The 107993-nt window shown below is 44.6% G+C and overlaps 3 protein-coding genes across 4 annotated transcripts; 2 read left to right on the forward strand and 1 right to left on the reverse strand.

Annotated features, from left to right (window-relative positions):
* Positions 1 to 3693: 3693 nt before the first annotated feature.
* On the forward strand, positions 3694 to 11179 carry RSPH1 (radial spoke head component 1). The gene is made up of 9 exons (XM_075034702.1): positions 3694 to 3744; positions 4329 to 4442; positions 4564 to 4669; positions 5853 to 5943; positions 6185 to 6320; positions 6615 to 6686; positions 8467 to 8686; positions 9114 to 9257; positions 11096 to 11179. The coding sequence occupies exons 1-9, from the start codon at positions 3694 to 3696 to the stop codon at positions 11143 to 11145; spliced, it is 984 nt and encodes a 327-aa protein (XP_074890803.1). The 3' UTR covers positions 11146 to 11179.
* A 17731-nt stretch (positions 11180 to 28910) lies between these two features.
* On the reverse strand, positions 28911 to 50677 carry UBASH3A (ubiquitin associated and SH3 domain containing A). 2 transcript variants are annotated; one of them, XM_075034704.1, is made up of 14 exons: positions 50543 to 50677; positions 47066 to 47119; positions 45410 to 45596; positions 43278 to 43476; positions 42381 to 42550; positions 41278 to 41486; positions 40298 to 40424; positions 38190 to 38289; positions 36674 to 36796; positions 35779 to 35871; positions 34593 to 34737; positions 31458 to 31570; positions 30835 to 30941; positions 28911 to 29955 (listed from the first exon to the last, which is right to left on the reverse strand). In XM_075034704.1, exons 1-14 carry the CDS (start codon positions 50653 to 50655, stop codon positions 29818 to 29820), a joined length of 1878 nt encoding a protein of 625 aa, XP_074890805.1. In that variant the 5' UTR covers positions 50656 to 50677; the 3' UTR covers positions 28911 to 29817. The 2 variants fall into 2 exon arrangements, with proteins under 2 accessions (XP_074890805.1, XP_074890804.1); XM_075034703.1 differs by having other exon boundaries at positions 38190 to 38298.
* A 2067-nt stretch (positions 50678 to 52744) lies between these two features.
* Positions 52745 to 70507, forward strand: TMPRSS3 (transmembrane serine protease 3). Its single transcript, XM_075034705.1, has 13 exons — positions 52745 to 52762; positions 54185 to 54329; positions 56319 to 56429; positions 57447 to 57563; positions 59375 to 59498; positions 60550 to 60675; positions 61401 to 61444; positions 62208 to 62373; positions 62623 to 62792; positions 64426 to 64521; positions 65691 to 65833; positions 67327 to 67479; positions 70487 to 70507. The coding sequence occupies exons 1-13, from the start codon at positions 52745 to 52747 to the stop codon at positions 70505 to 70507; spliced, it is 1434 nt and encodes a 477-aa protein (XP_074890806.1).
* The last annotated feature ends 37486 nt before the right edge of the window (positions 70508 to 107993 follow it).

Below are 107993 nucleotides of genomic sequence, written 5' to 3' on the forward strand. Positions count from 1 at the left end.
GCCAGCAAGAAGGCTGGAGGGGCACAAGAGTTTGGGAGGGGACACAACCAGGACACCTGACCCAAACTGGCCAAAGGGGTATTCCATACCGCATGATGTCATGCCCAGTATCTAAACTGGGCAGAGCTGGCTGGGGTGGGAGTGGATCACTGCTCAGGAACTGACTGGGCATCGGTTGGCAGGTGGTGAGCAATTGCATTGTGCATCACATATTTTGTATATTTCAAGTATTTTATTATTATTATTGTAATTTTATTATTATTGTTAGCTTTATTGTTTTCTTCCTTTCTGTCCTGTTAAACGTCTTTATCTCAACCCACAAGTCTTACTTTTTCTCAGATTCTCTCCCCTGTCCCACTGTGTAGGGGAGGAGTGAGTGAGCAGCTGCATGGTCCTTAGTTGCTGGCTGGGGTTAAACCACGACATCCTCACAGGACAGTTTCTAGGTACAGAAAAGTTTAAATGATGCCTCCCTCATTTAGGTCAAACTATGTGATCCCGACATACAGATGTTTGTGCTATCTGCCACTTCTAGATTCAGACCAGTTTAAATTTTATAAAGAAATAGTTCTTGGCTGTTTCCCAAGAAAAGTGAACTGATCCTCCTTCAGACCCTTTCCTCCTTCTGGACTCTGAAACAATACATAAAGCAAGAGCAGTCAGTGATGATTAGGGGGAGTGTCTCCGACAGCTTGTCACTGCTTCCTGTTTGTGTCACAGGTGTTCCCTGGGATGTGTCAACTTTGAAGCCAAAAGACATATCCGGTTATTTCTGTCATCGAGTTTAACAAGGAGCACCTCTATATGCATCCCAAACATATTTTCCCTTACAACTCCGAGTCACAGTGTCTGCTTAGAATTAACATGCCACTCACAGACTAAGTAACCAGTTTTATAATTAGAGACATTACCTTATGACAGGTAAAAGAATTGAGCCATCGTTAGGTGAAAGAAGAAACTTAGGCATCATCAAGAGTGAGAAAGGAGGAAATGAGCAGGCTATGCTTCAGATAATGTGCACTCACATCCAGTTCTGCAGAAGGTAAGCAATCGGAGCAGTAGTTTGCATACCCTGCAGTTACTTATTAATAGTATGGCCATTATGCAAATTAGGCTTCCCTCGTCAAATGCTGGGGATGTGCAGGAAAGAGAAAAGAGAAATAACTATACAATTTTGAGTTAATAAATGTATAGCTTCTTAAAGCTCTGCGAGCCAACAAAATTTAGTCTCAGTGTCCTTAAATGTTTCAGACTGGGTTGGGTTGGGTGTTAACTCAGAAGCCCAAATGCTTCCTAAGAGCTAAGAACATGATGGTATTTAGCAATAGTTCTCTTCCTTTTTCATCTTTGCCCAACTGAAAACAAAAAGACACATATGCCACATAAGTGACACATCTTAATAACTAAATACTATTTACTTATTATCTAAATACTGGTTACTTAGATTCCTACCTATGGAAACTAAGAAAATTACCTGAATATATGGCATACCTTTATATAGAGGTGACCCTGTTTTTCTTCTCATTTGGGTTGGTAAAGCTTTGACCTAGGGTATAAGGTGACCTCCACCATGTTTTCCAACCATGTGCTGCTCCTTTTGCTGTCTGCCTCAGAGGCGTCACCTCCTCCACCCAGTGCTTATTTAGCTAACTGCTTTTCACCACATATATCCTTGCATGGCTCCTCTTGTGAAACCTCAGCCCTTAAATTACTGTGCAAAATGACAGTGAGGTGATTTGCCTGAGTCCTGTATCACTGGCAGGCCCTGAGTCCTGCCAAGCTCCTGCAAGCACTGTGAAGATGCTGCTTTGCAGAAGAATGAGGTACCACTTGCATTCAGCAAGACAACTCGTCCTCAGCATCTGTGGGAGGCAGATGTAGGCATGAGCTGTAGTGCAGTCATCATCAACTCCCTTAGCCAAGGTAGATTTTCAGGGCAGTTTCCTCTGTAAAGAATAAGAAAGCACCACCTTGCATTGAGGCAAGTAAGATCTTTTTAAAGAGTGGTTGTTTTTGAATACCACAGCTCACATATGAAACGTAAAAAAAAAAACAAAAAACCAACATAAAATACAAAGCAGGTCTTTTCCATTTGGGGTATTATTACTGATTAATACGGACTGAGGGTGACTATGATGTACTACACTCTCTCCTTCTCCTTATGAGCTGCTCCTTTCCACTCTTCTTGGCCTTCTGAGAAAAGAGAGCCCTTCTCTTGCCTCCCTGCATTATTTTAGCTGCAATCATATTATTATGGGAGGCTCTTGACTGGCTGAGGTGGCTGAAATTGTCATCAGAGTTACGTAGATCACTGCTGAGGCTGATTGAGTAGAGGGGCTTGGAGAAAAGTCAGAATACAGAGAATTTCCTACATATTAAGATCATTGAGAATTATAGCTGCTGAAAGGAGAAGAAAAAAACTTCAGCAGAAGTAAAAGTAGTTGTATGTGTGAAAGCAGAAGATATGTAAGTGATGTAAAAACCTGACTCATGGTTCTGCTGTCTCACTGTTAGAACTGCACAGTACCTTTGTCACCACAGCAGTTCAGTGCAATTTAGAAAAAATAACAGGAGAGGTTAAGTTGCACTCCATTCATTTATGCAGAAACACAGGATTTTCCAGGCCATATCACATGGTGGTTTGATGACTTCCAGTGCCTAAGCTCCAGAAGTGATTAGTGTCAGGGCATTTCCCTGCCTCTGTCCTGACCCCCAAGTTAGTTACCCATATGGACTGTTCTGCTGCGCTTTGCATAAAGAGAGAGGAATCTCTTCAGAGTGCCCCGCAATGCAGAGCCTGACTGCTAACAGTATGGCAGTGTGCCAGTGACAGCCCAAGCACGTTTCTGTGACACCTCTTGAGGAGTACACGTGGGTCCTCTGTCTCCAGCCGTGCCATCGGACGTGCACCGTCAAGCCAGCTATGGAGATCCTGTGGGATTTCAGAGACTGGAGCTGAATGCCGTTGGCCTTCTGGCTCCAGTTTAAGGAGTGTTCAGAATTTCCAGTGGGATTCGCCAGGCCGCACGGGGGGGAACGTGTCTGGTCTGTCAAGCAGGGGAATGAGAGTTATCATCAGGCTGAAACTGTATGATATAAACCAAAAGATATGATCCATGGACTGGAATTAAACCTGACAGGAAAAAAAAAGAATCCTAGAGGCAGGAATGGTTTTAATAAATGTAAAACGTTGTTTACAGGCCAAACCAGCCAAACTACTGGGAGCTCTCAAAAGACGGCGGGAACTCAGGTCTCATCTCAAATGCCACCAGCCTGTTTCACGACACTTAGGTACAGGCCGGGGCGCGCTAGGCGCGAGAAGCAGGAGGGAGGGCAGTGCCGGGGAAAGGCGGCGCCCCGCACCCCCCCGGCGTTCAGTAACGCGGCCAGTCCTCTCACGGTTGCCGCAGCCCTCTCAGGACTTCGGCGCCGAGAGCCACCGGGCACCCCGGGAGGCCTCCTGGTCAGGCGCGGCTCTGCGCTCTCGGCGAACGGCCCTTCTCCTCACAGCCGAGGCGGCGGCGAGGCGGCGGCGCGCGGCGGACCCGCCCCCCCCCCTCCCCGGCCCGCCGCGGCGGTGAGGGGCGGGGCCGGCCGTTGCTCTCAGCACCCGGGACAGCAGCGCGAGCCCCCGCGCGGCCCCGCCCTCCCCCCGCGCGCCTTGGTTGCCACGGTGACGGCGACGCCGCGGCCATGTCGGACCTGAGCTCTGAGGAGATCGAGGAGGCCGAGGCCGATCTGGGGGTCCGCCGGGGAGGTCGGGGTGCAGCTGGCGGCTCTGCCCCGTCGGCCGGCCCCTGTCGCGGCGAGGAGCCCGGCCGCGCTGGGAGCATCCGCCGCCGAGGGCGCTGGGGAGGAGCGGGGCGGGAAGCGGCTCATGGCCGCGGGCGCCTCGGCAAAGGGGTTTGGGGGGGGGCGCCGGCGGGGAAGGGAAGAGTCAACGTTACCGGTCAGGGGGTCTTGAATACTGTGTGCCGGCCGTGCCGAGCCCTGGAGAGCTCCCGAGGCGCTTCTTCCGTGGGCACGGGAGTTTCGGAAGTGAGTCTGTACCGTTTCAGCTGGGACCTGCCTAACTTTCTCCGCTGGATGAAAACAAGTCATCCATACTTTCCAGTAATGTGTCAGGAAGAAAGGAAAGCCTCTGGGTGCCAGGATCTGATTAAAGTGTCTGCATAAGCAGTACATCTGTTGGCCAGGTGCTCCTGCAGTCTCTGATTCAAGCCAAACTGGAGCAGCTTTGAGCAAACACTTGTTTTCCTCTGTCTAATGAGGTTAAATTCAGTCAGGTCTAGCGCTCATAAACATTTTTTTTCCCCACATTTGATCAGGAGTATGATGGTGAACGCAATTCAGAAGGTGAGCGACATGGACGTGGAAAAGCACGTCTACCCAATGGTGATATGTACGATGGAGAATATGAACACGGTTTCAGAAGTGGACAGGTAAGACAGTGACAGAAGACACTGGTTGTGGTTAGGTTTCAGCAGTTCTTTTAGTTTGGGCACTATATTGAAACAAGAGTGAGAACTGACAAGAATTTTATCTATACCAAATATGTTTCAGGGGACCTACAGATTTAGAAATGGTGCTTGCTACACTGGAGAATATCTTCAAAACAAAAAGCATGGCCAGGGTATTTTTTTTTATCCAGATGGATCAAAATATGAAGGTAAAACAATGAACACAGTTGCAAGGATTTCTATAACTGAAAGGACATATTCTTTCCCTCTCCTCCCTCCCCCACCCCATCCTGAATGAAAGGAGATAATGAATTGGAGAATGCATTACTTTAAGAAGATAAATTTGCTATGAAATGTTTTCCTTTTATTTCTTTTTTACTACAAGCTCTGAGAAATGTGGGTTTTATTTATGGGGAATTGTCAATTATTGTAAGAAAGCTGGTATTCAGCAGAGTTTTATTCTTGTCATGTCCTCCTTTCAAGTGGGGTGTTCCAAGTCCTGAGAAATATTAAGTATCTTTTACAAATCAGTGCAATCCTGGTAGAAGAGAGTATAGTTACTTATTTCTGAATGATGATTATAACTATAGGTGTGTTCAGTATAAAGTATTTCAGGACTTTATTATGTCTATCCTTAAAAAATAGTCTACTGATTAGAGCACTTACTCAGGGACTGGGATGCCTCTTAAGTTTGAAAAAGCTGAAACTTGCATTGTTTCCCTTCTTCCAGGAGAATACCCGAAAAACTCTGAATATCAGTTAGGCTTCAAGGGACAATATTTCCACCCTCCTTTCTAAGCTAGACAAGAAAGAACATTCATGTTGTGAGGGCTAGAAGCAGAGAGCAAAAAGAGCAGCCCAGTCTTGCCTTACATGAGCATATGCACGTGTGATTTTTTTTTTAATTTATTTTAAGTTTGAATAGAAGAGTAATTAAGACACACAGTCTAGCATCCTTTTGAGTATATATGCCCCGTGACTGACAGGGCAATTTTAGCAAATGAGTCAAACTAAAGTAGTCCCTCTTTTTATTTGAGTCACATTATCTAATGCAACCATAATACATTACCAAATTTAAAGAAAGGAGCTGCATGTGACATGACTTCTTGTGTTCATAATGATAATGGAGAGTGATAATGGAGACAGAGTGATGGACAAAATGAAAGGGAGGTCAGGCAGCTGCATAAATATGTGCGGAGAGGAACAGACAGAAGGAAAAAGAGCAAGGGCTTAGAGTAAGGAATGGTGTAAGGAATGGTAAAGAAGGACAATGGTGTCATAGCTTTCTTTTCCTTCTCTAATAATTCATGTATGATAGCTTTACAAACTGACCACTAAATCACACAATGAAATAAAGCATGTCTCACTGTTTTTATGGTATTCTCATTAAAGGAGACTGGGTGAATGACCAGAGACACGGCTATGGAGAGTATACATATGCAAATGGAGACACCTATACTGGAGAATGGTTTAACAACAATAGGTTTGTTTCATTCTTACAGTGATGTTTCAGGTCACCCAATGGCATTAAAATGCAAAGGTCATTTTCAAAGCATAGCTGACTGGAGCAAATCAAGTGCTACTGGATGACCCTGGCAATTTAGTCCATCTTGAGTCATTTCAGCTCTTTAAATAATACAGTTTTAATACCTTAAGTATATATAACAACATCCTAAATTCTTAATATTCAGTAATATAAAGCAAAATTATTATTTTCTTCTTAGGCACGGACAAGGTACATATGTCTATAAAGACATGGGATCTAAGTATGTTGGTGGTTGGGTAAATGGAAACCAGGAAGGAGAAGCTGAACTTATCCACCTAAACCATAGATTTAAGGGCAAGTTTTTGAATGGAAATGTAAGTGTGCTGGAAAACTCTCTATTGATCTGAACAGTTAGCATGGAATTGCCTTAATATGACCTGTTTCCACTTAAAATAAGAAGCTAGGCTCCTGACCTTTGTAGTATTTCTTGTACCATAAATGTGACATGAAACTGAATTAATCTGTAGGACAGAATGCCAAGTTTCTCTGCAACTTGGCTTTCAAACTATATTGTTATTATGAATTTTGTAGTAAAGCATATTTTAAACTTATATGCTTATAATGTACTAACTTTATAGTTCTGATGACTTTTTTGTATCTTTGTGCAGCCTATAGGTCGTGGCAAATATATCTTTGATATTGGATGTGAACAGCATGGTGAATACATACAATCAGAGCAGGTAAAAGAAATAGTGCAAATTATACTGAATATCAGAGAAATCAGTAAATCAAATCTATTGTTGAGTAATCTATAAAATACCTCATAGACACTGATGTTAAAGTAGATCTTACCAGTCAAAAAAGGGTAGAAACTCATGCATTTTTAAGAACTAAATGAGGTTTCATTGTGCTTTTTTCTTTAGCTTCTCTACTGTGTAAGCTTTGACAAGTACAAGGTGTGATTTTTGCATTACTTGCAGACAGGAGTCTTTTCTGCTTAAAGTTTAGAAGATTCAGGACATTCCCAAAACATTTAAAGTTTCAAAGCACAGAAGAATGTAGATGTATTTGTCTGTGCATTTAGCCTGTATTCTACTTCATTCTGAACACCAGAAAACAATGAAAAATATTTCTTCTTATATTTCTGAATTGCTTGTTGCTCTTTGTACAAATGGTAATTTCCAGCAGACTCGTGTTTTGGAAATATGTCCCATTGTTGTCCTGGTCCTGGGAGGAGCTTAATATCCACAGCTCCTAATAAATGTAGGGAGCAGCTGGGATCAGGGCTTGTTTTTCTTTCTCCTTCATGTGTGAATGTTTTGAAATGTTTCTGATTGATATGGGGCAAAATAGCTACAGAAATAAGAAAAATGTCAATATTACTGGTTTGATTTCAAGAAAATATGTCACATTTTAGCTTAGAGTTTGCTACCTCTGTTGTCTGACACATTAGTTCCCATTACACACTCTTTGAAAATTCTCCTATGCAGCAATTGTTTCTTAAGACAAGGACAAAATAATAACAAAAAAATCCTATCATTAGTGATAGAGATTTGCAAGACATGGAGACTGTTTTGCTTTTTTGGCTAAAAGCAAGAGATCCTCAAATTAAGTATCAGATTCATATGAGCATCCAAAGTGATGTGTGTCTAGTATCCTCAGTTCAGTTGGGAATTGTTGGATATGCTGATTTGGAATATTAGGCCATTCATGTGGGAGTTTAAACATGAATTTAAAAACCCAAGGTTAAACACTAGGCTCCTGAAAATCGTTACTCTCAGGAATAATAATTTCTTCTCAAGTGAATGCTGTAGTGACTGTGTAAAGCAAGGGAGAGTGCTGTCACTAAAATAAGATTAAATTTTGCCTCTTTGCTTTAGTTGAAGTAATTGCAGAACAAGGCCCATTTAAAAAAAAATTAAAAGAAATTAGCTTGCCATACAGATAATGATTCCATTACTAAGACTCCTTCATATTTGGATAAAATAAAGCATGATTTTTTTAAATAAAAAAATTATCTTCAAATTTCAAAAACATCAGCTTTGTGAAGTACTTTACTGCTTCCTAGATCCATTCCAAGGTCTTTCCTAAGCAAAGATTGAGGCAGAAAGAGCTGTTTTGCCACTCTGTTCCTGTGTGAGATAGTGTAGCATCTACCAGACAGAGCATCAGGTCTTATTTGCTGCTGTTATACTGTAGACAGGCACAGAAGAGGAGACATAGTTGATAGACCCCTCACAACTGATCTGTTTAAGGGAGAGACAAAATTTTACCTTAAAGAAAGCAAGCTGGCAAGCACTGATCATTAGTAATAGTCAGCTGATTTTATCAAGGTTCAAAGTATAGTTCTGTTCCAAGATTTGCGGCTGCTGAAGTTCCTCCACCTGTAAATACCTTAAAAGGCCATGTCATTGCTATTTTGAGCCCAGATAAAGAGGTTTTAGTACACAAAACCACCATCTTAGTTACTCCCTTAATACCTGTAAGATGAGATGCTGGATTTCCAGAGTTGTCTTCTAGGATAAAGGAGAGGGAGAAGAAGAGGAAGAACCCTTATTGCTTGTTGCACCAAAATGGAAAGCATCAGAAATTACCAAACTAACACTCTGGACTCCCCATGGGGAAAACCCACCTTCTCCCAGAGAAGCCTCCCTAGTGGGAGCAGCAGCAGCAGCAGCAGAAGCAGTGGAAGAAAGAGCAGCAGCAGTAACTGAAGAGGAGAAAATTCCATCAATTACAGGTCTGTTCTGCTGGACAGCTGGAAACTCCATGCTTTCATTAACCCCTGAAGCCGTGTTTTTCAGGTTTAATATCAAGTAGTGTGGGAGGGTTGTTCCCCCCCCCCCCCCGCCCCTAATTTACCACATACTGAACGTTAGGAACTTCCAAGTCTGTTCATAAACTGCACAATATATATACGTCTGGTTTATCTCACATAGCATAATGAGATATAACTGTCTTGGGAAGCCTGTGAATCATTTTAGTCTATATCATGGCCTGTTATACAAACTTGATTATAAACAGTTACAGAAGATTTTGTGGGATTTCTCATGTGAGTAAAGACTGCAGACTTCAGTAGGAGTTATTAGCTACTGCATGAAAACAATGGCTGAGTGCAAATTTGTAAAATTAATTTTCTTTGGTATTTCTAATTTCTCATATTTCAGTCACTAATGAGCCTGCTGAGGGTAGGGATGATGAGCCTTCTCTTCATGAAGTATCCAGTGAAGTTTTTAGCCCAGCAAGGGATGCAGGAGAGGAAGATGAGGGAAGCAGAGGGGAAGAAGAAAACAAAGATCAGGAGGATCAAGGTGAGGAACGGGGCATGCATGCTCATTTTTCAATTACCAATCAGGGTTTGAAATTATGTATGTCAATCAGCTGGCGTCATACTGCTGTTGAGATGTCCATTATCAAGCTGAAGAAACCGTGGGAATCTCTACCTTTAATAAGGGGGGCCGTCCTCTATAGATGCAAACTGGTTTTGAGTAGTCGAGTTCATATAGTGTAACAGTACAAATTAGAAGTGACACTTCTGTGCAGCATTATCTATGCACATACAGTTGACACCACTTGCAGAGCTGAGTTTGTAAGTGATTGCATTTGCAAACTGTTTTTTTTTGGTACAAAAATGAGAGAGAAGATTTCAGACCCTGTGAAATTCAAGGGGTTTTGAGCACACCACTTTTCTCTCATGGGTGGAACTCTGTATTCTTATTCTCTCAACTGAAGTTAAAAAGGAGGCCAAACAAATCTGAAGAAACAAATTTTAGGTATTTTTATGCATTGTGGTTTGAACAGTCTCTGGTTGATTTGTTTCTCCTACAAACCAAAGAGATTTGGAATTCAGATACTCAGGTTCTCTTCCAGGCAGTTCAGAAGACTGTTTTAAATACAAAATTACTAAGAAGCAACAAAAGGATGCATCTATGTTTACTCATATTCAGCCGATAGACCTCCACCCAACTGTGTTGTTTGTATTTATTGTTAATGTTTACAAGCTTACATATCTGATGTATGAAAACGTAAAATAAATGTATCCATTTGTAATCAGTCCATTTTACAATAAATCAAAGCAAAGCACTATCCATCGGGATCAGAAAGACTATTAAACCATGTAAAAATGCCTGGAGGTATACATTAAACATTTAGGTTAGGTCTTGGAATTTTTGTAGTTTATTTGCTCTCATTTTTTACCCATCACCTCTGAAGGTGCTCTCCTGCTTCAGGGCAGACTAGCCAGCTAGCTGATCTGGTGTGTAGGAATGATATCTTACAGGATCCCTGGGCTTGGATCAGATCCAGCAGAAATCTCAGCAGGTTACCTGCATAGCTCTGCTTTGGATTTGGCAGAAGTTCACTGAGCCTGTCTCAAAGTTTGTTTCAAAGTCTCTTGGACTCAAAAAAACATTTTGACTAAACTTGATTCTAATAAATTTTCTGGCCTACCACAACGTTCTGGTATCCCCATTGTTTTTTGTGGTGTTTTGCCTTTTTTTTTTTTTTTTAAAAACAAATGGACCCAAGTATCTGTCAGAGACAGCATAGATGCACATACCAATGCAAGAAAACATAGGAATGTGGTAGATGTTCTCAAAGTTCCTTCCAGCTCTTTATTTCTAGACTCAGAGAGTTGGATGATTTTATACATTTTTCAGCATAGGTCTGCATCCATAATTAATTAGACAACATATTGTTCCCCTTGTCTTTATGTTTAGCAAGATTAAGTTATAGTAAGAGGAAATGATTTGAAGAAAACATGCATACAGTGAAGAGCAGATGTAACAAAATCTGTTTTCTTGCAGCCTTATATTCTCTGTCCCATTATCGTAATTTTTTTCCACACAGGAATTCCATCCTTCTTGCTCCATGTTTCTTATGGTATCATCTAAATAGGAGACATTCTTTGGCTATTCCAGAGATACATATGGGCTGGCTGGCAGTCAATATGTGTGTACTGAGTCTTGTCTGGCAGCTGACAAACAATGTATAACAGTTAAATTCAAGTATTGGCACTGAAAGGCAGTGGGGAAGGAGGACTGAGGTAGACAGCATAGTCCTAGAATTATGTTTTAGGTTACTAGGATTACGTTCCAGTATTTTGTAATAAAACACATCTCCATGTCCTGTCTTTCCTTTGCCTCCACAGGAACTGCTAGTTTAGAGGATAAGGAGGACGAATCAAAGGAAGCAGAGTAATTGGATGCAGCTAAAGACAAAGAGCCAAAAAAAGGAAATGTCAGAGTAAATAATTTATTATGGTAAACCTGCAATATTTTTATTCATAAAAGGCTGAGTTAAGATACTTTGAATAAACATTTTTGTCACTGTTCTGTCTGGAATATATATCTCTGAAACTTTTATGATCTCAGAGTATGCTCTGAGATGTTGTGTGTTGTCTCACAACAACTAACTTTATTCCATGTAGCAGGTAGTCAGTTGTTGAATTCAGTGCAGGATTATTCTGGATTTATGAAGTTGTGTCCTCACAAGTTTGCAGAAGCAAACTCAATCTTCTCCTACTACTGGTAGTTCTTCTCTTCCTTGAACCCTGCCTCTGGGCACAGAGACTTGCGGGTTTTGCTTGTGAAGACAAAGACAAAAGCAGCATTGGCCTTGACAGCTCTATCTGTATCCCCTGTTACTAGACCACCAATTACAGGCCTAGATTTTCCTTGTTTATTTTATTGTTCATGTAGCTGTAGAAGCTCTTCTTGTTGCCCTAAATGTCCCCTTGCCAGTTTGAACTCAAACTGAATTTTGCTTTCCTAATACAGTGGTGCATATAAATTCTTCCTTTGTAGTCTGTTTTTGCTTCCACTTCCTGTATACTACTACTTTTTGTGTGTGTGTGTGTTGCAGCTCGGTCCCAAGTTTCTTGTTTACCATGTAGCCTTCCTTAAGCTGTTTAAAGGAGACTGTCAATTGATCAGGGTGAGGAAGTGGATCTGTAACAAATTCCCAACACTACCCTGCATTTAATAGCCTTGCTGATGCACAAGCTCTCAACCAGCATGTTGTCCATGGTCTTGTTCACATAGAGGAAAACTCTCCTCCTCATTTTCCCTTTCTGTCTCTACTAATGAGCCCTTCATTCACTGGAGAGCTCCACTTGTGTGAGCTGTCCCACCATGTTTCAGTTTTTCCAGGGATGTCACAGTTCTGCATCTGCACACAGAGCAGTTCCTAGTTCCTCCTTTTTGTTTCCTGGGCTGAATGCAGTTGTATACATGTACTTAAGGTAGGGTCCCTTTAGACTTCTTTCATCTTTCCCAAGGGGTATCTTGCTCCCATCACCCTGCCCCATTTACTTACCACCCCTGCAGTGAATGAATCAAGCGCTCAAGCTCTCTGTGCAAGATTCCCTTTATTTCACAAAAGAATCCAACTTATATATGTTTCAACAAAGATCTAGAAAGTACTAGCAGCATACAGCCAATACTACTAACACAGGAGCACATATCTGGCTCAGCTGGGATGTTTGCCAGTCCTCAGAACAGTAAAAGATAAAAACATTCCATACACATACTCATGACAGTCTTCAGCCCCATCTTCCCAGGCCTACACAAGGCCATCCTCCAACCTGACCTTGTAAAACTAGTTCTTCAAAGGCTTGGCAAACATGCAGCACAACAAATTCTAACGGTCACTCTGGAAAACAAATGCGCAATCCTTGTACTGCTCCTCAGATGATTCTGATTGCTGCAAACACACAAATGATTAATAACCCTCCAACAGCAATACAAATTCAGATACACAGATTTAAACCTTCAAACCATGTTTTTGGATTTAACCATTTAACACTACTGGACAATTCTTTGAAAAACACCTTATTCTGCTAATTTTGTATATTTCCCATTTGATCTTGTAATATCTGTGCAAGATCTTAGATGTCTCCTGCAATATTAATAGCAAATGCACCTTGCAAATGCACCTTCACCTAATTCCAATCTCATACACTTTCATTCCTTTGTAAAGGAGTTACACAGAGCCCTTGTTTTTGAAGTTCCCAATTGCAATGTAATTTCATTCTATTTTGTAATGCACTTTGTCTATCTCTATGTGATGGGTTGATCCTGGCTGGACACCAGGAGCCCACCATAGCTATTCTATCACTCTCTCCTCCTCAGCTGGACAGGGGAATGGGAAATGAGGTTTGCGGTCAGTTCATCACACGTTATCTCTGTCACTTCACCCTCCTCAGTGGCAGCACTCATCACACTCTTTTCCTGTTCCAGCGTGGGATCTCTCCCACAGGAGACAGTCCTCCATGAAGATCTTCAGCATGGGTCCTTTCTGCGGTGTGCAGTCCTTCAGGAGCATACCACTCCAGCGTGGTTTTCCCCATGGGGTCATAGGTCCTGCCAGAAAACCCACTCCGTGGGCTTCTCTCACCATAGATCTGCAAGTCCTGCCAGGATCCTGCTCCAGCACGGGCTTCCCACAGGGTCACAGCCTCCTTCAGGCTCCCACCTGCTCTGGTGTGGGGTCCTCCATGGGCTGCAGGTGGAGATCTGCTCCACCGTGGACCTCCACGGACTGCAGGGGAACAACCCGTCTCACCATGGTCTTCACCACGGGCTGCACGGGAATCTCTGTGCTGGCACCTGGACCATCTCCTCCCCCTTCTTCTTCACTGACCTTGATGTCTGCAGGTTTATTTCTCTTACATGTTCTCACTCTTCTCTTCAGCTGCCATTTCTGTGTGTTCCACAACCGCTTTTCTCTTCCCCCTCTCCAGCTGTTTTGTTTTTATTATTTTGTTTTTGTCTCTCCCTCTCTCTCTCCATTTTTCTTTCTTTCTTTTTTTTTTTTTTTTCTGTGCACAGAGGTGCTACCGCTATCACTGATGGGCTCGGCTTTGGCCAGCGGCAGGTCTGTCTTAGAGCCAGCCAGCATTGGCTCTGTCAGGCACAGGGGAAAACCCCCAGCAGCCCCCACAGAAGCCACCCCTGTAACCCCCCACTACCAAAACCTTGCCACACAAACCCAACACACTCCAAGCCAAATTACCACTGCTTCTAAAGCGTCCAATCATGCTAGTATTGTTGATCAATTTGTACCTGGGTATTCATTTCAGCTGTAACATTTTTTAATACATTAGCTACTGTGTAAGCAGTCTGAATGGATTTTGCAAGCACCGTGGTAGCAACGGCGGCAGTAGCTGCAATAACGATAGCTGATATTATAAAGGCAATTAGCCATCCTATAAATCATTTGGGGCGACTAATTGTCCGCTTTAAAAGCCTTGATAATTGACTTAATACTGATTCCCTTTCCCACGATTTGGTCATATTTACAGGGATCCACAATTCAGCACGATATCACATTGGCATGATTACTCTAAGACTTAGTTCAGATATATTCTTATGAGTAAAACAACTAAAATACCAAGGTTAATTCAGATTAGTTTCAAAAGCATGGTTACGTAAAGCAGTATCTTCAAATTGAGCTGCTACAAAAACATGAGGATGTGAAATACATATCATCACTGAATCTTTGTGATTCTGTGTGAGGTTCAAACTTATACAAGGAATGGTTTCTTTTACAGTCACCGTGGCTTAGGTGCAACTCCTCCATGGGCCCAATAAAAATGCTGCACCTGAGCAACAGTCACCCCACAAAGAAAAAAGATCAGAATTCTTACAATACTGTTGCTGGCCACTATTGCCAGGTATGCTAAAAAAGGTATTCTTTGGAGTAGGATACACGTTGCATCATCACACTAGCTTGTTGTTGCATTCTCTTCAAATGTCCCTATGTGGTAGCTTTTTCATTCTTGATGCGCTGCTTCCTCCTCATTCGTTTCTCCTCTTTCAAATTTGGAGTCTTCATCTGCGGGATTGGGTTGTCCGAGTGGTTTCGCCAGCTCATGATACGGCTTCGTGTGTTTAGCTGGAATCCGCTTGGTTCCTGTGGGAAGAAGAGCACAAGCATACCCTCGCCCCCAAGTGATTAGTTCCACAGGTCCATTCCAACCAGGTCCACTAAAAGGATCTTTATACAGTACTTTAGGTCTGTGTGAAATAGAATCAGGAGTTTTAAAATGCCGATCTCTCGCTGTACTGGCCATTAAGTCTGGTGAGCGATTTAAAAAATTCAAAGTAAACATAGCATTATCCAGCTGTTCTTGTGGTGGCATATTCCCCCTTTTTTGTTTATGTAGCATGGACTTTAAAGCATGATGCACACGGTCAATTACTGCTTGTCCAGTAGGTGAATGTGGAATTCCTGTCACATGGGATACCTGCCACTGTTGCAAAAATAATTGAGTAGATCTAGCTACATACCCTGGACCATTGTCAGTTTTAATGGTTTGAGGACCCCCCATAATTGCAAAGCATCATGACCAATGTTGCTGAATATCACGTGCCCTTTCTCCAGAATAAGCAGTAGCACAAATATAAGAGGAAAAGGTATCAATAGAAACTTGCACAGATTTCAAGGAGTCAAAGGCAGATACATGTGTAACATCACTTTGCCAAATGGCATTAGAATGTAAACCATGTGGGTTAACTCCGATGTTCACTGCATCAGAAGCAACTCTTTGACAATCTGGACAAGAATGAATTATATCTTTAGCCTGTGCTTTTGTCAAATTAAACATCTTTTGCAATGCTGCAGCATTTTGGTGAAAAAAGGAAAGAGAGGCCACAGCACGGTGGAATTGCACTGTGCCAACAGTAAAAGAGTCAGCCGCAGCACTGCCTTTAGTCAAAGGTCCTGGCAGCACAGTGTGCGACCTAATGTGACAAATAAACAAAGGATAAGCTCTTTTATTCAAAAGAGCTTGCAATTCCAAAAATTTGTTGAATAAGTCTTCATCATTTATGCCCTTTAAGTAAGATCCTGGTAATTGCTGTACAACACATATGACATATTCTGAATCAGAAACAATATTGAGTGGTTCCAGTGGAAATAAAGCTAAAGCGTGTAAAACAGCCTGTAATTCCACACGGTGTGTGGAACTGTGTAACAAAACAACAGATGCGTGCCATAGTCCATTATCCAGCCAGGCAACTACACCTTGTCCAGTTTTTCCAGAGCCATCTATAAAAGCTGTATGAGCATTAACAACAGGAGTATCTGATACTATCGTCTGTGGTTTGATGTTTAATGTATGACGGTTTTGCAGTAACTTACATTTAGGCAGTGAGAAAGAAATTTTGTTCGTGAAGTCAGCCAATGCGATTTGCAGTGATTGTGATTGAACACAAAAGTAATCAAAATCTTGTTTTGAAAAAGGAAGATACAAGGTATTGGGATCAAAACCAATGAGACAGTACGTGACTGTGCTTTTTGTACCACAGTCACAATCATTTCTAAAGGCTGTGTAATAGTTTTCTTTAAAGTGTGAGAAACACCCATTCCAAATAGAAAATTTTCTGAGTGACTTTATCATGTTGCCCTATAATAGCAAAAGGTTGTTTTAGACCTTGTATTACATACACATCAACAGGTAAAGTTAAGTCCCTTCTATAGGCCTGTAACGTAGATATCTTTTGTGAAACTAGATTTAACTCTTCCTTGGCAGCTGGAGTTAAGATCCGTGGTGATGTTAAATCAGGATCACCTCTCATAATGTTAAAGAGATTACTTAATTCCTCTGTGGTTATACCTAACATGGGTTTTACCCAGTTTATTGTTCCTAATAATTTTTGAGCATTGTTCAGAGTTTGTAGCAGTGTTGTAGCACTAGATCATCCAATTATTAATCCTAACATGCCATCAGGCAAAGGTCCGAATATTGCAGTCCCCACAATATAAATCCTCTGTTCTTTTATTGAGAGGTTGGCTGCTGTTGCCAAATCCAGCCCAGCACTCCCTGTAGCTGCGGGCTGGAGGTCATAGATGGTTCTTGCAGGCTGCCTGTTTGTGTAGCAGTCCGATCGGTTAGCGGTGCCTGCACTGAATTCCAGACCCTGTTGGTTTGCGGGGCACCGGGTCTCGTGCCCCTCCTGTAGTTTGCCTGGAAGAGATTACTTTCTTTGTCAAATTTCGATTTGTGTTGACTCGCCCAATGATATCCTTTATTACAATGAGGGCAGAAGTGATTTACAAGTTTTTCACGTTTGGATTTCTGTCGCTTAGGACATTGCTTAGCCATATGTCCCAATTTTCCACAGTCAAAGCATTTCACAGTAACTTGATTAACATTTAGTTGCTGTGACAGCGCAGCAGCTAACATGTTAATCCTATGAGTGTCTGTCCCTACATTTTGACATCTCTTAATATATTGCCCAACGTCAGTAGCTCTTCCTCTAACTGATTTCAGTGCAGCCTGACAGTCTGTATTTGCATTCGCATAAGCCAATTGAAATAATAACACTTTTGCAGCTTCTGGATTTCCTACCTGCTGTGTTATCGCAGCTTGAAGGCGATCAATAAAAGATACGTACTGTTCCTGAGAGCCCTGTCGTATAGAGGCAAATGAAGTGATACCTTGCCCAGTTTTGGGTACGCATTGTAAAGCCATGATCGCAATATGAGTAGCTTGATCGAAAACTTGCTTTGGCAAAGCTGCTTGTGCCTGAGGTGTAATGTAAGGGCCTGTTCCTTGTAACATATTTTGATCTGTAAGTATCCCTGATGACAAGTTCTCCATAATTTGTTCCACTGACAAATCATTGTATTCTAATTGCCATACAGAATACTGAGCAGAAGTCAACACCATTTTCATAAGCAATTTCCAGTCCCAAGAAGTCATAGTATAAGTGCCTCCAATTGTTTTCACTAGTCCCATTGTAAATGAATTGCATAACCCATTTTCACAAGTTGATTTCTGTAATTCTTTTATCATTTCATGAGGTAAACCATCACGCTGTGGTGGATTATGAGGTTTGTATATAGCAGGAAAAGTGAACATGATATCTCCTTGCTGTAGAGCTTCTTCTCGACAGCGTTGCATCAAGCTATGTGTATTTTTTCCCAAATCATTAAGTGAATGGTCACGTTTAGCATCAAAGTCTGTTAGAGGCAGAGCTGAAGGCACTCTAGTTTTTTCTCCGCACCGCTATAAAGCAGGAGTCACAGGATTACACAGAGGCATAGAGTTAGAAGGATTAGTAGGAGAAGGAGATACAGGCAGTGCAGCAAAGCCAGGTCCCATTGTAACTTCTGCAAACCCTGGAGAGGGAGTACCAGGCGATTGGGGTGGGGCGGTGGGTGACCGCGGGGGGTGGCGGCGGCGAAGCGGGTGCGAAAGCGGTGGGAGGCAGCGGTGGGGTGGTGGGGACCCGTATGTGGTGGTGAGGGTTGGAGACCCCGCGGAGCCCGTGCTGCCCACCCGCTGCCTGCCTGCCGGCGGGGTGTGTGCGTTAATGGTGTTAGTGCGGGCGGCGGTGGGGGTAGTGAGGGATGTAAATCCGGCTCTTTTTCAGAGTCCACCCTGCCTGATGCAAAAGAATTATTATCGGAATCAGAATCCTGCTCATTGGCGGCCGGCTTACAAGCTGTCTCCTCAAAAGCAGTATCAGGTTGCATTGATATGATTTTCTCTGCCGGCTGTAAATGCAGCAGCGCAGTATAAATAAATTTCCATGTCACAATTAAATTTTCTGATACACCAAATGCCAAAGTTTTTCGTGTTTGTAAATGTTCCCCGACTCTTTCCCAAACCTTGCTATCAAAAGTTCCCTCTGTGGGAAACCAGTTACAATTATCCTTTACCCATATTAAAAGCGAAACAATTTGTCCCTCTGTTATTTTACACCCAGAGGCCCGTAAAATCTGCTGCAAAACGTTTAAGTAGAGCTTATGCTCCTGGGAAGCTGATTGCCCCATGCTACCGCGATCTCGCAACTCACCCGTTCCACAGGGCTTGCTGTTACCTATTTTCTCGGAGTCACGGCCACTTCTTCAAAACTCTCCCCATTAGATTGTGTGGTCTCCACAGTGAAGGGGAATCACCTCTTTTCTTCTTCTCTTGATCACCTCTTTTTCTTCTCTTAATCACTCTGGCTTCTTCTCTTGATCACGTCGTCTTCTTCTCTCCATCACGTTGTCCTCTTCTCTTGATCACGTCGGGCTCACCATCTGCGGCGACTGAATCAAGCGCTCAAGCTCTCTGTGCAAGATTCCCTTTATTTCACAAAAGAATCCAACTTATATATGTTTCAACAAAGATCTAGAAAGTACTAGCAGCATACAGCCAATACTACTAACACAGGAGCACATATCTGGCTCAGCTGGGATGTTTGCCAGTCCTCAGAACAGCTAAAGATAAAAACATTCCATACACATACTCATGACTGTCTTCAGCCACATCTTCCCAAGCCTACACAAGGCCATCCTCCAACCTGACCTTGTAAAACTAGTTCTTCAAAGGCTTGGCAAACATGCAGCACAACAAATTCTAACGGTCACTCTGGAAAACAAATGCCAGGTGTTCCGAGCTGCTCCCACAACCCCTGAACTCCATTTCTTAGTGTAAGCAGTTATCAGCATCCTCTAAGATACCAAGTTTAAGTCTCTCCTCACCAGATTTGCAAACCTATTGGCAAAGATACTCTCACCCCACTTTGTTAGCCCTCCTTGGTCCTCCGAGAGAGACCCACGGTAAGGAAAGCCAAAGCACTAACTATGGCAACAGCCACGTGGCCAGTTTTTACCTTGCAGGATTGTCCCCTCTCCTACCTGACCTCTTCCCATAGAGGATCAAGGGGACATCCTGTGGGTGTCCATGTCCTTTGCCACCCAGAATCCTGCAGTTACTCTTGTTTTGCTCCAGATGTCCCTCAGCAGTATCACTGATGGTTGCACTGATGAGCAATGAGAGATCACAGTCACGGGACCAGATGAGCCTTGACCATCTCTCTACAACACCCAGTATCTGGGCATTTACCAAACAGGAGACATCCCAAGACAGCATGTCTGGTCAGCAGACAGGTTCCTTTATTCCCTACAGAAGGGGATCTGCAACTGCTACCACTTGCTGCAGGTGCTCAAGCTGGGCACAGCTGGCTCTGAAGCTTTCCTTAGCAGCATCTGTTCCTTCCCCGTGGCTCAATATTATTTGAGCTCAATACCAACTCTCTGCATTCAGGTCTGAGTAAGGAGGAGGAACATTTCTGCTGCTGCCAGAAGTCATGAACTTCAGCAACTTCCCTCAAGGGAGTTCCCATCCACCACTCCTTGCAGCACGGCCCCTAGACATCCCTCCACCTCAGGCTCAGGCTCTCACCTCTGTGGAGACTCTGCCGATATCCCATTTACTCTCCTCAATAGTGAACAGTCTGCACGTCACCTTCTGCAAGTCCTTGGACACACAGCACCTGGACCACCACACACCTCCCACAGGGGAGGAACCCATCACCCGCAGCCCCGTGAGACACTCAGACACAACATCCCTCTGCCCAAGCCCTGTCTAGGTTGTCACCACTGATGTGCCAAGGGTACTTTCTTCGCTGGTGCTGGAGATCAGGCCCGGTAGCTCATCGACAATGGTGTTGCACAGTCCCACACTTTGGAGGAGAGTTTCTGCCTTTCCCCAGCACCCCCACAAATTACCAAAAGCTCTGCTTGCTGTATTCCCATCTCCCAGGTGAATAAGCATCCCTACACAGCAGACAAAAACCAGTCCAGCACCCCCTAATCAGCAGGCAGTTAACTACTGAACATGCAGCTCCTTTTAACTCAAGGACTTGTCAATCAAGAAGCAGCCAGCAGGAGAGAGCAGCTGCAGAAGCCCCCTAGAAGCTACCGGAATCAAATGGCAATATATAAATAGTAAGTTAAAAGTACAGAGCAAGGCAGAGCTGCACAAAGTATTGTACAAGCACTAAATGCCACAGACAGATCTTTTCTCCTCTTCTGCAAGGGAATAAAGCTGCTCTGAAACATTTTTTCCTGATAATATGTAAGCAATACCTTAATTATTAACATATGTATCTATCTGACTGTAGTTGACACTGTCATACTGTGGGAATATTGGTATGAATATCGATGGGCCTGGAGCCTGAGGTAGAGAGTTGCCAGCCAGTAGCACTTGCTTTTGAAGTAAAATAACTGGTTTTGGCCCAGTTGGGATAAGAGATGTTTTACTGATAGTGCTGAAACAGGACTTAGATTTTCTTATTCTTCACCGCAGAGCAGGAAATCTATACTAAAATTTTAGTTTAGGGGAAAGAGGAAAAACATTTTAACAAGTTCCTTTTCTCCACAACTCACAATTTCAGCAAAGATATGTCCAGAATTTTGAAAGTTAGTGATAAAAATGGATTAACAGAAACTGGAGATAAGGAAACGAGTCATATGAAATAAATAGAGTTTACTCCTTCTCCCTTACAATTTTTTCCTATCAGATATCTCATAGAAAATTCCCGTGCAATCTTTCCCCTCCTATCTTACATGTCATTTTGTTTGCAATTTCTTGTCACACTGATGTGATTCCAGTGAGCATTTTTAGAGGTGATTATCTTTTCCTGCCTTTGCTTTCTTTGGCAAAGAGAAATGCTGCATTTCCATCATTAGTGTAGCGAGATCAAAGCAAACTTGGCTTACTAATGTTGGGGGTTTTTTGTCTTTTTATAAAAAACTAAAAATCATTAGTTTACTTAGTAAATTTGAGAAATATCTGTACAACATATTTCCTAACTCACTTCCATTCTAAGGTAATCTTCAGGTCAAGCCGAGTTCATTCTTGGATAATTTGTATTACCTTTTCCCCTGCAGCCCTGTACTGTTTATAGTACATGAGTGACCTCCAGTGGTATACCTGCAAAAAAAAAAAATGCATCTTGTCTGGAATACAATCAAGGAAAATTAAGAACATCTGGAATTCTCTAATGTGTTACAAAGTGCTCCTGAGAAGATGGCTTGCTCCTTTTGGAGACCATCAATGCTTTTTTTGGAGGAGACATTTCATTTCACTGTACTTTCCAGAAACACCTTAAGGACAATTTGGAAACTACTTAATAGTAGTTCCTTCATTCCTATCTTGCAGAGGCAGGAAGCCCTGCTGAAACTTGTTGCACGAAGGTGTGCTAAGCCTCTGTCACCCTTCTGCCTCCTAACTTTTCAGTAATGAAGAAAGACCATTTTAGAGAGTACTAGAGCAGCCATTTTTCAGACATCTTCCTAAACAGATTTTAAAAAAAAGATGTGCTGAATGCAAGGATATGATGTTGAACTTAAGGCTTTGGAGCTGTCCCTCCAGCTTTTCATTCTTAGATTATCACTCTGGTGTTCAAATTACTTACTCCAAAGGTAGTAAAGTGTTCTTTAAAAATATTAGACCATTTTAACCTATGCATCTAATATTGGTTTAGGTGCCCAGCTTTTTGCCTTTAAATCATAGAATGATTTGCGTTGGAAGGGAGCTTTAAAGATCATCTCGTCCAACCCGCCTGCCATAGGCAGGGACGTCTTTCACTAGATCAGGTTGCTCAAAGTCCTGTCCAACATGACCTTGGTATATCAATGACATGTAAGACATTATGAGTTTGAGGTTAAAAGTCAGTAATTTTCTCCCACATATAAAGCTGTGTATAAAAAATGGTGCTGAGAGTATCTGTGCTCCACACGTCTTAGAAAAACATCAGGAAACCGTATCATGTGTGACCTGCATCTTCCCCAGGGATGGCACTTTTTCCACAGTTGACATGGAAGCTGGTCACAACAGTTCATTGCAGCTAAGTGAGGCACTTGGGGTTCTCAAGTTCTTCTCACACCAAGAAGGTCTTGGAGTGCATCTGAACATGTAAATGTTTTAAACCCCTTCGGAGAAAGGTCCATTTTACATTCACAGATGATAAGGGAACAAAGATCTGTTTGAGCTGTTGCATAAAGCACGCTTTCCCCTCTTTCATCAACTTCATGCTAAGGAGATTTAAGCCATTTTCTAAGCACTTATGCATGCAAGATGTAGGAAACATCCCTTCTGTCAAATTTTATGTGTCCTTACTTCCTGCAAGTTTCAGGGGCTGCAGGAGGGAAACCTTGCAGTATTGGGGCTTTTTCTCTCCTAAAAAGACTTCACATAGAGTGAAACATGAGTGAACATCATTCCTCTTCTCTAGGAGGATCGTGCTGGAAGGGTTCCAGCAGGCTGTCTTTTTTTTCCCCCCTTTCAAAGGCCAATAAATTTGTTACATAGTGTAAGGTAAGTTTTTTTAAACTGGCCATGTACTCTTCAAACATGTTCAGCTTGGGGACTTTTACCGAGTTAGAAATAATGTCAGAAATCAAATGTTAGGGAAAGAAAACAGGCTAAGGAGACATGAAATTGTTTTTATAATTGATTCAACAACTTTCCTACATGTGTACCTGTTGCGGTTTAACCCCAGTAGGTGGCTAAGCCCCACACAATGGGATGGGGAATAGAATTGGAGAGATCCTCTTTCTTCCTTCAGCTTTTATTGCTGAGCACAACATCGTATAGTCTGGGATATCCCTTTGGTCAGTTGGGGTCAGCTGTCCCAGCTGTGTCCCCTCCCAACTTCTCCCCCCCGTCCCTGACTACTCACTGGCAGGTCAGTGTGAAAAGCAGAAAAGGCCTTGACACTGTGTGATCACTGTTCAGCAACAGCTAAAGCATCCCTGTGTTAAGAACACTGTTTTGGTCACCAATCCAAAACATAGCAGCACACAAGACACTATGAAGAAAGTTAACTCCAGCCAAAACCAGTACAGTATCCCAGAAGGTGACATCCCTTGAAGGGGTCTTTGGTAACCTGCCTTGTTCAGCCTGTAGGCCCAGCAAAGAGGTTATCTATAATCTGCTCCTCTAAGAGACATAAGAAGACATGACTAGACTCTCTAAAGATATGCAGCGCTCACATCCTTGTGCTAACTCTTACATCCACCCAGCACAGCGCAGTGCTTTACAGGCCTAGGGTCCCAAAGTTGTAGCCACACTGGCACAATGCTGTGCCTGAGCTAATAGACACCGTTAATAATTAAGGTAAAAACCATCAGCGTTGCTCTGGGCTGAGAGCATCTCTCCAGGTGTGGCACTGACACAAAAATCTCTGCACGAAGCGCTGCTGAGCCGTGTGGGCAAACGAAGCGAGAAACTACAGGTGTCTGTGCATTTCAGTCCTGCAGAATTGCTCAGAGGACTGCAGAGTCTGAAGTTTTATTTTGTACGTAAAGTGGGAAAAAAAGCTGTAAAAGAGATTTACATGTGCGTTCCTTATTCTTCTGCTGGGAATACACAGCTTGGCTCCATTCTTGAAGGCGAGAGATTGTTTGTGATTCATTTGCCAACCCACACAATCACAGAGGTTTTCACTGGCAGAGGTATCTCCACAAATGACTCTTGAGAGTTTTTTTAAACAGCACAGTTACTCTCATGTGCTAGAGAAGTTTCTGAACTGTCCTCTAGTACAGTGATGTACCAAATGATTTTAAACTGAACACTACAGCGTGGAGTAAATTAACAATTTCCTGATGCAAGTTCTGTGGGACCCAAACCCCCATTTCTTAAATACATCTAGCTTGCTGGTTTTTGTAAAGACTGATGCTTGGGCAAGATTCCTTTGAATAAGTTGGAACTAGATAACAGGTTATATTGCACGTAGGGTTTTTCCATTCTGTGTATTATTTATTCAGCTTTGTAGCCCATAGGTGGCAAGAGAAACCTGGCAGAACACCTGAGAAATAATATCTTAGTATCAGACAAATTTGGGGACAACTGAGCTTTAAAAGACTGAAATAAGGTCATTGTGTTTTAAATATATTCTGTCAAAATTGGATTAATGAATTTCCATAGACAGATTTGCAACAGAAATTCCTGCTGTGAATTAGAAAGCATATGTGTATTAGTAGCATCTCTCTCTATTTTCTCCCCACTCCTGCCCCCAGCAGTATCTCAACACCAAAATGCTACAAATTTAGACCCTGGTTTTCAAAGCACTTAATTACACAAGTAGTTCCACTTTCAGGTGGACCAGGTTAAATGATTTTAACAATATGGTTTTGTTTTTATTCTTGCATCTGTAGAGGTAGGAGGTGCTGCCTCCTGGGTATCCTCACCAAGAGCCCAGGAAGCTTGGGGAGATCCCATCTGGAGGTTTTGCACAGATTTTCTCCAAGTTTTTCTTCTAACTAAGTGTTAGAATCAAGAGCCCCAAAGTGCTCTCCAGACTCTTTGTGATCTCCACAAAAAACTGGACTATAAAATTCAGTGATTCACTAACTCCTTCTTATTCCCCATACATTCTTCTGAACTCACAAGAAATAGCTGCATACAGTCTTTTAAAAAATTTTTCTTCTGTTTCAGAGCATTTCTATAACAAAGCTCTCAGGAGACAGTCAAAAATCTACTCAGCTGCTTTACTCCCTGCCTGATGATTTAAAATTGTGCAAAGTGAATAGAAATAACTACTGTTTTGAGTCAGCAGAACTGCACATTAGCCTTGCACAAGTATCAATGCTGGCACAAGAAAAAAGCTTTGTAAAACTCAGGAACAAAACATTCGTAACATTTTTTTATCTTGCTTTTCAGAAGAACAGGACTCAAGTGTCTCTCCAAACAGTTCTGCCTAAAAGTAGTCCCAAACATTATTATAAATGTCTGTGTTACTATCCTTTCAAAGTGTATGGAAGGAGCATTCTTGTCTGAAAAATTGCTGCTCCTCCTTCCCATCCCTCAATAGCACTAGATCTTATTTGGTCATGTAAATCTGACATGGTGTTTTCCCACAAGGTGTCACCATAGATTAACTTCACTGTAGGTCTTTATCAAAAGAATTTATATTTTCCGTTTTTAAGATACAAGCAAAGCATTTGGATTCTCTAGGTAGTACTAAAAGCACCTATTAAAGTACATAACTTTGTAATGAAATAGATCCAATTAAAGAAAATTGCAACGGAGTAGAGCAACACCTATTTTTTGAAGTTGCATAAAAAAATCAAGAAACTAGAAAAGAATTTCCTGTTTCTTTTGCTTACTACAAAAACAACTTCAAAGCTTCCAAGGACATTTTCTTCATTTCACCTGTGTTCAGCAATTAGTTTCATATTAACACACCACATTAGGAATTCTTTTTCTCTCCTAAGCACGAGATTTTACAGGTAAGAACCCTCATACATTAAAGATATAATTTCAGCTCTGATCCTAAAAAGTGTTCTTTAGCCGTGAACCTGTGCTCACATGGGGTCCCAGGAAAGGCAAAAGTGGGGTCATTGTAAGTAGAAGAGCTTGTCCTTGCCCTTTTGTTATTAAGACTGAGACACAGTTTCAATGGCTTGCTATTTCTGCTGCCTGTTCTTTCTGTTCAAGTGATTTGGATGGTGGAAATAGAGACGTCTTTATAAGTTAAAGACAGTATTTTGCACCTAAGAATTTGTCCTCACTTGCTTAGCACTGCAGTGTCTGGATTAGAAACCACCACAAGAGAAACATTTAAGTCCCCAAACCCTCTTTCCCACATGCTCTGAAGTTTATTTCATTGCATTCACTGAAGTAAAATTCATTGGAGTGCATCTGTATTGAAAAAAAAAGCATAGTGGGATTTTTGGTTCAAGTGCCTTCGCAATCTGCCTGTTAAGTATACTTAGTTTGCAAATGCTGTTCTTCATGCTTTGAGGGCATTTGATTAGATGCCAAGATTGGGTGAACCGGTTGAATCCCCCATGCCCCCACCTGTAAGAAAGGTCCTACCAGACAGAGGGGCACTTCCCCCAGCCATGTCCTTCTCCCCTCTCGACGCCTGCATGCACTCGTTTCAGGCAGGAACTTGATGGACAATAACTGGATTGGAGTGCTGTAAACTGGCTTTTAGTAACATTATTTCTGGAGTGAAAAGCAAAGAGAAGTATCTCATTGCTAAGTTGTACACAGCGGCAGCAGCGTAGGAAAGCTGTTCAAAGAAAGGAGATGATTCTGTTCTTACAGGTTGCTTTTCACAACCGACTCACACTGACAATGCTTCTTATGCCATTTGGTGAAGGGAAAGATATCATTTAGTATCTTATTTTGGTGTTTGGAAAGAAGACCCAGATTCTTAACCCAAATTGGTATTTGCAGCACATTCTAGGATTAATATGTAAGATCATTACTGAAAAAAGCCCCACATTATTTCTAAAAAGAGAGGAAAGCGTCTCATGAAAGCGCTTGCAATTTTATGTCACTAATTCTTCAAAAATGGCCAGTCTTTTAAGTGGCTTTGAAGACTCCTGTTCCTGAAGGAAGTTTCCTTTTTCACTTTCCCGTCAGTTAGCGCCGACTCCATCTCCCACAGGCAGATGAGTGGTGTAAGGAGGAGAGCACAGGTCTTACCTGCCCCTGGCTCCATCCCCAGGTGGGCAGTGTGCCATCATGTCCCGCTATCACGGAGTGTCGTTTGAGCAGCAGGCGTTTTCCTTTCCCGCATGAACCTGGAGCACCAGTGTCACTCCCACCCATCCTTAGCCTCACCTGAGCCTTTTTTTTCCATTCCAGGCAGCCTCCATAGAGAAGAGGGATCAGTCCCAAGGCCGGAGCAACTCAAAAGACTGAAAGAAGATAGGCTGAAACCTGGGACACAGACTCCAAAATCTGTCTCAAAAGGCAGCTTTTCAGAGGCTAGGGACAACAGTAGCATGGACCATAACAAGCACAGCCGCCACTACCATGTGTTAAAACAGAGCCAGGTCCCTATCCAGAGGCTGTATCCCTAGCAAAAGCTCGACCCAGAAACACACACCAATGCCCACACATCCTGGTACCATGCACCCCCAAGTCCTGGTTAGAGCTGGGGCCATCTCTCACATGGGGGGTTCAGTGTGGGGTGACAGCTTCTCAGCTGACACCTGTCCTATGGCTTGAAATCACTTGATGAAATCAGAGCAAATCATGCCAAAAGCAACAGTTTTCATAGAGAGGAAAGCCCCACGGGAGCTGACTCGTCTGCAGGCAATGAGCTCGAACCTCCCAGGAGTGACCGGAGATGTGCCATGGCCCAGCGCCAGTTCCTTGCCCCACGCCACCCCCATTGCCCCGCTGTCCCCATTTCCCCCTCCCTTCCCACTCAGACAGGTTCCTTGGTGAGGAAGCAGGGCAACCTAAGGGGTTGCTCTTCACCAACGGGTGGTTGGGCTCGCACCCGTGGCCGGGGCTGAGCCCACCCCGAGGGAGCAGGTGCTGTGGCGGGTGGGAGACCCTGGCTGGTTGCTGTTGGCATGGCTGAGCGCAAGGCGGAGGGTGTTGCTCCCTCCCTCATCACCCTGCTCTTCCCCTACGTGCTGGTTTTCTTGGCCCTTTCTCAGCAAGACCTCTGACTCACAGCCCTCCCTGAAGACGGCAGAGGAGCCTCGCCGCTGCCTTCGGGGCTCGGTGCAAAATCATCCCTCACCACGCCTGCCCCTCTCAGCTGACAGCGAGCGCGTGGCGGGGCGAGATGTGGAGAAGTAACCAAGCCATGGTCTTCTCGGCGCTGCGGTGGCATCCTGCTCCCCCGGAGCAAGAAGAGGCCATGATGGCACTTGAGGTTTTTACCTTTTTCGGGGGCTGCATCCGTAGCCACCCATCTCAAGCATTCGAGCTGCAATCAGTGATGCAGTCCTGTGCCCTTCTTTGCATCACTTGCTAGCTAAAGAGCTCCTGTCTTGGCCCTGGGGCTTTTGGTTTTCACTTTAAAATTACAGCGCTGTCAGAAAAGCAAGAGCTCAAGCAATTCCACCAGAGCTGGAAAGTCAAAATGACTCATTTCAGGTGCAAGACCGAGATACGAAATCTCCACGCCCACAGATAAGGGTGCTCGTCAGACACCTCTCAGCCCCAAAGCCTGAATGTTGGATGGGCTCTACCGCATGCCCTGACAGCTAACGGCATGCATACAGAGATATGTCAAGAAGAAGCAGGGAGATGAAGAGTGAAAATGAAAACATTTTTAGTCATGCTAAGAGAGAGAAAAACCTCCATTTTTTCCTTTCGTTGAAAGAAACACTTGTGCTTTCCCAGAGGTAGTTATCTGAGAGGATAACTGGAAAGGAAAGTTAGAAAGGAAAACAGACTGTGGAAAGGCATGTTCCTCTTTGTGCGTAAAATTTCAGGGCTACATTCCCTTAATTAAACAAATCACCAAGAGAAGAGCTACAGACGCATTTTGGGTAACCCATCTGGTAGGTGTGTCACCATTTATACAATTTGGCACGGAACAGGACAGAGCAAAGCTGTTGTCCTGCGAGTGCCATCTCAGGCAGTGTTCAGCAGTTAAGAGTTGCTCACACCACGGTTTTGTCACCAGTAGAGTAGCACAGGGCATCTTTCTTTGTCCCAGCAGCAGTAAAGCAATCAGTTCAGTTTTCTGCAAAAATGAATCATTTAGTCCCTTTTGCAATATGGATCACTTGGGAATCGCTGAATAGGGAGCTGTTATGATAGAAAATGGAGCCTCTTTGTAGAAGAGGTAAATAAATAGTCAGCATGGTATTTGCTGTCACAAAACTGATGGAGTGAACAGGAAACCCAGTGGCTTTAGGTAGAGCTGGTCTCCTCTTTGGGTAGGAGATGACTTTTCTGCAGTCCCAGTTTCTCTGCTTGTCTGAAAAGATCCAAGTGCATGAAAAAAAGCAATTCTTACTGTATGTATTTTGGTCTTGGAAAATGCAACATTTTCTATATTAGTGCCTTTAGCAGTGGAATTTACAATCAGGTAGTTCTCTATTTATTAAATGTTGGTACTCAGAAAAGGTTAAAAGGTACTTTCTTCACCACCAGAAGAGTTCTTTCTCCCTTGTATGCCAGTTCCTATGTTCCTTCCTCTCAGCCACTGAAATAAAAACAATATTCAGGCACCAAACTCGGAAGTGTTTTTCTGTGCTTTGACAACTTAGAGATGGTATTTCCCATCCACTGTAAGTCTTCTGGATGAAACACTGGACTGTGCTGAACCATAAACTGTCTTTGGCTTATTTTTGACAACTGCAAAAGGCAGAGCCAGCTTTCTAATCTTCCACAATACCATTTCTCCAGTTAAAGGCTGCATTTGCTCCATGAGTTAACGTCTTCACTGGCGGGTTGACCATCTGCCATTTGTTCTCCTCTTTCAGCTCTTCACAGAAACACATGCCCAGCGATGGGATCTAGGAAGGAAGTTACCAGCAGAGTTACTAGCAGGGTCATTGCTTTGACATGAAAGAGGGGGCTTTGCTACAGAAGAGAGCAGACCCTGAGACTGTTCTGGGAGGAGAGACCAGGACATTTTGCCTCTTCTGAAATGAACTAAAAACAGACTGGAGGCCTGTGGGGTGAAAGCTGAACTTGTGTCATCACCCCATGTTCATACTTGGATTTGATGATTAAAATATATTCACTCCTCCTTATGCATTGACAGTGGTAGTAAAAATATATCTAAAGACTGAATTCTCTGGTTGGTTATACCAAGGCAGATGGTGAGGAAAACTGGGGTGAAGAATTCTGCCACTGGTGATAATACACAAATAAAGTAAACAAAAACCCTTGGCGACCAATCTCAAGCACAGGTCCCACTTGTGAAGCTGGCAAGAAAACCCTTCTCCACTTCATTCTGTAGCTGAGCACTGAAGCTGTGAACTTAGTGACTTGAAAAACACACAGCTTCTTAAAGAGTGACTCACTGAATGTAGCTGCATGTTACACTCACAACACCACGGGGAGGAGAGGGAAGGCTAGGTCCAGATGGAGAGGTTTCCAAACGTGCCCCTTGTCTGTTAAATGTTACCTGGCATTGACTTCCCATGGGAGTTGGACAAAAAATTTCTCCAAAGACTTAGCTGCTAGTCACATACTGTTCACCAGGAGAAAATCATCCTCTTGACCTCCTGTGCTTTGCTAAAACTACATGAGATTCCCTTTGTAATGAGAAAGCTAATGTTGTTGGTATTGGCACGCAGTTACATGCATGTCTCACCGCATAAGCAGGCTCCTTATTAACAGTATAATAACACAAAACCAAAGCTTCCTGCTGAAAAAAATCTTCTTACCTTTCGTACCCCCTGAGCAAAGTTGCTGCTGTCTCTGGCAGGGAGCCCTAACAGAGGTCGGGTGAAAGATGCCAAGGAAGAGCCATGGCCCACAATGAGGATGACACCTGATACACCAGAAAAAGCAAAGAAAAGTAGTAAGGGAGCTGCAGCACTGTCAGGTTACCCATCAGCAGATGGATATGAGGCTCTTTAGGGGCTGTTCATCTTTGCAGACCTTTTTGATAATGTGGCAGGGTATACTGTGCTGGTCAGAAAAAGTCTGGTGTGTTGTATGCATGCCAGCTATTTAGAAAAAGCATTTGCTAGGAAAAGAGAGAAAAAAAAAAAAACTTTCCAGAAAAGTATAGTATCTTATGCTGAGCTACATCCCGATGTAGAAAGATGAAGCAAAGTATACTCTTGCAATTTAGTAGTCTACTGTTTCCTGTTTAATTTTGCTTTTTAATTTCTATCCCATAAATCACATTTATTTTAATTTAGTGTAGCCCAGGACAAGGACTAAGAGTTTACCTTAAGCTTTATGGAATACAAACAACTTACGTTAAATGTGTTTCTGTTGGCAAATCTTTGCCAGTTCCTGTTACTGAAAGTCTCTGACAGAATATACAAAGATCTGAAACCTTTACCTTTGCTGGGGCAGGCAGTGATGATCTGTTTTATAACCGCAGAGCTTCTGCTTACATATTCTTCATAACTTTCCGATGGCACCAGAGAAGAGAGTGGGAAGTTACCCCTGATAATAAAATCACAAATGTATGTTAATCTAGATGAATACTGGGACATTGTCAGCACTATTGAATGACTACGCCAGAGAAAAGGCACTTGGTTAAAAGGATATAGGTTTTTCTACTGACTGGACTGACATACTGCTGCCTCAGCTTGCATGCAGCATTAGTGTCCCCCATGGTAATTGCCATTAAATCTTATAGTCAAATCTCATAGCTCATAAGGCACCAGATGCAGGGAAAACCATGCTTTAATAAAACTTTACAGTGGAGATTATTTAAGGTAGGATTCATGCCTAAGAAAAGCTTAAGCTTTGAGCAATTCTGTCAGCAGGGACCACTGCCCAGCTATGGACTGCAGACTTGCAGAGCTGCCCAGCTCTAGCAATCCCGACCGAGTTCAAACCAAGGCGAGACACTGACGATGTGAATGCTTTCAAGATCTGGTGCCTCAGCGTTAGTCTCCTTAATAAACAAAGCAAATCAAACTCAGCAACAAATGAGGCATATCTGTATTAGCTGGACAAATGGATAGTACAGACTTTCACTTCCAGAGTTAAAAAAAAAAAAAGTGTTTCCAGCACCAAAATGCACCACTCCTAAGTATCTGAGCTCTTTGAATGAGACCCGGCGTTCTTCTTTCTTTTATATGCCAGGGCTCTTCAGGCACTGAATAAACATTCCCTAAAAAAGCATGAGCCAGACCTTCAAAGTGCTGCGAATCAAGGCAGCCCCGCAGACCCAGTAGGTCTTGGGTCGATGGGTGCTGCGCACCCTGCACAGACCCGTCCCAAGGCTCCGCAGCACCTTCCAGGACACCAGCTCTGTCCGGCCGCGGGAGGAGGGCTGGGGGCTGCCCCAGTCCGGCGGCAGTGGGGAAGAGCCCGCAGGGCCCCAGTGTGCAGTGGCCGGTGGTGCCAAGGGTCGGGAACACCAAATTCCCGATTTTGGGAGGCCCTGACAGCCTAGTTGAAGGTTGTCATTTGCAGTGAGTGAATATGGTAAAAGCAGCCCCTGGGACCTGAGGATTTTGAACCCTGCATGCGACGGGAAGAAACTGGCATCATATGTACAAGTTTATTGCTGTTGTGGTTTAACCCCAGCCAGCAACTAAGCACCACGCAGCCGCTCACTCACTCCCCCCCCACCCAGTGGGATGGGGGAGAAAATTGGGAAAAAGAAGTGAAACTCGTGGGTTGAGATAAGAACGGTTTAGTAGAACAGAAAAGAAGAAACTAACAACGATAATGATAACACTAATAAAATGACAACAGTAGTAATAAAAGGATTGGAATGTACAAATGATGCCCAGGGCAATTGCTCACCACCCGCCGACCGACATCCAGCCAGTCCCTGAGCGGCGATTCCCTGCCCCCACTTCCCAGTTCCTATACTGGATGTGATGTCCCATGGTATGGAATACCCTGTTGGCCAGTTTGGGTCAGGTGCCCTGGCTGTGTCCTGTGCCAACTTCTTGTGCCCCTCCGGCTTTCTCGCTGGCTGGACATGAGAAGCTGAAAAATCCTTGACTTTAGTCTAAACACTACTTAGCAACAACTGAAAACGTCAGTGTTATCAACATTCTTCGCATACTGAACTCAAAACATAGCACTGTACCAGCTACTAGGAAGACAGTTAACTCTATCCCAGCTGAAACCAGGACAATTGCTCATCCACCCTATTTTTGCCTGGACCCGAGTGAGGTGCGAGGGGTCTGAACCCTGTAGTTAGCATTACTTCAGAGCTTCCCCTCTGAGCTTCTCACTGGTCTGCATTTGCACACTTTCTTTTGAGGCAAGTGTACTGAAGAAACTAGGGAAAATGGTCTGCTGGTGGTAAAACACACCAGAAAGCACTATGATCCAAGAAAATGAAGCATTTTATTCCTTCATGCAATTTCAAACAAAGATGCTTGGCTGTAAGAAATGCATTAAGACATGAGAAGTTTCCTTTCCCCCTGTCTTGTAGATGTGGGAAACCCCAGAGACACTCACCTTTATTAGCTGAGTAATTTCCTGGATCTGGCTCTGCACTGCAAACACAGAGCAGCCTGGTTTGCGACCAAGATGAGGAGCTAGATTGAACTGGAGGCTTATCATTTCCTGCCCTGCGGTGGTTTGCAAGCACTCAGAAAAGGCATCACCTCCCCCAAGTTGCGAGGCCCCCAAAAAGTCCTCGATACGAGCGACGCAAAACAAAACACCGCCCCTCCCCGACTGAATTTGGCACAAACATCAATTGCAGTGAAACGCCGTTACCCTGCCTGCCCCCAAAACCGCAAGGGCGGCAGGCTCGTGTCGGGCTCCCCTCTCTCTCCCCAGACGCTGCGTGGATCTGCCCCGGGGTGCACAGGGGGTGGCCCCCCGCTTTCCCTTCCTCTTGTAGCTCTTGCTTCAGTGAGGCAAAGCGGCGGCGTTTCAGGCGTGGAGCTGGGCTCCCTGCCACCTCCCAGCCTGTGCCCCCCCTCTGCCGCGGGGCAGACCTCTCGCCGCTGCCCTGCGGACCCTAAACAAAGGGCTTACTGACTTTTCCTAAAATCACATTTCTTCCTCGCTGAAAACCAGCACGTTATTTACCCAACGGGTTATTCTTCACGTTTCTAAAGCGTGCTTTGCTTGAGCCAAAGGCAAAAACAAAACTCCTGGTACCTGACACTAACGCCTATAATGCAGCTATTTTTGCGCGTGACAATCCACGGGCCCGAACCAGCGAATCTGAAGGCAACACCAAAGGAGGGTTGGTCCCATACACAAGTATCAGCCGTTTGTGCACATGCAGGTGTACCCACGTGCACGCACGTTCCCAAGCGTGCGTGTGTGTCTCTGTGTCAGAGCAGCAAAGTTGACTCTTGACACAAGATACCTGACAGCATATCATATTTGGGGAACACTTCATGCAGACTTGAATTTGATCAGAATCACCCATTTTTTTGCAGTGTTCATAATGGTTTATGACAAATATAAAGACGAAGAGATACCTCAGGGAAAAAAAAACCCCAACTGCTTTAACAGCTAGATATGGAGCAATTACCTGTAACTTGTGTCTATTTTGTAAGAGGCCTCTGCCAGTTCTGTCACATCCATGAATTTAGGAATTACTCTGCTTACTTCCCACTTGGTCCATTCAAACAGTCCTGGTTCCACCCTGATTTTGACTTTTTGATCTAATTTAAGCCCTGAAAGAACAAAAAATCTTTATTAAGAAGAGAAAGGTACACTTGAAGTGTTACATTTGTGCTGTACATTATACCTTGTTGGCTGTAAGATTTTCATCAATGAAAAAGAATTATTGTCAAACAAAAGAGGATCGTGTTGATTAAATTAAGTCAACATTATATTCTTGTCTGACTAATGTTAAGTCACTACAAATTCTTACATTATTATTATTTCTGGAGCTCTCTTGTGATGATCTGCAAAGTACAGGAGATAATAAAGACCTCAGTAATGTTGCAATCTGAATAAACTTTAGACAGGAAATGTTTTTACCATTTTTATATAGCATTTTACTCAGTGGTCCTTGGTGGGGCAATAAATTGTCCTACAGTGTTAGAAATAGAATTCTCTTGTCAAAAGACACGTTATTTTGTTGATAATTCTCGAGAGGTTACTGAGTGGTACTAGTTCCCAGAAGAAATGCACTCCCATCGTAATTCTGATATAAACATGATAATAAACTGTGAACCTCTGACAGACCTGTGGGAGGGGACAGGAGAGGAAAAATGAAGAGAAGAAGAGGGAGGGGGAGAAGGAGAAGGAAAGAGGTTCTGCAATATGAAGGAATTAAAATAGTTTGGCTTGCAAAGGCAAATGCTTTCAGGAGAAAGTTGTCTTCCCTGATTCACATACATATCCTTCAGAGCACTGGAAACATTTGCTTTTTGGAAGAGGTGGCAGTGGTGATCTGATGAGCAGCTACTAATGTTGAATTCAACCTGATGTAAAACACCACTGCTCCATATAACATTAGATTCCATGTTAACCAGCGAGGACTAGAGTTAATGGGATAGTACTCTCCAGACCATACACACGGCAGCACGTTTGTTACTGCCTGTATTACCAAGCTAGACAAAAACCACCTTGTCTTCCCTGCTTAAATGTAACAACAAATAGCCACAAAGTCGTACATCTTCTTAATTACTCATCTCAGAGACTTCACAAAAGTTTGACGAGGACATTTTCACCGTGGCAAAAGCACCCGGCCAGTTTTGCTGCCTTACCCTGCAGTATGTGTTGAGCTGTCTGTATGCAGCGGAGCGCGGGTGATGAGTACACGTAGCTGACTGTCACCCCCTGGTCCAGCAAAGCTTCTCCTGGATGGGAACAGCAAAGTGAGTTCCTCTTTCACAAACCACGACAGATGAGAAAATACTACAAAATACTTTCTGCAAAAAAGAGCTTGGAGCTTTTCAGTTTCGTTGACATGGGATACATTGACAGTCCCATTCTATTAATTTTTTTCACACTGTTGGCTGCCTGAGCTCGCTAAAAAGCTCATTCTGGTTGTAACAGCAAGTTTAAAATGAGTGTTTGGAAAATAATTTTAGAAGATTCACTCAAATTCTGCAAACAGCAGTTAGGTATTTGGGTGTCTCCATATATCTGAATCATCAGAGATAAACATTTGCACCAGACTTGCATTGTCACAGTCAGGTGTGGCTGCTCAGGGAGCAGAAACAGCTTCATCTGGTGAGTGACCTGAGTCAGACTAACCCACAGCAGCCAGCCATCAGGCACCTGTGATGAGGTGACCACACGCTGCCGAACATGAAGCTGCTTCCTCTGGTCAGCCCCTTCGTTCCTCACTGCCCATTCAGTGACAACTGCATAAGAGGTTAGTCCCTTGCAGACACACAGCAGGGCACAGCTAGTGTTTGCAGCTTCTTTTTTTTTCTTTGCCAGGAACTGGCAGAATGGGTCTCCAAGACGAGCAACCAGCCCCACCCTCTATTTTACTGTTAAACAAGATCTTGCAGCGGTTGCCCATACAGAATTGTTACCACAATGAGTGCTACTAAGAAGTTTTTCTACTACAAAGCCAGTATGAGCTTTTGCAGGTGATGAAAGCCTGCTTCCCAAGCCCTGACAGTTTCAGTAGGATATTATCCAGCTTACCTATAAGCCTTGACTGGAAAACACCACAGGAAGATAAAGGAGGATCGCACTCAAAATTCTTCATGCTGTCTTTCCGCTTCGGCAGGGTGGAAGGGAAGTTCAGATCAGCTCTGTAGTATTTTCCTGAAATGAAGTGGGACATTTTGCCGCTGTACGAGGGAGGCAGCAGCTAACACACAGGCTGCGTTTCGTTATAATGGCTTTGTTTCTTCTGAATGGTAGAATGGCTGGTTCTGAAAACTCAGCCCGGAATGACATCTCGACTGGCAAGTGAAACCGGTCGGGGTCTGTTCTCTGGCCACGAGGGCAAGTGAAGAAGCAGGGTGTCTGCCCAAGGAGCCAGTCTCTCTTCCCTCCACCTCAAACACCCATGCTGTCTGTCCAGTGGGGACCGACCCTGGTCTGTGCTCTCCCCAAACCTTGCCTGGAAACTGTAGGGGTGAGGGGGAGCTGCCATCAGCCAAGACCACGCCAGGGAGACAGTTTGGGGGATCATGGGGCAGTGCCTGAACTCAGATGCCTACAGGATTATTTCAGTACTACAGACATAGTGTCTCACTGGTGTAAAAACCTGGTGACTACTATTACCCTAAGGGTACCATATTCTAAGGTCACAACACTGGCTTGGGAAATCACCTGTCCTAACAAAACAGAACCTCTTATGCAAGTTCAGAAGGAGCAAAATGTGGGATGAGAGAGAGGGCAGGAAATCGTGAGACTTCGGCTTTGTGGGGCTCAAATGAAACAAAAATCCACTCCCTATTGATATTCTTTTACCACTGCCAATGACAAAAAACAACATTTCCACTGAAGGAAAATGAAACCAATGAATTGATTATGCAGCCAGAAGGTACCATGCTCATTATCTAGCGTGAATTTTGGACACTTTAGATAGGAGATCTCCAGCATAACAAAGGAGACTTTCAGCATAAAGCTCTTCCTTCTGAACTCCCACCTTCTTGTTACACTCCTTCCTCCTGACACACAGTTCCCTGTTCTGGGTCAGTTTTCTTCACCTCAAAACATACATTTTTGAGAAAGAAGGTGAAGAAATTCAACTTTTCATTTAGGTCAGTGCTGACATCTCCTTTCCACCATGGTTTGCTCTTGCTCTTCTTCCCCAGATTTGACTAGTGACATACTGTGACTGATCAACAGACCATGATTCTGACTGAAGTGCAGAAATTTGGAGGGGTCTGACGACCACCACCTTGTGTAACAGGCGGTAAAGATGTTGTGTTTTGTACATCCGTCAGTGAAACACACATCCATCAGTATCACAAGAGCTTTGATTGGCCTGCAGAGTTTATCCAACATAAACATGAAGGACTTTAGGACATTACGAAATACTGGATGCATGCAGGTCAAAGCAGTGCTGTACCTGACTTGCAATGTTACTCACTCTTTTGCGTCAGTGTTTACGTTTACACATAGGAGACTGAATCTTTTGTACCTATTACTGGGATTAATTGGTTTTGGTTCTGATTTGCTAAGATCCTTCCACTATCTTACTCACCATCTGCAGTCAAGCACTGTTGAAGCCAAGATTTGCCGAAGACCTGATCAACTCTTTCCCCATGACGCATAACCAGCACACCTCTTCGCAGGGTGGCATTCTGCGACAGCTGTGTAAAAAGGGTTTTTCATTACGATATTATATATAACCTGCATAAAAATTCTGGATTCCTGGATGCTGCCTGATGGAGGAAGGAAGAGCAAACCTGCCCTGGGAGGTTTATAACAAACACAGAGGGGGAGAGAAGGAGCTGCTATAATAGGTGCCTATCTTTAGGACAATAGTAAGCCTGACTGGCTCTCCACTGAAGGCAAATGAAAGAGATCCCTGACCTTCATGGGCCACAGATTAGGTTTTAAATCTATGTTTACACTAGTGAAAGGTAGTGCTGATAACAAATCTTTTCATTCCAGCGTGGGAAGGAATTATAGTTTTAATATATATCATACAGTTGGTATAAACAGAAGAGGGAAACTAGCTAAGATTTAAGTGGCAATGCTCTTTTCTACACCAGGACTAACACCAAGCTCATCCTTCTTTTCCTAATGAAAACATTACTTTTACACTTTTCATAACTGTGTGGCCAAGTCAACAGTGAGCCCAGTTTTCCTCCAGGGCCACCTTTTACTCAGACTGCATGGAATTACAAATAAATTCTGAGTAGTTTGGGTTTAGTATACAATGCACATTAAATACAGATGAGAAGATAGGGGGAAACAGGTCAAAGGCTTTAAAAGTTTTTCAACCCATCGCAGCATTACTGCTGCAGCGCTGAGGTTAGCGATGTGTATCTTCAGCAGCAGAGAAGGGAATTCTTAAGAAGTGGTATGAGATTTATATTCATGTATTCTGCTAAACGTTATTGCATTTCTGCCATAAAACACGAATCAACCACCGCAAGATCAGAGTTTAAAACTAGGGTTTTGTGGTCTTGCTCTTCTGCTTAGGAGGAACCCAGAGGCTGGGGAAACTCCTAGACTGGAGACGTGCACATCTGCAAAACATGTTCCTCAGGCCAAGTGGTGGCTCTGCCACAGATCTGAGCTAGATAAGAGAGGCTAAGAGCAATCAAGAGCCGGTGGAAGGACATACATGTGACTTGTGCAGATGTTTCTGTCTTACGGTTGTACACACGGCATCCTGGGACCCCCCAGGATGGAAGTTCCCTCAAGGTGTCCTCAAGTTTCTCTGATGCTAACACAAATGAACCCAGGGTTATCCCCAGCACAGCCAGAAGAGAGGCCATGGGGCCAGCAAGCCCAAAGGGGTTTCTGCAGCATGCCAGTGTGCTGGAAAGGACCGTCTTGGCATCCCTGACAGTCAGAGCCAACAAGGCAGTGCAGGTGCAAATGTGCTGTAGGTAAAAAACCAGAGTCCTTATTTGTTTTGCTCTTCCCACCAGAAGACCAGTGGAAAACCTGGGAAAAAACTGATACATGTTGATTTTGAAACTGGGACAAAAATGTAATCCCATCAGTGCTGCTAACCTTTACAGCTGGCTGTACTCCTGCAGCAGTTCTATGCAGTTATTTACATTAACTCTGTATCTAAAAATACAAAAGAAAATGAAACACTTAAATGTGCCAAGATCTGGGACCAGGTAAACCATCAAGGTGACATCCATAGGATCCGGACATAAAAGTAACAATGAACAATGAACCTAATTCTGCTCTAATTACTCTGCTATGAACCCACATGAAAGTCAGGGGATCTTGTGCCCGTGTCTCACTTGTCAGACTTTTCACCATACCTCTGCACAGCTTGCCCAGTAAGGCTGTGCACAGAGAAACCTGAGCAGAGAACTCATATGTTGTGCTATTATGACAGCAACAAAAAATCTTATGAAAGAAGGCAAGAGTAATATGCATGATATAAGTCACAAAATATTTATGAGATATTATACCCTACAGTATAAGCGTATCTCTGTGTGTGTGTGTGTGTGTGTGTGTGTGTATATCTGCATTACAACCTAACATGAAACCTTACAACCTAACATGAAAATGTGAGGGAGAACAAGGAAGATAATATTAAATTTACTAAATGCTTTTAATACATAGTATATCTGCACAAGCACCTGGCAAAGATTAGAAATGGGAAAAACCAGTTACCTGAAGAGAAAGTACATTGGTTACGCTCCTTGACATACTAGGATTATGGACTTCTCCATTCAGCTTTACATTAGGTTCATTTTCTGTTTGGGTGAATAATCTCGAAGCTGTTACAAAAACATATTCCCTGTAGAAAAAGCAGAAGCAACACACACACAAACATACGGGCGCACACACAAATAGAAGGGATTTTTAAGTTGTGATTTTGTCTACAGAGATGTGTAAGTCAGGATTCATGTTCCATTCAATATTTTTTTGCACGCTTGCAATCCACTTCATCACTTTGTTCGTGATTTAGAATCTGCAGCGGAAAAATGAATCTAAAATAATATGAATCGATGGCATATATTGTGTGTAACTCTGCTGAAGTGTGATCTTCAAACAGGAAATACTCCCTGGTTGCCTCCTCTCTGTCTCTGAGGACTCAATAAGTGCACCTACACCTCCCTGCTTAGAAAAATCAGCTCTAATCTACAAGTGGCATCAGCCGTGCTGTCAGCGGCAGAACAAAGTGCAGGAAGCCAGACAGATGCCTGCTGATACAGGGTAAATCAACAAGACAAGGGCTCAAGGTGGTGGAGCAACCTCTGCGTGGTTTCATTTCAAGTTAACTTTGCAAGTCTTTGAAATGAGAAAAAAGAAGAAGAAAGCACTGAGCCAGGCTGAAGACTCAGTCTGCCCGGCAGAACGTGGTCTTTTAAAATTCATTAGGACGTTCAGGTTGTTCAAGAGCAAACAGGGGTCATCCCTTGAGCAGCTGAACTAATGAACTCCGGGTGTCTCTGGGTGCGTGTCCTATGTCCCTTCTTCCAGAAGTCTCGGCGTCCCACCCAGACCCCCCGGACCCCCCTCTCCTCTGCCCACGCTGCCTCCAGTTCCCGCCTGGCAGCCCACAGCTCATAGCGAGGAGGAACGCTGCCACGGCCCCCCAGCAGGAAAAGCGGCTGACATAAAGCAACACCCCCGAAACCCCAGCTTACCTGTGCTTAACCCACGTGTCTGACTCGCTGGCCCTCTCAGTGTAGTTTTCGGGAATAAAACCCCTGCAGCCGGTCCGATGCGAGGTCCCGATCACCCAGCCTTCGCTCACGTCGGACTGCTGCGTCGGGTCAACGTAGACGAAGTCGCCGGCGTTGATCATGAGTTCGTCGATGTTCTGGGGCTTGTACTGGAAGAGGGCCCGCAGCGTCTGGGGGAACACGCAGCAGGGTCAGGCTGCTGCCCACAGCCCGCTGCTGCACGTGCCACAGCGGTTCAGGAGATGCTTGTTCAACTCTCCGCTGGACACACCGACCGCTACTATTTTCCGCTCTGCAAACGCTCTTTAACGGCATTTTGGCAGAGAAAAAGGAAGACACTACTGCATTTGCAGTATGTGTAAAAATTAGGCACTTGGTTTCCATAAGAATACTTTTTTCCCTGTAACTAGTACAGACTTATTTGGAAGCAAACATAGCAAAAGCATTGTCAGCTGGTTTTGTGATTACTTGCAGCTCTCCTGAGTGTGACCAAAATCCAATATAAGGCTTGTGACAAAGCAATATACTGATCTGACTAAAAAATGTTGATCATTCCATAACTTAAAATTGGAAATGAGAACTGGAAAAATGTCGACTGGTTTTAACCAGGAGTTTGTCAAGCAGAAAATCATCAGCGACAACTGTGCCCTGCTCACTGATGTTTAATCTGTGCAGTTTTCATCATGGCTGGAACAATCAAGAAAACTGATTTTGCTGAATGGAATTTTACTGCAAAGCTGTGATCTGACAAATCCTAGCAAATATTCAAAGATCATCATTTCCTGTCTCTCTTATCTTTTCATGTCATGGTAAGATTATTTTTTTCTGCCGGAGTTGGGAATTAGACCTTGCTGACATGCAGGTCAAACAGCCTAACATAAAGGTATCTTCTACCAATTCATGAGTACAGTTTTTCAACCCAAAGAGGTACTTGAAATAACCATGCTTTTTGAAACACTGTACTGTGCATGCACTGGTTTTCTTCATGGAAAAAAAAAGGCAGATGACTGTAGCAAAGAGTCTGACCATGGGCTCAGGAACTTAAATAAATCTGATGACAGTACCTGGTAATGCACAAAACGCATGTCCCGTGAGTAGAGAGCCGCTACCCACTGGCAGCTCTCCCCTGGGTTAATGCATTTGGCCAATTCTTCCAAAGTCTTCTGATGGTGAGGATAAAACTTGTGAGCCAAGGTAAGGTGGAGCTGCTTTAGGCAGGGCTTCACATGGCAATCTAGGAATCAAACAATCATGTCACAACATAGAAGTGAAGGTCATTTAAAGCTCTTCTTGTTTAGTCCTACATGTTTTGCATGCTACAGGAAACACCATAGTAATCAGTAGTGGAGTAGATCAGAGTTTTGCTGAATAACTGTTTTGCTGAATAACTGTTTTGCAGAATGTCATGATTTTAATCATGCCAAAATGATTCATAAATCTGGACTTCATTTGCTCCCTGGCTTCAGCTGGGAGAAAAGAAATGAACAGGGTTTGAATTCCTCTCCCAGTCTGAGATGTATTGAACTTGTTTCTCTGAGATGCAGCTCTTCTGGGGTTGTATCCCCTCAGTCTCAACTGGTGGTGCAGTTTCCCTTGGATGTCATTGGAGTGGGGATTAGGACCTTCTTCTCAAGGATGCAGTCAGGCCATTAGGCTGGGCCATAGCACCATGGAGATGGAGGTCTGGGCATAGGGAGGATTATATCCCCACCCATCTTGGATATCCTGATCGATGACCTATCAAATTACACAGCTAACCTTTTCTTCTTCTAGATAAAAGCATTGTGTCTTCAAAAACCATGCTTCCCTAGCCATGTTATTTTCAAATCTGTGGGGAGAAAGGGTGTTTGCTGGCATAAAACATCAGCTAAGCTTCCCTGCAGGCACAAGAAATGCTTTCAGTAACATGCCTAAGCATTTGTGCTATGACCCACCCATTTTCCCTCTGATTTTGGTCCTACCTGCCTGGGCTGAAGCCTCTGATGAGAATGCCAGAGCAAACTCTTTGAGGATATTTGCATGGCTGTCACCAATGAAGAAGCCAAGGTAGCTGGTGGATGAATGTAGTGATAGTGAAATAGATGGTGGAAAGCACTGTGAAAAGCTGTCACCGACTCGCTTTAAGGTGTCATACAATAATTCCACTTTCTGGTCTTCACACTGAAAGAAAACAGGAGGAACAGGCTTTACCCACTGGCTCAACAGCCACTATTGTAGCCTGTGTCATACAGTAATAGCAGAAAATGGTGCAGGAATTAGACTTCCTGAGAAAGACAACACACCTACAAACTTGCTTGAAATTCCTGGTATTAAGATCAGTAATACTGGGCAGTTTGATCAGCACAGTATCCTGGTGCTATAACAGGAGATGGAGCCTCCTACCAGCAGGCTGGATAGGGAAGAGCCAAAAGATTTTACCATCTGACAGGTGTGCAGTAACCTGACTGAAATGAAGCAGGGATCATGATTTCCCTCTTCAATTCTAAGTAAGAATTTGCATTATTGTTACCTGACAGCTGAAATAGCTCCTGCTAAAACTTCAAGATCTCAGACGCTGAGCAACATACTGGAGCAACATACTGGGCTGTGGGGTGAAAGAGGCAGGTGGGATCCTGCACCAGGGCAAGTGCCATGCAGCAGGATCCGCCGGGGCTGACAAGTCCGGGAGCTGCGAAAGACGTGGGGAGTCAGGAAACAGGAGAGGGCTGTGTCGGGAGAAGGAGGTGGGAGGCAGGTCAGTGAGTCTCGCTTTCTGCCTGTGAGGCATCCAGGCCAGCTCTTGCTGACAGCTGACGAGCAGAGAATAGCACCGGAGGGTGCATTTATCCCTAGAAATATGCTACCTGAAACAGGGTGGAGGTGCCTGAGGTGAGGGTTGCAATTCAGTCATCTCTCCAGGGGCAGGCCTTTAAACTTGACACCTGACAACACCATGGCATTCGTTATTAATTCATGATTTTTGTTCTGTGTAATTGTGATTAATGGCCACAGGGTACCCTGCTATTCAATATTTTGCAACAAAATACTCTTATTTTCACTGTCTATACTTAACAGCATGGTTTAGCATGAAAGTATGATTAACATAATAATTTTGTCCAGCTACTCTAGCTCATATCTGTTTCAGCGCATCTCAGCTGCAGCTGGTGTTCATGTGCAACACCGTCAGTGTGTGAAAACTGGATACCAGTTGGCTCCAGAGTTTTTTCAGACCTTTGCTGGTCTTTGCTGATACTGGGGTATTCACCTGTGCAGGAGAAGGAGTTCTGCTGGGAAGTTCTTTAGAGGGTTACCGTTCACTCAGAAGGCCAGCTAGGAGGACAGTAGCATCTCCAGAACCAGAAAAAAGCCCAACAAGAGTCCAGCACAGGAGCCTAACTTCCATGTTAAATTATTGACAAAGTGACTCAATTGCACTGCTGGACTCCCGTCCAGCTTCCCTTGCTCCTTCCATCCCTGTGCATTTTGCTTCTCCCTTTTTCACAGCATCCAAGCTTCAGTAGAAAGGGTACAGACTGGAACATGCCACCATAGCAATGACCTTCTGGCTGGGGCTCTCTGGGCTAGGTAGCGGTTTCCCTGAGATTCCCATAGGCATAATACCAAAGTTGTCTATACCCTATGATAACGCTGTCACGGCTGCACAGTTGGCTGAAGCCAGCCACTGTTGCCCCAGGCAGGAAGGTTTAACATCCTAGATGGATGCAGCAATGGGCATGGTCTCTCTAGCCTGCTGATAGTTGCGTGTGGGGAGCAGTGCTTCACCGCTGGCAGGTCCATGTGCAGCCTGGACTGCACAGAGTTGCTCTAGATGGATGCTAGACACGTGTCACTCAGCTACCCTGAAGCATCCCACTGGCCCCAACACCCAATTTTTAGGTATGCCAAGGGCTAAGGTGGGTAGCTAGAGCAGGTAGTGGGAAGAAAGCCCCCGGTGCCTATGCAGGGGCTGAACACTCAAATATTAAGCAAACACGCCTGGACCTAGGTCATGTTAGCTTGATCACCAAAGAGAATTTCTGGTATAAGACAACTGTAGGTGGTCCACTTCCACCAGCAGTTTATATTTGAGCCTTGCACGCCTTTTGCGCTTTACCGTGAAGAAGTCGCAGAGAGTGATGTGTGGAAAAATCTCATGGGCTCTGTTTTTCCCGCACTGGCGCTTGCTTTCCTTCCAAAACTCTTGCAGATGGTCATGCAAACGGCCGGTGGGACACAAGTAAAGAGCATACTCCTGAGGGATTGGGTCCTCCAAAGAGGGATCGTTGCAGTGGGAGTGCAACCTGAAATCAAGAGCATATCACAGAGAGTAAAGTATGTGCACAGCTTACTCTTGTTTCCTGTGGTTGAAGGCATCCATAGTAGAGATCAGAAAAAGGAAATACAAAGTTGTTGTTTTCTTACAAGGGAAAAGCTAAATTAAGAGCTCCTTACAAATTTTCTCTCTGAAATATTAACTAATGGAGAATGGGTTTTTCTTCTGCTTATTTTTTGTGTACTTTACATTCTAGTATGTGCCTTCATTTCTTTCAATGTCTGAAAATGAGACAACAAAAAAGATATTTTTAGATTTTTGGGGGTTATTCTTCCCCCTTTTTCATGACTGGAAACAGAGGGCTGGAGGAGGAAAAAGAAGCAATGGGTAGAAAATATTGAATAATGGCCAAATGAAAAATAACTGAAGATTAAAAAAATACCCCAAAAGAGCTAGCATTTTTATTCAGCCCTAGTAAAAGCAAACAAGACAAATCAGAAAATGTACAAGCAAAGATCAGAAACTCATATCCCATGTGATGACATCCTTCACCTTGCTCTTCACATGCTGTAGGTTTGGCTTTGCAGCTGTTGGATTGGTAGTGATTGATGGAAAGTATGGTGGCATTCCTGACAAAAAATTATTTGGGAAGAATCTGCCATTCTCAAATGTCTCCTCTGACTTTTTACAAAAAAAAAAAAAAGAAAAAAAAGAAAGAAACAATCAAACCAAGCCAAAAAAATCCCACAGCAAAACCCAGAAAAGAATGCAAGGAAAGACTGGATTTGATTTGAGAGTGGATTAAAGAAAAAAAATCAATTATCAGCATATGAATACTCTGTGGGACTCTTGGTACAGAAGAAAAACTTTGTAGAGATCAAGACTAACAAGTCCTTTTGACTAATGATATGTCCCTCTGACCGTCAGCCTTTCAGCTTATTTTATAATGAGCCTTCCTCAAGGGAAGAAGATAGGCTGTTTGCCTTCAGCCATTGCCATTTAACCCCATGTTATTACTGCACGTGTTTGTAACTGCAGCCATGGGTTTGCAGATATTTTCCCTGTTTCCTTCCTCCTTTCCTTCAGGATGGAAAGTCCAGGTTCCCCCCTCAGGCCCCGTGCAGAGGCAGTGAGCAGACCTCGGCGGCCACGGCCGTAAATAAGCAGGAGGCTTCAAACTGAGGAGAAGTGTCTGGTCCCATGAATTGACTAACATCACTGTGGTAAAAGTAGATGCTTCTGCCCAAGGCTGCCCTTTTCTCTCCAGCTTTTTTGATTTACCCTGGACTTTCTGCAAATAACCTCACTTCCCAGAAAAAGTACAAATACAATTATTTCTTTCTCTGCATGAACTAAACAGAAAAAAAAAAAAAAGAACTCAGATGCAGGGGCGTTTATGGCAGCTAACTTCACATTCAGTGACAGAATCAGCACATGAACAAGGATTTTTAGCCAAGTTTAATCTGAAAGCACTCCTTAAAAATCACAGGTACTTACCATTTTGCAGCATCTTCTATTGTCTTTTGTCCAGTAGCAGCCAAGGCTTTTTGCCTAACAAAAAACCAAAACAGATTCATCAGAATAACAGAAAGAAAAATTCTAGAAAGTAAAGAATGGACGTGTTATAGTCACCAAGTCTATTCTCCAGCACAGACAGGACCTCTAACAGCTAGGTTATTCCTGGCAAATACTAACGTTCTTGAAGCCCTCCAGATAGTTTTTTCCACTACAAGTCTTTAATTCCTTGAAGATTGCTAACCTGTCCTCCTTTGTGTTCTGGAGGTGTTTCCTTAGCAGCCCTACTGACTATATGGATTTCCTTAGGGTTGAGTAAACCACGCACTGGAAGAGCAGGGTTTGCTCGGTTCATAGGGTTGTTCTGGTTCAAGATGTCAGGCCCAAGCCCATACATATAAACAAAGCAAGACATACTGATGTTGGGGTTCAAAAATGTGGGTTGAGGATCTCGTAGAGGCCAGCAGAGAGCCAGATCTAAGCCACCAGTTCAGTCCAAGATGAGGGACAATATCTCACATTTCTCTCTGTTAATGCAGCTGTCATTCTCTGGGATCAGATTGGATTCCCATTTCATTTTCTCACTACAGCTTTCAAAATGCCAACTATGGGCTTCATACGAACAAGTCTCTGTGACTAAATGCTAGGTGATGGGTGAAGGATTCCAGTATTTAAGTAGCACCTGCACCCATGAACCCCATTTCCAGTCCTGTAACCCACCTACAAACTTCTCAGAAGAGACATGAAGGGAAAGTAGAGACAGTGGATGTGGAGGAAAACCTGCTAAATTATTTGGCATCTGCTCATCTCTTTCCTTCTCTCTTGAGGCCATCCTTTCTGGCCAGTGGGTCCTGAGGGCATTCATTCTTTTAGTCTCCTCACATCTTTATCCTCCATCCATCCCTGCGACACCTGAGCATGCACCAGCAGTGCAATGAGTGCATTAAGCAGCAGGACTCAGGTTCATCCTTGGTGCTTCCTCCTAGCCTTCTGTCTTCTCTCTAGTGCAAAAACTACACACGGCCTTGTTAAAAACATTTAAATGTACTTATGCAATCATGCCTGGCTCTTTAGTGGGGGCTCAACATGGATGAGGGCTAAACACGAGTTTTTCCACTCAAGCTTTAACTTCTACCTTTCTTCTCCATAAAGTAAATCAACTACCATGGCCAAATCAATGCAAAACCATGACCTACCTTGCCTAAAACTAGCCTGTGTCCTCTGTGACTGAATACCGCACATTTTCTTTCCACACCTCTGCTGGCTCTCCCTTGTCCATCACATCAAACACAACCAGCCTATGTTTTTGCCATTCTCCCCATACAGCCCTTCCTGCCGTATTCTGTTGAAATGTCAGTGCCTGCCTCTGCTCAGCCAATGATGCCAGACTTTGTCAACCACTTGTTACACCTCAAAGTCAGTGTTCTACTGCTTCATGTCATGCTGCTCCTCCTACTCGGAGAGAAGCTCTGTGCAAGCTGCCCTGAAGGCAAATCGAGCATGACTTCATCTTTTCTTTACCATAGGGCCTGCAAAATCGTAAATGTAATAAGACAAGCGAGACCTGAGACCATGGACTGTCATGCTGCTCAGTACTATCTCCTTGCTCCCTTGTGCTCCTCTCTGTGCCTGTTCCCACCTTTTGTCTCCTCATATATGTTGGCTGTAGGATGCTTTCCAGAGGGGTTTGTAGAGCCCTTAGCACCAGGAGAGTATTAGGCTGTGATAGACATTCTATGCTTCCAAGATGAGCAGTGAAGATTGAAAGATAATGCATAGAATAAATTCTGTATATACCAATTTCTCTCAGATGATAGAGAGTAGGAATAAACCTTTGAAAATCTGTATTAAAAATAGTGTCTTTACAGTGAGAACAAACTGAGTCTTCCCTAAAGCAGAAACAGCTGACACTCTTCAGTTCTGTGTAAAGCACCAGGGAAGGCCCATTTTGTTGATCTGATGCTAGGGTTGATCCTCACATATTTGGTTTTTGTTCTTTGGGGAAATGTTGCTTTGGCATGCTGGTTCTACTTTATGAAAGATTTAGTAATATTTCAACCCAGCCTCGTTTTTGTCAGGCCAGGACATCTCAAAAGACCAACTTTTCAGTACTTTCATTTACAGTTCAACCCAGGAACTGCAGAGACAGCTAAAAGGTTTTATAAAAACGCAATCAAAATTTTGAAGGTCTTATAGTCAATAAAAGCAAATAAATTAAAAAATAAAGTGCTTTTGGACATTTTGTCATTTTATGTTGATTTGCATAGTGTTTCTGCCACTGCTTCTTGATTTTGACCTGGGAAGCACAAAGCCATCTCTGTAACAGTAGAAACTGTTTCAAAGAGGATCTGAAGAACATCACATACAGGACAAAAAAATTCAAAAACTAGCTGTTGCTTTGGGGTGACCAAACTTATAGTATTACTAGAGAAATGATGAGCCAGGTTTTCAGCTGCGCAGCTAAAATTCCACTATGTGTAACTGGGAACAAGGGACCCACAGTTTCCTTGCAAGTTGTGCCCATCATGTCTAAAGTTGATCTGCTAAACACAGCTGCTCCTAAAAAAGCAACATGGCACTTCTGAATGGAGCCTTTTCAACTTGCTTAATTTTCAGTCAAAAGGGAGAGATATTGCTCTCCTTTCTAAAATATTTTTATGAGGAGTTCTTCAACATTTAAATAAAAAGATTTATTTTTTTAACAGTTTGAACCAAAGTGTCCATACTTGCCCTTCAGAAGTTGGAAAATCCTCCCCCAAACTTCCTTGTGCAACCAGAGTGATGTTTGGGGGAGGAGTGGCCACCACATTTTTTTTTTTATTAACTTGGTTAGCTGCCACCAGTTAATATCTCATCCATTCGGGTTGCCAAGAGTAGCACCTCATTCTTTACTATTACATTTTCCAGGTAAGACACGCTTTTGGAACAAGATCCTGATTCAAGACAGGAAGCAAAATTGACAGACTTAGGTGGCATCTTGTTAAGGAAAGCTTACTCTTTTAAAACAGTTTCCAGTGACAAAATCCAGCAGGAGGTCTTTGCCAGGCCTGAAAAAAACTTTGGGCAGAAGTTACATCCACATTTAACTCCCTTATAATAACAGTGGTAAGCAGAAAAAAAATGACAGGGTATATATCCCAGGAGCAAACATCAACTTCTTAACTTATTGTGAGGCCTCTCAACCTGAAGACATGGAAGCGTGTTGTGTCTTCAGATATGCACAGTATTTATTAAAATGGGTACAGAGCAGGTTGTTTTTGCAGTATGAGCAATACACACAGCTCTACAAGAAATTCAAAGCAAGACAGGTCTGATCCCTGTATAGAGACATCACCCTCAGGAAACAGCGTGGTCTCTTGATGAAAAAAGCAAGGTGCCTGCTGTCAGGATCTTATGAGAAATACCTCTTATATGTTCAATACATCTTACTGTGCAAAGGCAGCCGAACACATTACTCACGCGATATGAGCCGGGAATCCTTTGGCGAGGAGAGACTCAAGGAGTACAGAGGTGCTTTTTCTCCTGTGCTTGTTGGCCACCTTTGCGTACAGCTGTGTCTCCGCCACCGCCATCTCTTCTGCTCTTCCCCCGACCGTGTGCTGAGTGCTGACAGAAATTGGGAGGTGGGAGGAGGGTGAGAGGGAGGGAGGGAGTAAGAAAATGAAAGAGAGAGAAAGAGAAAGAGGCAGCTAAAATAAAAAAAACAAACCTCAAACGTCTTGTGATCTTTTCTGACAAAAGCTGACATCCTGTTTTCGTAGCATCTACATCTCCGATTTTTTGGTTTAGAGTGGCTAAAAAAGCAAAAGCTACCTGCAGGCTTTCCCCATCCGCCCCAGCAGAACAAGACTAGTAGTCCAAAGGTAAACACCACAGCCAGGGTGGACTTGCTGAAGGGTCTAAGATGGGATCTTTTAGCCTTTCATTTTAAATTGCTTTCTGAAAGCCAAGAAATCCACCTGAGCTACTACTGGAGCATGGTGGAGGCGAGCAGGGATGTCCTTCAGCGTGTAAGAAGTTAGTCTGCAGGCCAAATTCTTTCCTTTTGGGCTCAATTTTCATGTCTTCCCATCCCTATCGTCCATGGCTCCTGCTCTGGTCTCCTCAGCCAAAGGCGATGGGGCGGCCAACTGCGTAAGGTCAAACTCAATGTCACATCTAGACATCAGACCCCGAGGCTGGGCTTGGAGCAGCTGGGAGAAGCCTGTCCTTTCCAGTGGTGCCAGTCCCATCATGGGAGCCTTTGCAGAGCCACGCTGGCTGGTCCCCAGCGTTTCCAGCGTGGCCAGAACAGGTGAAATGGTTGGAGACAATTTTCTCTGGCCTGGGCTGTCCTCATTGAAGGTACCGCTGCTCGTGGGGGAGGACAGGACATCTTGCTGTGTGGACCGAAAGGGTCACCTGAGCTGCTGGTCTCCTGAAATGAGCCCTCACTTTCTCCCCCTTGGCTGAAGTTCCCCTTGGGACACTTGGCCAGTGTGGGCCACTTTTCCAACTGCTTGTCTCGAAAGCCTGGTGGGGAGACCATCAGAGCACTGAGAGCAACTCAAGAAGTGCAGCTTTCTTTATACATCCTTCTCTGCTTTCTTTTTTTTTTTTTTTTTTCCTTATGTCCCCCTGTGTTTCCCATTTCCAGGGAAGGCTGCTGAAAGAGTGGCATAAAAGATGATGAAGAACTCTTGACATCATGGTCTAGATGTGAACAGTGACATGAAGGCCTCTCCTTTGGAAGTGCCAGTTTCCACTGCGCGCAGCAAAGGGGCTGAACAGCTTCCCTCATCGCAGCCATATTCCAAGGACATGGGTTTTGCCATGGAAAAACTTTATTTCTTCCCTCGTCTCTCAGGAGCCTTGTTTCACTTACACTGCCATGGCTTTTTGCTTCAACTCTCCTCCTCCTTCTTCCTTCCACCATCCCCTCTATCATCAATCTCTCTTCTTACTAAAAAAACCCAAGCCAAATTATTACTATTCTTGAGCATTTTATGAAGCTAAGCATACATTTTCATTTTCTAGATCCCAGAGTACAAATGAGCTGATACTTCAGAAAAGTGAGATACTGCTTGCAAAGTACTTCCAGAATATTGTGCAATATTTAATTATAAAAGTTATCCATAAGTAAAGCATGGGTCTTTTTCAAAAACCCTCTTTAAGTGTGCGCTTTGCTGCAAGCACACAGCAAGGGCTAAAGCAAGGGAAGGAAGAGCAAGGGGAACCCATGGGCCTCGTGTGCCGAAGAGATGGAGCACCTGGGGCTTCTGCCTTCTGCCACCCACAGCTGTCAGCAGACTTCTCAGCTGCACGAGTTTTGATAAAAGAGGAGCAAGCGGGAGCCTGTGCAGTTTGTGGTGCTCCTTTGCTGAGGGGTTACAGAAAGGTTTGCAAATACTACAATATTACCTGACACTCTTAGGCTAGTTAAAAAGCATGCTGAATTTTTATCTTCCCCTTTCCGTAGCCATGCCATCCAGGGCTACCTGATACCCTCACCAGGTTGAATTACACAGGCTGCTGCCATAATGCCGTATGCAGCAGATAACTGAACAGGCAGCTGTGGGCAGCTCAGTGAGAACCTTTCCAGAGCAGACTGGCTTAGCAACCTCAGAATTTCCTTTTGGTTTCTTTTGATAATGAAGAAAGAAAACAGTTTTGCTTTTAACTATGACTTCTCAGGAAGAGGTGAGTGAAGCTTTAGGAGCATGTGATATCCTCTAAACAAATGCCACATCAGTGTTTAGCTTTCGTGTAGTATACTTCACAATGCTGTTTTGTTTCCTGATGGACAACTCACGTACGAGTTAGAAGGCTTTTTTTTTTTTTTTAATATTTAAAAATCATGCACAGCAAGCTGTCCTTTTCTCTGCCTTAAAGCTAGCAGATTCTATATAAAATTTAATTTATGTTCATTGAAATGTACATGAAATTTTATCAAATGAAAGAATAGAAATCTTATTTTAGTTGTTTGCTGAAAGGTGAAAAGATATTCCAGGTGACTTAAAGATATACTGTTCACAGACAAAACAGGTATTCTTTGCCTATAATGTGTCACTGTAAGCATTTTCTGGGACTGACTCTGCAAACACACTGCTTTTGCAGCTTACCAGCTCCACTGTCTTTAACAAGGCTAGACCTATTTCACATCACTGTGAGCTCAAAAATCTGATTCCTTTTGCCAGTGACGTTGTGCAGAACCGGACTCAGAAATTAGCATTTCAAATCTATTTACCCTGAATTCTACTGTAGCCTGTTTTGTTTTTCACTGTGTAGAAAGTGATCAAAGGTTTTCTGGAGTAAAATTCAGTGAGCCCCTGCGTGAGTATCCTGTCAGGTGCTGTGCAGGTGTCATATACTTTTTAGTCTTTCTCTTGTTTCCTATTGCAATTAAAGAGCAGAGGATGGATTCACACCCCCAGTGTGAGTTATTAAAGGTATCTATGGTGCTTAGAGAAATTTGAACAAAAATTAACTTCAGTAGTTTGCTGGTAAATTAATTGTAAGAGCTCCTCTCATGAACGTTGAGTATGTAACAAGGTTCTGCATCCAGCTCTGGAGCCCTCAGCACAGGAAAGACACGGACCTGCTGGAGCGGGTCCAGAGCAGGACCACAAAAATGATCAGAGGGATGGGACACCTCTCATGTGAGGACAGGCTGAGAGACTTGGGGTTGTTCAGCCTAGAGAAGAGAAGTCTCCAGGGACACCTTATTGAGGCCTTTCAGTACTTAAAGGGGGCTTATAAGAAAGATGGGGACAAACTTTTTAGCAGGGTCTGTCATGATAGGACAAGGACTAATGGCGTTAAACTAAAGAAGGGTAGATTTAGACTAGATACAAGGAAGAAAGTTTTTACAACGAGGGTGGTGAAACACTGGCAGAGGTTGCCCAGAAAGGTGGTAGATGCTCCATTCCTGGAAACATTCAAGGTCAGGTTGGACGGGGCTCTGAGCAACCTGATCTAGTTGAAGATGTCCCTGCTCATTGTAGGGGGCTTGGACTAGATGACCTTTAAAGGCCACTTCCAACCCAAACCATTCTATGATTCTATGATAACATTTTACAAGGTGATTATCTTCTTTTTTTCTTTTTTCTCCCGTTGAGTCAGGTACAAGAGACAAATCCCACTACTGGAAGTCTTGAAATCATCTCTATTACAGAAGATGAACCACCAGTACCAGAAATTCAGTTTTCCTTCAAAAGATTTTTCTGCATACCACAAGGAAAAGTGGACCCCACTGCAGATGGATCTGGTAGGGATACGGCACAGCTTTTTGACCTTTGTAATCTAAATGGCTAATGTAGGTCTTTAGCCTTGTAAAACTATGCTAGCCCACTCAGTCAGAGAAAACAATCCCTTAGAGGAAGAAGAAACACAACCTCACTCCCCCAGCCGTGAGGTTTGCCAGGATATTAACAGGTGATGACTTCTTGTGTCAGCTTGCATGCGCAAGCATTTTTCACAGCCAGATTATTCAGCCACATAGCAAATATTTGCCCACGCTTTTCAGACACATTTTTGAATGGCTTATTTGAAATTTTACCAACGTGGAAATTGGTCTATTGAAAAACTGAATATACAATTACAGCAGCGTTGGAGGAATAGCATGCATGTTTGCTACTTCCCATAGGTTTAGTGGCAAAAATAATCATTAACTCCAACAGGGACAGGCTGAGCATCAAGGATGAAAATAGAGCAATTTAATTTTCTAGTCCATTAGCTACTACAGCTGTCTAAGATTTTTGGCATACCAGACACCAACTCCATTGCCAACATCAGTTATTCAGCTGCTGCTGAGAGAGTCTGTGTAGGCTGGGATTTACTTGTCAGTCTATAAGCACTGGGAGACACTCCTCATCCTTGACCAATTTTAAGTGTCTGCCAATCTCAAACTCAAAGCTTGAAGAATGAGGAGGTTAAGAGCTGCATGAATTATAATTGAAGACAAGGTTCTGCCAGTTCCTATGTGTGCCCATGACCGAGCTGTGTATGCTATTTTCCCACAGTTTGCCCTTTGTATATCAGAATACACTTGAAACAAGTGAACCATTCATTATTTTCAGTGGAATCTGTTGCTGTCTTCCAGATTGACAATATCACTAAGTTGAGGTCAGCTATGGAGGTAGTTGGTGAACAGGACTCGTCCAGCTCATGAAATGTATTCAGCAATTACTCCTGATATAAATTTTAACTTTGTATGCATCTTTTTTCCTTGAAAACTCAAAACTCAGGCTTGAACCATTGCTCAGGTGTCTCCTTGTCTTTATAGCAAAACTATAGCCTTTCCTCACATTTTTCAAGACTAGTTTGGGGGTCCCGTTTTTTGCAAATTTAGCTTTCTATCATTTTCAGTTAACCTTGCTTCCAAGTCCAAAAGGACCAGTGACTTTCCTCCTTCTTGTCTTGAACACCTATTTACTAGCTAGTCCTGTCTTTTTCCAATATCCTTGCTCCTGTTCGAATCTTTAGGCTCCTCTTACTTGTTTCTGTGCCTCTGTTACTCCAACTCTGGAGGAATGCATCATGCACAGGACTTAGCTCCCTGGTGCACAAGCCAGAGCTCTGTGGCCTCTGTCCTTGTCGCAGGATTTCTGTTGTCCCAGACACAGTGCTCAGAGCAGTGTCCAGCTGGGGCTATGGCTGGAGGGAGCACTGGGACCGCAGGCTTGGTACCAGCAAGAGTCAGAAGGCATCACAGACAGGAACAGTCATAAGGAGGAGACTCAAACTAGTTTGTTCTTTGCTACTTCCACTGAAAGAATTTATTAGTCCACTTGAGCTTTCTGAAGTCTTCAGAGAGTATACCTGTACCCTGCACACAGGTTTGATTACACAAACAAAACAGATCTGAATTTCATTTTTATTCTGGGACTCATGTTTTCAGGAGAGGTGCTTGTATACTTCTAACGCTCGCAATGTGATGTAGCCCAGGAAAATAAAAATTTAGAGCTCATATTCTCGATTGCATTGAGGACAGGCCAGGTGCTCTGTAAGGGTACGATTCAGACCCCTTGCGAGACAAATGCTGAAGCGCTGTCTGAGAGCACCAGCCACCTCCAAAGCACTTGGAGCCTTCTCAGCCCCTGAGCTGGGGGAACCGAACCACTCCGGGTCAGGTCAGCTCACAAAGTGTATGCAGGTGTTAGTACTGCCATCTAGTTTAATGTTAGATAAATCTTTTTCATTGCAAACTCAAGCTGGTTTAACTTCACAGAAGCTGTTCTCTCTGTTTGGCTTCTAGGAGATATTGAATCACCTTCAATGTGCCATGTTTTTACCTCCTTAAAATACTTTCCATATATCTGTGGTTTATTCCTCGCAGTAATCCTAGCAGTTGCCATTGGCCTGGGAGGTGAGTACAATTAGTTATTCATTAAGTTCTCTCTTAACCATTCAAATGCTTAATTTTTCATGAGCCTTTTACTTAGGATGGAATTAAACTGCTACTGTGGCTTGTTTGCTGAAGCAAAAAATCTTGTTGATGTGATGGCTTTAAATTTTATTTACATGTAGGGACAAAATAGATCTGGCACTCATGAGAGGATTGGTGTAATATTAACAACACTGAGGAACCCACAGCTCCAGGAAACCTTTGTCTAGTAAAACTTCATTGATTCCCCTTGGGTGGTGAGCTAAGAGTTTAGAAACTGGGGGAGGCTTCAGGTAGCACACATCATATTTTTGTCCTATAATTCAGTTCTCTAAGTTTGTTAATTCTCAAAGAATTAAAGAACTTTCCCCTATCACAAACAACTTCTACAAAGGAAAAGAAAATGCAGAATGAGTTTAGTTGCAACTGGAAAGTGTGACCTGCCCAGGTTTAGGTACCAAATGTGTTGCTGTTAGAGCAGTGCCTTCACACCTGCAATGGGAATAAGCTTGCTGGAGGTTGAGGCATCCCCTCAGGAAGAGAGTGCACTGGCCATGTTTTGCAAGGGAGACCCTTGCAAGGACTGTTGTGGTTTAACCCCAGCCAGCAACTAAGCACCACGCAGCCGCTCACTGTACCAGCTACTAGGAAGACAATTAACTCCATCCCAGCTGAAACCAGGACAGTCTCCTTGCTTTGCTGCTGAGGGGCTGAGGCACCAGGGAAAAACTCGCTCTGGGGTGAAACATAAACTTGGTAGAGGGAGCTGGGAAGGAGTAAGCACAGACAACAAGGCTGACTCATCCTACGAGTCATTACTAATGGATAAGTTTAGCAGCACCATGTGGCAACCTCCAGGTTGTATTTCAAAAGTTCCTAGAGTGCAGGAGTTGTCTTTTCCTTAGCAAGACAGAAATCTGGCCAGATAATGGAAGTCAGAAGTGTTAAATTAATATCCAAGTGTGTTTTCATCACCCTGTTTTCTTTCATTCTTGTTAGTCCAATACAACTGCATTGGGAAGTTTCGCTGCCGATCATCCTTTAAGTGTATCCAGAAATCAGCCAGGTGCAATGGTGTCTTCAACTGTAAAGAAGGGGAGGATGAGTACGGATGTGGTAATTTAAATTTGATTATAAATCCCTCCTACCTCCTCCTGTAGCATCTGGCACATTATCAAGAAATGCATGTTGTAAAGAGTTTGGGTGAGACAAGAAAGGTAGAGACTGATGGATTATCTAAATCACCACTTCAGAAGAACAACCTCTCTGAGGTATTGATTTACAGTTTCTGAGAAATCAGACTGCTCTTAAGGTAAATGTGATGATTGCTGAATACTGCTACTGCCATATCGGGCATGTTTCCCCATTAGAAATCTAGATGCTTTTTGACTGCTAACATTTCCTCTGCCTGCAAGATATACCAACACTGCGTTATGGTGTGCATATACAGCACTCTCTGTATTCACCGGCACACAGTTGTGTTGTGTCATTTTTGAAGATTGCAAAAGCCTGTTATTATCTTAGGGGACATGGGAAGGGGAGTGATCAGCACTGCCTGTTGTGCATTGAGTACTGTGGAGTTTGCTGCTTCATGTGTGAAATGTATGCTCCCATGCCTGAGTTTCTCTCTGTAACGGTTTAGGGAATCACAGGGCCATTTTAAATGGTCCCCCCCTGTCCCGTGCTATGGAAGATGACTGTGGTGTTTGCAGCCACTGGAGGGAAAGGACTCTAATATTAGTAAACAGAATAACTTATTTTTAGATCAGTGCACTTGTAATTCTGACTCCTGCACCTACAGGCAAGGAGGCAGCACGGCTTTCTGTCTGTGCAGCACGAGGAACGACAAGAACCACGAGCATTTGGCTGCAGCTAACCCCCCACAATCCTTTCAACCTGTGGCGTGTTTTCCCCAGGGAGGCTTCAGGCCTCAGTGGAGTCTGTGGGCAAAATGTCTGCCTTTGCAGTGCCATAACGCTGGCCCGTGGGTGCCTGCGGGGAACCCCCCATCCGGCAGTGACCACGTGCATGGCCTCCCTTCTCCCTGGGAAGACCAGGTAGACATGGACTCTCCCAAGTCCAGGTGCCTCCTCCTCATCCAGGGCCCTGCGCCCCGGCAGCGGCGCTGGTGCGGGGGGCAGGCGTGAGGAGGACATGGCGACACGCAGGACAAAAGGACCGGGGGTGATGGCTCTGTCTCTGGGCCCCCGGCAGTATTTCCCCATCGGTCTCTTGGCCGGAGGCAGCACAGTTGGCAGCAGTGCCGGGTCCATGGGCCAGGCTGGTGTGAAGAGCTGCCCGTGGGGAAGGGCTGTGCCAGGCAGAACTGGGCTGACATGGGAGTCCCTGGGAGACGAGCTCCCAACCTGTGCATCTCTCCTCTCCCCAGCCTTTACACGCTCATATCAGCCCAGACACGCCAGCCCCATTTGTGCAGAGGGAAGCAGGTAGGAAACTCCACGGGAGCCCAGGGACGGCAGGGTGCAAACACATCCACCTCTCTGACTGTGCTGTGCAGCGCGGGAGGTGTCAACCACCTCTCATCATGTGTCTTGATCGTAAGATTCCATGGTGCCCAGTACTTGCAGCTCCAACTCACTGCAATCAGCAAGACTTGCTTAGGCTCGCTGGAGGGCAAGGCAGCGCTCACCGTCTGTATTAGAGCTACCATCCCCTACCCATTCCCATGAGCCTAGAATTTTTCCTCCTGGCTGTTCTAGCTCAGCGTGCCTTGGTTCCCTTCCTTAAGAGGGAAGAAAAAAGGCACAGAAAAATTCTGTCGAAGGATCCAAGCGATGAAAAAGACAAATAGCAAAAACTCAGTGAGCCAAGAAATGCGGATGCCGCAGTGGTGCATTGATGCTGTTGTGTACCCGGTGGTTCTTCCTCACAACTCACTCAGGCTTTTCTTCTCCTGAATCTCAAAGTCAGGTTGAGTGGCAAGAAAGCAGTGCTGCAAGTGTTCACTTCTGGATCCTGGCGAACGGTCTGCTCTGACGACTGGAAAGCAGAGTATGGAAATACTACCTGCAAACACCTGGGTTTCTCGAGGTATGAACACAAAATGGAAGAAACCCTGTTTGGCATTTTGAACAAACTCTGAGGTTTTCAACCTTTCTAATGAAATCTTGTATTAGTCTGTGCTTAGAAAGAAAAACGGGTTTAACAATTCACCTTTGTGAACAATATGGTTGAGGAGATTTGCAATGATGTGGGAAATGGTCCTGAATACTTATGCACCGCAAATACCATTTATTACTGCTATAAATCCTGGATGATGGCTAAATACAATGGTTTGGTTAAATCTTCCCTATGGGGTGCAGGTGCCTGAATCCTACTTGTCTCTCGAGTAGCTTACAGCCTGTCAGAGAGGCACTAAAAAACATATAAGCATTTTCCATCTCTTTTACTTCCTCTGTAGAAAAATCATATGTACAATTCAAGTCATGACATCTGTTAGGAATTAAGGCCCACCTCACAATTAGAGAAGAACCTGGCAAGGGGATTCTTACTGGGTTGATACCATTCCTGAAAAATGCCACTTATTTCACAAACTTTCACAACTGAGAAAGAGTTTGAAGTTGTGACTTGCAGTGATGCTTTGTTATTTCTTACAATGGTGTCATTCTGATTTCTGCACAATATATTTAACAGTATAAAGCTTCTTTTAATAAATACTTGTTGCCTTTAGGATAAAATTCATCTCAATTGTTCACCAAAAAAGACAGGAAAAAAATTACAAATTATTCATCCTCCCTGCTGCAAAACATAACTCTAGAAAAATGAGACAATGAGCTTGTTAGTGTTTCAGGAAATGTGCCAACCAGTTACAATAAAAGCTTTATTACAATATTAGAATTAAAATTTACTTTCTCTGCCAGCTAAATGCCTCTCAGCATGTGTGATTTCAACACGTGATTATGGCAAAAATACATGTACATTGTAAGAGGTACTTCTTGGGGAGGATAGGATTACTTCATGAATTGTCAGAATCCAATTATTGTGGTTGCTACACTGGGTTTTCATTAGCCGAACCGCTGATTTATTTCAACAGATTACTGAAATGCTGTCTGAGAAAGCTGTGTTTATGGTTTATTTGCAGTTACGTGAGTTCAGGTTACCTGCCCGTGGCTGCAGTTGAAAAACAGTTTCAAAGACATTTTGTGTCCCTCAGCCACTGGTTATCAGCTGATCAAGTGACATCCCTGCACAACGCAACAAACCTCAGGTATGCCTCAGCTTGTTCATTCTGACAGAAAGAGAGCAATCAGTAAAGGAGAATTACTAATAGTTTGAGATTGTTGCCTATTTTTTCAGGCATGTAGTACTTCATAGGTGGTTGGGGATGTTATGCATCATAGACCAAGGTTCAGTACCAGCCTTGCTGTAATACGAATTAAAAGCCTGATCCAAGGCCCATTAAAATCAACAAAGGCTTTAAAATGAGCTATTTGAAAAGCCTTTTTGTCCCATGATCCCTTTTTTTGCAAATGAATAGACACCAGGCTCTTATCTTTTTCCATTGTGATGCAGTTTGTTTCAGTTTACAGATCCCTAGATATTTCCCAGTGGGCTTATGAACCTTTTATGGTCTATTTCTTCCTCCTGACAATTGCTTGTTTTTCTTAGTTACCTTTCACTGAGAAGCAAGCTATGGATCCAAGGAGATCACATGTTGAAAATTGCTAATGAGCCTCCCCTCGTGTAAGAGTGAAGCAGTCTTCAGCAGGGCAGCATATGGTCTGCAGGCTCCTGATGGTGTCTAAGCTCCTAACTTAAGTATTTCAGCTAAATGTCCTAAGTAGATTGGATGAGTACATGACTTTGTACTTCTTTCAATATATGAGTTACTTATATTGATGTGCACATAGCTGTACAGGAAGATGACACAATATTGGAAAAAAAAAAGTATTTGTGAATTGGAACTAATACTGCACTGTCTTTTCATCTTAGAGAGGAATGTACTTCTGGCAATGTGATCATCTTAAAATGTTTGGGTAAGAATCAGGAAAAGGGAAAATAAAATCAGAAACTGTCCTTCATCCACTGCACGGCAAGAACTGGAAGGAATTGTGTACTGAGGGCATACTATACTGTCAGTTTATCACATCAAAGAAAAATTGTATTTCTTATATAAAATTGAAAAGAATTTCAGAAAGTAAGAATAGTCTGGGAGGGCAGTTTGGGAGCATCAGGTAGCAGGAGCATTTTGGTGAGAATCACAGTAGGAAGCAGACGTTTAAGGTTTGTGAGTTGAGTCCATGGACTGATGCTGTAAATCCAACTCTTTGCCATCTCAACAGGGAAAGGGAAGTTCAGTCTTAACATTTGAACTTTCATCCCGCACCTCTCCATGTCAGCTAGTTTTCAGATTGGGATATGAAAAGTCAAAAAAACAACGGCAAAATAATCACCAGGGGAGGGGAGATGCTTCAGCCTGCCTATGGGGGCCCCTTGCACCCTTTGCATTTAAGGAGGGCAGAACAGTGGGGTTTACAGCTCAGCTGAGCGCTACGACCGCAGGGGAGAAGATGCGAGCCCCACAGCCCCCATACCGGCTGCCAGACATGATGCTGCAGGGATGGGAGGGAGGAGGAGAAACCTCTGGGGGCAGCCACAGCCCGAGATGTGGGCCACGGTGATGGGGACGGTCCTGCTGCAGAGACCTCCCAACCTCAGCAAGGCTGGGAGTAGAGGCTGAAGGGGACGAAAACCATGCCTGCGTTTCCTCCGTGCACCATAACCTTTGCTTTCTGGCAGAGTGTGGGACGCGGGCCAGCTACGGGCCACGGATCGTGGGGGGCAACGCGTCCTCCCCCCGTCAGTGGCCCTGGCAGGTCAGCCTGCAGTTCCACGGGCACCACCTCTGCGGAGGGTCCGTCATCACCCCGCGCTGGATCATCACAGCCGCCCACTGCGTCTACGAGTAAGTCCATAAATCACCTTGTTGGGGGGCTCCCACTGACCCTGCTGGCAGCAGGTCTGCGTGGGGGACCACTGCAGAGGAGGGCGAATGCACTGTGCTTTCTCTTAAAAATAAACTGCAGGAGAGATTGGGTTATCTTTACTTCATGGGCTTACTCCGTAACATTTAAACCGTATCTCTCTCTCTTCTTGCAAGAGTGCAAGTCTTTACTGAAAAAAAGTCTCTCTCTCTCCTACCTCTTTGTTTCAGCCTGTACTTGCCGAGCTCGTGGAGTGTGCAGGTTGGTTTTGTGACTCAGCAAGACACCGAGGTTCACCCATATTCGGTGGAAAAAATTATATACCATCGCAATTATAAACCCAAGACAATGGGAAATGATATAGCGCTGATGAAACTGACAGCACCGCTTACCCTCAATGGTAATTCTTTCTGTTAGCTTTCACTTGACTTTCCCAACTTTCTAGCTAAAAGCAAGAAGGGTCTTTCCTGGTACAGACAGCGAAATTTCTGTTGGCACACTGTGCGTGGCCCAGGACAGTTGAGTGGATCCCCACCACCTCTGAAAGCAGTGAGATGTGCAGCGTAGATGTAGCCAGCCTGCGGCTGTGATGGCAAGGCAGCGATCCCTGTTCAGACTGCACCGGCAGAAACCCTCCGGCCTCAGTATCAGGAATTCCTCTGTGCTCGATATCCAGGCACAGAAAGCAACAATGTGGTCACAGGGCTCTGCAAAATGTTCCCAGTCCATTCTGGTATTGGCTTACTGAAGGCATTTAATAACAGGCAAGCATTAACGTTCTTCTTTCTAAATATTTTTCCTATCTAAAATAAATGCCCTACCTCATTTTACTTGTAGGTCACAGAGATTTTTATCACGTCCTTTCTGTGAGTATAGGGAGATCCAGCAGTGTCCAAAGCTGAAAATCAAGCTTAAATTTCAAAGAGAAGAAAAGGCAATTCAAATATAATGAAGCTTTTAAATTAAAACTACTTTTATTTTCTCAGCAGGATGCTACCTACAGCTGGCACAGTGAATTGAAATAACGTATGATAATATTGTATGAATTTAAATGATCACCTGCCAATACCTCCTAATCCCTGTGAGCTCTCTGCAATGGGTAGCTGGCTCTCTGTAATGCATCTAGACTGTCAGTTCCTAAATCAATTCCCTCGAAATACTTTAAACTTCCAGTTCGAATGAAAATTAAGCTTGATTTTGTTCTGGTTTATATCTCATCTAGTGCTGTTTTCTTTTGCTCGGGAATAAGTCTGGGATGCTGTCAAGAACAGTAATGGTTCCACACCTGAGCGAGACACCCACTATGCCCTGGGCGGCTGGGGGCAGCCTCGGGGGGGCTTGGAGGTTCCATGCTGGGGGCTTGATGCTTTGAGCTGGGATCGTTGCACTGTGGAGAGCTGAACCACTAGGAGTTGCCAGTAATACCTCGTATCTTCCATCCCTTCGCTCAGTGCCAGCTCATCTCGACACATCACAGTTGGCCCTGCAAGCACCAAACACTGTTTGAGGCACGGCAATTCAGTGCCCCGGAGTGCAGAGACACTGAAACTCCATGAGCTGATGGGTGGGAAGCGAAGAGCACCCTGGACATCTTGTTGTCCCTTCAGAAGAGCGCAGAGATGTGCGCAGACGGCTCTTTGTACGTGCCACCGCACAAAACGTGTTAGGAGGTGCCGTGTAGTCGCGGCGTGGTTAGCCAAGGCCAGAAATGCCATCGGGTCTTTGATCTGCCCATCAGCTGTGTACGCCGTGCATTTCTTGTTTGCTCATTCTTCAGTTTATTGACCTGCCAACACCTCCTTCTGTTGCTTTATTCTTGAAACTACTTAGGTCTGGTGTGGGTACTGTTCCAAAACTATGGTATTGGCTGTAAGGCAAAAGACCTGCCGAACTGCCAGGCTATTTGTGTGGGGAGTGGGTGGTGTTCATAACAAGGTCACAGCAAGCCAAATCCTCGAGTTTTACTGAGTCAAACAGGTTTTTTGCTAAATTTTAAAAGCGATTCTCTCTTCTCTCTCTGTTTTTAAAAATAGGTCACATAGAGCCAATTTGTCTGCCTAATTTTGGTGAACAGTTCCCAGAAGGGAAAATGTGTTGGGTATCAGGATGGGGAGCAACTGTGGAAGGAGGTATTTGAAATGGTCTGCTGTTGATTACACTACATGAAAACATCTCACATACAGTAAATACAGGATTTGGTTGGAGCATTGTTTAACATTAGATTTTCTGGAATATCTTGGGGGGGGAGAAGAAGACATATTGCTAAATCTCATGCTTAGCTGGAATTGCAAAAGTGCTGTACAAACCCTTATCACAAGGAATAGATGGGTACACTCTGTGAAAAGGTTGAAAATGACATGTAGACAGCAGCACTGCCCACAATCTTGTACTCAGCCTCAGTCAAACAGGCTGTGTCCTTTACAACTTCAAGCACAGAAAGCTCAGCATGAATGCAAGAATAGACCATCCATGTTTTCAGAGAAAGCATGTACAAATTTTCAGGCAGGTTGGATGATGCAGAAATTGAATCTGTGAACAATGTCACAAAGAAGAACAGATTTATATTTTTTTTTTCCATGACTCACAGGCCATGTTAATCAGTAATACATACCAAATCACTTTCATGTGAAAATGCTTGAGTTCTCAGGTCATTGTTTTTTATCATTCTTCATTCATCTCATTTAACGTGTTAGCATTGTTCAGAGAACAAGAACAGCATATTACCTCACACACAGACAATGGCAAAAGGTGGGAAAAAAATGAAAGCAAGGTTTACCACATAAAAAGTCAGCTATAAATTGACAATAGACAGTGTGCAAATACTCCCATTTATAGAAATGATCCATTCAGACGCTGAATAAAATAAAATAAAATGAAAAATAAAATAAATCAGATGTTTGCAGATGATTTGTTGACTAAGAGAACAGGCAATAGATTCAAAATAAGTTTTCGCACTAGTATTGAAGACAGGGTCCAATTAGCTTTTAAGTTCATTACTGTCATTGATTGTCTACTTTGAAGCAGAAACATATAAGGTACAGCTTTATATTATATACCATGATAACCAACCATCCATATATACCACCCAGTAACCAACCAATTACAGAGTTGTTGGTTACTGGATTCTGTAAGTGATGAGACACCTAGTTGCCTTACTTATATGTTGTCATATTAACCATATTTCTTTCATCCTTGCTTGCCAATTCTTCATATACTAAAATAATTTCTGTTTATAAATAGAGATTAACTTCAAAGGTAGAGAGTTTTTTTCTTTTTTTTTTTTTTGTTTTTTCAACAGGTGATACATCTGACACCATGAATTATGCAGGTGTTCCTCTGATTTCTAATACAATTTGCAATCACAGGGATGTCTACGGTGGGATCATAACTCCTTCAATGCTTTGTGCCGGTTTCCTAAAGGGAGGGGTAGACACCTGCCAGGTATGGAAGTTTCCAAACTGCAACTGTGCTCATTAACAGCTTCAATGGAAAAACATGAGTGATAAGTTATCAGAAGGCACTCCCAGGCTTTTCTTGGGCAAACATTTGGGGTTTTGCCATTTAATCTGTTTACCATGAATATCGGTCACTGTGCCCGCATTCATATACTACAATTCCCTTCTTATACTTCTGTGGACCATATCTGCTACTTCTGAAGCCAAATTTACTTAAGACATTTCTTAACTTCTTGCATGTGCTACAGAATGGTGCCATCCTTTCTTTGCCCTGGCTGTGGCCTCTGCACTGCACTGAATTGCCATGCAGTGCACTGCACCGCACTGTGAGCAGCTCCGGAGACCTGCAAGGTGTAGAAACCCTGTGGTGAAAAGCAGCCAAAGCATATCTCAGTGGAGAAGCAGAAGCATGTGATTTTGGAAAGAGTAGAGTGACGCAGGGGAAGGAAGAAAGGGAAAGGTGTTTCAGTAACTCAGAGGACTCGTAATGACTCTGGGGGAGAGGGGTTCATAGCAGTGATGGCTCAGAGGGTCCTTCACAACGCAGGGTGGCGATGATTCAAAAATCACTGTTGGAGTCATGATGGTGCCCACCTTGTGCCAGGTTTCATCCCCATACACACTAATGTGGACTCACCTAGCTAGTCATGGATAAAGAGCAAGGGCTGGGGAGGAAATTCATGTTTCCAGATTTGCTCAGTCCCAATTACACATGGGACAAGACAAAGCAAAGGCATTAGGTGCATAGATCTTCATTTAAGCACTGGTTTGCACAACGGTCCCAGCAAGGTACCTGGCACCAGCACGTCACTATGCCTGGGAGAGCTGCCCGAAGGGAGCACATTCAGCATACGGCTCCAAGTGACAAAATGAGCCCTGCTCCCCTTTTCTCTGTTGTTGTCCTGGCTTTGCTGCTCATAGGGCAGGCAACTGCCCCAGCAAAATAAATTGGGAGTCTTCAGTACTTAGATGTGAGTCCATTGAGTCAAATCTGCTTAGCAATGTGTCTGGGAAGGGCCAGAAAATCAGTGCGCAAGACTGCACACAGGAGCAGGCAGGGAAGGAGGTGGGGTACTAACTTCTTGTTGCAGCCCTGGGCTCGGCTCAGCTCAATAGCCAGGAGCTTTTTGAGAGAAGCAGCTGTGAGGGACCAAGACCATGGCACGGAGACTGCAGATTAGCGATGCCCTGCCCGCAGGACAGGCACGCTCCCCAGCACCTAAATGTTGTTTAACAGCAGGCTTCAACATTACTTCTGTTGTACTGTACTGCTAACTGGGGAAAGAAAAATAAGATCTAATACACATCTCTAAGAAGTCTCCAACTTCTGCTGTAACATACGCTTTTCCCAGGACCCAGAACACAGCAGAAACAGGAGACCTCGAATTACTGGACTATGCCTCTCCCCCTACTCCCCCAAATACACATTCCCCTCCTTTTCTGGGGCACTGACGTTTGTTTTAATTCTTTGTCCTCCAGGGAGATAGTGGGGGCCCTTTAGCATGCGAAGATATGAGTATCTGGAAGTTGGTGGGGACCACCAGCTTCGGAGTGGGCTGTGCAGAAAAGAACAAGCCGGGCGTCTACAGCCGAACCACCTCCTTCCTGGACTGGATACACGAACAGATGGAGGTCTGGTTTTGCCCCGTCTCTCCATCTCCGGTCGTCGCTTTGCTCCGCCTGAGCCACACAGGGTTTAGCTCATATGCGTAACCCGGCTCAGTTGTGTCGTACGGGCATGTGCGGCCCCAGGGCGTGTTTGGGGATGGGGGCAGGTCCGTGGGCAGGGCAGGGTGTGGGGGTCTTAGCGAGATGCGGGGGGCACAGGGGCAGGGGTAGAGAGGGGAGAGGAGCACGGGAGTGATTGGGGAGGGGGCCTGGAGGTGCAGAGCAGGGAGGTGTGACAGGGCCGAGTAAGGAGATGGGGGCCAAGGGAAGAGAAGCTAGGGGACTTGACCTGAAGCCGTGAGGCTGCTACAAAAAAAAGCCTGGGGAGTAGAAGCTGAGTGGGCCAAAGAAATGGGATGGGGGGAGACGGTGTTGGCTGGAAGGAAAGGAGAGCAGAGGCAAGGAAGTGGGAGGACGCTGCAGCCACCTTCACCTGACCCGAGGGTCTCCCACTCTCCGGAGACCAGGTCCTCTGCTGTCAGCTCCCGTCCAGCGCTGCCGGAGAGGTGCTGGGTTCAGTCAGCTCAGCAGGGAGAGTCGTTGTGCTTCAGGTGGACTCCCAGGCAGGGATCTGTTGTCTAAGGGGAGGCATCTAGAGCCATTTTAGAGACCCCAGGCTGTCCTACCTGGCTCACAGGTACCTGCAGAAGGGCAAGGATCTGCAGCTAGCCCTTGTATCCACCATCCCCATGGGATGATGTATCCACCATCCCCGTGGGGGTGTCTCAGATGCCCTGCGATGGCTCAGGTAGATATGGTAGGGAGATCTATGGGATAGATATCTATGGGATATAGGGTAGAGGATCTATGGGAGATCTGAGGCCTTCTGGACCAACTGCTAGAGGTCAGGCAAAGTGCACTAAGACACCTCAAGTGGCACTAGATAGTGCGTGTGCAAGGCAAGTGAACCGTCCTCCACTGCCCTGGCAGGAGCCTAGACACACAGCTCACGGGCAGAGACCTATGCACAGGCTCTTAATTGTCATTTTCTTAGCTTCACGGCAAAGCCCCCCTAGGCACCAAAGCGTACGTCCCATCCTGCTCTAGCCTGGTCTTCACAGACAGTGAAGCCAGTGCTGCTATTCCAGCACCCAGTTTGCTGGAATGAATGAATGAATGGATGAATGAATAGCAATGATGCTATTCCAGCACCAGCAATACAGCCCCCAGCCCAGACAGCTGCCTGTGCCACCGTGATAGTATGTGACGAAACCACTCCTGCCCCCGTCTCGTTTGTGAAGTATGTGAGACTTCCTCCTCAAACCAAAGTGCCAATATCAAGCATTCACAGGCAAGGAAATGCCTGAAATAAGGTTTTGTGTGCAATTCCAGTTCAGCCTCCCATCTGTATATCATAGGACACATGCTGTCTTCACAACCTGTATTACAGATGGAGATTTATGCTATCACATGCCTATTTGTCACTCAACAAAGTTAAAGAAGACAGGATAACATTTCTAAATCTTTAAGACCTCTAATATTACTTTTTTTTCTTCCTCCCCAAATATATACATCATTGTGATTCATTTACAGATACAGAAGCCCAGATGTTTCAAATGAAGAGTTCATATCCAATGAAAGCACAGATCTCCGTTATAAAGAAGTGATCAAGGGGAAAAAAGTACAGCTAAATCTTTGTTTAGCTAAATGCTGACATGTTATAATTTTTCACAGGGACATCCTTCAGATGTAAACATTAATTCATCAATTTATTCCCTTAGGAAGGATTTTCAACTGCAGCATAGAAACATGGACACTTTTTAATGGACTCTGAAACAAGCCAAAAGAAAGTAGAACTAGTGTGCCTTTGAAAATGGGGCAAAGGGAATGGCTTGCACCTGGCAGATCTGTATTGTGGCATAATGGTCCTGATCTGCTCTTACCTGCTATTGCTCACCATGGACTGGGGTTCATTTCTTGTCTCCAGAAGTTTCTGTGCTTTCTTCAAACCAAATTAATTGTCATAGCTAAGGCTTACCAAAGGAGTTAGGAAAGAGATCCATTTTGATCTAAGAGATGCAAAATTGCAAGATAAGGAATCCGGCCAACAGCATGCCCTTAGAAGCTTTCTTTCTGGAAATTAGCTTTATAACAGCTCACCTGTCAGGGCTAATCATCTAATGCAAGGCATGATCAAAGAGGAGGCATTTGTGTTTTCTGATCTCCCATTTCCAGTTTTGAAACCTGAATAAAGCACTTCTGTCTCTCAGATTTTCAGGAGGGTACAAACACTTTGCTAAAGGCTCTCTCCTATGAGTGCAAAGGAAAGTTTTTTATTGCTTTCCACTAAGTGGTGAAAATTAGTTGATGTCATTTAGCAAGATGTTTCTCCAACACTGTGAACAGAATTTCTGCTGCCTCCATTTTGAACAGCTCTCCCACTAGGGAGGAAGCAAAAAGTTTATAGCACTAAGGGGAGTGCCAGTGACCTACATACATTACTGTCTGAGAAATATTATGCTTCTACTGTTAAATCTGAATAGACATGAAAGGTTCCCACCCCAGCAAAAAAAAAGAAAAAATAGAGAAACCAGCAATGGAACAACTAAGAGGAAATAAAACAAACCCCTTCAAAGCCTACTTAGCTCCCCGTAAGCATGTGTCCCATGAATGCAGTATCTACCACTATTACTAATATATTCCTCCATCCCCCATGACCATATTTCTTTATGAGCCTTATGTTCCTGTCTCAGCTCATGCAAGGCTGAGAACCAGCGAACTAAAGCGGTGAGAGAAGCTGATGGCATTTGCTCAGGTTCACAGTGTACGCAATGGGAATTGGACCACACCTCTTCGGTCGAGGTGGTGTGTTTATCTGAAGAACTTCAGCTGGCAGAAGTGGCTCCAGCAGCCCTGGGGTTCCTCTGGTGACCCTAGTATAGCAGGGGAAAAAACCAGTCATTCCCTTTCAGAGCTCAATAGGTGGCAACATGAGCATTTAAATAGATGCATAACTGGTTTTGCTTCCCAGAGAGAAGAACTGCAGACCTGAGGAGAGCGGCAGTGTGTTGGGCTTCTGAAAACCCACATCAGGCTCCAGCCCCACAGAAGGACCCACCACACTTTTCTGGACACTTGCTCTGAGCTTTGTACTCTTACAGACTACTTTTTACCATTTCTTTTTGGTACTGGTAACTGTACTTAATGACAACTGTTACACATTCAGCCTCTTTTGGATGGTAGAGGCAGCTGGATGCTCGATGATGGGTATGTGTATTTACTGCCAGCTACAGATATCATATGTAGAGAAAGTGCTAAGACTGAAAACCCACTATGGTATCACAATAAAGTTTTGCAGGCATCATGAGTAAAAGACTAGAGCAACTTCAGATCAGGTTGCTAGCTATTATTTTAGTACTTACCTTCCAAAAACCAGACTACAAAAAGACTTTTCCTGAAAGCATTCATATATAAGATCCATGCTCTGTTGCACAGGCAGCAGCAGCTTTCTTTGAAGCCATAAAGCAAGCAGGAAGCAAGCAGCTGGCAATTTTGGCAAGCATTTGGCGAGTATGTTCAGCTCTTGTTAGAAAAAAAAATTTCTGGATTCACATCTTTTATCATGTGGCTGTGAACAAAGTCCCTAAAAATTGAGTTCTTAGGTGTTTTCTTGTAGTAAATAGCTCTGAGATGAGCAACACACAGGCTGTAACTTTACTGAAAAATTCTGAGATTACTGAATAGTCTTAAAGGGAAGAGGGGCTTCTTTACTGCCTTTCAATAGGCTAGAGAGCCAAAATCGTTGGTCTATGATGCACCATGCAGTGCAATAGCCGTTGAATACTCCCAAGCTCACGTCATGTAGTACAGTTCACCAAGGAACTCCTACTCAGTCGCCTTCCCTGTTTTCCCCCCTTTTCTCTGCAGGCAGGACAATGTAGATCCCACACTCTTTGTACCTGTTAGTGACATCAGTGGTGCAGATGAACTGATGCCAGCCAGGCAAGGGACAAAATATCTGAAGTGCTGCTTTCCTGTTTTACTAGCCATTTTAATATAACAGCCTTGTGTTGTTAGGTTGGCAAATGCCTGGGATGTAAAAATCCTTGTAAAAATCCTGGGATGAAAGTTGTCAGTTTGAAGAATTGATTGCCAGGGACTAGGTAGGCTGAATAATGGATAATATTGTCAGAGCTTTTCAATATCAGCCAAAATTGATCTTATCATTTGATCAAGTGCTGCTGATCTGCTTAAAATGTGGTTTTGGATGCAGCCCGTATGCTTCTAAATCAGTATCTGCATCATCACTGTCATCCACCGCTGCTGCAAAAAAGTGCCAGCGGAACTGGAACTGCATTCTCGCTGCAACACGTCAGGTCAAAACCAAGAGACAACAGCAAACCCGCATGAACTGTCAACCTCCACATTGCTCTGTGGATACAGACTTTGATCTCAGAGGACACTGCATCAATATATTTCACCCTGGTTAAAGAAACTACAATGAAATGGAAACAGCACTTCCAAAAACGGCATGTTGTTAAAAAGAAGAGGGACACAAAAACTGAAATTAAATGGGAAATTTCAACTTGACAGAACCATGACAGAATTAAAACAAAGTATGTTGAAACCTTGTGTAACTAAGACATCTTCAGAGGAGTTTTAATGTTCACTGTTTATTATCATAACATTTTCACAGCCCCAACATGGCTCATGTTTTAGTATTATCAGCAGTCTGGAAATGAGGGCACTGCTCTCTGAGCTCATGCAGTTGTTATTTCATATTTCTGAAAGGAGCCCTGAAAATTCCTTTTGAATTCCTTCTATTTCCATAAAAAGACTGTACAATAAGTATCCATTGTGTTCTGCCTTTATATTAAAGAGCAAGCCAATGTAAAATGTAGAATGCTAGTGAACTCTTCCCAACAAGAAGCCACATTGACCCCCAGATCAATGACAGTCACTTATTGGTAGACCTAGCCCAGGGAGCCTGCAAATTTTCATTCTGATTTCTGTTATGCCCCTTGCTGTGGTTTCTTAGGTATAGGCAGAATACAAAAGGCTCACTCTGTAAAAGTGGGTTTTCCTTCTGCAACTTATGCCATTAACATACATGCTAGAGGATTTAAAATAAATATAATCACAACATTAGCATATTTCTTTGTGTTAACCCAGGTGAAGATACATGGGGGTTTAGGACATTTGCTGTGGGAAGGGTTTTGTACAGAGATGGGCATTGTATCCTATTCAAAGAGAGGTGGGATTGATGAGCTGGTCTCTTCTGGTAGTCAGTATTACAGCTGGAATGAACTGGTAGACAGTAAAGTAACTTTTCAAAGAGGTTATATGACAGGGTTACTGAGCCTTTCCTTTTCCTTGGATTTTTTTCTCTCTATTCAATGAAAATAACTGGCTACACCACGTGTGAACGTACAGAGGCTTGCCAGACCGGGTGGGGTTGAAGGCAGCTCTAGTTTAACTAATCCCGATTAGGAATTTCATGGTAAACACCTTGCAAGGTTTTAAGATCTTTATACTAGAGGAGTGTATATCTGCTACATTATTAAAAAGGCTGATGAAAGAGCTTCTAGCTTGTGAACTCAGATCACTGGTTAAAATGATTGCTTTAACATAGGATTATATTACAGCTGTAATATCTCTTAGAAATACAACCTGCTTGTATGCACAGCCTGTAGAGAAAACTTGCATCGACATGTAATAAAGAGGCTCTCAGAAAATTAATCCAATGTATAACTTTGCAAGAGATGTCCAGCACGTGAAGAAAAATTCCTTTGCCATTCATCACTTCTTCCTGTCATCATTATAGTTAAGTCTGGAAACTGAGACAAAGCTGGTAAGTTTGGATGAACCAGATCAGACTTTTATTCAATATGTGGTTTTCCCAGACACTCTGAAAAACATCAGATGGATAAACTCTCCTTTGACAAATCCAAAATTCTTTTTTTTTTCACTTGAGATGTACAAATAAAAAGGCAATTTCTGTAATGATACAGAGATAAGCATAAAAACAAATACCTAAGTTTGGTGTCTGAGAAAGCCAAAGTGTTTTCTGAGGGGTGACATGCTTTTAACTTGCTAAGACGTCCTGCACAAGGAAGCAATCACTGCACAGGGGCGAGGATGCCGCACAGCTCTGCTCAGAGGGGCTGTCTCACTGACAAGTTTCTTATAAGTCTGTAAATGCAAATTCAAGAACTGTACATTAAACTTAAAAAAAAAATAGATCTGGCTCGTCCAATTTTCTGACTGCCTTCAACATCCAAAGCAAGCAGGTTGAAATCTTAGAATATAAGTTTTGCACTGGAAATCTTGCTGGTTTTGGTGACAAACCTAGTTGTATCCCTGAAAGGTCTACACTCTCCAGTATGTCTGCTGGCGTGGTACCATTTTAAGATGTGCAGATCAACTTTATTTTCTTCAGCAAGTAGCCCTGTGAGAAGCAGTATCACACTTGCAAGCAGCAGGAGCCTGAGGTTACATAAAGCACAGTAAGAAATTAGTTTACTTCAGCTGTTTAACTTTAGGGAAGGTACAAGGAAGTGTTTCTTATCTGAAGTGAAAGAGTACACTCGATCATTGCTTTTAATCTCTGTTTTTATGTATTTTACATGAGCAGAGGCTTCTGAGTTTGTTTTATTGCTTTTGTCACACGTTTTCTTGCTGGTGGAGCTGCTGCTCCAGTAGAAGACAGCAGGTTGTGCCCCCAGCATTGACACTGGTTAGAAGGGTAGGATTTTGAACAGTTTGCTTCAAAATTTGGAAGAGGTAAAATTTGGGGACAGGTAAAAATGCAGCCTTGTGGATGGCACAAAAGGATCAGTCCAATTTTTCCTGATTAAAAGAAAATTGACTCCATAACTGATTTGTTCTCCTGAAGAGCACCTTGGTAGCTGCCAGTCTGAGCAATACGAACGTGCAAAGTGCAATGGGCAAGGGTGAAAAAATTACTGATCCCCCATCTCTTAATGCTGGAGTGGGTTTACACAAGGTAAATGCAGGCACACGACTGACAGCTGAATGAGGAGCCTGGCCTTGCCTCGGGCACCCATGTTAAACCTCTGCTCTGGGGCTGCCAGCACACGTCTGTGTCCCCATAGCCAGGGCTGGGTAGAGCCGCATGGTGAAAAGAAGCTTGGCAAAATATAGCCTTAGAAGATAAGGCCAAAGCAACTGCTTGAATCCTTTAGCAGAGGACTAAATAAATGGAAATTAGCTGCAGCAAGTGGGATGCTACCCTGCGCACCCATTTTTTCAAGGACTGTTTTCTGCTGAGCCTGGTGCAGGGCAGGCTGGTGGGGCTCCGGTGCTTGGGTGACTGCCTGTGGCTTTCCCGAGAAAGGATTTGCTTACTTCTTGCTATATTAAATCAAAGTGGCTCCCAAGGGCAGTAGTGGGAATGAGGCCACCTTCTCTGATATGTGATCGTAAAATAAATATGGTCCCCCTGAAGCTTTCAGGTGAGAGAGGGTGGGCAGTGAGGGAGCAAAAAATGAGAAGGGAAGAGTAAAGAATAAGACTGTCTTGAAGGACCACATCATAAAGCACTTGAGGGGGGAAATAATTTGCACTTAAAAATAAAATCACTGGTAAATTATAATTTCTTTCTACAGATTTCTGACTTTTTGAAGTATGTTTTGCATAGAGGGTCAAATGGAAGGGCATTTTAGATCCTTTTTTTACAACTAGTATGACTGCCATGTATCATTTATTTGGGCACCCTTACCCTCAGCAGCATTACCTCTATGAGAAACTAATTTGAAATGCTTATGTTAATATTAAGCCCACAGCAGATGGCAGCATACTTCAAAATTTTGCCTACATACTCTATTTAAAAAAAAAATAACTCGCTACCGAAACGGTTCATGCCTCAACCACCAAAAGTGGGTAATGCGAACACAGTTACGGTTCCCAGCGCACTCTTGGCTATTTGAGGAGAGGTTACTGGGGAGATGCAGCTTCCCCAGCAGCGGAGGGGACTCTCAGGCACCCAGGAGCATGGTCAGAGCATCCGCACGCCTGCCCAGGTCTCTAGTGGGTCCCCAAACTGCATAGCTGTGCTGTGTGTTAGTGCTGCTGGCTCCTCGTGGTAGGGGATGCCCTGGAAGTCACAGCCTCAGGCTTTCTCATGCTTTGATAAATTAAAAGTGATACATTTGATATAATTAATACACTGAAGAATTACAGCGGAATAGCAGTAAGATGTTACTGCAGAGCTGGTTTTGATCCAGAGAGATCTGTTGAGCAGTATATTATCCACATCTCCAGCTACCTGGCTAGACTATTCCCTTTTGAGACTGAAGCTGTAATTGGACAGTAACAGTAAAAAAGAACCTTTTCCCTACAAATTATTTTGTGTCATTCACCAATGGCAGAAAGAAAAAAAGTTTATTTAGAGATTTAGCAACCTTCCTTTTTACTAGCACTTTTACTAGGACTAGGATGGTGTCACAACTTACAGACGTCAGGGCAAAAATGTAACTTTCACATAGAAATATTTCTGCACAGGTACCCAGTGCTAGACACCTACAGCCATGTGCAGATACCCATTAGATAGCTTAATTTTAAGAAACCCTTAAAGCCGGTAGGAAAATGGAAGCTAAGCTTCTCCGGAAACAAATTACTTCATCACACTGTGGCTGCAGCGAGAGTGAAGGGAAAGATGATCACTTATTCAAGGTTTCTTTCACCTCCTCCTCCTGCTTCTCCCTGCGGCAGGAGTAAGGCACGGCTGTGCCAGCCGCAGGTTGCAGTCGGGCTCTGCGTCCCTGCTCCTCCATGGATCTGTGACCCCACGTCCACCCACACCATGATAATCCCTGCTTTTTATAGTGCCTCCTCTGCAATACCCCTAGATCCTCTCCACCTCTCGAGACCTCTTTCTTGCCTCACAAGCCCTTTGCTTTCCCCACCCCTCCGTATCCCTAAATACCCATCTCCCCTCCCCTGGCTGCCCCTCACATCCCCTGCCCGTGGCATTTGGCTGGGCAGGAGGCAGGACAAGCACCAGCCAGCCAGTCAGCCCAGCGGCCGATCTGCTGACACCAAACCAAAGCCTGAAACCTCCCTGCTTTTCCTCCAGTGGGAACTGCCATTCAGATCTTTTTCTTCCTCCCAGCTGCAAATTTGCACAAAACTTGCCAGAAGTTGGTATGACTCTTTCAATAGTTTCTCCTCCAGTTTCTCTCTCAAATTCTTTAAAATGTCCAACAGGCTCAGGAGCCATTAGGGGATTGAGAAGCCAGGCAGGAGGAGGGGAAACATGCTGCCTGCTTGCAAAAATACAGGCAAAACCCCACAGGCATCCCCAAGGCATGGGATAGCTTCGAGCCTTCATTCCTTTCCAAAGGTAGCAGCCTCTCCTCCTCCTCCTCAACTCCTCACCCTCCCGGGGCGAAGCCTCTGGTCACATTGTGCCTGCAGCCCTGTGACAGCCCCGTCGGTCCTTGAGCATCCTCGTGCTTTTCCCCTGTTCCAGCGAGGGGGGCCGCACGCAGCCCCCCGTGGTGGCCGTGATGTCTGGGCACCGGGCACCCCTCCTTCCGAGGGCAACCGCCGCGCTGCTGGCCCCTCGTCCTTTGACCTTGGGGAATTCGAGTCTTTGAGGGTTTTTCTTCTTGGATGAAGTGGAGAAAAAGACAGATAGGCTTGAAAATAAACATAAGCCAGCAAACCAACCAAAAAAAACCACCCCAAAACCAAAACCTTGGAAAAGCTGAAGAGCTTTATGGTTGTGGTACCAGCATCCCTCCAGGACCTCGCCACTCCCCCCCCAGTTCACGGCCACCCTCAGCCCGGGAGCAACCCCCAAAGGGTGTGTTTGGTGGAGATTGGACTCCAGGGAGAAAATCAAGCCCAGGTCAGCAGCTACAGAGGCAGAGCACATCTCACTGCCTCGGGTGGCCGCGAGGACCCCCGTGGCGGAGACCCTGCCTCCAGCAGAGGGACTCAGAGCTGTTGCCCTCCCTGCCAGCAGCAGGCAGAGCAAACTGGGAGCATCCTAGTTTATGCATCATCAAATGCAAGGTCTTTTTTGCTGGCAGCCCTGCCTGCTGTGTAATGCCAGATGTACTGCATGTGTGCTACACTGGGATCAGCATTTCCCACCTTTCAGAATCTGAGGGCCGCAGAGTTATTTTAAACAAAGCTAGGGACCACCTTGCACCATGCAGCTGAAATGATTTTTTATTTACAAATGGAGATGTTTGTTTATTTTGCTCGTTTCCTTTTTCTGTTCACCCACCTGTACGCATGGGCATGTGTTCATATTATAAAGATTTTTTTTTTTATTTATTTTTTTTTGCCAGCTGCTGTGCAGATCACCCTCTGGTCACTAACAGGAGATGCTGCTCCAGGTGATGAATTAATTCCCCTTCCCATTGCAGTAGGACAGTAAGCAAACGCTGACCGCTGACTCCTGTGGGACTTGATGATCCTCATCCCTGCCTGAGACATGGGTGAGCTGGAGGGGAGAGCAGTGACTGCTGTTCCCGGCAGCCCTCTGAGCCATGCCAGCATCCCTTCGTGAGCCACCAGGGACATCCCTGTGAGACCCGTCCTTACGGAGACCTGCGTGTCAGGGGGGATTTGTCACTCTCTGGAATTGCATAAATCACGCACACACGCTCTGAAGTGTGAAGACTGTGGCAGAGCAGGGACAGACCCGGGGCCATCCCAGGGGAAGGCCAGCACCCACCTGGATCTCGGGGAGACCCCCCAGCTGGCACCAAAGGCTTCTCCCCAGGAAAGGCTCCTGCACCCTGTGAGGGCTGCCTGCACCCTGTGAGGGCTGCCTGCACCCAGCTTGCACCTACCTGGGGTAACCCCTCCACCTACGCCGTGCGGCAGGCAGCAGCGTCACCCCTTTTACCGACATCGCCAGCTCTGTGGTGGTGACTGAGCCGTTATCAGTCCTTATGGATAGCATCTGCAACTGCAACGAGCGTAATATTAGGCCCTGTTGAAGTTCCTGGGAAGCAACAGAAACCACAGACATACACGGGGACCTGACTTCTTCTGGACTGTTTTGCTGATGATGCTTTTGGAGCATGAAGGAGACAAGTGCAGCTCCACCTGACCCACAGTCCCAATTTTCCCCAGTGCTACAGACAATCTGTGAATGCTACCCAGCAAGGTGGTAAGAGCTGGGAGCAGAGGGGATGCACGACTGCTCCTCCACCATTTACCTGGGGGTACTTATCTACCAGACACTGTTAAAAGAAAGGAGGGGTAATAACAAGCCCCTCTGCAAATCCATTCACATCTAGCTCTGTGCATCACTAAAGAAGAAACCCCCTTTCTTGCTTTTTTTCCCCATCACTTGCAGCCCCTGTTCATTTTGTCCCTGGACTGAGCATTATTTGAAGGCTCCCCATCACCTGCATAATATCAGAAATAAATAAAAAATATTGCTGTACATACACATAAAAGCATTGACTTGGTGATTCACCGTGTTGAAGATAGCTTATTTAGCAACTGGCAGAACACACACCCAGTGATAAATGAGAGCCAGGCTAGTGCTGGTGAGAATGACCTGTTTGATGGCTGAACATTTCTACCACACAGATCTGATGCTGAATTGGGTATCTATGCCAGCCTTTGCCCAGGATCAGCCATCTGCCTGTTTATGGGACACCAAACGGGCCAATAACACGTCAATCAAGAGTGACTAATAAAAAACCAAAGCAGCACAAAAGTTCTTCCTCAGGCAAATGTAAATCAAAGTATTTGGACAAACACAACCAATATAAAATAAAAGCCTCAAAAGTGTCTTTTTTCTGTGGACACGCATGCTGCCTAAAGTCTGCAGATGGAGGACAGCCACGCAGAAGACGTTGTTCTGGCTCCTCACCACCTCACTGGCTTTAGGGCTCAGCAGTGCCCCAGAGAGTAAGCGCAGGAGTTTGTATATCAGCATGCAGCAGTGGTTCCAGGTGTAAAATCAAGCCATCTGAAATTAGCCTGTGCTGCTAAATAACATTTTTCATAAGGAGCTTGCTTCATTATCACAAAATACTAAACATTAAGTGAATATTATGCTCATAGGTGTAAAGCTATGTGCAGAGGTAAAACATAATTCAGTACAGGATCGTGAAAGACATGATGGACACAGCAAATTAAGACACTTTCAGTGTCATTCCTATCAGAAGGAGGGAGGGGAGAGATTGGAGTGCCAGTGATTTTTGTTTCTCTTAGCTGTGGTAGCACAGACACACACAGATCTACTTTCCCAGCAGCGCTGCTTTTTGAGCAGCTCAAAACTAACATTTTCCTGAATCTGATCAGGAATTACCGCAGTTTTTTTTTCCTTTCTTAGGTTGGTGGAAAGCAGATTTAATTTTGGATTTAAATGATTCAGCAGCTCAGAAGGAGCACCCCCATTCTACTAGCAGAGAAACAGAGAGTGAAGCTATGTAGCTGCTTTCAAATTGTGTATGGGTGTCTCTCTCTCACTCTGTTGTGTATGTATGTGACATCAGGAAAAATAAAGTGGCATTGAGAACATCCCTAAAGGATTACATTACAAAAGATCTAATCAATTTTCATTCTTCTAGTTAAATGAACTCAAAAAATAATCCAATATTCAGAAGTCAAGGGGATTTTCTAAATGTTTAGTTAATCTAGCGTTAAGAATGTAAGTAAGATTTATTTAAATAAGTTTCCACAACATCATCCCGTATAATCCTTGCTGTGCAAAGCTCAGAAATGTTCCCTGTACAGGTGCCTTCAGCTCCCTGGCAAAGGAGGAGTGTAAGAGCCACAGGGTCAGGCAGAGAGTCTCTCAGGTGTTCGCAGTACGATGTGTATGGGCAGTACTCCACAAAATATGAAAAAAGGATTCCTGCTGGGGGTATTAGTGCCCAGGCAGGGTGTGACAAGCTGTCACGGCTCAGACCTTCTGGCTCGACCTCTGTCTGGTCCCTGGAGCATCCTCGGTGAGGTGGCTGCAGGGGAGCATTTCCATGTTTACACCTAACCAGCTTTTAATACCTGATGTTTTCAGCTTGCCACCGCTGTCAGCAGCCTGTTTCCACGGGGGAGCAGAGCCGGGCAGTGTCAGCCCCTCGGAGGCTCCTCGGGGTGACGTTTAGAGGCATACCAGTCTGCACTGCAACCCTATGGCCGTACACCAGGGCAGGTGCTAGGGTCTAATGTGAAGAGAGAGAAACCATTAAACTGTGTAGATTAGCATATTCTGCTTCTGATAGCAGGCCAAGACCAGAACCTACTTCACTAAGTATCGCTTTGCTTAGAGGATTGACCCGTGTTGGGCCTATTTAGAGTGGAAGGCAATACACCCCTCAGGTCACAGCTACTTTTGATATTTGACTGGGCAGACCCTGGAATGGCTGCATTCATTAGTTAGGAAAGACAAAATATTTATGCATTTCTATGCTTTTATATATTTTTATATAAATGTATGTAGGTATGTGTATGCATATGCTTGTGTGGCATATAGATATATATACATGTTGTTTACCTTATACTTTGCTTTAGGTAGACTATAATTAATGTGAAGTGCACCCAAAAGCAAGGGAAAACCATGGGTTTCTAGGCATCACAAAGTCATCATCATGCTTACAACGGATGTGTTGCTTTGACCCACCCATCCCAAATGTGCCCTGGTGCTTCAGACCTGTCTCCAGGCGGTCAGTCTCCACCAGAAGCACTGCCAGTTCTCGGCAGTTTTAATGACAGACCTTTCTGTCCGTGGCTTTCTCCCAGATCTGCGCTACGCTGAGGGCTCAGCACTGGTGCATCTGCAGTTTAAGATCCATGCTGGACCTTGCAGGATGGATCCCAGGGTCAACTAAACATCACACCACCTGCAGCTCTGTTGCTCGCTGCTTGATAGCACAATGCCACAGGTTGAAGGAAAGCAGCATGTGGTGTAGGGACATGGTTTAGTGGTGGACTTGGCGGTGCTAGGTTTACAGTTGGACTCTGTCTTAAGGGTCTTTCCCAACCCAGGTGATTCTATGATCCTATGATACAGATATATGGCTGGCTACCTGCCAACGTGCACGGCAGGTACGGCCCTGCCGTGAACGGACGGCCAAGGAGAGGCTGCCCCTTCCCCTCTCCTCCGCTGATGCCAGGGCCCTGTGACATGCGACCTTCAGGTCCTGACAAGGAGACAGCCTGTGGTGTGGTGCAACCTCGGTGCCTCATCTGCCAGGGCTGCGGCGTGGGAGGAGGCACTTGGGAATACCGGGGAGGCAAACGCCACTGCGTGCTGCTAGCAGAGATTTCCTCCTCTGAGCGAGCGCAACTGGGGAGCAAGAACAAGTGCTAGGGAGAACTCAGGGTTATCCATGTACTGGCCCGAGCCAAAGGGAAACAATTCTATCTTGAGGCCGTGAAGTACCCAAACTAGCTAGAAACAATCGATTTCTTTCTCTTGCAGCAAGCTGGAGTGCTGTGGGGCAGCTGCGGCATGGGTGTGCTCAGCCGGTGGTGGTGGGAGGGAGGATAACTCTCTGGGACGCGTGGCGCATGGATTACGGGAACCCTTTAAACAAGCAGCACTGGGTCACCTGTGCACAGGAACCATGACAGGGAAGAGAGGCTGAGGGCTGGGGTGGGTCGCTCCCACCTGGGTGTTGGGTGCCCTACAGCAAGCCCCCCAGGTCCTGTGTGACACCGACCAGCACCCAGGAGCATCGCAGACGCCATGGCGTAGTACAGCCGGCACTAGGGGGGCACACAACCAAATCGAGCCCTGATGCAAAGCTCTCGGGGACTCTGGCGTGCCTAAACCCACAAGCGAGCACCATCAGGGTCATTTCACCAGTGCAACCCACAGAGTGGGGTTTCTGTTTAAGGACACCCTCCTACCGGGGCCTGCACCTAGGCAGCTGGGGCAGGGGGTCCTGAAAAAGAGGGGCAAGTGTTTTTCCTTGCAGAAAGAAGCAGAAGCCCCTTTGGGTAGGTGAAAATGGCTGGGGAGAGCTGGGCTGGTGGCAGCGGGGCCGAGAGCAGGCAGGGCCCCCCATTGCCAGCACCTGCAAGCAGCTAGCAGCCCTTCTGCAGGGGACCACCACCACTGTCCCTCCTCTTCCTCCCCCTGCACAGCCGGTCCATATGCCAGAAGAGGGAGTGCAAAGCCCACTCACAAAGGAGGGTACATTGCCTTGGGTGGATGATCAGCGCTTCCTAGATCCAAATGTGCTCAATTTATAAGGAAAAAAAGGAAGACTTTTACCTCTGGTAATTAGTCCCTTCATATTTCCTGGCCCAATATTGCTGAAGAAGAAAAAGCAGGAGGAAAACACAGGGTTTGCAATTAGGGTTTGCAATTAGGGTTTGCAGTTATCAACCCTTCCCATGCAACCCCGGGGGCTGGCAGGGCAGGAGTGGTTCTCCGGAGCTGCAGCAGCTCTCCTGGCCAGGGATGGCCCCAGGTCCAGGGCTGTGGGCAGGCAGGGACAGGCAGGGAAGGCAGGGACAGGCAGGGAAGGCAGGGACAGGCAGGGAAGACCCAGCCATGGCTGCTGCAGCTTCTGCCCTCCCAGTGGCTCACTTGAAGCTGAACTTCTGCTGCTTTATCCCTGGACACTTGTGCTTTCAGGGGAAGTGGGGCAAAAAGGCTCGGACAGCAGAAGGAGCAAGTGGGTCTGCTGGGGTCCTGTGGGCCTGGGTCTGCTTTCTTACTGACAGCAAGGTGGTGGTGCAGGCAAAGGCTGGGGCAGCAGAGCTGCGTGCTGGGCGCAGGGTTAAACCTGCCAAATGCAAACGCCGTGACGCCGTCGCTCTCCGTCTCCTACAAGGATCTTGCATTTCAGAGGGGGTTTGCTCCCACGACTTCAGCTCTGAATAATTAACCCTACTGCCTGTGGAAGAGGATTTCAGAAAGTTTTGCTAACTTTTAGGCCCAGGAGGCTTGTTATGGAGGACCGGAGAGGAAAGACATCTTCCGAGTTTAACAGAATGGGAAGGGGGTGAGGCAAAGGACCTGCTGAAATCCGCTTTCCTCGTGTTCCTTTCTTGCAGAGGGGACTTGCTGCCTATGTCCTCTGAGCAAACTGGGCTAGGGAAGACCTCAGGCGGAAAGGCTAGCACCCAAACCTGGGGGCAGAGGGCTGATCCAGCCTGTGCAACCTTATTTCTTCAGGAGTGAGCACCCACCCAGGGTGAACACGGGGACTCAGACATCCCCGCTGCCTCCTGGTTTGTGAAGGCAGGTGGAAAAGTGACCGGCCATCTAAATCTGGGGCTGCTGTTGCATTTCCCTGGACACTAGTCCAGGGTGCATCAGATTAAAAGCCACCAGCCCAAGCAGGAAAAAGCCAGCAACGTTAGCATAAGCCTTCTGCTGGGCTCTTTTCCCCAGTGGCAAGGTACAGTCACATCAAGCCCTCTGAAGCCATCGCTGGCCCACACTGAGCTTCAGGTGACAAGTAGTTGGAGGGGTAACCTGTAGTGCAGCTGGGGACCTGAAGCCGTTAAAGCGAGTATTCCCTATGGCAAGTATATTTTTTATTTTAAAATGTCTATAAAAGGATAGTAAGAGAAAATTATTTCCTTCTCCTGAACCTCATCCTCATTCCAGCTGTGTCAAGGGAGAGTAATGAGTTCAAGACAGGAATGGCCCAGATGTTAGTGTAACAAATCATGGGATTTAAAGCACATCTGCTTTGTAGAGGTCTATACGCCCAGAGCCACTTTGATTCAACCACCTAAGAAGAGAAAGAGAGAAAACAAAAGAGAGAGAGAGAAAAAAAAATAAACAATATTTAAGGGTTTATTTTCTCCCCATCAGTCCCACAGATAGATGACTCGCATTTCTATATCATAGAGGAACATAAAGATGACAGATGGAGCATATAAAGCTGTTTGTCCTCATCCTGTCCTCATCCAGCCATTTTGCTACGACCACAGCACAGGCATTGCTCTCTTCAAGAACACACGTAATTTTTTTTCTTTCTTTCTGTTAAAAGGTGAAATAGATGAGGTCAGGCCAGTAGCAGAAAGTCCTGTTGGCACTAGGATGACCCACCTAACGTGAATGGGAACCAAACGTTCGTGCTAAGCTGAAGCCCTGACTCTGGGGCCATCTGTGGCCAGACAGGCTCTTTCAGAAAGGGACCAAGCCTCATTGCCGAAGTTACCTTCTGCAGGACCTCCTAGCTGTCCTGATGGCATCTGCCACTTGAAGTCTATTTGACAGCTATTTTTTCAGGAGCATTTTAGCTGAGGGTATCTCATCAGGGTCACTACTTCGCACTATCTGCAGGTCTGCGTTTCCCAAAGGCCAACAATGGGGATTGTTTGTTTTGAACATTGAAAATCTCCGAGACTAATGTAATACCGAAAAATTCACCAAATTAGCCCTTAAAGTAGCACTCATTTTGTTACATCACACAGTTACAATGGCCAAGTTTAGTTAACAGCATGGGAAGAAAACCTCTGACTGAAAATTTCTGACCAGTGTGTTGGCTCCTGTAACAGGGTAGGGAACAATCTAATCAAAGTTTGTAGAAAGCTACACTTAGGAACGGCAAACAAAACATTTACTAAATAATAGTTATTCTGAATAGATCCCAACACAAACATCAGGGTTTGTATAGGTGGCAACAAATCACTTGAATTAAATTATTGGCAGAACTTTTTCTTACTGCTAATGTAATTTCACTAAGTATTTTAGTATTTTAAAGGGGCAAAGGGACTGAGCCAGGGATTTACCTCCAAGTCCAGGCTAGAGGAGAGAACAAGGGGAAAAACCCCAACCCTGAAACTTTCAGGTGAAGGCACCTGGCTGGGGCTCCCAACAACTTCGTTCTAACTCACATAGTTCCCCTCTCAGTTTCTCCTCTTGCAGGTGGCCATCCATAATGCAAACAATTAAATGGGTATTAGGCGAAAGTGGCTGATCCTATTGCCTAATGAGGACATTTGGCAGGAAGGTAAGGGTGCCTGGCTTTTTGTTCAGAAATCAGCCCTTTCTTATAGGGGCCTCATGTTCTCCACAATTTTAAAGCTCTCCTTTGTTATCAAGGAGATGAATAAAGAGGTTTTGAACCTCTCCAGACAAAGTCCAGCCAGCCTGAGACTAAAACCCAGAAACAGTGTTTGTAGAACAGAGTAACAGTCAGTTCCAGCAACCAGAAACTCATCGTCCAGTTTATACGTAATTAAATCTTGCTGGCCCTCCCATCAGCAATGGGTGCTGCCGTCGCAAAGCTCTTGGCTGCAAAGTGCTGTGCACCTGTGCTCTGCACCGGTAACCGGCTCAGGATGTGACACGGTGTTGGGTCCTAAGGGTGTGGGAGGGGGGCATTTGCCACCGAAGAAGTGTTTTCAGTGGAGCAGGACTGGTGAGAGGGCTGGGCTGCTTTCCATTACCTGCCTGGCATGAACATGCCTGTAACGGCTGGGCAAGAATCTCCTCCTGCTTTGGGAAAACTAGTTTCACTTTGGGACAAAAGCTGCCTTTGATCTCTGGCTGGTGAAATAAGAAATGCCACGGACTCAGCCTGAATTCCGTTGGGTTTGCATGAAGTTCATCAATGGCAAAGCCTGCCCTCGGCACCTATGTTGCTTCACAGATGTTGCTGCTGAAAAAACGCATCCAGAAGCCTCGACGGCTGTTACAACAGTCGCTGAATATCACCAGCACTTCTTGTCTCGTCTGCCTTTGCCTAAGAGCGAGGTGCAGCTGAGAGCTGTAATGCAGATACCGCAGGTCCTGGGGAGAAAGTTGGGGGTGGACGGAGCTCTGTGCACAGCTGATCCCAGCAGCACTGTCCGCACCACCTACGACCATGTCCTCCTTCAGCCCAGGGTGCAGGTCAGCCCCAGCATCCATATCTCATGGTATAGCCCCGGAGAAGCAGCAGCCCCTGAACTCCCCAAAAGCCTTCTAGGGAGCTAGAGCCGAGCCAGGCTGTGACATGAGCTGTCAGGAAACAGCTACCTGCCGGGGGACTGCCGGGGCGCCCAAATGTCACCGGAGGTAACAGAATGTCCAGGATGGTCTGGTGCTGTGCCTCAGTATTTATTGTCATCCTTCCAGAGGGATCCATGATGTCGCCAGACAGTGATGCCTGGTGGGATGATTTACTGCCCTTTTGGTTAACCAAAACCACAGCAGCCCCTTGCTTTAGAAAAGGTAAAGGCGCACAGGACAGCTCTGATTCTCCCACCAAAACCTCTCCCCGAGCGGCATTTCAGTGCTGGCACCAGCATACCCCCAGCCCTTTCCCTTCCTCAGCCTCGCTGCACACCAGCATCCAGCTGTCTGAAACGACGCCCGGCGTACTGCCTATTTCCTTTCTCTCTCTCTATTCTTATTTGTAGTCCCTTCATCATTAGTTCCCACAGGACTATCAATAGCATATTTGTCTGACACAGACAGTTTCACTGCTATAAATTCTCCACAGCCTATTGAATAGAGACTTTTTAATTAGGTTTTAGAATTTTTCCATTAGCAGAGAGACAGCGAGAATTCAGGTCTCACTTCTGAAAAGCAAAATATGATAGAGAGGGAAGCTGCTTGATTTCCTGCAATATTAACATTTTCCTCCCTCTATTTATGGGCATGAATCAATCACTGTTTTTCCTACTGTGGACAGAAATGTGTTTGACAATTTATTGTGTTACAAATGAGAGATTTAATCCAGCGATCCAACGTGAGAGCCCTCTTGGGCTACTGTATTCTCTGTATGACATATGCAGAAAATGTGAACAATATCTTTTATCATCAAAATTTGATTGCTTTCCTATTTGCACCAAAATGGCACTATGTTCTCACTATTAAAGTGTTTTTCTGGCTTTAGCTCTCACTTTGCCTCGCATATCTGAGATAGGGCCTTATATGAAAGGGGAAAAGATTGAGCTGGTGTCACCTCCTTGAGAAGTGTGAAAGAGCAAAGCTGTGCTGCCTTCAGCCCTAGACACCAGCCTCCATGGTCACACCAAGAGGACAAGCATTCATTTCTAGTATATTCCCAGCTGCTGCGTATTCCAGACTCAGGGAATTCATGAACCAAGGGTAATATTTTTGTATTTTTAAAAACCCAGATGGATTTTCCCTTCCAGGAACTGCTGTAAATGGCTTTCTGTTGAGCTGACAGAGAGCTCTCTTGCTTGCTGTCTGTCCCATCCCAAAACACCTTCAGATCAGGAAGAACTGGCACAGCGGTGTTTTGCCAGTGCAATCCTTGCGGGCATGAAGTTTCTATTTCAATCCACTCATCCTGACAAATCTTTATGTTGAAAAAAAGCCCAGTCAACTCTAACGAGCAACGTTTTAATCCTGCTGGGTACATTTGATCTAGTTCTTGCACCTCAGCTATAGTCCAGTGTGTTGCCTCAGCTTTTGTTGCGTTACACCGGATAAGCAGGAGGCAGCAAGGGCAGCCTCAGGTCCCATTTCATCTGCCGTGGCAGCCTTCATCCCAGCTGGAGACCGCCAACACGCTCGTCTAGGCCTGAGCTAAAGATCTTTGTGGCTTCTGCAATGCTTTCACCTGCAGTAACGTATTATAAAAAACACAGTAAAGAAAAATGTTCTTGTTGCAATTTTATAGTTTTGAGATGAGGAAAATATTTTTTTTCCTTTTCTGATTCTTGCCAGAGTTTTACAGTACCTTTCATATGCTCACTCTCTTTAAAATCCCTAAAAGGAAGGTTTTGAAGGAATTTTATAGCTAGCCTTCTTTTTTCTTTTGACATTTTGACTATTTTATTTCAACATTTCTACTTTTTTCTTTCTACTTTCAACTTTTTTCTTTCATTATTTTGTTAATTCCTTTGAAGAATTTAACTGCAGAGAGAGGGTTTTCCCCTGAAGTAGCTCTCCCATTAATCCTCATATACTTTTGCTAACATTAGAGCTTAATATTTCTCCCTCTATTTTTAACCACATTTAATTGGTACAGAAGAAACACTTCCCGGCCAGTATTTCCTCCACTCACTGTCATCAATGAAAAGAGCAATAACTGACACTTGCTAAAAGCAGCAACTGTCTTGACTCCACTCTGCCACCACTGTAGGTAATTTTTGCCAGCAGCTCAGCTGAGCCAGTCCAGGTCACTTTTTGCCCTCTAGCTTTTTTACAGACCCTGCCACACTGTACCTCCCTTTGAGCCTTCTCCAGTCCTCACTGCTATTTAGAGACAGCAGTTTGGGCAGTATCTTTTTGCTACCCACTTCTGAAATGGCTACAGCAAAACTTCTCTGAAATGCCCTTTTCCTCCCACATGATGTCTTAGGCTCACTTATTATTTCCTAGGTTTCCTGCTTCTCTTATTTCAGGAATTTCTCATTTGTATTTATCTCTTCAGCTATTTGTGCCAGAAAGAACCTTACAGCCCTTTACCTGCATTGCCTGGTTTTCAAAGTTTTGATCACCCACTGTTCCCATAGTAGCAAATGAGAAATATGGATTTTTATTTTTTTCTCATGTGTCCTGAATAATATGCAGTCCTTGACATGTAAGGTGAAAACCAGACTTCACAATCTGCTCTAGGAAGCTGTGAGAAAACTAAAAGGGGACCATTTACCTTCAGCTTGCAGGATTAATGGCTGCTAACCCCTGCTTGCTCCAATTTATGTTACAACTTACTCCGACATTAATGAATGAATTATGCTAAAATGATACAATAGGGGCAATATTTATCAGCTGTTCCATGCTATTGCCCTCAGGATGTCAGTGTTGGGAGCTGCTGACCAGTCTCAGTGCCTCCCTGTCCCCTGTCCCAGGTGCAAGTGAGAAGTTTTGGCTTGCTCGTGCCCCTTGCTGGCTGCACCATGGGGGACACAATTTCACTGCGGCTGTGAGCATCCCTTCCTCCCTCCCTCCTTCCCACCAGTGACCGTGGGAGGGAACTGACCCAGAAACCCTCCCCACTTCACAAGCGATGCTAGATATGGGTCTTTCTTCCGGTAATCGGAACCAATCTGCAGGGGTGGGTTTGCTTTGGTTTTGGTGTTTCAGAAGCACCTGTGAAACTCCACCTATCACAGCATTTTCCATTCTCCAAACTGGGACATTTTTACCAGATTCAGTATTAAAACCAGGCTAGATTATCTTGGGTTTGAGCTCGAAACTTTCACCAGATGATTAAACTCATCAATTCAGGAGAGTTTGAAAAGGTGCTCCTAAAAAATGATGAAAATCAAAAGTTGCAATGATAAATTCATAAGATTGGCCAGACTAAGCTAAATCCATCCCTAGCCCAGTTCCCTATGCCATGCATGGCCACTTACAGGTGCTTACAGGAAAACTTCAAGAAGGATTAGAGAGAATACAGTCATACACCATATTCTTGTCATTTACAAACCCTGCCTCATCATTTTATTGAATGCCTTCTGGTTGTGGCATTCTAAGAAACGATGAGTAACACTAGCTGAAGTCCTGCCAGCCATGGGCAGTGATACTTTCACAGAACACATAATACTCTTCCAACCTCCAGTGATTTGCAGCTTAGACATTTCCTGAGACAGATGTGTAGTTTGGGGATTTAATAGCCCCAAACAGTTTTTCTTCAATGAGTTCATCCAGTTGCTTTTCAGACCTGTGTGAAATTTTAGCATCCACGACGTCCTGCGAAAGGGAGCTCCACAGCTGAACTGCGTCCTACCCGCACGCTCGGTGAAGAACCATCTTCCTTCATGTGCTTCTAACCTGTCACTCAGACTTTTATATTAGATGAGACAAGGAGCTCTGCCTCCTGTGACCTGGATGGGGCTCGCAGCCTGGAAGGAGCTAGTGTACGTGGTCATTCCTGGTGTGGATGCTGTCCCACACCGCCATCCCCGACACGGGACTTTTACAGTCTAGAGATTGAGAACACAGCATGAAAAAGTGGACGTACTGTGGGTTTATAAGATGGCATAACAGTGTGAATCTGTGTGATTCTCTATCCCTTGCCTAATAATTGTTAACCTGCCATTTGCTTTTCTCACGGTTGCTAAGCACTGAGCTGGTGTTTTCATAAAACTGTTACCCTCCATATGCTCATGTCATACTTACATCACACTCGTGTGTACCTGGGCGATCGTAATCAGCTCAGGGCCCATCATTTTATTTGATAGGTAGGATTGGTCCTTTCCCAGGTGTGCATCACTTCATATTTATGGACATTAAGCATCACCTGCCATCTTATTCAGCGGTCACTCAATTTTGCACAATCCATCTAAGCAGTTGGCTCATATCTTTACTACGACAGAAATATTGTGTCGTCAACAAATTTTACCCTCTCGCCTCCTCTTCCAGATGGTTTATGAGTTTGTTAAGCTGCCAAGGTCCCAGCATAACTCTCTGCAGGAGCCTCCTCGTGACCTCTCCACACAGTGCCAACCGGCCACTGGCTCCTGGCCTCTGCTTCTAACCCCCTTATTTATCCAGGAGAAAACTTCCCCGTCTGCCCTGTGACAACTTAGTTTCTAAGATCCTTATGCTCTTCAAAATCTTTTTTCATAGCTCATTGCTCCCATGATCCAGGGGGCTTTTCTCAGCATCTCTTCTAATTACACTTCCTCCTTTTTAACTTGCGGCAACCAGATCGTCACAAAGTGATGGAGGCATGGGAGCAGCAGGGACTGTGTGGTATCAAAATTGTTTGCTGCTTTGTACTCAGTCCTTTTCCTAACAGCTACTAAAATTCAATTTGCCTTTTTGACACTTTGAATATTCATTGGCATATCCATAGTGATGCAAAGCTATGTGAGTGACAATAGCTAATTTGCAGCCCATCTTTGTGTTTATATAATTAGGTTACTCTTCCTCCATGCACTTTACTTTGCACTTACCCACTCTGCCTTTCATTTGCCATTTATCACCCAGTTAGTCTTTTAAGATATTTCTGAAACTGTTCAGTTACCTGCACTTTTGAAAAATATGAAAAATAATTCTGAATCATCAGCATATTCATTGCCTCATTATTCACCAAGCTTTCCTGATCATATATGAGTATGTTGAACAACAAAAATCCTCTCCTCTCCCTTGTGATTGCTGACCTTTGTCTCCTATCTTAAAAGAAGTTATTTGTTTACTTCTTTATGATTTTACTTTCCTGTGGTCAGGATTTTTTTTCTGTTTTTTTTTTTTTTTAATTTGGCTTTGAAAAAAAGTCTTTTGTTCTAGTTCTTCTAGTTCATTTACTCTGCCATTTAATTATTCTGGGTCTACCTGTGTGCCTGAGGACATCCTTTTCATATTTTTTGTTTGATGGTAAATATTTACCCTGAGTCTTTCATGTTGTGTCTTTAAATAGCACCCTGCTGTTTGCGAACTTTTAACCCATTTTACTCTTCCTTTAAGTTCCATTTAATAAGTCTCCTTTGTTTCTATGTTTCCCTTTTTAGAAGGTAATAGGTCAGGATTTGGGCTTTTTTATTGCTTGGGGCATGGTAAACTGGAATGCATGACAACCACTATCATAAAGAGACCTTTCAATGGCCACATCTCAAACCAGATCTTCTGCATTTCTCAGGCCCCATTCGAGACTTTCTTCCCCTCTCTGGGTCACTGCAAAACTGATGGGGTCTAGAAAAGAAAAAAACCTCCACCTTTTCCTGCCTTGCTGGTTACAGCCAGTGTGTCCTTTTCTCCACAGGCTGGTCCCCATCTCATCACAGGAACAATAAGCATTTTCTGGTGTTACTTTGGTGCTCACCAAAAAAAAAAGGCAAATACTGGCAGTGCAGATATCACGGGCTGCTTGGAGAACGCAGAAGCATTGGGAAAAATGATAGGCTGGGATCTGCATTTCTAAATTGGCACTAAGCTTTGCAGTTGCAAATAAAACTTTTTGCAATGTATTGGATGTTGAAATTCAGACTTTTAGATCTGACTCAGCTCTGAGTTATATATTCGATTAACTTCATGTTATTATTTTTTCATTTTACCTCGTGCAAGGATGTTGGCCACAGAAAGGTGACAAAAGCCCTCCTCCAGCACCGTTTATGGTTTGTAGAAATGACATATTCTTTTACAAAACTCCCCTGAAGGAGTCTGTACACACCTGGTTAAAGTTGGTTTTGACACCTGTGTTAGTATATCTCAGGTAGGTATGTTTATCAAAGCAGTGGATCTCAATGGTTACTTTAAACTGTCCATTCCCAGAATTAAGATGTAGGGTTTTCTCTGTTTATTTTTTAACCCACGGTGTTATTTGGTAGATAGGCAGATAACATCCTGATTTAAGGGCTTTTGTGTGCTAACTCATCAGTTAAAATATGCAGGAGGCTAATGGCCTCTCCCTCATTTACGCCAGAGTTGCCAGGTTTGGCTCACTGCTTCCAAGCATGGATCAACACATCTTACACAAATAGGTCATCAGAGCCTGTATAGTACCTCTTATCCCTACTTTTTTTCTCTTTTTTTTTTCATTTACAGCTCAATGTTTCTTTCTCTTTTTATAGTTCCTTCTCCAGACCCGTTCAGATTTTGGTCCCACTGAGGGCGAGTTTAGCAGCTCGGGGAGACAAGAAGTATGGTGGGACACTGCCTGCTGCAGTAACCTACATCTGAACTTCGGTGTACGTGAGGGTCACAGAGTTCATCTCTATATTCAATTTCTCCTGACTCAGTTTTTCCTAGTGACACATACCTGCCCCTGTTTTGATGGCTGACATTTTTATGCAACAGGTTTCTCTGTAGCATGGCTTCCAAAAGTAAGCCAGGCAGCAACCATGCAACTGGAGCATTGCAAAACCTTTGGCTGGACTCCAGGGACTTTTACATATATAAATGAGTGTTTAAATTTTTCCAAAAATCTCACCTGTCCCATATTTCGGCCTGTGTTTAACAACATGCACAGTTTCAACCTTTAGAGTCTCATGCGCTATAGTTAGGTCCAGCTGTGTTTTCCCAGATGTGGTATTTTTAAGCTTCCCTCTGAAGCGTTGCTTGGCTGATTGCTCATGAAATGGGGGCCACCCTGAGAGAAAAAGGGAAAGCCAGCCCCAGTCCGTGCCCAACAAGGGTGACCCACGCGCGCAGCACAGGTCGTACCCCTCTGCACGGACATCTCCAAGCTGCAGCACACAGCTCCTGCCTGCTTGGTGGGAAACAAAATTTTCCAGCATGTTTTACAACAGACCTATATCTAAAAATAACATGGTTAGACACCGCCCACACACACTCAAAATATTGACCTTTAAGCTTCAAAAACATGGGGATTTCCTATGTGGGCTAGAGAATAACCTCTGCTAGGGAAGGCCAATACAAATCTGAGACCATGATGCTTGTTACGGGCACTGAGCTGCAAATCTTACTGGGAACATCTTCCTGGTATTTTTGCTTCTGTTCAAACACACACTCCTGCACAATCCCAACAACCTTGGTGGCCTCTTGAAATTTTCATTCCCAGATGTGTTTGGCACAGAAATAAATGAGTACAGGCTCAGAACAGGAAGGAACATTAGGAATTGACTGCAATATCGCTTAAAGATTCTATTACAAGTCTTTCAACCTCCAGGTAACTCTGATTTACACCAGGGATTGGGGAGGACTGGAATGATTTCTGCCATCAGCCCAGGACCCCTGCTGCATGCAGAAACCTGCAGCTCCAAATCCAGCCTCCTACTTTATTTATCATTATTTAGTTTTCTCTGGGTTTTAACAGGAGCAGCAAGGAAGCTCATTGCTGTGCCATGCCTTGCAAGGACAATGTCCCTATTGAAAACACAAGGGTCCACAGAACAGTAGCTGGAAGAGACCCGTGTCCCTAATTCCAGCCACAGCATCTCATCCAGAGATGAATGTCCCCGCGTTGGGAGCCCAGAACCTGCCCACGGATGCAGCAGCTGCCCACTGCGCGGGTACCCTGTGTATACACACACATAGACGGTTTGTGTTGGTGCTGTACACAAACCGCCCATAGAACTCGTCACGGTAGAGTAGCCCCACAGCATGGTCCTACAGGCCCCATGGGAAGTACACCCTGAAAAAATACACCCTTTAAATGTTGTGGTCCTACAGGCCACACCGTGGGGGAGAGCACCCACACCACTCCCCCTGTACCTCCAAAAGGGACAGGAGAAGGGAGATATCGCAGGGCACCAGCGGCCATCGTGAAGCCAGGCAAACAGTATGCCTAATGATAAGGGAGGAGAGTACTCTTCATTGCTATGGTTTCTAGAAACACTCATAAAAACCAGTATTGCAATGAACGAGTGGCATGTAGGGAGGTTCGCCTAAGTGGTGCTGTCAGGCTGTCCCGGCTCCTGAGTCTCTCCTCCGGCTGAGCACCCCTTGCACAGCTGGAAGGAGCAAAATTGCTGAAGACTCCCCCCCCTCCTTTGCCTCTGATTTTTTTCTCTCTTATGACGATTTATTTTAGGGAGCACTCAAAACTTGGCATTTCTGTTGTGGGCTCACATGCAGTGGTGTTGGCCCAGTGACAGATTTCTCAGGTCCGCACTTATCCTAACAGTTACCACAAAAGGAAATTCTCTCTAGGTCAAAAAACTCCCTTTAGGATGAAAAACTAAGTTGTACTGTTGATTGCTGGTTCTTTGTTTTTAAATGAAATGAAAAAAGAAAAAAATACCCACATCCTTTAAAAGCTCTGCAATATCAGAATAAAAAGTTGCAGTCTGTTACTGACTTCCAGCAAGAAGGTCCGTACCAGCCATGGTGATTTCTCCATTTCCTTGCTGGGAAGGAAATGAGAGCACCACAGTTCAGCTAAAAGCCCCATGGGACCAGAGGAGGATGGTGAGGGAGGACACGAAGGCTGGGGAGGAGGAAGGAGCACTCCAAGTCCCTTCTGGCCATGGGCACTTGCAGAGCCTGGGTGCCCTATGCTGGGTTACCAAAAGGTCTAGGTAGGTGCTGGCCTCAGGGAAGGAAACACATGTACAGGGATATCCCAGATAATTTTCAAGGCTTTGCTATATAAACATATTAAAGATCTTAAAGCAACCCGCTGGCAGAAAGCGAGAAGCTTATTTCTTTTGGTGTGTTTGTTTTAAGATGCCAATCAAACACTCTTTCCGCAGCAAAAACTCAATGGTAGATTTGCCTTTGTGCACGCAGTTGGGATAGGGCCCAAGAAGTGACAGCCAACAGATAAGGACTTAATTAATGTCCAGGAGGGACAAATGTTATCGGCAGTTTCACCTGACTCATGTGATGGGCTGATAATCTATCGAGAACTCCGTGGAGGTCTGAAAGCAGCACGGTCCCCCCCTTGGGATGACTGCTTTCCTCTCGTGAACGGGCAACGTTGCAGTCAATCTCCCTCCCTGCACCATGAGAACAAAGCTGATGGAAAAACTAATAAAGACTTCGCTGTACCAGGCATCACAATGGGCCTTGTTGACATTGGACGTAAGGAGAAAACTGGATTTTTAAGTCTGACCTTTTCTGCCGGTGATGGAGGTTAAAGGTGTGATATGAACTGCTGAGTGCTGGAACACAGTCTTCTTCTGCCTGCAGCTTGGTGGCTTGTGAAATGAAAGATACACAAAATGTCTGGTTTACGAATCATGACTTGCAATGAGAAATGCCACCAACATATTAAATAGGGATGGACATAAATAAAGTCCATAAAGTATTAGATAAGTTAAACAGCAGGAAAATGAGCTCTGTTATTTTTTCCTTTGTGGACCAAAATCCCTCCCACAAGGTTCAAAATACTTTTCAACAAATAAATTACCTTCAAAATACAACTACAGAAGTTAAAAGTTCTCACTTGGGACTTCGTCAAGGAAAGAGGCACAAAACAAACCTATATATAATAATCAAAGGCGTGAGGAAACAATTCTGTCAAAGATCAAAAAAATGCATTGAATCCCTTTTTTGGTGATGAACAGGAAAGATTCCCTGGTGGTTTTCCCGTGAAAAAGGGATGCTGCAGAGCACCACGGGGCTGTGGCCAGCCCTACCACTCTGCAGGTGTCTGTGTTGGGGAGGGTGCAGAGATGGTCCAACCATCCCCACTGCTTGTCTCCCCCTCCCTGGCACTGCTCTGCTTGTGTTCAAGCAATGGGAAGTAGCTAGAAGTTAAGAATGTTACAGTCAGTGGTAGAAAAATGGCCAAAAGGGAGATTAAAGCCTGACCGGGCAGTCCAGGTGCCAAGGCCCGTTGTCCTGAAACAGCCCAAAGGCTGCCTTGGAGGCCACCTTTGAAACCAGGAGAAAAGCAACTGGGAAATTAATAGGTCAAACATGGTGCTTCAGAAGTTTTATTTTGGCAAATCCTGTGCCTGTGGTGTTGGATGGGTTGCAAAACAGTATGCTGCTCTGGGGATGGGGGCAGCCCCTGCTGTGGCTCCCCTGGGACACGACCCACAGACTGGGGTGGTGGTGGTGGTGTCTGCTCCAGGAGCCTGACCTTCCTCTTTGTGCAGGACAGTAACCCCAAAATACATCTGGAACACGTGGGTCTGACCCCTGGATGAGCACAGTGCCTGCAGGTCAGGCTGAGATCATATATAAACTCTCCTTTCCTCTCTTGAGTCTCTTTATGCTGTTGTCCCTCTTGGGTTTGGGGGTTTTTTTCCTGATCTTACCTTCTTTTCCTACTCCAAACTGATGCAAATTGTCTCATGTGTGGAAACAAACAGCAGCCTCAGCCGGACTCAGTATTTCACAGTCACACCTTCCACTTTCTGCATTTATGTATTTCTTCAGGTGCACAGATTGCCCTGTGGTCTCATGAAGCTTGGAGGTGTCAGACCTCCAGCCCTCCTGTTTCAGAGTAAGCATAACCAAAACCTTAAGGCCAGGGAAAAATTGAGGCAGAAAAGATACACTTGGATAGGAAATATATCTACATATTTTTCAGTAGTGGCAACCATTTAAAGCAGTCCAGAGCTCTGAAATCCTTGAATGGCAATGAAATCAGCTGGGGCTGCAAGAGGCACCCAGCAGCATCCATTTAGTAGATTATGGGATCATGTAATAGATATGTATCTATAGGTACGTAATAGATACGTGATCAATAACTCATGGGAGCCTAGAAATTTATCTCAGGAATATCAGAATATGCACAGCAACATTTCCAAATTAAACAAAAGAAAACCCAACCTCTATGTGAAGCATTGGATGGAACAATGTTATCAGACCTTGCCTGGCAAACACGAGGGGTGTATAAAACGAGCTGCTCCCAGGGAGAGTGGCACCTCTCCTCCACCTGCCTTCCAAGAGCAATGGATCTCAAAGTGATCTGTGCGCTCTCCGTCATCCTCATCGTATCCCTCAGCACCTTCGCAGAGGGAAAGATGTCACCAAGTAAGTACATTAATCTGCTGTTGCCTTCACAGGTATGTACGTGGGCCTGATCCTACTGACTGTAACTGCAGCAAGAGCATGTCTCCAGTTTATGTGTCAGACAGCCAATGTCTTGCTCTGGTACTATTACCAAAGTTGGAGTTGACTTTTTAAATTTTGCAGAGAAATCTATGGCAAAATATAAAAAGACTGCAGGTGAACTCTTGTGTTGGTGGAATACCCAGGAACCTGCTGCAGAAGGACAGACATGCCCACAAGCTCACTAGAACAGGACCAAGATTGGACCAGGAGCTAGCTTTGTCTAAGTAGTGTTCTGACATTTATTTTATGCTACTTTGCCATGTGAATACAATTTTAAAGGACTCTATCTGCCTCCTCAATAAAAGACAAGTCATTTAGACAAGTGCAAAGCAAGTAATTCAATGACAGACACCTAGGGACGTCTCCAGAATTTTTTGTTTGCAGATGACTGTGCAGTAGACTTAAAAAGTTAAAAGTATAGCTGCAATTATTTGCATGTAATCCTGTGTTTTTATAGTCACCTGACAAGAATGCAAAGATTTTTTATCTTTACACTTGTTTGAATATCCACTGGACCCTTAACTCTTTCTTCACATGAGATGCGCAAAGCAACAAACATTTACTAGCACGACATGTGAAGTTATGGGGTTTTACTATTTGATATGGTCTATTTGACAGACCCCACTGTGCTGGCCTGGTTTGGCTGCGAGACCACAGATTCTCAAAGGGTGGGGTACAACCCTTACTGAAATCGGTGCGAGTTTAAAAGCAGCTTTTAAACCACACAAATTCTGGTCTTAGCAAGCAACAGAAAAGGTACCCATGCAAAGATGGACAGTGTAGGGAAAAGATCCTTGTTCTCAGTGGACATCTGATCAATGCACTGCTGCTAACGAGTGTGCAAACTGACACCCAGTAACTTGCTACTTCTGTCCTGAACAGCAAGGTGCCAGTGTAAAATGGCCCCCAGCGAGCGGAAGAACTGCGGCTACCCAGGAATCTCACCAGCAGAATGCAGGAAAGCTGGGTGCTGCTTCAGCGATTCAGTCGCCGGCGTTCCCTGGTGCTTTGCTCCTAAGGCAAAGAAAGGTAATATCTCTGCCAGAAACACTGATTTACCTAGTGGTTGATTATGCAGAAATGTGTACAACTGGGGAGCAGCTCTGCTTTTTTTCTTACGCCAGCGAAGTGGGCACAAACCTCTATTAGAAGACCACTGGTAGTAAAATGCAAAGTCAAACCTCGCTTACCCATCAGTTTTTTGTCTCATCCTTTTCACACAGTATATTTCCACTTCCTTCAGCCTTCTAGTTGTCAAATAACCCGTGCTGATCATTTAAGAACATTTCACTGCATTTGTGGTCTTATTCATCAGTAGAGCAAAGGATCTTCAGTGCTTATTTAAATGGGTTTTCTGTGTGACTGAGGAAGACTTTAGCACTGCACGTCAAAGTCCTCAGTAGATGAATCCCTCTGTAGTCGTCTGACACCTGTACAAAAGACCACAGGCATCCTGTAACTTCTAGGTTTTTTGCTCTTTTCTCCAGCCTGTTTTGATACTTGCTACTTCCTTCCTCTCCTGTCTGTTTCCTAGCATAATTGCATTTGGTGGTTCTTTTTTTCGCTCCCGTTTTTGCTCCCAGTCTTCATTCAATGAAATCTTTAAAATACCCCAGGGGAAATCCTTTTCTCCTTTAGATTCTTCCTTCTAAAGCTTCTGAAGTCCTGCTTCCACTTTTTGCCTTTGTATTCTCAGAGAGGGCAGGAGCTGCTCTCCCAGTCCTTCAAGGACTGAATGTATATTTTACATAACTGCTGAATGTAAGCTACGTTTGCTAGGCTGACTGTGTGACTCCTTCTTAGGAGAACTTCAGGGCAATCTCAGCAGTTGCACAGGTGAAATGAAAGGAATTGATGGTGCAAAGGCAACATTACCCAATAAAAGAACTTGATATGAATCAAGATTGGTCAACAGGGCTCAGAAAAATAATTTTGCTTTTGAACACTGTTTGCATTTCATGAAAGTCTTGAAAAACAAATTGCAGCACCTTACAGTGTCATTTTCATAGAACTGCTTTTCTGAGCAGAACTGTTTCGGGAGATGAAAACTGAATAACTCAGGCCAGGAGGTATAACATCTTTACCTGTGATCTGACTTTAAATTGCCTGGATGAGCTGTGATTTCCTCCTAAATGACCTACGTCCTTTCAATAACTCAAGCTGGCATGCAGAGGAGGCTGGGTTTTCCTCTCCCCGCATTAGCCAGGCTGCTCTGGGGTTAGCACTGGGTCAGGTCATGAATATACCCTGTCCGAGGCCAGTATCCGCGGTACCATGATGGGAGACACACGGCATTTCACCACGTTGCTGGATCTAGGAAAGGTAAAGCTGGGTTGCTGCCTACCAGACACTTCTGGGCATGAAGTTTTCCCCCTCTGGCCCCTAGAGGACAGCAGCAATTCCTCACCCATTGGTATTTAGTTTTGCCTAACAGGCATTGTAAGCAGTCGGGTGAACCTGCTGCCTGAAATTGGTATGGAGAAGGTCATCACGGGTGTCATGTCTGCTCACTGACCTCACCTTCATGGCCTGCCTTTTACTTGTGAGTTATGCCGCGAGGTAAACAGAGTGTAAAGTAACACAGCCTCCTTCCTTTGTTTTTCTTTACGCAGTGAAGAAAGTATGTCCCAACAATCCCCAGGCCAGGAAAAACTGCGGCTTCCCTGGCATCTCGGCTGCGACCTGCGAAAGGAAGGGGTGCTGCTTCAGGGCGCAACCCGCTGGTGTCCCCTGGTGCTTCTACCCCCACATGGTGGAGGAAGGTAACGTCCTGCGTGAGACATCGTCCCCGCGTCCCCACCACAGCCCCCGGCATGGTCCACGCTGTGCGCGGGCTTGGCGAGCTGTGCCAGTCCGGCGCGGCAGGAGGGAGCGAGCAGGATGGGGTCTCCCCCCCTTCCCGGTGTGGGTGCAGAGCTTCCTCACCCCCAGCGTGAGTGGGAAAGAGGTGGCCGAACCCTAAAATGACCACCTTCTTGCACAGAGGGGTGGGTGTTGCCAATGCATCTGTGCCAGGGACTTGTGGGCGATGTGGCTGCACGGGTAGTCTGGGCTCAAGCCCTCAGCTAATGCAATGGTAGAGGTGCAGCTACCAAACTCACTCCACTTTATCACAAGAGATAAAAGGCTTTGCTTTAGAAATGTGGAATGAAACTTACAGAAATTTCTGATCACCTACTTCCGTGTTTTTTAATTAGGATTGACCTTTCAGCACATCTAACGTAGATAACCGATAGACTCAGCCAATTCCAACCCACCCCACGGTGTATTTTGCACTGGAAACAATTCACCATAATTTGGTTTTACTGATCTGAATCATCATTAAGAAACACATGTACGGATGGGGGGAGGGGGAAGCAATTGTTAAAATTTGCCTTTTTGATGTCCTGCATCTAGGCAAAACACTTCCTAGCATTTTGTGTAATTCGTGGAGAAAACATGTCCCTTAATCTGCTTCTCCTCTTTACCTTCCCAGCTTGTTAAAGGAGAAACTTCCATCAAGACCCTTGCAATCTCTGGACCTACTCCAATAGGAAACAACAGCCGGAGTTCCCAGCTCAGACTCCATAGTCTGCAACAGCTATGATTTCTAGGTGATTTTTACCTTGGATTGACTCCTTTCTGATGAAAAGTTACTTGCAGCTTTTCTTCTTTCAGTAGGCTAGTACCATGTAGGTTTTCACTGTAATAAAAGAACTAAGACACATTCGTGAGTTCTCTGCTGTCTTTATTTTAAAGCTGTGTATTTCTCCGTTTCCCAGGAAATTCAGCATCTTAGCAACCCGCTGATGAAAGAGTAGTCACTAACACTTCCGAAAGGAACATGGCACTCAGCTTTTTGTGTTAGTTACACTTCACGCTTGCAAGTGACCGCTTGCATTTGTTAGCTGATATGTGGCTTCACACGGGCCACTCACCCTTCTGAATACTGAAAATATTCAGTGTTTCCCTTTATATGGCCACAGCTGTGGGTTTGGGCTTTTTTTTTTCCCCTCAAGACATAGGAAAGGGTACCTTTATTAGCTGACCACTGAGCTGGTCTGGCTCAGACACCTCCTGCTCTCCGCACCTCTGTGTCTCTGGTGCTGCCAATCCCTCGGTGCTGCTCCCAGCGGGGCACGGAGTAGCTCGGGAAGGCAGGTACCTACCCGGTACCTTACCTAACCCAACACGGGGCCCGGCTGCTGATGCAACGTGCAGCTGAATCACCGGGCGTTCTCACTGTCAGTCGGTGTCCCCACAAGCAGGTCCCATGGGTCATGCTCAGGAAAAGTCTCTGCGACACTAAAACCAAGACACGGGTCTCCCTGGCCCCGACATATACCTGAAACAGAGCCTGCTGTGTCTCGCCAGACACAGGAGAAGCTCCTGGTCTCCAGCTGAGCGTGGCTGCTTCCTCCTGGGTGTCTTCAATGCTCGGCACAGCAGCTCAAATGCTTCCCTGCTTCAGCTGAGTGAGAGCACAGCAAAGAGCCTCTAAAACCACCGTTGGGAACAAAATGGGTAACGCGAGACTGCCGCGGCAGCAAGCGTGCTCAGGGCTTAGCAGGAAAGAACGGTTGTGCAGGGTTGTGCTGCAAGGAGAGAGAAAATGGTGGAGATGCATGCCTCCTTAGAGATTTCTCCAAGTACACTTCTGTGATGAGTAAGTTTATCCAAGCGAGCAAAAATTAGTGATTCATAAAACTTCATTATCACTCACTTACAATAGGCTCAATAATAGGATTTGAATATGGCAGGATATTGGCTGTAATATGAGCAATAAACTGACAAGACTACTTTGAAGGTCTTTGCTGAGAAAGGTTTGGCACTGTAGCCCAGGTGAATTTATAAGGCCTAAGCCCAGTGTAATCACGGTAATACTGCACTGTAAAATCTGGTGCAACAGGTAGGTGCATCCACCAGGTACTGGGGCCTTCACAGGAGTCTCACTGGGAGAAAGAATGAAAATGCAACCACAAATTAGTGCTATGGGAAATGATCTGCAGGGACCGCAATTAGGCTGCCAGAGTCAGTGCCCTTCCAGGGCAGAGCTCTCACGGAGCCACGCGTACTCACTGAAACACTTTTCCTTCTGCAGAGGCACGTGCCGACGTGCACAACACAGAGTGTAAGGGGGCATGCAGGTATTTCAGAGGGACAGGCTCAGATGGATAACTCCTTACTACTCTTGTCTCACCCTCCCAGATCTCTCCGTTGGGGCTGTGCCAGTGAGGCAGGCGCAGGTCGGTGGTCCTGCTGAAATTCCCCTGCCACAGCATACCAGGGCTGTATTTGGCTTTGCAAGAAAAATTATGAACAGAAATGTCTTATTAAGGAGGGTGGTGAGTATTGTGGAGTTCTCTGCTGCAAAACCTGATTGGGAAAGTCTGCCTGGCAAGGCACAGCCCCTGAAATTCCTGGGAACTGCTTGAGCCCCTCTGTTGAAATGGTTTGCATGTTGGCATGGAGAAAACCAGCAGTGACGGTGCAGGAAAGCCGCACTGACGGCAGTCTAACCCCAAAGGGATGAAGCATGATGGGCTGAACTCGCTTACTTGTTGTACCTGGGCACAGTGTCCCCTGCAAAAACCACGAACTGCTGTGTGCTGACCAGTAAACTGTTCCCAACAGCATGCTAAGCCAAGGCACTGGGTCATGCAGTTGCTCCAGACATTTGAGGTTATAAATCAGAGTTAGTTGCTCATAGTACGAAGAATTACGACCGAAGGATCTGTCATAATCAGCTAGTCCTAAGGGATGATGGCTATTACATTAAGTAAATGTAATGGATGGGAATTTACATTAAGTAAATGTTTGAGGTTTCTCTATGTTGATTGTTATCCATACCCATCCAAATGCACTTGAAAAAACTGCCTAGCATTCTTAAAATTAACATTATTAGTGAATAAAGCCACAGCCACTGAGGATTTGAAGATGGCAGGCAGAGCCAAGGTAGAGCAAAGTGACATGCCAAAACAGGAATACACACCAAAGAGGAGTGTGCAGGACCTGCAGAGATGTGGCTACAGAAGGAAGGACCTTCCTCTCCTCACCCTCAGGGGCACTCTGCGGGCTCCCCTCACCTGAGTCAGCCACCACGGGCCCCGTTCACAGCCCTCAGAGAGAAGACACCTCTGGGATGGAAATCATCTGGCTAGTTCAGCTGTCCCCAGTAGGGTGAATCGAACTGCCCAGAAAGGCCTCCTTTCCTGCCCAGCTCCAAGGGTTGTCTAGACAAGCAGCTCCATATATCTGCTCTCCCTTCCTTGGGTTTTCCCATCATTTTTCTCCTCTTGATCCCGGAGAAAGCTACTCAAGGGACAGGGGAGAGAGAGAGATGGGGATAACCACTGCCCTGGCACAGATTTCTGGCTTGATGCTGGCTTTCCTAGCCGACATGGTGGCAGAGGCCCAAGAAAGAAAAATCACTGCACGGGAACAGAGGTGTCCTGGGTGCTGGTAATTGATTGCCTTTTGGAGCTCGCAGTCCGGCCAGCAGATAGACACAAGTAGACATGAGCAGTTCGTTCATTTATTTTGTGTCAATAGATGGATAAACTTCATCAGCTAATGCGATTCAAATACCTTCACATTATTGGATTGTGTAAAGTCTGTCCTTTTCTGTCCCTTCGTCTTTTCTTTTCGTTCTTTTTGCTTGTATGTAGCCCTATCCACCACTAGGAAGAGAAATTAAGACAGAAACTTTGAAACTGTTTTTAGTGTTTCAGGCTGGTTACTTTACTACTTTACCCAATTGATCTGTATAATGGAAAGAAATCTGAGTGCACCCACAACGCCTTGAGACTGATGGGTGGCCACACTGGGTCATTTCCGATGTTCATCTAGCCCTCTGTCTGTCAGTGACCAAAAGGGTCGTCTCAGGAGAGATGCAGGATAAGCATGTAACGAAGCTGCTCTTCTAACAAAATGCAGGGCCGTCACAAACGTGAATCAGTTTTAACAAGCAAATATGAGAAGCCCAAAAGAAGACTTGCCCTTTGTATCTCTGCCAACTCTGCTTGCACACCCCCGTCACTGTACAGCGAGTGCTGAATAAATAAACAAAATTCTGAATATTTTTCTGGGGAAAAAAAGTAGCACAGCTACATGACTTTCATCAGCAAAGGTGCTACCGTAACAGGAATCAATTCTTTGTGACACAAAGTATTTGGGCTGATGGGGCTTTTATGAAGATAGTGAATGACGTTTAACATGACAAATGCCTGGTAGTCCAAAACTGTCTATAATCATAACAGCTGTGCGCAACCAATGCTTCAGCTTCTAATAAAGGCTGAATAGAAAACGTTTGACATTGCAGATTGATTGCCTGTGTGGTTCTTCAGTGAGTGAGGATATTCTACTGGTTTTTAAAGCAATTGTAGCCAAGGAAAATGTCTCAGAAATCATTCATTTTGAAGCAATGCAGGAAAGCTGTATTTGGCTGACGTGGAGAATTAACAGGGGAGAAAACTAGGACAGACAAGGAGCTCAGAGCAGATGGGTGCTAGCAACAAAGAACAAACCTGTAGCAATGTGAAAAAGGGATATAACTGAAAACACCTCCAAAATGTGCCCACTTACTTCAGATACCATTCCCAAATGTCTCTGGAAAGGGTATGCTTCCTGCTACAGCTAGTATCACACACCTCCTCCAGCAAAGCTCCGGTTCAAAAGGAAGGTTTCAGACAAGGTGCTAATCCAAAGCAAAAAAAAAAACCAACAGAAAATGAAATCTTCCTCTGTTGAGAGCAGCTAAATCACACAGTTCTGCCACAAGTCTCTAATGAGCTACTGCTTTTATTAAAGCTTGAAAACTTGACCATGATGCCATTAAACAGCTTGGAAAGCAGAAGGTAAAACATAAGAACCACATCTGATTCCCTGTGTTAAAATCAGGCAGAATGGTGATCTCAAGACCCAGATTCAGTTTCCAGGAGGTTGCCCTCGCTGCCAGGCTGAGTCCAAAAAGGGGAACTCACTGCTCTGAGGTGCAGGTTGCAAAACCTTCCTTATAAACAAAGTTGATGTGAGACTTTCAGAAGCTCTCAGGTGAGAGTTTCCCAAGCAGCTCTCTGCCAGAAACAAAACCTGTTTGGGCAAATGGTCCATTATTGCCCTGTAGACCTCTTTTTCCCCATCTGAACCTTCCTCTAAAGCATTTGAAAGCTGCCAGTGTCAGTATACAAAACAATGAGCTGCCTGGCTAGCTAAGACAGCATGCATGGTCCCTGTCCCAGCACACTCCACCAGGTACACAACGGGAGGATGAGGCTACAAACATGTCCTCAGTACTAGAAGACAATGGCCAAAAGATAGAATTGCTTTAAAATATGTGTGCTGCAATGCATAATACACTCAAGTGCTAGAACTAACTAGTAGCACTCATGGTTGCAACAGAAGACGACGCTGTTTTGTTCAAGTGTCTGCAGTCATTTGGTGCTACTCCCCCTGCTACTGAATGGTAAGATTTCTGTGTGCCCATCAGAGGTGAGCAGGGTAAGAAAACAAAGTACTTTTCTGCTGGAGACTAGTGGATCCATTAATCTAGCTCTAATAACTTCTTGTGCTTTGTGAGCACCCTTTGTATATCCATTAGAGTACCCAGAAATTCCCTTCAGAGAAGATGCTAGACAAAGACAGGCTTTTGCGGGGTCTTGCTCCCATCTGTCTCTGAATTAGGTCTCCCAGGCTTCCTTCAACATGCACTTCCATCTCTGAGCGTAACAAAAGGTTGTTTTGGAAAACAGAAATTTTGAGGGATTTAATACTGAAATACCACAATTGAAATGAAACTCTGGAAGTCTAGAATCGAAATATTTCAAGCCAAACACCTTCATTGCTGAACTTGTTGCAGAAACTCTAGGAAATTCCCAGCGTTCAAAGCCCATGAAATTTAGTTGGGTCTGACTGAACACAGGAGTGGACTGATGGTTGTTTGAAAGCAGGTATCATCAGTTTGATGATTTTGGTCTGTGGTGTTTCCAGGAAGCTGCATGAAAGGTAAATTTGGTAAGTAAAACCCAGCCAGGACACATGCTCCTTCCTGCCACAACGTTTGATTTTCCCTGCTTGTTACCCTTTTTCAGCCTTGGCATGATGCCCCATCCAAGAGATGCTTCACCAAGACTTTGGATACAGGTTTCAACACAAGGCACAAAATCAAAATCTTTACTGTAGCTTCTGTTTCTTCTCTAACTACTTTGGGGCTACTTTCTGATTCTTACACAGGAGAAAGACAAAAAGCACCTGTAAGACTCTTGATAAAGCCATGAAATCTACTTGGTATTTGACTCTACAGATGCCGGTGGGGATGAGCAAGGCGGTCCTAGGAACAGGTGGAACTTTATTCAACCTGCCCAGCAGAGCAGATGAACTGGCAGTGGGACAAGAGGATGACTATATGCTAGAAAGAAGTGGGGGGAATATAATGTAACTCTGAGGGGTGTGTTTGCAGGCAGAGGCTGACAATGGATCAGCTTTGTGTTTTGATAGTATCTTCCATCTGTGGAAGAGACCAGGTACTGACTTCCTTCTCAGCCTTCCTATGTGCGTGTGGGCACAGGCACAAAACTGAAATGTCAGGTACCCAGCAATGCCATTGCACAATGTTAACATTGCATAAAAAATTCACGATCTTGAAAATATCTTCAAGGCACAGAAAAAAATAAATCAATTGAGGTTGTGAAATTTAAAATAAAATAAAAAAAATGATGCAGTTAGTGACAGTTTGATTAATCCAGCCCTTGACATCTTTACTGCCCTAAATAGAGCTTGCAACATACACTTCCCCGCCAAGCCCTTTATTAAGGCTCTCCCAAGATAAGATGTCAGTGCTAGGGACTGACAGCACGACGGTTGCTCATTGCTCACCTGGGCACTGCACAGATCGTTGTATCCTCCCGTGCTGAAAGAGGCGATCATTCTTCCTGTAGCAGCTTTCCTGGCTTCCAATGCCTTCCAACCTGCCTTACGAAGCAGGTTTTAAATGGATAGCTATTAGAAAATACAACATAAAGTGTCCCTTATTTTCAAACGCTCTTTATTTTATGAATCCATTTGGAGTACACAGTGGATGGTAATTGCATGTGAAGTATATTAATTTTTGCAGCATCGCCAATGAGAATTTTATGGTTGGCTTATTTCATAGCATTAACTGTAATATAAAACAGTTAATTTATGTTGCCACTCAGGCTACGAAGGACTCCTGCTCCCTTCTTCCCTTCCTGATCTATAGACAGTTGGCATGGGAAGGCATCTAGTTTTTGAGACC

Source organism: Buteo buteo, chromosome 8 (genome assembly GCF_964188355.1).
Source record: "Buteo buteo chromosome 8, bButBut1.hap1.1, whole genome shotgun sequence".
NCBI classification, from domain to species: domain Eukaryota; kingdom Metazoa; phylum Chordata; class Aves; order Accipitriformes; family Accipitridae; genus Buteo; species Buteo buteo.

Bases quoted from the DNA above. Each gene is read 5' to 3' on its own strand.
- RSPH1 (XM_075034702.1), top strand. From the start codon at position 3,694: ATGTCGGACCTGAGCTCTGAGGAGATCGAGGAGGCCGAGGCCGATCTG. The intron at 3,745-4,328 runs GTCCGCCGGGGA...ACATTTGATCAG, and splicing joins AGGCCGAGGCCGATCTGGGG to GAGTATGATGGTGAACGCAA. The intron at 5,944-6,184 runs GTTTGTTTCATT...TTTTCTTCTTAG, and splicing joins GAATGGTTTAACAACAATAG to GCACGGACAAGGTACATATG.
- UBASH3A (XM_075034703.1), bottom strand. From the start codon at position 50,655: ATGGCGGTGGCGGAGACACAGCTGTACGCAAAGGTGGCCAACAAGCAC. The intron at 36,797-38,189 runs GTGAGTAAGATA...ACTTCATTTCAG, and splicing joins ACAGTGCTTGACTGCAGATG to GAAAATACTACAGAGCTGAT. The intron at 30,942-31,457 runs GTTTCAGATCTT...CTGGTGTATCAG, and splicing joins CTGCCCCAGCAAAGGTAAAG to GTGTCATCCTCATTGTGGGC.
- TMPRSS3 (XM_075034705.1), top strand. The intron at 56,430-57,446 runs GTGAGTACAATT...CATTCTTGTTAG, and splicing joins AGTTGCCATTGGCCTGGGAG to TCCAATACAACTGCATTGGG. The intron at 57,564-59,374 runs GTAATTTAAATT...TGAATCTCAAAG, and splicing joins GGAGGATGAGTACGGATGTG to TCAGGTTGAGTGGCAAGAAA.